The 107,996-nt window shown below is 29.9% G+C and overlaps 5 protein-coding genes across 9 annotated transcripts; 1 reads left to right on the top strand and 4 right to left on the bottom strand.

Moving 5' to 3' along the window:
- Positions 1-33,446: 33,446 nt before the first annotated feature.
- Positions 33,447-44,309, bottom strand: LOC113871137 (aminodeoxychorismate synthase, chloroplastic). 3 transcript variants are annotated; one of them, XM_027507950.1, is made up of 14 exons: positions 44,087-44,309; positions 43,531-43,902; positions 42,652-42,783; positions 41,437-41,504; positions 40,431-40,495; positions 40,213-40,279; positions 38,606-38,887; positions 38,383-38,506; positions 37,729-38,054; positions 37,484-37,563; positions 37,091-37,193; positions 36,277-36,359; positions 34,736-35,353; positions 33,447-34,340 (listed from the first exon to the last, which is right to left on the bottom strand). In XM_027507950.1, the coding sequence occupies exons 2-14, from the start codon at positions 43,859-43,861 to the stop codon at positions 33,860-33,862; spliced, it is 2,760 nt and encodes a 919-aa protein (XP_027363751.1). In that variant the 5' UTR covers positions 43,862-43,902; positions 44,087-44,309; the 3' UTR covers positions 33,447-33,859. The 3 variants fall into 3 exon arrangements, with proteins under 3 accessions (XP_027363751.1, XP_027363752.1, XP_027363753.1); XM_027507951.1 differs by having other exon boundaries at positions 33,509-34,340; positions 43,531-43,899; positions 44,087-44,292; XM_027507952.1 differs by lacking the exons at positions 43,531-43,902; positions 44,087-44,309 and adding an exon at positions 41,659-41,702 and having other exon boundaries at positions 33,509-34,340; positions 42,652-42,752.
- A 1,807-nt stretch (positions 44,310-46,116) lies between these two features.
- On the top strand, positions 46,117-55,264 carry LOC113871059 (chorismate synthase, chloroplastic). Of its 2 annotated transcripts, XR_003505748.1 has the most exons (14): positions 46,200-46,562; positions 47,426-47,576; positions 47,795-47,871; positions 47,955-48,013; positions 48,101-48,184; positions 48,670-48,762; positions 49,219-49,299; positions 50,467-50,598; positions 51,786-51,888; positions 52,028-52,122; positions 52,201-52,266; positions 53,238-53,477; positions 54,297-54,381; positions 54,730-55,262. XR_003505748.1 is itself a non-coding variant. In XM_027507788.1 (13 exons), the coding sequence occupies exons 1-13, from the start codon at positions 46,427-46,429 to the stop codon at positions 54,873-54,875; spliced, it is 1,308 nt and encodes a 435-aa protein (XP_027363589.1). In that variant the 5' UTR covers positions 46,117-46,426; the 3' UTR covers positions 54,876-55,264. The 2 variants fall into 2 exon arrangements, 1 of the variants encoding a protein (XP_027363589.1); XM_027507788.1 differs by lacking the exon at positions 53,238-53,477 and having other exon boundaries at positions 46,117-46,562; positions 54,730-55,264.
- Positions 55,265-65,766: 10,502 nt separating this feature from the next.
- LOC113871276 (patatin-like protein 6) lies at positions 65,767-71,261 on the bottom strand. 2 transcript variants are annotated; one of them, XM_027508268.1, is made up of 4 exons: positions 70,731-71,261; positions 69,271-70,606; positions 68,032-68,344; positions 65,767-66,291 (listed from the first exon to the last, which is right to left on the bottom strand). In XM_027508268.1, exons 2-3 carry the CDS (start codon positions 70,396-70,398, stop codon positions 68,075-68,077), a joined length of 1,398 nt encoding a protein of 465 aa, XP_027364069.1. In that variant the 5' UTR covers positions 70,399-70,606; positions 70,731-71,261; the 3' UTR covers positions 65,767-66,291; positions 68,032-68,074. The 2 variants fall into 2 exon arrangements, with proteins under 2 accessions (XP_027364069.1, XP_027364070.1); XM_027508269.1 differs by lacking the exon at positions 65,767-66,291 and adding an exon at positions 67,086-67,651 and having other exon boundaries at positions 70,731-71,228.
- A 10,741-nt stretch (positions 71,262-82,002) lies between these two features.
- LOC113872852 (caffeoylshikimate esterase-like) lies at positions 82,003-84,006 on the bottom strand. The gene has a single exon (XM_027510704.1). It carries the CDS (start codon positions 83,823-83,825, stop codon positions 82,848-82,850), a length of 978 nt encoding a protein of 325 aa, XP_027366505.1. The 5' UTR covers positions 83,826-84,006; the 3' UTR covers positions 82,003-82,847.
- Positions 84,007-94,387: 10,381 nt separating this feature from the next.
- Positions 94,388-97,484, bottom strand: LOC113870746 (aquaporin PIP2-2). Its single transcript, XM_027507190.1, has 4 exons — positions 97,047-97,484; positions 96,260-96,555; positions 94,981-95,121; positions 94,388-94,816 (listed from the first exon to the last, which is right to left on the bottom strand). Exons 1-4 carry the CDS (start codon positions 97,351-97,353, stop codon positions 94,697-94,699), a joined length of 864 nt encoding a protein of 287 aa, XP_027362991.1. The 5' UTR covers positions 97,354-97,484; the 3' UTR covers positions 94,388-94,696.
- Positions 97,485-107,996: the final 10,512 nt, after the last annotated feature.

Here is a 107,996-nt window from a genome sequence, read left to right as displayed (position 1 = left end):
TATCCAAGAAAGATGAAGTGAAAGGGTGAAATGTGAGAGATGGGACTCTCAAACAAAGGTGGATGGCAGGGATTGGCCCCCCCATCTGCATCCATTGACAGTGCAGCATATGCCTATGGTACTTTGCCCTTTCCTTGAGGTTGCATTTCCCTTCAAACTATGCCCACCACTTTCCTTTTGCCCACATCACAATGAAAAGGAACAAATTTCATATCTGTTTTCTCTGAACACTACAATTGACTAGACTGAACTCAATATAAAAGCTGCATCGTTCTTCGTTTAACAAAATTACCCAACAGTTCCACTCCTCATGCATACATATATATCTTCTCAACATGTAAAACCAAGCATCCTAATGTGAAAATGATGAAATGGTTTTCACCGTATTTTAACTGAAATTTTGGCGTTAACTATCTGCATTTTAGTTCAGGGTTACAGATTATTCTCTTATATATTTAGACATTATTGAAATAATTTTTTTAATAAAATATTTTCCTATATAAATATATATTGTCAATAACTATATCTTAATTAGAATGTTTAGAGATTTAATTATCTCAGTGTCACGCTAAATTTTATTAATATACTTGGTTTATAAAATATCATTTTCGTTGAAGAACGGTTGAATAATAATTGTACATGTTTGACCATTTAAAAAATAATAATGTAATTTTTTAATTGTATTTATCAATTTAATGTAATTTTAATTTTTTTTATAAAAATAGTGTTATATATAAAATTTATTTTTAATTTTTAATAAATCATATTGACGATTAATGACGACTCTCAATATCAATATATATAAAATAAAATTTTTATTTGTTCTAATATTTATAATTTAATTATTATAATAATTTAATTATGTTTTGATAAATTAATTACTAATATGAATAAATATTATTTTTTATCCAGTTACTATATTTAGAATATGGTTCATACTTGTATAAAATTAATAATATAATAAAAAAACTAATTGAGTTAATATTATATTAAATGACATATGATCTTTTAATTAAAATTAAAGTAAATATTATATAGTAATTTAATTTTCATGGCATTGTCTCAACTGTTACTTTTGTCACAACTTTTAATTTGACATAATTTATATTTTTTAATTTAAATTTGACTCTTTTTTTTATGAATATGGTATTTTTTTTATCGACTATATATATTTAATCTTTTAAAAGAATATGGTACATAAATAGGTATTGAATATTAAAGTTAATATTATTTTTTGATAAATGAAATGTTGTTTGGTAATTTTTAAATATATTTTTTTATTTATAAACAATACATATAATAAAATATCAAAATTATTAAACAGACAACATACAACTGTATAAGAGCACTAATGCTTATAAGTTTGAAATGGTTCACAGTCGCACCCTATCCATTCAACTTAACACAATAGACCATGTCAGTTTAGTTAAATAACTACATCATTACTGTAACAAGTAAAATATATATCATGCTTATAAATAAATAAATATATATATATATATAATAAATTAAAAAATAAAATCAGGTATTTTATTAGAACATTTAATTATTTCATATTTATAAAATTAAAATTCAATCATTTTAAACTTATTCTATTAAAAATAATTAATTTTCATATTTTTATAATAAAAAATTACAAGTGAAGATAAAATAAAATACTATTTAATTATTTTAATAATTAATTTATTAAAATATTAAAATAAATTTTATTTTGTCATAACATTTATAATTTTATAATCTTTCTTTCATCATACTCAAAACAAAGAATGAAATAAAAAAAAGTTAACATACACGTGTGTACAATTAAGTATGAATGTTTATATCAAAGTGATCTGATTATAAATTGCGATTTGGTCAAACGATCATACATTATGTTTACTGTGCTCTAAAAGACGTGATAATAACAAGATAATATGAATATATTTTTTAATTAATAAAAATAAATAACCTATTTTCATGATCACATTTTATTTAATTTTTTTATATAAAATTAATCAATCTAACGTGAAGCCTCGTTGTACATCTTAGGGGAAGCCTTATGCAATTATGTCATGATTATAGTTAAGTTATGCTTTTGTTATATCAAACACAAATCCATAACTAATAATCATTATAATTACGTTTATTTTTCATGCGCTTGGGCCTCCCGGCCTTTGATTTTTAACCGAATGGACACTTTATATTTGCTCCCACCACATGCAGTTTATTTTCTCTTAATCAGAAATCGTAAAAAAAAAAAAAAAAACATTTATTATATAATTTTAAACATTCACAAATATTTCTATCAATGAAACAACATCAATTTAATAAAATGTTTCAAAATAGCATTATTTTTGTATTTTTTAAATTTAGTTTAATAAATCTCCATGATAAATATATGATGAAAGCATTACTAAAAAAATGTATATTAATAGAAAAAATTTATTATTAGGATTAGCTTTTTAGATATATATTTTATCAAATAATTTTTTTTTTGTCAACCTAAGTATTACAAGTCATTTAGTCTAATAATATAATGTGTTGTATCAAGAATATATTAGTATAAAAACTGTATATTTTAAATATATGATATTATTAATGTTTATACTTTATTTGTACGTGCGTAATTTCAATTTTACATTATATTGATAGAAACAAATCTAACAATAATGTTTGACCAGTTAGCTTAAATTTTGTGGTTGTGAAGATATTATAAAGTGAGTGAAGAACCATAACTAGTATTTTTAGTTTTGCGTTAAATTCCATGATAACTTTGTCACTTTAAAAAAAAAAAAAGTTGTGCGCTTAGTAAATAAATTATAAGATTATATGTTATGTTTGGTAAGCTGAACTTAAAACTTTTAGCCTTAACTTCTACCTAAAGTTAGCTAAAAGTTGTATATTTATAGTTTAAAGTTTATAATTATATTAATAATTTGTGAAACTAAAAAAGTGTATTGTATTAGGATTTTAAAGAATTTTTTTAGTTAAAAATAATCCTGCATATTTTAAAATTTTGCATAATTTTCATGACTTTTAAGATTTTGTATGATTCTGCAATACTTTAAAATTATAATTTTAGGGGATGTATTGGATTACGATTTCATAAGATTTTAAAAGATTTTTTTTCAAGTAAAAAAGTCTTTTGGTATTTAATTAGGATTTTATGTCACTTAAAATTTTTTTAAAGAGTTCATTAAAATCTATTGGTATTCATTTAAGACTTTTTACAACTTAAAAACAATTATTAATATTAAAAATTTTGAAAGACTTTTTAGTAGTATTTATAAATACCAAATTTATAAAACAATCTCATCCAAACTCGTCAGATTTTGGAGAATTGTTTGAAGTAACTTTTCAAGTGCTTCAAGAATTTTCAGATAATTTTTTTATCTCTTTTTTTTCTATGCTCTTGTCTTCTCCATTTTTTTTTTCTTTACTAATAATATTGCACTACTGCTCATATATAATATTGTACTATTGTTTCCATTCCATTTCCTTATTTGGTGAAAACATAAATGACGGTGCCATTGACTTGCTTTATTTTTCTCTTCAAATATATAACACAAAAAACGCTTGAAATTTCAATTTTTAAGTAGTAACATTTTTATAACATGTGTCAAGAAAAGAAAAAGGTGAAAGTTGAAATTAATACCATGAGATAATTAACTAGTACCTTTAACTATTGAGTTTGAGATATTATTTCTATATTCTACAATTAACAGTTAAAGGTGCTACGATTATATTCTGACCGTTGATTATAGTTTGTATTAAATCAATGGCTAGGATTGAAACAGAAAAAAATAAAATGAGTAACCTGCTTCTACTGTTAGTCATAAAGAGTAAAAAAGTAAATTATAAACTTTTATATATCTGGACTATTGACTCCGAGTAAGTAATATGAGTTTTTAGTTTCATGAGTAGTGATTCCTTCCAAACATGGAGTTACAACATTGTTAACATTGATTATGATACTCTAGAAAATTAATAATCGACGTTATTTATCATGTCTTATTTATTCTGCATCATTTGGAGAAGATGAAACGTCATTTGAAAAAGATAGAAATTGGAAGAAAAAAAATGCTATTTTATATCATACTCTAACTCACTACATCATTCTTATTCCGTCTCTGGTCATCAACAATTAGAATCATTGTGAATGACTCTTTGTATATCAGTTTTCACTCATAACCATCAGAGAAGAGAAAATGAAACAAGGTTGAGAGAAAATGAAAAATGGAGAAGACGTAAAAAAAAGTAAAATTTTTTTACATCAGTTCTCTCTCATTGAACTGATTTAGAAAGTATATTAAAAAATATATAACTTTCCACATCAGTTCTCTCAGAAAACTGATGTAAAAAGTTTATGCTTTTTAAAAGTTGTTTTCTACATCGATTATATGAGAAAATTGATGTAAAAAGTATCATTTTTTTAACATATACTTTCTACGTCAATTATTTTATAGAACAAATGTAGAAAGTAGCAACATAATAAATGTTACTTTCTACCTCGGTTATCTCAAATAATAGATGTAAAAGTAGAATTTTTTTTTTTTAAAAAAAAAACCTACTTTCATATAACTTTTGAATGTTTAACAATGTAAAAAGTAGCAAAATTTTTTGAATGTTATTGTTTTTAATGTCATAACTTTGAAGAGACATAATTTTTTAGCATAGAACTCATATTTATACAAGTTATATATTCATTTCATATAACTTTTTAAGATCTCTTGAACCAAAACCCCAAAGAGAGTTTGAAAAAACTAGATTCTAAAATTATAACATTTTTTAATGTTTGTGTGTAAAGAAGTTTGTCATTTCAAGAATGGTAGAAGATGAGCAAATTCATGTCGTATGAATGAGATAAAAATAAAAGAGAAAGAAAAAGAAGACAACGAAGGATCAATAAATTATATACATAAAATTACCACTTTATTATTTCATAAATATAACTTGTATCACTAGTTCTTTATTTTTCATTTTTAATCATCTAATTTAATCAACCATCCAAAATGTTTGAAAGGTTTTCAAAAAATTTCTCCTAAACTTAAAAAAGAGAACCATAGAATCACCCAATATAATCCTAACTTATCTAAGAGCTTGTAAGTTATTTACTAACTAAAGAAACATGTAACTTTTGAAATCTTTTCGAAGTTATCTAAAAAGTATTTAACTTTCATAAGTTAGCTTTCAAAATTCTTATTACATTTTTATCCTTTATTTTTTTTAAAAATAACTTACTCTTCACACAATTAAAACTTATATATACAAATTTCATTACTTTTTGTTCTCTTTACTTCCAAAATAGTTTTATTTATTTATTTATTTATTTTATTTATTTTCTTATCTCTTTTGTTGAGATGTATTTTATATTAAAAGAATATATAACTTAAAAATATTTCATTTTAAAACATACATAAAAATAAATTTTGTTTTTTATATAATTAATTAATTAATTAATAATAAATAAATAAAATAATTTAAATGATATTTAATTTTAATATTATATTAATATAATATTACATGCTTTCTTAAAAGCTAATTTTAATTTTATAAGTTACTTATATAATTATGTTTTTAACTATAATTCTATAACTTGAATCTAGCTTTTAATTTTTAACTATTTTTATTAAATAAAGCTTTTTTTTTTTGTGTGTTTTGCTTATTAAAACTTCATGACTTTTGTTTTCTAACTATATCTCTTAATTATTACTAGTTACTGTTTAACACAAGAGGTTCAGGAAAACAAAGAATTGACGGGCTTGGACGCCGAAGGTAATCCCCACTAAAAACCACCAGCCTAATGTAATTTTGAAAAAATTGTAAATTGTCAAAATTAACATCACTTCAAATTTATATAAAATAAAAATACTTAAGCAGCTTAATTAAATATTTAATCAATTATTTTTTTAGTAAGTCATTTTTATATAAATATATATATAGCATCAACTGATCATAAAATTTGTTTAAAAAAACTTATTTTAATAAATTGTTTCAAAAACTTATCAAAATAAGTTTAAAATAATTATTAGCATTGTAAATTATTTTTATAAGTCCTTCCACTTATGTTCTAGGTTGTATTCCATGGATACGATTTGATAAATTTGGTAAATTTATCAAAGAGTATCTATTGTCTTAAAAGCTGTGTTATAAGATTTTTTTAAGAAATTTTTTATTACTTTATAAAGTATCCATTGAATAAAAAAAATGTATTATTTTAAAAACATAAAATTAATAATTAAAAACTATAAACATAAAATAGAACGATTTAGATTATTATTATTATAATTATAAAAAATATTTACTCTTTTAAAATTTATCAAATTAAAAAAGATAATATAATTTTATTTTTATTCAAAAAAATTATTTTAATATTTTTATTGTGCATAAAAAAATTAACATAAAGTCTTATATAGATATATTTAAATTAAAGATTATAAATTTTCAAAATTTATAATAAAATAACATTCATATTAATTTATAATATATTTTTTCATAAAAAAATATTTATAATTATTCATAATAATACAAAAGATCAGCTACCATTTACCTTGGTCGTAATTGCAGTTATTATTATTATTATTGATGCTGCATCTTCAATCCAAATTTAGCCAATTTATGACATGAGCTGCAAGCTTTCTGTGCGCCTAACATGGGACTATAGTCAAATTGAATTTCCGAACTGTTGCAGAACAACATTCATTCACCCTCTGGACATTAATTACTTCTCTGCACTCAGTTTTCCTCTATTTGCTGGACATGACATTTAATTTTCCTTGCCAATTAGACACCGAACATTTACCTTCTGGCAAACTTGTTGGCTTCTCTTTGTTTGCCTCAAATCCATGTAAGAAGCATGTGGACTTTAGATCACATAGAATCAATTAATGTTACCTTATATCATTTGCGTTTCATGTTTAGTGACTGCATACCAAAAAACCAAACTTCAAAACCCCATACATTTTGAGAGAGTAGGATATCATCGATTTAATTTTGGTTGCTGTAAGAGTAGGAAAAATAAAAATCCCATAATATAAATGCAAGTTCACTATTGCTTGTTATCATGAAATATGAACAAAATAGATATTTTGTTGCATGTTGCCTTCTCTTGTGAAATCCTCGTAATTAAAGGTAAATGCTGTCATTTAATTAGCAAGGAATTAATAGTTGTGGGGTACTTGCCTAGCCATCTTGGTACACAATAAGATATATGATACTTTTTTTAAGACATTAATTAATTAAAAGAGGTGGCACAAGGTCACCATATACCTTTTTATTCTCTTTGTGGTTCACAATTTACTACCAAGGAAAAGGATGTGCAGACCTGGTACAGTCACTCATAATTTAAGAGACTCATTTTTGAGAAAATCCAATTAATTTGAATCAGCACAAACGTACAAAATAACCCTTCATACCCTATACAAAGTCTTTGACCTGCCATGTTTTAAATCCACATAGCCTTTTACGTACCCCTCTACCTCAATTTTCTCATCATAAAATAAGTCACAATCAATGAGAAAAATTAGGAACAAGGTATATTCCAGTAATAGCCTAACCTACAAGTTGTAGGTATGATTAAACTTTGTCATAAGTCCGGATTTCCCGTTTGTCTCAGGAGAAAATTTTAAGTGAAGTTTGAAGTTGTTAAATAAATCAAAATAAACTAAAAATATGACATGAAATCATAAGAATATATATGGGATATGAGAATTTATCTCTACATTTTTCAATGATGCATAGATCTTATTTGCTAGCCAAATCTGAATACAGGGCACCACATTAGAAACAACCAAATTTGTATTTTGTACATGTACAACTAGCAAGCTAGCTGTAGCTTACAGACGCAGACAAATAAAATAAGATGTTATGAAACATTCTCACGTGTATGACACAAGGCGAAATCCTACTAGAATGAAGTGTGAAGCGCATCAAAATGATATTTTATCATTGTTTTGCTTTGAGAAAAAATTTGATGTACCATTAAAAATAGTTATTGCGCACACATAATACATGTAATAAAAGATAAACAAGGGATTGAAACTAATAATATAATATCCTATATGATATTAATTACTTTTATAAAAAAACATTATTGTTTTAAGATAATTGAGAAAGAAGAACAAAACTGTGAAGAGAGAGAACTGACTAAGAGAAAAGGCAGAATAATATGTTACCAAACCAACGTTGCTTTATCCTCAAAAGGGGAGCAAAAGAATGGAAAAAGGTTTATGCCGTTATGGGCGGGGAACAATAACTCTAACATGCGTGTTTTCTTGTGTTAAATCCAAGAATCACCAATAAACCCTTCTTAAGTCTTAACTAGAGTAGCAATAATCTCTCTCTCTCTCTCCATGCCTGCGTCTGCGTGAGGGAGTGCTGCACAGCACATGCTTGTCTGCAGCACCCTTACCATTCACGTACCAAAACCAATAGCAGTGTGCTTGGGAGAGTTTGCATGCTATTCGAGGCATTAGCTATAGAAGCAGAGAAAGTTATCTTTGAAAAAAAAAATATATAAATATATGCTAAAATGACTTATATATATATATATATATATATAGTTCTGACAAATAAACAACTTCAAAGAATCAAAGTTATGTTTAGAATAATAAAAAAAACAATGTGATCGTGTGATGTCCAAAGTGAATAGCTTAGGGTAATTAAATAATTGAGTGAAAAGAAGAGATGTTAACCTGGACTACTAGTACTGCATAAAATGATCAAAAGGAGGTGCACAAAATTTAGAGATGGAATGAACTCATGGACTAGAATCTAACCGTGAGAGACACTTACATACAAACAGGAAGAGAGAGATAGAGAGAGTACTGAGGCAGAAGCATAACAACACACAACACTACTGCAACTGCAGCCAGAGGCAGTACTGATGAGTGCACAAAACCAAGGGAAGAAAGAGGGTCCAATAAAATCTGACACCATGATTCCCACACTTGTTCCTTCCAACACTCTACACGATAAAGCTTCCCACCTCTTACCATTTTTAATCCCTGCTTTTCTCTTTCCCTTCTTAATCCTTTTCCAATTTCTACATACTCCAACCAACCAAATCAAAGCCTAGCTTAGCTAATTCTGCACCCTTTTCTAGAACCACTCCATTTACTCTCTCCTTCTTCACACACTATATTAGTGTTTAATTGGTGCATTTTAAATGAGCAAATGGGTGTTAATTAGTTGCAAGTGTTCAACATTTAATATTTGTACTTTTCACTGAAATATGCACATCAGCACATTAAGTATTAATTATTATTAGTATCTCACATATATGTATAAATTTTATAAACATGAGTTTGTCTCCTTCCTCCTCCTCCTTATTGTCCCCGGTACCATGTTCTCTCCTCTGCTACCAATAATATATTGTCCATGGAATTTAACTTTTCTGATGTCTTACATGTAGAAGGATTATGTAGAACAGACTATCCATTGTTTCTATCCCGTTATAGTATATAAGTTAATGATTCCGTAACTATTAAAAGATATACATGAGACAGCTGTTGATCAGCTTACAAATATTTAAATATTGTAGCACTATAGTATATATGCTGTTACAGTATAGTTTTGCATTATTAAACTGTATTAATTAACTATATATTCTTCAAAGTTCACTGTCTACCTATTCAGTGTTTTCTAAGTCCAACGCCACTGTTTGTTTTGAAAATGTCTTTGTAATCGGTTTTGGCTTTACATGCTTTGGTAACTTTCTACCTGCACGTTTCACCCCACACTGCAATTAAATTAGTTTAAAGCCAAATCTTTAATCAATAACAAGTAGGTTTCAAAACTTAGCTAGCAAGCACTTTTGGAGTCAGATATTGTCGGTGATTATTACAATATTAATTTTGTAATTATTTAAAAAATATTTATTCAATTAAAGATATAAATGCATATTAAATATTTTTTTAATATTAATTACTTAAATTTAATTTTAAAATTTAAAAAGTTGTTATAAAAAGAAGTTCTATTTATCCAATGTTTTTATTCAACTATTTTTACAAATAAAAAAAGATAAATGACAAGAGAAAAATATAAAATAAGTCAAAAGATACGATATAAGAAAACAACAAAAATTACAATTTTATTATACGTTTAAATTATTTTTTATATCTTTTCTAATATCACTTTTCAAATAGAATATTTTTTTATGATAAATTATTCATAAATAATTAACTTTACTATATTTTTAATAATTTAAACTGTATAATATATACATTTAAAATTTTATAATAGTGAGTGTTTCATGTACTACACAAAGATTAAATTGAAATAATTGTTTATTTAAGAAAAGCACATCACATGACTTTTTAAATTTCATAAATTTAGAAAAAAAAAAAGGAAATACTTTATTATATTAATATGAATAAATTAAGGAAATCATAATTTTTAAATTAGGAAAAAATTTCAAATTAAGAATCATTTAAGATTAAAATAAAAAAAAATTAAATGTAAAAAAGTCACGTTACATAATTAGGAAGATAATAATTCTTAAAAACATTTATATGTATTATATAATATTTAAATGTTTTAACTAGGAAAGAGACATAATTTTCTTGTTTACACTCTTAAGTTTAGTAATATGCATGTTATAAGCATCAAGGTTTGATTAAAATTTTTTATTTTTTTAAATTTTAAATTAGGAAATTATAGAATTTTATATCAGGAAAAAAAATAAAATATTTCACATAACTATCAATTAATTTATATTAAAAAATTTAAATTATCATACACAATAGAATGTGAAATGTTAATAAATTTACACATTTGTTCTTAGAAGAACAAGTTACACTATTAATATACATAAGTGAAGAGAGAAAATATATTTTATTAAAAATAATATAGTATTACATGAAAAAAAAATTTACAAATAAACTCAATTTAAAAATTAAGACTTGCAAGTATAAAATAAAAATAAATAAAATCATAAGTACTAATAAAGTGATAGTTTAGTTTATTTAAATTTTAAACTGTCAATGCAAGTAAAAAAATGGTATTGAGACCTCTTGTCATCATGAGTTTTGCAGAATCTTTGAGTCATTTCTATGTCCTTGCAGCTTGCCAACAGGACATGTTTTTACAATTTTTTTTAGTATTTAACATGACCCAAAGCAAACGCATGATAAATATATCTACTATGGGTTGAGGCACCATGCTACATTCGAAATATTTTTATCTTTGCTAGTAACAAACACACACACATGATAACTAGCTATAACAAACGTACTCCATGCTCCAATATCCTTAACACAAACATTCACTGCAACTTTTTTCTTACTTTTTTTTATAAGGATGACATTTTATTTTATTGTTGTCTTATATTATGATATTTTATTTAAATTATTGTGATAACCACGGTCAAGATTGATGGTTGCAAGATTGTAGTCCTTTAATATGATGTTGCTTTACTTTAAAGAGAAATGTAATAAATTTCAACAATAATAAAAAATATATAACAGTTAATATTACATGTACATTAATAAAAATCATGAATTTTTAAAAACACAGTCCTTTGATTTTTCTCATTCTCACATTTTTTTTTTCAAAAATGAGTTCTTTAGTCCGAGGTGCTCCCAACAATTGTCATCTCCAAGATTTAAACTTTACTCTCTTTTTAAGAAAATGACTTGCTTACCACCACATGAAACCCTTACTGGAATAGTCAAACGATTGGGTTAGCTATACATTTAAAAGAATTTAAAGTTCATTCAATGATAACGATACGATTTTTACATTAACATTGAATTAAATTTAAACTCTTTTCAGCACTCTTTTCTTTTATAGTATAGATTTGACTAGCTTTCAGATTATACTAAGAATATTATTTTTCCCCTTAACTATATTCCTTATATAGTTGTACAACAAAATTAATTAACAGTATATAATGGTACACTTCGAGGTTTTAAAATGCATGTTTATCATAAATGATTAATAACTTAGTATTTAAATTTTCAGACATGAAGTTCAAATATAATCGTATTTAAGTAATGTGAGTTTTTGTTGTTCAGGGAGAATTAATTGAGACTTTACATAAAAATATAGTTAAAACACAATAATAATATAAATATATTTTATATTATTATTAAATTACAAAATTTGCATATAATTTAAAAGGATCAATTTTTATTATATTTACTTATTTATAATAGCTTTTAATTATTTTGATGAGCTTTAGTTTTTTGGTTTGTTTTTTAATTGATTAATAATATAAATTTTTTAATCATGGTTTACATATTATGTGGGGAGGGAATAGAGGGGGTGGGGACATTAGTTGTTTATTTATTTATTTTATAGAGGTTCAATTACAAAACATAGATATGAATAGGCACATATCCAACATGGCGGGGACAAAAAACTGACTAAGCACTAAGCACTATGTCCCATAAAGGAGAAAAACAATCAAAAGGAACAATTTGCCCATCTTTAAGTTCTTTTATCATTCATGTGCATGTTTTAAGCTGAAGTGACGTTGTGAGAGATCATATCTTACCCTCAAGAGCCGGTGAACTATTTATCACATAAAATTAGTTAAATTAACCAAAGTAATCAATGTTATTGAGGGCATATCATGATACTTTATTTCATGTCCTTGAAAGGTTTTGCTTTTTATTTGCCAAGTAAATGGTTTTTAATTTGGCTTTGTATTGATAGGTGATGGGTGATGCCTTTTTAGACCAACAAATAGTCTTTGACCTTTTGTTGATACTTGATAGATACCACTGTATGCATTCATTGAAATCCATCAATGTCGCAACTTATGGGTAATTATTAAAATGTTATCCTATAATATTAATTTGTTTCCTGTGGTTAACATTAAAGCTCTTAAAAACGCTTGTTTATGTGATATATATTATTTGATCGATCGAACTTTTATTGAACTCTTTGAAGTTATATACATTAGGTATACACATCAGAGGAAATTTTCAGAGTTATCTTTACTCATCGAATGTGAAAGAAATTGTATTAAAGTTCCATAATCAGTCACCAAATTAAAATATAACTATGAGACTAGAAAAAACGAAATAAGTCAAATAACACATACTCGTAAAGTCTGTAACATGCACGTGTTGGTGAGGTCTGACTCTCTTAATTAAGAATGTGATTCTAAATCTGGTTTGTGTGATTTATATACATAGATGGAAAAAAAAAATGATAGAGAGAAGTTTTTATAATTTAAATATGTTTTTTCTTGATTTTTTTTTGCCTTAGTAGTTATAAAAACTTTATTTATTTTCATTATTTAATTTTAATAAATTAATCGAAGTGAGTTTAGTTCCCCACATAAACAAGAGACTAAAAAAATATTATTTTTGTAAATTTTAAATATTAAAATAAATAAAAAAATAAAAAGATCAAAATTAAAAAGATATTCTTAGCTAATAAAAATATATTTAAATGAATCTTTATTTAACCATATTTTATTTTGATTTTTATTAATTTTATAAAAATAGATAAACCTTTTCTAACATATAAAACATTCCATTCAAATACTCTTAGTCTGATCATTAGCAATCACAAAGAGTTAGAGACTGATACGAAACCTCAACAAAGAGAGACATTGGACATAAGAAGCAGCAATCCACGTGTTATAATACATACAGGGTAAATTATCATTTTGGTCTATGAGATTATAATTGTTATTTGTTTTATTCTCAAACTTTAAAATAGTGTAAATTTAAATGTATAAAATATTATTTATTTTCTTTTAATTCAATTTTTAACATTAACAAAAATATAGTATTTTTTAACTTTAGTTTATATTTAATGTATATCAAATATTAAATTAAACATGTTATGATCTTATTATATCTATTTATTATTATTCGAACTCCTGTATAATAAAATATTCACTTAAAAAATATACCTTTTGTATGATAAATTTATCATCTTTTGTTGATTAAATAGACACATAAAAAATATTTTATTTTTCACGGGATACCAGTATTTTAACATTTTTGTAATAAAATACACATTTCTACCACTCTAAGGTATTTTTGCACAGAAACAAACTTGATCTCTTATGCTCTGGTTCTATTCCATTTTATGGGGTCAAATATGAACAGAAAGTGTCATTCTCTTGGTTCCAAGCCTTGTTGGGTCCTAAAAATACATTTGGACATATAATGAATAGGTTTGCTGGGTGAACTATATAGCCAACGAAACACATATATCAACTAAACATAAATGTACCTTGGATTCAAATTATTTTGAGAAATAAAAATAGATTATTGTTAACTTATAAGTAAATTTAAAAAAAATATTTTATAAAATTTAAGTTTTACCAAATAAGTTAAAGTTGAAGAAATTAAGCAATGATGAGAATGAATCCGTTAACAAGAAGTAGCATAGGATGGGTACTAGAGAAATGATCAGATTATTAATATTCGTATTATAATTATGGTAAACATCATTGACCCTTGAATGGTCGTGGATGGGCACGATAGAATAGGACCAATAAGGGGATTCAACGGAGCAAGGACAATCACTTATCCATGTCTATCATTGTAAAAAGAAATTAAACTGGTAGGGGAAACCCTAGCCCACCACGCAATCAAGGGTAGCTTTTGAAAGAGCACAAGAGTTCAGGGCTGTGTAAGTACGACTCCTTCACTGTTGAATGACTTTAGACACAAAAATGTGTTGTGAGATAAAAATGATTACTTTCGGTATAAAGTGTGCTCCCATCATTTCTCCCCATAATCATTTCACTCCAACGCCAGATATATGTAGTTCTGCCACCACTCAATTGCACACTATAAATCATTACAAACTATTTCTTCATTGAGAAACTACCCATATCTACTTAAACCCTAAAATAATTAATAAAAACCTTCATTCTTCCCTTCTTTTTAATTAATATATTAAAATATGAGATTTTTTTTAAATTACAAAAGTTTAATATTATAATGACAATTTTTAATTTTAATTAATTATTTTTTATTCATAAATTATTAACAATAACTTTTTATTTTTATATTTTTATGCTTTTCTCTAAAATATCTTATTTTGGTACATAATATTTTTATATTTAAATTCAATTTTCTCATTCTTACGAATTTTAATAGTCATTTCCTAAATGATTACGGGTTATCAGTCACACTTGGTGTGTGTGACTAGACAGAAATATTCGAAACCATAAACATCTTATAATTTTTTATTAAATTTAAGAAAAATACAATTCTTGTTAATTGTATGAGTATCACGGCTTTTAAATATATTTTTTTTCAGAAAATTATATTTTAAAAAACAAAATAAAATAAACACGCTGTTAATTTTTAATTCAAATATTAATTTATTTCTCATCAGTAATTATTTTCGTGTATTTCTTTTTGGGGGAGGGTGGGTACAGGACATGAGGCGCCCTCTAAACTCAAGCTCTTGAGCGGTTAATTAGAACTTGATTTTACAGTGTGTGGGGTCTAAAGTAATATTAAGTTTGCACCAAAAACAAATTTGGATGGAAATGAAAAAAAAAAAAAATTTAATGCTATTTAAAGTGATAATTTCATGCTAAATTTTACTATAAATTTATTTATAAAAAAATAAATATAAATTATTTCACTTCATATAATTAAAACTTATGTTTGTAATCTTTCACTCAAACACATTGTAAAGTTGGCAGTACATTTTTTCATCAACGTGAGCCAATCAACTTTAGCAAGGCTTTTAAAACAAAAACACTTTTTGAAATCCAATATAATTTGATTAGATGCATGCATCTTACTCGAAGGACAAGACAACCAACCACCTACAATAAAACTTCTTGATAATCAAAAACAGCAAACAAACATGAGATATGATATTCTTAGAAAAATATATGCAACAAGAGAGATATGATTATTTTTTTATAAATAAATTTAATTTGCCTAAATTTGCAAATAAAAAATAATTATTTAACTTAAAACGAACTGAGAAGAACCAGATGAAACATTCACATATTGTAATAGAAAATTGGTATTTTAGTTAAAAAGATTATCAGAAAATGATGCAAATGCATATGTAACTTGACGAATGAGGTTATAATTATTTACAAAGAAATATTAATATACCTTTCACAACATATTGTTTATTGTTGACTTAAATTTACCGTGGTTTATAGTAAAATTATTTATTAGAGTCATTATATAAGGAGTAAAACTCACTTAAATTTTTAAATTCAGAAAATTTTAATTAATAATTAAAATATATTAACAAAAATGTGATGGAAAATGTATTTCTTTCATTTGATAATTATATGTCTCCTAGCTTGTACATAACATATTAAAAAAGTGTTAGCTGAAACGAGTTATTCATTTTCTTACATCCATCAAATCTTTTGTGGTATTAGAGAATAATTTTATTTGTATGTCCAATGCTTTTTTCTCTAGATGTGATCTTGGGTCTCAATTTCTTTAAATCCTTCTCGGTGCTTCTTCAATGACAAATTCTCCTTTAATAATTAAAGCAAACCAACAGCAACAAACTTTGATGGACCAGACTCAAAATTGAATCTAGTTCATATATACTACTTGCATCCAATTAGCTAGTGACAATATTCTAGCTTTAATTTTATCTAGCAAACTTTTTATGCAATAAGTGTTCTATAAAATTTCAGTTATTGAATTAATTTTTGCACAAATAAAAGAAAATAAGAGAAAGTATAGGATGTATAGCTGCAGAAAACTCTTGCTAGAAAGGAAGGAAAGGATGTGAATTCGTGCAATTCACGTATCTCCTACTTATGCGGATATAATTATCATTCATTAAATTGAGCTTAGGCTAATCTTATAATAAGAGGTCTAAAGATATCACTCTGATATCTAAAAAACAATTATACATATCAGGATTTTTTTTCCAATAAATTAGTAATTACTTATTTTGTTTTTTTTAATATACATAAATCTATCCACTTCTTATGGACACTATGCTACATCTGGGTTGATCCCTTGCTATTCACCGAATAAAAAGATACTCTCAATACTGCTTTGTTGATTTATGTGAATGATTTAATTCTAATTAGTAATGAGTTGACTAAGACCTTTACTATTAAACACTATTTAAATAATGATTTTTAAATAAAAGATTTACCATAAAGTATTTTTTAGAGTTAACATTGGAAGTTGCTGGACCATACCTTGACATCACCATTTGCCAAATGAAGTCTGTACTTAATATATATTTTCTGTTCTCAGATTAATTATTGAATACTAAGCCCTCTCCAACTCAATGGTTAAAGTGTCAAACCATTGAGCTACGCCGCAAAGGGGTGACCCTTTTCCTGATGTTGGTTTTTATTAACGTTTAATTGTTGTATCCTACAATTATGTATTAGAAAATTATGTTCAATTGTTGTATCCTATAACTGTTATATCCGACAATTATGTATTAGAAAATTATGTTTAATCGTTGTATCCTATGATTGCTATATCCTACAATTATGAAGTGAAAATATTTTGAGTGGCCGGTTCCATGCATTTTTGTTGTTTTTTATTTGGTTTAAATTGATGAAAACCCTTCAAGTTTAAGTTTACGCTATTGAACTTTACTTTTTCCATTTGGCACGGACCATTTAGTTGATATGTATCACTCAAAAACCCATTCACTCATTTTCTAAAGATTTAAAAAATAGCAAATAATGCTACATTTTCCCGGGCGTGAACTGCTGCTATTTGTAAGTTACAATGGTATTTATATGTTGCAAAATGTTTTATGTGCTTTTTAATTTTCTTACACTGAACATAACGCATTGCTATCAATGCTAGTTTCGATAAAAACATTAAGTACATTAACGTTAGTTGTCATATTATTTGTGAGGGGTATTACTAGTTTTCTTATCAAGGTAAGAGTGGTCAATATTCAGCTAATTATAGGTTTCATATAATACAATGCAAATAATGATGTAAGTTGATAAATGAAATCTCAAATAATTATCACAATTCCTACAGTTATATTAGTTGTTAGGCCAGTTATTATGGTTGAACATTGAAAAGAAATCCAATAAATTGATCTTTTTTTTGTCTTCCAGTTTATATACAACTAATCGCGCAAGGTTTAATGGAATTGAGTTACAAATTTTTTAAGTCCATCAAATCGTTTTAAAGAAGGGAACAAGCGAGTTAAAGTGATTTGCTTAAGAAATAAACCCTACTTTTATCAGTCAACTTGTTTCAAAGAAAGGGGAAGGCAAGAGAGAGTGGAAAAGTTATCCTTAGGCTTGATAGATACATCGCAAAACTTTAGTAAGAACAAACATGTTTATTTTGCGGTAGTTGTTTTTTAGGGGAGGGAAAAAAGTCATTAGTTTATCATAAGTGGTAATTAAGAGTTAATACTAAATAACCACAAGCTTCACTTCTTACTGTATAAATAAAAAAAGTACAAACCAAGGGCAAAGATGGAAAATATCATAAAACACATATCACTTATCTTTTCCTTCAAAAAGTTTGTCTCCCAAACCGTTGTGGAAGGTAGCTAGATGACTTTCATACCTTAAATTATTTATTCAAGAAAGCAAGAAAAAAAATTTAACTTTTCATTGCTTTCTTCCATTCACATTGTTTTGCTTTCTGTAAACTTAATTTCCTCCTTTTCACCTTTTTTCTTACTTTATTTTCTATATGCTTCGTACGTATCTGAGGGTTTGCTTATACGTCTCCTGTTATAGTCCGTGTCCCACTGTACTGCCCATATATTATATTGCATTGCTTGATATGTTAATTTGTAATATTGTATAAGTACTTAACTTTTAATTGTTAAGGAAAATGACACTCACCCGGTACAAAATATTAAAGTAAAAAAATTCATATAAACAAATATAAAATTATTGTAGATTAATTAGTAAAGAGCTGTTTTAATTTGAGTTGCAAAAAATACCTGTGATATAAAAAAATAAAATAAAGTTTAATATTGCTATCAATGTATCTTGATGTAATCTTTAATAAAAAAAATTATTTAATAATTTTTACTAACACCTTTAAGACATGATAACAATACTTAATTTCTTAAATCTCTTAAAGTTATTGACTTTTGACTGCAATCTAATACTTATTTTTTTTTCTCATAAAGATAAAGGTGTCATACCGCCCAACTAATTAAAAATGATAGAGGGATTAGTACTATATTCTCCTTGCCCCTCACAAAGAAAAAAATCACATCAGATTTGTTTGTATTCTTCAAAACATACAAGTTAAGATCTAATTGCAACAATTTGTACCTGTATAAAGGTATGGTACCTTTGAATTTGAAAGTGATTTCAAGTTATAGTGAAAAGTTATATAGCAATGCAGTTGAAGACAGCAAATATATACAAAGACAGAGAGGGAAGAAAAGGAAAGCAGATATAAGTAGTTTGGGATTCCCAATCTAATGTCATATAATGTCACATCCTAATGTTCATTCCTTATTTTTTAAAACCCATCTTCTTGATATTTATGTACAGCTAAATTCAAATCCAAATCTTAAGCAGAAACAAAAATCAAGATCTCTTATCACGTTCTTTTGTTCTATTTTCTGTACACCGAAACTAATTCACAGCTGTGTAAAGTGTAAGAAGTAAACAAAAAGGTTGAAAATGGAAGATGAACCTGACACCTGTTGTTTTCGTTGTCAACCCTAACATTCTATTGGTGGCCATATTTTGACAGGCAAAGATTCTCTTAAAGATATCGACCATTCGTAGATCAATCACACAGGGTAATTTTGGCCACAGAACACCCTCTGCTACATAGCTTGCTATTTCAGTAACATTATTATTGTTATTATAAATAAACTATAAACTAATGCATACACGCCCTATAGAATTTTCCAATTACACGAGAAAAAAATAAACGGAACCCACACTTCTAAACAAAAATTAAGAAAAATAAGAAATATACATATGAGAGAAAGGGAAAGAAAAGGAGTAGATTTTATGGCCAATGAGCTGTATAATGGGGATTAAAAAAATATTGAAGGAAACCCAAAAGTAATTAGTTGCAATGGAAATATATTATAACTCTTAACAAACTGTACTTATAATATACTAAAGATTCAAATTCTAAAATCATTAATGTTGTTAAGAGGATTTTACCCAGCAATTATCTCTAATTCAAAGGTTAGTTTCACATTTTTGCTTATTGGATGCCCAATCAAATACTAAAATTACCTATTGCGGGAAGGGCCAGGCATTGGTCACTAAAAAATTATGTTTTATCAATTTATTGTCTTTACACACACAGTGTTAGTGTAAAAGACATACACGTTCTGTTCTGGTTTTGTTTTTATTTCTAATTTTCTTTTTTACAAGACAAGGTTGTGAAAAACAGAAAAAAAAAATTTCTCATCTTAATGCATGATGGGAAAATAAAAATAAACTTCTACGTAATACCCATTGTAATTTAAAAGTTTTGAATACAATTAGATGGTGAAAGCAATTTGACTATCTTTCCATGCTGTAATCATTAAGACTTTTACTATGTTTAGACAGGTGAAAAAGTAAATAAAAAGATAAAAAGTCATTTAAAGACAGAAAGAAAATTTAAAATTGTATTTCCTTTTTCTTTTTACTTATTATTTATTCAAATAAAAAAATCATTATTTTTTAATTACTTTCTATTTACTTCTTTTAAATCAATAACATAAATCATACATATAGCATTAGCATGAAAAGTATTTTCTAGATGTTTTTTAATTAATAAAAGTTAATTAATAAGTAGAATGGATGTAGATTATATGAATTAATTATAATTAATAATTCATAAAATGTTAATACAATTTTGTAAATGTAAAATATAAAAAAATACTATTTTATTTTTATACACACTCATCACTTTTATCTTTTTTGTTGATATTGCATGACTTTATATACTTTTTACCGTAATTTTTGTTGTCATTAACAGTGCAGTGTCATACTAAATATAAATAAATTAGGGTAGGGTCTAAAACACCATGATTTTTCATTGATTTTTTAATAGTTTTATATAAATTTCCCCGTATTCTAAGCAGTGTGATATGATTGCGCTCATGGGTTGAATGTTTTACTTTTCCAGAACAAAAGTCAGTCAAAGTGATTATTTGTCAAAAATTGTAGAATGTGTCCACCAACGTTATATATACACATTATTGCTTTTTATAAAGTAATAGCAAAATTAAAACGGACAAAATATATAATCGATTTGTAAATCACATCACAAAGTCCTTCGTGTCTCCCAATTTCTCACCCTTTTTCTCACAAGTCATAGCCTTGCTTTTCATTTCAATTTCCCTCAAATATTGAATCTTTTATTGATGTATATATAACCAAATTTACAAATAAGTAGGGAAAATCTTTGTTTTGCTTGCTGCGCAAGGCGTGCGTAACCATTTCATCAAAATCAATATTATTATTCAATTACAGCTATTAATTAATATGAGGATATTTTTTAAAATAATTTTTTTTAACTTGGGCAATATTGCACAAGATAATAAATTATATATAGTAAATATTTATTATTTAATATTATAATTTTTAATAAAAAGTATTATATAACTTATCATTCTGAACAGTAATGTACAGATTAATATTTTAAAAATTAATAATTAAGTGAATGTAATAAATATATATAAAATGAAGAATTAAGTTAACAGTTGAAGTTTTGGAAGGGACATAATCTACATACCCAACAACTCCCGTAAAACAAATGTATATACAAATGTAGCATGTTAGAGCAAAAAAGGAAAAACACGCAATTAAAGGCGCTAATAAGAGTTGCTATAAAACTGAGTGGACAGAAATAAAAGTAGAGAATTAGGTGACAAGGTCGGGCTAGGATTATTCTGAAATCTAAACAAAAAAGGGTTAGTGCAAAGCTGTCCCTGGAACGAAGTAGTAGTATAATCAATTGGTAATAAAATATGATTGCAAAAAAAAGCAAAGGGCAAAACCCAAAAAAAATAAAGTAGATAAAGAAACAGGTAATGGCGGAAAAAGAAAAAGAAGGCACATTTTGGTAATACTTCCCCTCCTTTATCTTTCTTTAGCTTTATTTTTATTTAAAGAAAGTTGAGTGATGAGGAATCCATGTCCTCCAAGCACTCCCAGACAAAATGAGCTTCAGAGAAGAGAAAAGCACACTTAGCTTTACGACCCAGAAAAGGAGATTTCAAACAACATAAGGCTAGCTTAGGAAATTGCGTGGTTAGTAACCCAACTCATTTCTCTCTCTCTCTTACCCCTCCCTCTGTTGGTGTCTATATTTAGTGGGGGGAACTTGGCTTCAGGGTGCAACCACAACCCCACATCTTCCTCCTTTCCCTCTGAAAACCACACACAAACCCCACTATTATTAGCCAGACCTTAATCCCCCTATGTTTAGCCCACTGGTTTGCTTGTTTTATGCCAATTCAGTAGGGTTTTTGTGGGGCTTTCAAACCCATTTGATTATGACCTAGTTCCACCCCCTCCCTCTCTCCATCCTCTATAGATCTCCCTGTGCTCCCCCCTCCTTCAATATATACCCCCTTCGCTCTTACTCTATACTACTCTCTCCTTAATTCTCTTCCTCTCTATGCTGCATGCTTCATGTCCTTCCACTCACTCTATACATGAAACAAAATATCTTAACTTAACCCCCCCAAAAAAGGTTATATATTCATGCATCATGCACAAATACTACATGTAACCATAGGGTGAATAGAGATTTGTTGAGGGTAATTAAATTTAGGGAGAGAAATTAAAAATATTATTTTGTACTATATTTAATTATTTGCTTGCATATATCTTATAAATTAGTTTTTTATTTGTGTCACATCATGCATACATATGCGTATGTGCCTGGCTCCCTGTATGCCATTTGCAGAGCTCATCGGAGTATCAATGACCGCTGTGGATGGCGTATGAGGAGCCAAGCATATTCCATGTACATACATGGAGATCATCGTGATCAAATTTTAATTTTATGAGCCTTGTAGTACTATAAAAGAGTAGGAGTATGTTATTTTTTATTCGATAATTTTCTTCCATTTCTTGTTAATCATAATTGTACCAACTAGTGGAGGTCAATAAACAGTCTATATATATAGGCCAATTATTCAACAAAGCACGGCATTGTCATTTTCAAAGGCACAGGTTGTGCTTCCTCAGGACTGAACAAAGGTACATCTTTTTATCTTCCTTTTTCATCATTGAAAAAATCTTGAATCGAAGAGATTTTTCTAGGGTTCTTGTATGTGATGCATGATATGTGATCTGCAGAGCCTTAAGTGGGGGAACATATTCCCTCATTTACCAGCTGGGGGCTCACATGTGGGTGTAATTTTTTTTTCTTGTGTTTGGCTTCAATTTGATAATCATTCCCTACACTTGAAACGAGGGTATGGGAAATCCGCAAGAAGCCCAAGTTACGGTAAATTAGAACTGTTCCTGACAATTATCATGGAAGTTATAAAAATTACTTGCTGCCTTTTTCTCACCCTTCTTGTTGCCATGCTTGTCTGTCTCATGGACATTTCATATGACCTCTGATTATACCAAGAATAGCCTAAAAAGAAGTGATACTGTGTCATATATACAGTTATACACAGGCATTCGTTAGTATTATTATTAATATTGTTGTTATTTTATTTTAAGAGTAGTTAGTAAGTATATATTTATATGTGGAGTTAATTGGCTAGATACATGATCGTTGTTTTTCTGGAAGAACAATTTCAAATTTATTTTCTTTTAGATGGACAACATTAATTAATCCTATATATCACCTAATATATAAAATTTTAAATATTTTAGGGGTTATTCTCATGGCATTTCCATTTAAAATATGATTCCTTGCATCAACCAGGGGTTTGAGTCTTAAAATCATTGAAAAATATTTAATCATAACGTGATCACTGTCCTGTAAAAGATGAGTTTCTTAATTTATTATACCTTTTTCTGGGTAAATGCCTTCATTTTTTCCTAAATTAGGGGCCGTTTGTGCCTGTATTTAATGGATACGGAATTAGTCAAACAGGAAAATATGAAATCAATGCTTTTGTAGAGATGATGAACTGTCATTTTATCGGTTATTTTTCATGGAAATTAATTTCATTCAAATGACCTATGTTTAATAACTAACAAAACTATAAGCTAAAACGAAGCAACATTGTGTCATAATCATACATAGTAACAAACTTCTTTAATATGTTTACTGTACTAACATTTAGTGATAACATGAATATTATTATATTACGGTTAATTGACCATTTGCATGATCAATATTTTTGCAGCAGTAAATATTTTTGTTTTGTTCTTAGATAATTTTTACCCGCAACAAGCCTGGGTAACCAATGTATTGTAGCTCGTCTTTGTACATGAGATATGAAAATGTAGAATCTGGATGCTGGTTAATATATTAATGAAGAGGGTCTTAGCTATTTTAACCATAAAACTACTTTTTGGAAAAATATATTATTAACGGGTTGCACGATTGAAGAAAATAAAAAAATTATTTAATTATATTGGGATTATTGAAATAATCTAAACTAAACTATGGTAATGAAGAGCACAGAGAGTCTAATGATGCTCCTGTTTATACGGGGCTATATATGAATCAAATAATAGCTGAGCATAGGTAAAATGGATGGCATTATTCTAGTTGCTTAGGCTTATCTGGGTAATGGGGTAGCCATAGTTGTGGGCCTCTACACGTATAGGAGACAATGAGCTTTGGTTGCTTGCTTGCTTCTCCTTAAGCTTAGTCATCATTCACACTCAACTCAATCACTCTTTAAGCTTAGGTAGGTGTCTGTGATACACACACGCATGTCTGGCCAGGGCTTGAACAAAGTAAAAAAGGCAAGGATCCTGGGAAAAGTAAAAGCATGATTGTAGCAGCTGGTGGATTATCATTATGGCCACTGGGGAATCTCATACAAAAAGGAATGGACCACTCTCTCTCTCTACTTTCAATTGGTTTGCAGGGAATATGGTATACGGTCAAAGCAGGTCAAAAGCTTACAAAAGGACATTATTGGTCAGGCTATAGTGGGACCACCCACACCCTAACACCTCCTGGGGAAATCAATTCTGGGATTTTGTGTTTTTCTTCTTCCCCCCTTAACATTTCACTGCACTTGCAATCTTATTGTATTATACTTAATTGTTTCAATCAGCGGAATATTTTCATTCTGAATGGGAAAAATAAACCACTCTATTCACATGTATAACTTTTTTTCATTTTTAATTGGTTGTTAACAATGCATGTATTTAATATATTAAAGGACCATGCTAACAAATTTCGTTAAAACACTAATTAAAATTATTTAATTTATTTATTAACTTTACTTTTATAACTATTTAAATAATATAAATTGAATCATTTGATAAAAAATTTCTATATTAATTTCCTTAATCAATGTTCCATCATATATCATTAAAACAAAACATGTAGAAAAGCTTAGGTAAGATAGCAACTCTAACTCTGCAAAACATAGATAGTTTCCTCAAGGCAACTGGGCAAGCTACCGATTGATGCAAAGTAACCTGCAGTTATATAGGAGAAAGAAAGAGATGGAGAGAGAGAATAAAATTATTAGAGTAATCATATGATGTAAGGTGCTGGCTAGGCCCGCTTCCTCAGTGTTTGATGCCTCTGCTGGCAGATTAATTGTACTCTTCAAGTCTGAGAAAGTAGATTCTATACTATTCCTGTCTCACTTTCGTGATGGGAATATCATTTGCTTTTTTATATATCTAAGGATCAATTTCACTTTGCATCTTTCTCTATGATTCAATTCTCAGTTCATTTCTTTCCCTTATGGTGAAAATTGTAGATCTTTTCTTCATATTTTTACCGTCCAACATATTCAAACGGATCACATATATATGAATATGAACCACAGCGCAGACCCTTTACAATTTCTTCCCTTGTTTTCTGTCTAGGTGTAAGAAAGTTTTCAGTTTTCATGTGGAAGTTGATATGGGTAAGAATGATGCACAACATATGTACAAAGGGTTGTGTTTCAAAATTCAATTTCGTACATGTTTTTCTCATCATTAAAGAGGTGTTTGCAGAAGCATTGTGCTTGCATGTTGTCCTTTTGAAGGGTTTGATGGTTGTGCAGAAAAAGGGTTCTGTAAATTCTTCAACTAGAAAATGAATTTGCGTCATCTATGACGCTCAAAACTCTCCACATATGGAAAATTTTGTAAGATTCTTCACTGCTATGTGCAAACTGCAGTGTCCTCGTGTCTTCTTGTGTAGGAGTATCATTATGTTGCTTGCTAAATGGTATAAGACTCTTCCAGATTCTTTCTTTTCTTTTTTCAAGCAAACAGATCAAATGCAAAAAGGCACCAACAAACTTACAAACTATAAGGTTACAATAATTCACATAGTGTTTTAAATTAACGCGTGTGTTGTGGTGGCAATTGGATCCAAATATTGCAATTTTAGGAGACATTAATGGGACAACATTTCACTTTTATTGTTGTTCACAGTATGTTCCTATTAATTTTTTAATCCCAATAATAGCCGAATATGATTTTTGGCGACAACCACAACTTTCATTTGGATGATTAGCTTAAAGCTTAAATGAGACTAAATTAATATATAAATGAAATGGGTTATAATAAAAGTTAGAAGAAACTGGTTTAATGATTGAGAGTATATACTCATATGCTGAAATTTAAACTGAATTCATAGAATTAGGTTTTGGAAGGTAAAGAAAGAAATATTGTTTTTTATTTTTAATTTAATGATTTTTAAAATAAAATAATTGACTAATATGTATTTAATGTATTATTTTTTTAATTATTTTATAATATTATGTAATTCTATTAATTTCCAAGAAAAAATTATATCTCATGTCTTTCCTTTTTAAAATTTTAAAATTTGACTCATAAATTTACCATAAGAAAGCTGATTATCTTGAATATATATCATGGGAATGTTGTGTCATGTTAGGATTCTTAAAAAATAAATATTTTACTTTATTATAAATATAAAATATTATTATATCGTTTGTCTTGTATTTTATTTCTTATATTCAGAGATTCATTTTTTGAAAAAAAGAAAAGAGAAGAAATTATGATAATACTTTTATAATTATTTGTAAAACAGAAGTTTTTCTTTAAGTAAACATCGAACTAATGATAAGAATGAGAATACATAAAGTGGCTTGTCAAGGGCTATATATGATCAAGTCCTCATTTGGTCTGACCTAAACCAATTTATTACATAAGCTATGATAATTATTTTTTAAAAACTCATTTAATTCAAAATGCCAGGGTTTAGATAGGTTTATTTAAACAAATATAATTAACAAAAATTCCAACAGTAACAATAACATAGTAATTATTTTTAATGTATAGTAATTATTTTTAATGTATAGTATCCAACAATTATATATTTGTGCTGGTTTAAAAAAAAGTTCAAACACATTGGCTTGCAGAAAAGATTAACCTTATTAAACTATTAACTAAGCTTTAAATCAAGTTAAGGAGTTTGTTTTAGGTATTATACCATGTTCAGGTTAAAAAAATCACTTATTTCAATTCCTTCTGCGTATCGACCTTCTTTTTATCTCCATAAAAATATGACACCTCAACCCAAAAATTAATAAACAAGAAGAAAAATATTACCTTTTCAACTCAAAAAATAACCTAAGATCATTTATTTTATCAATAATAATTATAATAATATCAACGACAAATTACCATATATTAAGAATATAACGGCAACATATTTAGTTTTGTAATTTATTTTTTATAATTTGAGTTTAATTTTAACACATTATCATTGTAATTTTCTATAATTTCAATTAAAAATATTTATATTATTTCTAAATTTTAAATAGCATTAAATTATTAATTTCCACACATTAATAATAACTTTTAATCTCTTTGAGTTGAAAAAAGTTATTATTTTATGTTATTTAATAACTTTTCATGAAATATAAAATTGATAAATTCAATTATTAATTTTAAAATTCTTGTTAAGTAATTTAATTTTATACAAAATTAAAACTAATAGAATTTTATTTTATTATTTTATCTGAACAGATATTATATTTTTAAAATATAAGTAAATAATAAATTTTTAAATAATATTTATGAATATTTAAATTGTATAAAATTTTATACAAATAATCAGAAACATAATATAAAATAATTTAATAATTAAATTAATGGATCTTATATTTATAAAAATTATTAAAAAACTTGTAAGTGTCTAGATATCTCATCTAATATTATCGGATCTAACTTATTATTTTATACCTTTAACAAAGAAACATCCATTACATACCCAATAAAACAATTAACATTTCTGAAACTGTTGTTCCCACAGAATAATAACAGCTCTTTGAATGAATTTATGTTATGGAATTATTTACAAAACAGGTGATGAACCTTGGAAATTTCAGAAGAGAGAAAAAAGGGTGGGTGGGGGGGGGGGTGTTAGAGACATGATCTAAAATTAAGATAGTCTTGAACATGATACATAAACTTTTTTGACAGATGTAAAAACAGGAGTGAACAAAATGGTGTTATTTGAACCTGGGAATCATTTCTTATGAAGGAAACACTTGTGTTGTGTTTTGTGTTGGGGGTTAAAAAAGAGAAAAAAGAAAGAGTATGTTGTTAATTGGATGGTGGATGGTGACTACAGAGTGACAAGCTGACTTTATATTTTTGGTATTTTATATAAAAATATGAAGGTGTGTATGGTATCTCTGCTATTTGTTATTTGTCTTTTTTACGAAGAGACATTGATCTGATGCAGTTGTAGCAAGTGTCACTTCACTCTTAGTTGTCATCTTTATCTTTTAACAATACACCTTCTTTTATGCCCTCTTTCCATCCTACAAAAATAGCAGGTAAGAGACAACTGCAAAAAAATTCTAATTTCTATTGTTTCAATCATCCATGTAAAACGGAGGGAAGAATTTTTTATTTTATTTTTTGACTGTGCTTCACCACGAAAAATAAAATCCTTACCAAAGGGAGATGAGTAGTGATGGTGCAGGTTTTTTTATTTTATTTTTTAATTAAGAAATATAAAAAATTTAATTTTTTAACTTAATTTTATTTTTATAGATATTTTTAATATAATTCAAAATATTTATACTCTTTTTTATAAATATTTCATTTTTATACTCTTCTTTACTCATCAAAACAAATGAAAGAAATTTTTTTATCATTTTTTTTTATTTCAGCTCATACATAGTCAAATATTTTTCTCTTTATTTCTCGTTTTTTTATATTATTTTTTTCTCTGTTTCATCTTACATCTAAGTATATCATTGGAAACAAAAATAAAAACAAAAAAGCATCCTCTTTGTCATGCACTTCATTCCATTATATTTTACATTCATACTATTTTCAGATTTTTTTTCTTCATTTATTTATTTACTTTATGATCAAGAAATATAGGCGATAGCTTTGTTTGAAATTGGATCCTACGTGATTTTTAAGGAAGAAAAAAAAATTACTCTTTTGGCGAAACATAGTTTTGCCCTAAAATGAATGTTGAATTAATTGAAAAAAAACTTTCTATGCTAGGTTAAAAATTATATTATATTGTATTTTCTTTTGTGTTAAAGGAATTTTACGCATAAATAATTTTAAATTTAATTATTTTCAACTAAAATAAATTCTACAAAATGAAATTCGTTCATAATTAATAAAATTAATAAACACTTAATTAAACACACGAATGCTACGGTATGAAGAGATCATGTGTGAGATATGAATGTCTTGTATATAATAGAATTGTCAAATAGAATCTATTAACAGTTCGTTGACGTGATGATTTATAATAATCTATACAAAACTTATTGTGCATAAACAATGCTTGATGGCAACAAAAGCTGAGATACGGATATGCATATTCTTCCAGTTGCTTAATTCAAATTTTAATGGCAACTTAATTTTTAATAATATTTTCATATCATTGCAATTGTACATTTAAAAATTTATTAAAACATTTCAATATTATTTTTGATCAAAATCACTTCACTGTAAATTTACTTTTAACTAAAATTAATTTATAAAATTAAGATTAATCAAAACTATGGTAAAGCTTGAACTCACCCATTTCCATATTTTGTTGGATATAGTATTACTTTGCTGGATATTCTATATTTTGTCATTAAGATTTTTTTTAACAGTAAATTTAGAATTGAAATTTGATAAAAATTAAATGCACGATAATTTATCAAACTCATATTTTATAATTATCAATATAATTTATATATTTTTTCTTTAAAGGACAGCGATGTCGAAGAGGATCTAAATTTATTTTATGTGGGACTCGTTTTTTTATTGACTTTTAAATCCTTTTCATCCAGCTTTTCTTTTCACTTCTCTCTAATAAAAATTACAATCAACTAATAATTTTTTCATTTATATATTGCACAGGTAATATTAAATAAAATAATTTTTAATAAATAATATATTATATAATTATTTTGATATAATAGTATTTTATCGGGCCACCAAGATTTTCAATCTTTCTTGTTCTTCTCCAACGTAAATTTGAGTAGACATTCCTTCAATCTGCTCTACTGTGAGGTCCACACCACAGGATTTCCGCAGATGGAGGATAATCATATGCAATGCTTTGGTAAGTTAAGCACTTTAAACAATTTCAAAAGGATGAGTTTGGAACTTTTATATTGAAAATGTGATTTGCTTAACATTTGCATATTCAACCTTGTTGATTTTTGTGGGGTGATTAATATTGATCTAAACTTTAACATATATCATTATCATTATTCATGGATAGATTAAGTTCATTTTAGTAAATGTAATTGGTCATAAATAACCTGCAAAGATAAAATTTAGTTGTAACATTTCAAGTATGTATGTTCCGCATTATTAATTAATTAAAGTTGAAATGAATATCTTCTAACTTGTAATATCAACTTTTATTACCTTAATTACTGAAATACATTTTAATAAGAGATTTTAAATTTGTTCTTTCAATTACGACATCAAAATTTCAAAGTTCCACGAGCTTACGTACGAAAATACTTATATAAAGACAAAGCTAAGCCCACTTTTCTGTATGGAAAACTCGTGAGATTAGTTTAACTTTATCATCCAAAATGGCGATAACAACTGATACGTTTTGAGAAAAAAGTGGTCCTTTTTAGTTCCTTATCTGTATTTGTTGATTCACCATGGTTTGCAATCTCTTTGTCAACTTCCAAGCAAAATATAAATAGGTCAAATATAACATGTCCCTATGCTTTAAAAAATGTTAAAAGAGATGAAAATTCATCTGTCTCCACGTCTGACTGAAAAGTGAGTATCATAGTGCAAATTTTGAATGTATCCTAATGTGGAAACTATTTTACACACATAATTTTAATCAATCTCAATCATGTGCTTCTATCAATCATCAATCTTTGGAAATATTCTCATGCGGACACCATATACTCAAGTTTAAGCCACGTTTTCAAGCCAACTATGATACACAGTACGTTCTCTGTATAAATTAATTTCCGTTTTAGTGAATTATTTTACAAAAGCCAAGGGGCCAATGACTAATTGTTCATTGTTTAAGGTTAGAAAATAATTAACGTAGCAAACTAAGGAGCTAATCACGGCATGTTAAATAGATCTTTGCAAACTTATTATTTAACTTCTTATACCATCGATTAAAATATTGTGTTGCTGTGAAGACCGAATCATTTTCATTCAAAACTTGAAACCAGAATTACAGAAGAGGGTAACATTCTTCCTCTAACTGTGTTTAACTAGAGAATATTGACGATGGCTATGATTAACAAAAATAACTATTAAGTTTAAACGTTAAAAACTTAATTTTTAAGTTATCAGCTGAAAATTGGAAGATGTTAAGTTATCTTATTAAATCAGAAGTATTTAATAATGTAAAATGACGTCAAATATAATTTATGTATTTATATAATTTATTTTATAACTAAAATATTTCAAGTCATTATAATAAAAAAAATTTAGTTAATTTTAAGCTCTAATTTATTTTAAAGATTATGTATTTTATTAAAAATAAAAATAAATGAATAATAATAATAATAATAATAATAAGTATTAAAGTTAAACGCTAATTCAAGTAACGTCTAAAACATGCTGGTTGTATAAGAAATTTGTTTATTAAACATTTATTTAAATTAAATCATAAATCATTAATTATAAGTTGGTCTAAAATTGAGACAGCTTCTCAAACACACTCATATATTACTTTCTCAAAAATAGTAAAGGAAATCAGAGTAAAAGTATGTAATTGTTTTATGAAAATTGATAGCTTGCTTACTGTTAAACAAGCCGATTAGATTTTTAGCTGAAACAAATTGACAGGTCTCAACTAATAAATTTTCAAACGATTGGACATAAATGAGGAACTTGTTTCTCTGTCAGGATTCTTAACACTAACCCAGGTGAAATGTGAAGAACAATGAACACACAAAATTTTACATATGAAGTGTATTTATGCGTTTAATAAAAGAGAAATTCAATTTATTTATATTTTTTTACAAAAAAAAGAGAAGAGATAAATGTATAGGATATAAAATAATTAATGCAACGAAGAGAAATAAAAATATCATAAAAAAAGATTATATGAAGAATATAATTCAAAGCAAAATACGGATAGAAATATTAAGAAAAAATCCAGCATGGGTTACGTTGTGGATGGATAGTAATGGTGAAACCTATGAAAGAAAATTTTTTATATTGGTCTAATTTAATTGATTTAGATCATCAACTTCTCTTTGCTCCCAAAAACTATGAAGTCTAAATTGCCACCATAGCCGCTGATGGTAATTGAAGTCTGCCTAATCTATTTTTCTCTCATTGGGTCAAGCTCATACCCATTGTCGTGCCCTTTTTTGTGAGTGCACATCAAGGATATCGCCAACAGATGATCAAAGGTATAACCTTTTGAAGTTTAAGGATTATCAAATTGAAATCGCTCTTCTAATAAAGTTTTTTTTAATACACACAACACTAAGTTAATGTTTAAGAAACTCACTATTTACTAATTATGTCAAACTCTGTTGATCGTTGATGAGTTCTTTGCTGATAAGCCATGAAATGTGCAAAGAAACTTTTGAACAGTATAGAATTGAACCAATCCAATTCTTTTATGACCACTAATATTGGTTGACGATCCATGAACAATATATTAGCCATTATGACCATAACATGTTTTATTATTTCTATTATATCCATGAAATCCCTGTTTTCTTCAAATTCTTCATTTCGTTCATGACTGAGATTTGTGGATTAATAAATAAGATTAAGATAGGATTCCTAAGGTGGACATTTCCGAAAATTGCATTGGCAAAGCTTAAAGGATTAGCAAAATCTTGCTATTGAACATTTTGATAATGATTGATGAGTAAAATACTAATACAAACACGCAGTCGTTGGTCTTATTACCATTCCCACGAATTAAGCATACCCACGGCGTTGAAGAAGGATGATTGGAATAATGCAATTTCTCCTACTCTATCCTTCCCTTTAATAACATTTTCTTTTTAAAGTTCAAATACACAGCTGTGTGAACAAATAGATACCTCAATAATGCAGCAACATAATTGTAGAAATCACGTGGAAAAGAGTATCAACGAATAAAATATCACAATTTCACAAGGAAATGAATGAATACAATGAAAACATTGGGACTTCATCCAACTCAAATTACAGTATAGAAAAACCCGACGTATAACCCAGCGGGCCTAAATTGAAGCCAAGTATGACTAAGCATAAACATTACTAGTACATTTTATCTATCTATCCTCTTTGGAAAGAAAATCAATTGAATTCTAACCCCAAAATAATTGAACCTAGCTATTCTACAACATCCTTTACTATTCTATTAAATTATAAAACGATTAGAAGGACTCATACATTGAATCGTATTGCTCTCTGACCTTGAGCCAAAAAGGAAAAAGCTATTGTTTGACTTACTGAACTCTATTCAAAATGAATCATAGCGTTTGCTGGGGCTTTTGTTTTCAAGACCATCTCTTCATACTCATCTTCAGGGTTTGACAGAGCAACAATTGCCCCTCCAGCTCCTATTGAAGCTTCACCCTCGTGTATAATGACTGTTCTTATGACAATATTTAGATCAAATGTCTGATTATACGAGAAAAATCCAATACAGCCTGAGTAGATACCTCGAGAACAACTTTCCAGAGAATCAAGAAGTTCCATTGATCTCAACTTTGGTGCACCTGTCATTGAACCACCAGGAAATGCAGCTTTGACACAGTCCACAGCACTGACATCTGACCGTTTCTTACCACGTATCGTACTCACCATTGTGTGAACAGTTGCATATGATTCCACATCCATGAGGTGTGGCACATGAACAGATCCAGGATCACAAACACGACCAAGGTCATTCCTTAGAAGGTCAACAATCATCAAGTTTTCAGCCTGATCCTTTTCACTGAAAGAGAGAAAAGCAAGTTAGTTCACAACAGATTCACCCAACTGAACCAAATTCAGAATGTTTTGCTATATCAACATATTATAATTCTGGATATTGAAAATCTGTATGAGAAAGGCCAATTGGAAATTAGATCTTGAATTCTCGCAAACATTTAAACTGATAACAGATTCATAACTAAAATCACGAGTTTGTTTGCAACCAAATATGGGTATCACACATTTCAATGAGTCTTGTCTATTACAAATTATTGAAGAAGCATTAAATATTATTGGAAGTTGAAAATTTTAATGCATTGCATGACAGACGATGTGCTAAGAGAAATGTTTCCAAAACATAAACTGAAGTGGTAGAATTTGTTAAAATAGTGATAGATAGAAACAAAAATAGGTTACCTGAACTGTAATTTCAATTTGAGTTGCTCATCTTCCTCTTTGGTAGCACCACGAGCTACTGTACCCTTGATGGGCTTAGCTTCAAGAGTACCATTCCTATCCAACTGCAGGAACCTCTCAGGAGAAGAACAGCAAATACACAGATCCTCATTTGAAAAATTAAGCCAAGCAGCATAAGGTGATGGATTCCTTTCTCTCAAATGCAGATAAAATCCAAGAGAATTTAATTTCTCTACAGGTTTCCTTATCTGAGTTGTGAGACATAACTCATAACTTTCTCCATCTTTAATGTAGTTTAGACACTTCTTAACATCCTCAATGTACTGCTCTCTAGATTTTTCAGCTGCAAAACCAGCTTTACTTGAGGAAAAAGTTAAGGGATGAGAGTTCTGTCTTTCCAAAGCCATTCTCACAGAGCCATTTAAGCTCAGAAGTTTATCCTCTGCTTCATCCAACCACTGTGTAATACTTGAGCTTTCTTCATGTATAGCCAACAAATAAACATCATCATTTTTGTGGTCAATAGCTACAAGATTATCAGCAAAGAAAAAACATGCATCTGGAGTTTTAGATTTGTGACGGTTAGATGTGACACCACATTCAACTTTGAGGTCATATCTGCAACACAAGAAAATCAATTTTCGTCTAGTGTTGGTTCCCGGGAGAGATCACATTGAAATTATAGAATTTTAGATGTTGGAGGAAACTTTGAGAACAGAGACTAAATACTCTGAAATTGAATTGATACAAAACCTAAATAACTAATTTTTGTTTATACTAATACTAAATCATAATCCTAATAAAACAAGAAATAAATCATGGGATAACAGGAAAATATGAAAATTATTTATAAATGACAATCTAAGATATTCTAAATTATTCCAAGATATAATTAAGACGCAATTGGAAACTTTTCACATTCTCTTTCTAACACTTTCTCTCTCAAGCTAAAGCTCCCTAAGCTTTAAATTGATTACAAAACCGATTAAAAATAATACAAGCACCAAACATGGCTGGAATTATCATTATCTTGGGATTGAAGATCGGTGAGACAAAGCAACTAGGATTGAGGACTAACAGGGCAAATGAGTCTAGGACAGAGATCAAGTGATCAACAGGGTCAAAGTCTAGGTTTAAGACTGGTGGGCCCAGAACATCAAGGGCCAGATCGCACTTAGGACAAACCAGTAGGGCCACAATAAAATCTTGCAAGAAACACATGTTTAGCAAGAAGGTTAGGATGGATAACATCTAACATATCAAAATGAAGGTCCACAATAGTTTGAACAAAATAAATGCAGGGCTATCATTCTTTCAAAACTAGTGATGATGCCCAAAAACTAGGACACAAACTGACTACATGAAATGGGAGAAAGAAGGAAGGCTGAGAAATAATGGCTATACCCATGGAAGCTAAAAGTAAAAGCATCATACATAAATAAAAAGATACAATTAGAAAACCATCCAATTGCTTGACATATGCTTAAGAATTTAGGTTGCCTAACTCAATGTAGACATAATTGCTTCACTTCACCACCTACCCAATGTAACCAACATATCCTCCGTGAAAGTCAAATGGCAGACCTTCATATTCATGTTTATCATAACGATATGATTGAAGCTCCTGCAACATTATGAAGGCAACATATGAATGAGGAAGAAAGGAATTAAAGGAAAAAAATATTAAATATATTTAAGAATGATTGTTATAAATATGAACATATGCTCTGTCATGATAGGTATGATCCAAGTATGTTAGAAATAATTTAAATATGCAGTAAGATGATATATACATGAGAGATTCAATACACTTATACACACAAAAAATGACTTTCTGATATGTTAAACCTGTTTACATTATCTTGAATCCTAACCCATCCCCTCTTTCATTCCTTAACTTCATCTCTGATCAAAGCAAAAAAATCCAAAGCCATGGCCTTTTATTGGTCTGAATCACAAGAGAATGGACAATAAGGATCTTCTTTGTATATAACAGAATCAGAATATTTGTTCTGCTAGCATATTTCCTGTTTAGGATAAACCTTTTGGATAAAATTATAATTTTCAACAGAGAAAAATGGGGGCAGTATAGATAGGGGGGATAAGATATCCTCCAAATGCAGAAACTAAATGTAACAGGTGTTGAGGATTAATTATGAAGAATTCAGGCAACAAATATGGAACTCCTAATAGAAGCTCAAATAACATGTCAATGATCGATTCTCCTAGAAGTTTTAACTGTCAGGAAGAAGCCCAAGAATGTTCTTATATGTCTAACAATAAGGAATATACTAGTTGAGGAGTGTGACATGCAAAAATAAAGCATAAAAAGACCGACACAGTTGCAGTGTATACCTTGTTCAAAAAATCAAGAAAACCATCTTCCAAGAATATTGTTTTGGCCGAACCTTTAGAATCTTCAATTGACAAATATCCACCACCTTTTGAACACCCATCACTGGAAAAAGAATGAAATTTTAGATATATAACTTATATACTTCTATCTACAACAAATGGTAGAAATAGTGTGATAGAAATATTTTTTCATGTCAATGCATCAAAAAAGATAATTAGTACTAATAAAGCATGCAATACAATACAAGAAGGTAACCTATTTTGATGAAGCCCATTCACCAACACCTTACATAAAATAATGTAATCTACAAAGGAAAAGAATCTAAAATGTAGAAGAGAATTGAAGAAGTGAAAGAAATTAAAAACTAACAGTTAAGAAGATTAATTTCAAACCTTTGATCAGACAATCTGAATGTTAACTGCTTCCAAAGTGATCCACCTTTTCCTCCCATAAATGAAAATCTTGCTCTTCCCTACTTAAGATGAGAAGAATATTAATAAATATAGTACAATAAGTAGTGCATAATGAAACATTTTATCTCAATATAAGAGATGCTATGCTGCTCGATGATTTTAGTTTAAAGATCCAAATTAGGAAAGATCTATGTATTGTGTATTATAGAATTTATAGAAATTACCTTCTCTGTGGACGAACTATCCAACCAAAAGGTATTTTCAGTTTCCTGTCCAAACAACTGACAAAATATACTTCTTGCTCCACCAACTTGACCAGCCAAGCGACCAAATTTCTTCCATTTCAACTTCAAACATTTATAATCAGTGCTTGCATGATCAGCGTTTAGCATGTCAAACATTTCTGAACGTTTCATCTCAGCATTATTGCATGCAATATGTCTAACTCCATTAACAACTTTTTTTAACTGATCCACTTCATTATTCTCTGAACTAACACTTCTGCAAACTTCTCTGTAGTGTCTATTAGCACTTGAAACCTGCATGCATGCTAAAGAAAGTTTACTGCTCAGGTAAATTATACAGAACTAACATTTTTTTAAGGCTAATGGAAACTAAGAACAAATTTATGGAGCATGTAAACAATTTCAAATGAATATTACTCTAGTTTAGGAACAAAGTGGCATACAAGATACAACTTCATAATTTGTATCAGACCATTTTTTTTCTCAAAAAATTCTAAAAAACAGCAAAAAAGGCAGAGAGGCATTCTCAATCATTAAACAAACATCAATCCTCAAACTAGTATCCAGACAAAGAATTAGATAAGCATTGATGACAAACAAAGTAGATAATAATAACAAAGTTCTTTAGTTTACCATCAGAATGAACATGCTTGTCCTTGTATGATGGCCTAAATCTCAGCCAATAATTTTCTGTAATCTCTCTAAAATTCTTGAATATTTGACTTCCATGGCATGTTGCAACACTCTCCGGATGAAACTAAAGGTCAAAATTGTTGAGTTGAGCAAAGTTAACAAATAATAAATAAATATAAATGCAAAGCAAAGAACATAGACACATCATTTATGCACTTAACACCTGCACACCATAGTGTGGTCTTGTGGAATGCCTAATTCCCATGAGAACTCTTGCACTTCTAGTTCGTCCATAACCAACATGGTTTGAACTTCCATTTCCTACTTCAGCTAAAAAAGGATCAACAAAAATGCTTTGATCTGTCTGACTTTCATGAGCATTTAATTTGCCAGAATCTTTGGGCCCAATAAATGGAAGTGTGCTATTGGAGGAGGTCCATGCTATTGGAATGAGATCTTCAGGAAGTGATTCTGAATCTAAAACCAGTGAATGATATCGAACAACCTGAAATATATGACAAACAATAATTATGACTAGGAGGGTAGATCAGATACCTCTTAATTAACTTTGACATGAAAAGACAAACAAATTGCAAGAGCGAAGTTTGCATCCATAATTTTGGATGAAGGACTGCATTGCTGCATCATCTCAGATATTATCAACTAGTTATGTACTTTCAAAGCCAATTGTTCTGAAATACAATTATGGCAAGGGACTAAAGTAGGAGGCTTTTGGTTGTGGAATGTTTTATAATTCTTAGGAATGGCTCTCTCTTTTGATTAAATTGAATTGAACAAGGGTGATTCTGGGACAACGGCCAAGGTTGCTATGAATGTGCAAATCAACCAAACACATTAATCAAAGACCAATAGGTGGTATGCCGTGAAACCAACACCATGTTTAGCCCTTCCTCACTCACCCAGCCACCCAATGTCTCCCTTTCCCCAGGGAGAAAAAGAAGAAACAGTAGAAAAACCTCCACTGACAAAATTAGAAGGAAGACGTCTTCCTTATCTACTAATCTTTATTTATACTTGAATAAGAAAAAGAAAATATTGTATTAAGAGAGTAGAATAATACAGGCCAACAGGATCAAGAATCCTTCTAAAACAAAGGAGACAAGGAAAAAAGAGAAATAAAGATGAAAAAAACAGCTGAAAAGCCATATATTTGACAAAAAAACAAATCAAAGAAAACCACAAGAAGAAGTCAGAAAGAATTATAAGGTATTGGCTCACTTTGTGTAAACTTTTAGATAAGTCCTTATAGGAGAAAAAAATTAGTATAAAAAATGAATAAAACTTTTAGAAACAACTTACCTCTTCAAATTTTAAAGAAGTTAAATGAAAAGGCTTCTCAAATAATAGAGAAACATAAGTTGTTTCTAATTTATTAAAGAAATTTTATTTATTTTTTATATGATTTTTTTTTTCCTATAAGAATTTTTCTAGAATTTTATCCAAACTAGGCCATTATTTTTTAACCAAATGTACCACATGTTTGCAAAATGGACACAGCACCACAAAACCTTTCCTCCCTTGTATCTATTCATCCCCTAAAAATAATTAGAGATAAAATTCTCAAGAGTCAAACAAATTTAGAATTCACCAAGAAACCCGAACAATTTAGCCCATAAATGCAGAGCAACCGCGCAATCTAGAAAAATTAAGATTAAAAGTTGGAGTTTCCTAGTGTCAAAATGACCTGTATGTACAAAGTATGAATATGATAAGCTTAAAATTGAATTCTATGAAAAGATTCAAATTCTTTAAAAATGACTTTGAAGGAATCAAATTTGTATTCTTTCAAATATATGGTGGTGAACACACCTTGAAACCAGAATTTCCACCAGAAGGTATATCACGAAAAAGCTGGCAGCCGGTGTGCTCAATTTCACTGTAAAATACAAAGAGATAGTAAGACCAAAGGAGAAGGAATGGATAGAAGACTTGTAACATTTTTTTTTAGGTAAATCTATTTTTGCGTAGAAATTGCATAATATGTAATGAAAAAACAACAGATACAGTTTTAAAATGTTTAACCTTACCTTAAACGCCCATGGATGGGTTCAGATGCATGGACAACTTGAGCTCCATGCACATAACCTAATGCCTATCAAATCATAGATTAACCAATTAAACAGAAACATAATGTAAGCAACAGTGATGAAAGGCAATAGTATGACCTATTATATTACAAATCAAAAGGACAAATTAAAACAGGATTAAGTTTAATCTATTGGCAGTAGCCAAAGCAGGACAACAAAAGATTGTAAGGCAATTGTGAATACATTGATAGTCAACATCAGGCATTTGTTAACAAGAGTTCCCCCACCATATTATCAGGATTCAGACATTGACCAACATCAGGGATAATACAGCTTGTACATCGTTTATTACATTACTGCCTTAATTCAGATAACCATTTTTATAGAGTATAAAATTAAATATGGAACAATTTAAAAAAAAAAAAGTGTATCATCTTAATATTTTTGAACCCAAGTGTATTATCATCAAGTGTTGTTTTCCCCTTTTCCTTCTTGATTCTAGATCTAGCATAGCAAACATGAGAATGTAATAAAATTTTCATCACATTTCTGCATAGAAATCACACTAGTGGGAATTTCCATTCCATTGCAAGCTGTCCAATTTCCATTGCATCAAAAAACTTTGTATCGTACTAAATGTAATGGTAGGACACACAACTTATCTTCTCAAGAAGAAACGAGATTAAGGGTTAATGTGACAAACGCTACTTAGATGCTATCATAGTATGATTACATAATATTTTAATAGGGAAGGTTAAACCAAAAATAGACGGATAAATCTGCTGTATGGTAACACAAGACCTGAATTCAAGAAATACAGTGCACTATTCTATATTGAAACTTGTGTATGATATTAGTAGTACAAACTGAAACCTGAAAAAGGTTTTTACATAGTTTTCAAGAAAGGAAGAAAGCATGGCCCTTTGAAGGTTTGAAAAGAAAGAAAGGGTTCAGATTAGACAGGAGGAAAAAAGGGAACAATCTTGCAAAAAAGAAAATAAAATACCTGGTGACCTAGGCAAACACCCAGAACAGGAATATCCCAGCATTTAAGCAATAGCTGAAGACAAATGCCTGAAACATACAAAACCATTTCCAAAAAATTAAAAATAAAGAATTTTCCACACTTCATGAAATAAAGATCAATCAAATTAAATCATAATATTAAAAACTGTATACTGAATCAGGTTTTGTTTTAAAACAAATATAGGCATAGGTATAAACTTACAATCTTCATGATTTGAAGATGTTTCACTTACACAGTTACACCGCCTATTACCATAATAGAGATGAAAATTTAAGAAGAAAGGATAGATATATAAGAAAATGCAAAATTTAGAGCAGATGTATACAGAAGAAAGTTGGAGTAGCAATTTTTTATGAGAAAATGACAAAAACTAGCCATAAGATGGTTTGGTCATGCTAAGAAGACCACTTGAAGTGGTCGTGAGAAAACAGGATTAGATGGTAGATGGTGCAATTAAAAGGGGGAAGATTAGACAAGACTTCAGGAGAAACCATTAAAAACAACATTACTTAAAACGGATATATTGCAAAACTTAGTTTTGACAGCACCTAACGATGTTGATTGATCAATGTAACTAATCCCATGTAGTGCAATAAGGTTGGATTGTCAAGATTGAGTTTTTCAATATTTTAACTTCTTGAAATTTGAAAATCTTCTAGTAATATCTCATATCTTTTGCATCTTGGTAACTATGAGTGGTTTTGAAGGTCAAGTTCGATCACAACCAATAACAGGTGTTGTCATGTGACTCTTACATGAATTTTCTGCTAGCAGAGTTGCTCTTTAACCATCTTCTTAGGCCACAATGCCACCAGGGGCATCAGTGTAGCAAATATTTTACAGTTGTAAGTGAAAAACCCATAAAGCCACAATACACAAAAGCTGCAAGTGTTGTTTTACCATGAATATATCATGTCATGATACAAAGGTCTTTGAATGTAATAAACACAAGGAGTGTATATCCACTCACAAGAAATTATTGGCCTAAACCAAACTTAATCTCAAAAGTTGCTCAATGGAGAAGGATTATCCAAGCCTTATCAGGAGTATTTTAGGCAGATTCCTTAATTATTTGGAGACATCTTAACACAAACATTTAAATCTATAATACCAGCAACTTATTTTGGTTGCATCTTCTAAGGCATATAAATGTAGTGAAATCAACAGTCCACAAGTGCATTCCAAGATTCTCACCTATATCTTCTGGGCATGCTGGAGAACCAGGTCCAGGTGATATGACAATATTATCAAATGCATTTTCTTCATATATGTAATGGCAAAGTTCTTCCCATGTCCAATCATCATTTTGGATCACCACGGGAGGGACTGGCAAAATGATAAACCAAACCAGCAGTTAAAATGGACATCAATTCCTTAAGTAAACTTAAACTTTCCAAGTACAGTGACCTTTAAAATGGCATCATCTTTATGTACTGGATTTTAGAATGTTCAAAAAGTTGTTTAATTCTTTCACAAAATATTGACATTTGTATTTTTATTTTTATTTTTTGTAACCTTAACATTAAGTGATCATCCAATGATTGGACATATTAGCATTACAGTTCCATTTTAAAGGTCCCTAATGGAAACCACATTAGAATGAACAGAGAGGTCTACAAAAAGGAGATAAGTTAACTCTATATGTTTAATATCATGTACAATAATAATAATAATTGGACATGATAAATTTACTCAAACATATCTCCTAATGCAGTTGTACTAAGACCCCAAAAGCTCTTATTCTTCTAAATTGATTGCTATGTATAACTTTAAATCAATTAAAATTTGAACTGACAGTCATATAAACTACACAAATAAATTTGTTTAATGCATTTTTTTCAACGTATAAGAACTTTATATTTTGTGCAGCTTCATGACAGAACAATATTGAATTGAATCTCTGCAATGAACCACTTAGTACATTTTTGGATTAAATTAAATTAATTCTTTTCAGGAATTCTTGCCCTGTAAGAATTTTTTCATTACAAGCTATCTTAAACAAACACATGCAAATAAACATTTCCAATTGTTTTCTACCCACAACCACATTCAAGTGACAGAGAGAGAACTTACCGCCATTAATAATAGAAAGTTCCTGGTATATATTGTATGTGTAACTATCATAGTTGTCAATCAACAATGTCCTCACAAAATCTGGCTTATGTACTGGCAACTGTACCCTTTTCTTTCTTTTATATGACTCCTCTACGTGGCTATGCATCAATTGACAAGAAACAGCGGCGTTTCTTCCGTCGCAATTAGATACTTGCTTATCACCTTTCTTAATGAAACAGGAGACTCTTACCGATGGTTTGGACAACAGAAAGTTCATATTTGCGTATTGCATGGATTCACTTGCAGGACATGTTAGCTCAGAAGACAACAAACGCAAAGACGAGTTCATTTTGCAAGGAAAAATATCCAAACAACTAGTCTCCACAACTTCTGCATATGAATATAATTAATTATCAGTAGTTCGGTAGCGCCTAGCAGGTTTTTAGCTAGTAATACATCAAATCATGCATGGAGAAGCAAAATCAAATTCAAGAGAGAATAAAAATATAAATTCGAGGCAAAAAAATGAAGATGAAAATAAGCAAAGATGCATATACGATTCTTAAGAACTTACATATGTTGAATTCTGTTGCGAAAGAGTTGCAGATTTAGGAGATCGAAGAGAGGTAGAAAAAGAAGAGAAAAAAGAGAATCAGAATGGTGTTGGTGGCGGTCGGGATTCGGAGCGGGTGGTGGAGAGGAAGTTGCTTCTGTATGGCTTTCCAAAGTGAATAAATGATAAATAAGAATCTATTGATTGGCGTGCTGGCGACATCTCCATTTCATATATTCAGTTTGAGGCTCTTGGACTCTTGGAAAAGCTATATATAATATTATTAGAAAATGCTAAAAAGTGTCGAAATTTTGGTTACAAAAATTTAAATAAATTTGAAGATATTGAAGATACAAAAATTTTGGTTACATTATCTCTTTTACTAATATTTTAAACGTAAAAAATAATGTGAAGATATTGTTTATTTACTTGTGGAAAATCATTTTTTTTAATAAAAAGTGTATGTTTTAAATAAAATATATTAGTAAATTTTCATGTATTATATTAAAATTATTAAATTAAAACAATATTTTAAATAAGCAACTAAAGATATTTTTTTAATTTTTAATAATTTTAAAATTTAATTATAATTTTTTAAGTATTTAAAAATATGTGACAAATTTAAATTGAGATTCAACTAAGAAAATAAATATTTAAATCAGAAGAACTCAAAAATTAGGTATGAAAAGTATATATATAGGTAGGAGAAATTAAATCAACTATATATATATATATATATATATATAATAAGTTCTGGATTCATGTTTAGCATACAACATTCACAAAAAAATATTTTTTGTTGAAAAAGATTATTTAGAAGACAGTTAAAGCAGTATTCTTGAGAAATATAAAAAATAAAAATAATCGTATAAAGATAAGTGTTGTTATTTTAGAGAAAGGAATATATATCTAGAAAAATAAATAATTTTCCCCAGCCGCCTCCACCAACTCCCTGTCTACGTCTACTTCCACTTTATTTGATGAACATCGATGGGTTCTACACACCATCGTATGCACATACGGAAGGGCCAAAATGAAACAAGACTGAAGAAAAATTAAATAACCGTTGAAAACTACTATTATCATACGTAATCGTGGACTGCGATCTCCATTGGATTTCCTCTTTCGATGTTGCATACTGCATCTGCCATTTAACTAAATGTTATACATTCTATTACTTACAGTATAATTTCTGTTTTTCAAAATCATTAACAAACATGTATTTGTTACCTAAATTGGTATTATCAATGATTATAAATGCTATTTTAAAAATGATGCTATCAAACAAGTTTTGTTTTTTCAGTGTTGAAATAGTATTTTCTTATATTATAAACAAAACGATGCCATGGTATGTTTGTTATAGATTTTAATAGAACTATTTTTAGAAATATTAGATAAAAAGCATTGTTCTAATGTTATTGTCGTTTAACGTTCATATTAAAATTCAATTAATTCCATTGGAGTTAAGATGTATCTGAGCAGTTTGAGTGAATCCATTTCAGGGGAGCAAAACTTTTTTCTGTCTTTGTTTTTATAGTAATTATTAAAATTGAATACTATTTTTTTCCTTGAAGACAGTACCTTTTTTTTAGTTTTTAAACTAATAGATGTTGATTAAAAACATGTGTTTGAAAAATGATATTTTAAAAGTGAACTTTTAACAAAATAATAATATTATGTAGGTCAAACTTCAAAAGTTAATCAAATTATTTATTTTACAAAGAATCTTCTTGAGTGATTGTGTATAAAATAAGTTCAGTCAAGTTGATACTTAAACTTAGATTTACTTTGTAAAAAAATAAATATTCAATTTGAATTTGTTTATCTAAGCAAGTTAGATTTAAAGACAAAACTTGCATTAATTAAAAATTTGTAAGCTTAAATTTTACTTATTAGCTCACGTGTAATTTTTTTATTTATTCCTTAAAACAACTTCTGAAAAACTAACAAGCAATTTTCACAGTAAATTATTTACCAATCATGCGGCAATAATTTACGCTGTAATAGCAAGGCAAATGTAATTGTACTCAGGAATGGGAGTACCAAACACTGCTCACCAAACAAGTAAAAAGCACACGCCCGAGCCACACACCAAACGGGATTTTGGCATTTTGAAGACAGGAGAAGGTGGTAGGTGGTGGCCACTTGTGTATTCTTCACACTATAATTACGCTTATTGCCACCAACCAACCCAAACTTATTACCCAACACCAACACCAACACCACCACCCGTTCCCTTTCTTCTTTTTCTCCCAACAACCAAACTTGGTAGTGTACTATACCTTTCACCATTGTGTTTGCGTTTCTCAATTTCACTCTCCGTGGTTTGGTTTGGCGTGGTTTGTTATATTCCCAATTTTCATGGCTTCTTCTCTCTCCACCAAACCATTCGGAACCGACGCTCTCTCCGCCGTCACTTCTCTCAATTCCGATCTCCGTTCCATCTCCTCCGTCTACCTCCGAGTCTCTTTCCGTCCTCGCCTTCCCAAGAGACTCCGTCAGTCCCCTCTCTCTCTCTCTCCCCTCTGTGTTAATAGCTTCGTTTTCGATTAATCCATATTTTGACCTGATTTTCATGCGTTTCTTCTTCATCGCACATACATACACACACGCGCACTCGCACTCGCACTCGCACTCATGTATATAGATATATATTGTTTGGATTATTATTATTATTAGTGATTAATCGGAATTTGAGAAACATCAGATACTAGAATATGCTCCTTGTTGATTTTCCACGTTTCTCTTTTCTGTTCATTTTTTGATTGGCTGAATTGATTTTCTCAGCAAACTGTTGGTTGAGTTAGTGTTCTGTTTTTGGTATTTAGGTTTCTGGTATCGGTTGTAACTTCTTGTGAGGAATGCATTGTGACATTATTTTTGTAATGTAATTCGTGAAGGAATTTCTGAAAGTGCTTCTATCATGTAAAGTGAAATTGGATGTGACATTTTTCGAACCCCCGTTTTTTCCAATCCTCTAGGAATAGCCGCTAATGTTAATTTTCCTAAAGCTGTCTCCTAACTTTGAAAATTTAGCCCATTTTAAACTTTGAAATTCACAAGCTGATGTGGGCACAGTCTTAAAAATATGGTTTGCTACATCTTTTAGGTTTAACTGGTAGGAACTGAAAATTTCAGAAACTAATGTTAATAGCTTTTAGAAACTGTTTGAAGTTTGAACCTTCTTTATAATTTCAATCTTCAATAAGTTGGGTTGGAGTCTATGTTAAACACAATGAGTTAAAGGAAATGAGTTGGTTCTTATGCCAGTTACATTGTATGTTAATGTTAAGAATTCTAAATTAATGGCATCAAGGTGGCTGGACTGCTAAACTTTCCGAAACCTTCAACATATTACAGAGATACAGGCGGCAGGGAGTACCTATGGGAATCACTTTCGTGTTACAACATATGGAGAATCTCATGGAGGAGGTGTTGGTTGTGTTATTGATGGATGTCCTCCTCGCATCCCTCTCTCTGAAGCTGATATGCAAGTGGATCTTGACAGAAGGTGCTTGCCTCCAATACCATCTCATTATCTTCACTGAATTACTAGCACTGTGGAAAAACCACTTTGAAGACTAAAGAGAAATACTTAATGGATAGTTTCTTTTATTGAAATGTGTGCTTCACTGATAGTGAGGGAATATGACATTTGTGAATAATATATAATGATTTCTTTAGATGCAACATGTCTTCGAAGAATAACCGTGTAATTCTTATGTATAGGAGGCCAGGTCAGAGCCGAATTACAACTCCTAGAAAGGAGACTGATACATGTAAAATATTTTCAGGAGTCTCTGAAGGTCAATATTTCTTCTGACTATTATTGGCTGGGAAGTTATTTGTTTCTTGGGAAAAGGGTTGAATTATAATCTCTTAATTGCAGGACTTACTACTGGAACCCCAATTCATGTATTTGTACCCAATACTGATCAAAGAGGACATGTGAGTATCTAATGCTAGAACTTGTTTATGACAAACAAACATTATCTTAATTTAAGGGTGTTGTTAAACTCTGGGAGACTTTTGCAGGACTATAGTGAGATGTCATTAGCTTATAGGCCTTCCCATGCAGATGCTACCTATGACATGAAGTATGGTGTCAGATCAGTTCAGGTACTGATTTTCATAGTGTAATGAGTATAGGTCGGTAGATGAGCCTGCCTGCCCTCAGCTTGCATTAGCTCACTGTTAAATGGGCTAATTTTCATAGGCCCACATTTAAATGGGTCCATTATTTACAAGTCCACTGTTAAACTGGACTTTTTGAAAAAAAAAATGCATTGTTAATTTATTTTACTTACATTTTATTGTTTTACATTAAAATAAATAAAAAATAATTTTTTAAAAGAAATGGTAGAGATTGATAATTTCCTTTTATACATGTTAGACATGTTGAACTGCGAACCTGCAGACTCAACCTGTTTAACTTTGTTGATTATGTGGACTAATCCTCATAGGACCACAACTCAACAGATCACATTTTTTAATGTTTATGCCTGCAAATTTGTGGGTCAACTACCTCTATTAATGAATAAAGCATTTTTATTCAATGAGATGAGTAGGTATTAAGCTCATACATCTGAACTCTCATGTTTAAGGGTGGTGGAAGATCTTCTGCAAGGGAAACAATTGGAAGGGTTGCTTCTGGTGCTGTTGCTAAGAAAATCCTTCAAAACTTTTCTGGAACGGAGGTGTGCTACTTGTCTCATGAGTTTAGGCTATTATTCTTTGTGATATTTCTTCATTTTTTTTATTTTTTTCATTCATACCAGCCCAGAGGGATATATTAATTTAGGAATGTATTAGCTTTTAATCCATATTTACATTTTAATTGTTCACATTCATATCATTTTTTATTTTTTTGGTTCTTTTGTTTGTTTTCAAAAGAAAAAAAATTATTAAACTAATGATACAAATAGCAACTACAATAGCCTCATTTTACTTGGTAAGGTTGGCTACATAGATCATATAGCAATGATGACACCATTGGGCTCAATTAAAAATCAAAGTCTCAAGAATATTATTTACCATGAAATCCTTTTTAATAATTTTCTCCAAGGTTGTTCTTAACCTTTCTTGCACGTAACACGATTTTAAGTGCCTATTCCTTAAGAAATATCCTTGGTTAATGGTCTCTTATTTTTCAGATTCTTGCCTATGTCTCTCAAGTTCATAAGGTGGTTCTTCCTGAGGATCTTATTGACAATGATACTCTGACACTTGATCAGGTATTAAAGTTAATATTCATATTTTTCTATGCACAAGCAGCACAATGGTTCCTTTTGTAAAGCTGTATGAAGTAAATTTCATGTATTCTAGGCATGAAAATGACTATTTGTTTTACATTTATTGTGTTTTAATGGATATTTGGATCTCACTAACAAATATTTTGATCAAACTCACTTATTTGCAATAGAATGAATTTTCCAAATCATACTTACAACTCTAGTCTGATTTTGTTAGAAAAATGCTGGCATTTGTAAACAATCTGACTAAATTGTATTTGTCCTTGTTTAATTTAAATTCAATGTATTAACTTCTCTTTCCCTGGCTTTTAATAAGTTCACACCAGAATATTAATACCAATGCAGAAAAAACAAGTTTTAGTTCACGTATCTGCTTACATAGCACACAACACTTCTCTAAAACTTAATCTGATTTCTGCTTTTATCTTAAAACTACTCTCACACTAGTGATTCTTGCCAAAGAAATCTCATTGCAATCCTAAATAAAATTCAACATTTTTGTCAACAAGTCACATGACTAGTGACTATTACTTAGGAAATGACTGTTAACAATACTAAGGATATTTTACCATCTCATCTCAACATTCTCTCCCGGGACATTCAGGCACAAAGCTGAATTTTGGGTAAATGTGCATATGTATTAGATTGTTCTCTTAATGACCAGAATACAGGTGTATAATTAGTGCATGAATAAACATGTCAAATCTATTTATTTTTAACTGATGATGAGGTAATGATAATAAAAGGGGGCACCATTCATATAATACTGGTGTATTTCATGAAAATATAGCTAATGCATTTAATCTGCTGTAGACTTATTCCTATATATTCACCAAATTATTGTCTTTTTTCTGTCAACTTTGTCCAAAATTCTTACAGTGCCCTTTCCAATATGTTATGCACTTGCTTGCAAGGAAATTAAATAAACCAATATTGAATTCAAAGTAATTTATGATGTGTGAATATCCTAATTTTTCTTTTATTGAATAAATGCCATCATGCTGTCCCATTCAGCGACTTATTGCTGTCTTTCAAATTGACTGATTACTGTCATAGATAATACTTATAATGGATGTTATTATCAGTATTTATTCTTCCAACACTGAAGCCAAATTCCTGATTAACAATTTTTTTTGGGAATTTGTCCAGATTGAGAGTAACATTGTCCGATGTCCAGACCCTGAATATGCTGAGAAGATGATATCTGCAATTGATGCTGTCCGAGTGAGAGGTGATTCTGTTGGTGGTGTTGTAACGTGCATTGTGAGGAACTGTCCACGTGTAAGTCTTTTCACCTGTCTCTGTCAAGTGGAAATAATTGAGCAAGATAGCAAGTAGAGTTTAGGTTAATAACAAGATTCTAAAAGTGATCACAGCTGCAACTGCAAGGGTTCTCTTGTGAAACTTAGCTATCAAAGGACTAGTGAGTTTGAAATAGAAATGTAACTACTATAATGAAAACAACAACATTTAGAATATAAAAACTAAATCCCCTTTCCCCTATAATCAACGGTGAGCTGGTGAGGGTAGTGTAAGACCCCCCTCCTTTCCCTTCTGATTTCTGAAAAATATATTTTTACTTGTGTTTTAATATATTGGTCCCTCTAAACAGTAATTTTTTTCTTAAATATGTTTTTTGTACCTTAAAATTTAGTCAATCCTGATTTTCGTCCCTATATTTTGTTTCCTATTTGATTCCTTATTTTATTGAAACACATGTTTTTAATCCCTATTGTTACACTTGCTTTATTGATGGTACGTGTCAATGATCCATTTGTCACATCATCACATAAGGGAGAAATCTAAAGACAGGGATAAAATACATGTATTTCAATAAAACTAGGGATTAAATGAAAAAGAAAACTATTTTTTAGGGACAAAATCAAAATTAACTAATTTTTCATGAATGAAAAGCATATTTAAGCATGATTTTTTTCTCCTATAAGAATGTCTTTTGACTTTGCCTTTGATATTGCTAAATGATTGATCTAACTACCTGTGATATTGCAAAATGATTGATCATCAAATTAACCTAGTAAATACACGTGACACGAAATCTTGTGGAAACTCTTAAGTACAGTGGAAATTTGGCCTTAACTAAGCTCAGACAAGCTGTACTCTATAGTCATCCATGCAAGTTTTAGAGCTTCCCTTCCATGTAAGGCATATATGTTACTCCTGTAATAATTGCAGCCCAATGCCAATTAACATTAGATTGCTCTTTGAGGTCTTTTGACCCGTTATTTGATACTTTAATAATTGATAACTAGCATGAGGGGAAAAAAAAAAGGAGGAAAAAAGCACTGCTCTGAAACCATGCCTTTTGTCTTGCAACTTGGAATCTTCCTTTATAGTCTACTTGCTTTCCTGATATCTTGTAAGGCACTTGTTAATTCTCATACTAGCACATTATTCAGATTTTTCATTTGGTTTCCAGTTAGAATAGAAATAACATTATTATTTTTCAGGGTCTCGGTTCACCAGTATTTGACAAACTTGAAGCTGAGCTGGCTAAAGCTGTCATGTCATTGCCTGCAACTAAGGGCTTCCAATTTGGTAGTGGGTTTGCAGGTACTAAAACTTGCTTATGTATATGAATGAATGCCTTTGTCTTATGATTTTGGTCTGCCTAAACACGGATAAACAGTGTTATTTTCTTTGATCACTTGTGTCTGAGGTCTGTTCTGATGTCTTAATGAAATCATTGCAGGTACGTTTTTGACTGGGAGTGAACACAATGATGAGTTCTATATAGATGAACATGGAAAGACGAGAACAAGAACCAACCGCTCTGGCGGGATACAGGTGTTTGTTCTGTTTCTAATTGTGCATTATGATGATCATGCATCCATATTTGCTTTACTTATACTATCTACATATCAGGGTGGAATTTCCAATGGGGAAATCATTAACATGAGAATAGCTTTCAAGCCAACATCAACAATTGGTGTAAGTCCAATCTCTTCTCATTCCATCTTCATCACTGTCTCATGCATCCATAGCAACACACACATGTTCAATGATATCTTTCACACTGCTTTTTTTGGTTAGAATATCTAGAAAATGTTTTATAATATTTTAGAGTATTTTCAATAATCTCTTAAGAGTGCATTTTGTTTTTTTATATTTTGTTATTTATGTTATAGGGATTTAAGTAGACAAAGAGGAAAAGAGAGATGAAAGAGGTTGTGAATAATATTCTGTGTATTTTAATGTGATGTGATAGTCATATGATGTGCTTCAAAAGAGAAAGCAATGTCCCGATTAGTATTGTCATAAGCCAGTAATCCTAAAAGCTTTCGATGTTAGGCCTTCGCTTATGAATGGTCTTATATGACATTTCTTATAGCCTCCTTAAAAGTGTTCATCAGGTTTAAGGTGCGGACAACACACAATCCCCTCCTAACATGTGCTAAAATTTAGCTTTTAATTTGATGAATGAGGGTGGCAAAGATCAAATTCTAAATCAGTTGGTCATAGAAGCTTTGATACTATGGCATGAACCAATGGTCCCAAAATTTTAAACTAGTGAAGAACTAGATAGATGAATGATTTTATATAACAGTTCGAAGTTCTAACAAGTAGGAATCCTATATTCTTAATCCTAATCCTAATTAAATAGGGAAAAATCATAAAATATATTGCAATATATAAACCCTTCTAAGAGATCATCTAAGATATTCTAAAGATTCAATAGTGATATTAATACTGAGACATATTTTCTGAATATCCTAACTTTTTTTCTTGTTTGATTAACATTAGGAGACTAGTGCCGGTATAAATAGGAATTAGTGCTATGCATTTTGTATCACATCACAACACATCTGTATGCATAAGAGAATATTATCTGGTCTCTTCTATCTCTCTTTGTTCTCTACCCAAGTCAGGCAGTTACTCTGGTTGTTTCTCATTCCACGTAGTGTACACTTTCTGATTGGTGACTTGACTGGTTTGTGGGTCAATGGGTTTTCCTCAGACACTTCCCCTTTCAGTTCCATCACTGAAGCTGCTTCATGCCAAATGTTCATCTACTGAGCTGCATTGCATTAGCTCTCTTTTCCTCCTTTGCTACCTTAGCCACATACTTCCAACAATTTTAATTACTCTGATAACATGACGCCTGGTATTTTGACTGGCATTGAGGAACTCCAACATTAAATGTGATTTTAATTCTTTATCTACTCATTTATGACATGATGTTTTATATCCATGCCATAACCTAGAATGTTACCAATATATGTTGATACACATTCATTGTTGTTTTTCTTAGTTCTTTGCTGTTTCTTTTGTGTGTTAAGAACGTTCCCCCCTAACTATTTGTAATAATAACTGTCTGAATACACACCTTTTGCCTCCCAGTGTGTTGTGCTTGAACTTTGAAGTAGTGCATTAGTACTGTTCCCAATATGGGTGAAACATTATTTATGTTAAAGAAAAAAAAATATCCAAGCCAAAAAATAAGTCAACCGTAACTGCTACAATTAAGGTCATAAAAGATAAATGAATGGAACAACCAGATTGTAACTATGATAATGTATTGCTTTGTCTCTGAATTGACCCATATGAATTCCTTGTCTGTGTAATTCATTGTTTGTTAGACTGAGCATAAAACTTTGCTAACCTCAGGAGCGGGAGAGGATGAGAATAGAATATACCTGTTTTCAGTAGAAAGTGCTTAGAGTGAATTCTTTGGTTCATCTTATTAACCTTTTTCCTTACTCTATCCATAAAAAGGTAGCAGTTGCTCATTTTTCAAAAAGTAAAAGGTCTTTGTTTTGGGGTGGCAATTGAGGAGCCTTGGGTGTTCATCCTCTTGGTCGCCCCCAACCACCACCACCAGTTCCTTGGCATATCATGTACATGTTCACCCCATCTTTAGCTGATTAGGTGGTTTGTAGCATTTTAATTATTCATGACAATGATTTTGTGCTGCCTTAGTGTCTTTGATATGATATGAACATGATATTACACTTGTGCAGAAGAAACAACTTACAGTGACTCGAGATAAAAAGGAAACAGAGCTGATAGCCCGTGGCCGCCATGATCCTTGTGTTGTCCCAAGAGGTTAATAACTCAGCCTTCTTTAGAGTTTCGTTTTCATTAGCTTCATGTCAGCTTTTATTTATTTATTTATTGGTTTTAAAAATTTTGTCTTTGATTTCATCTAAGTTGCTGAGACAATCCTTTAGAATTGAGTTAACTTTGACCTGAAAGCGCTGGATAATTTGTTACATGACAACGTTTCCACAAGTACATCTAAATCTAATGTCAGAAATAAAGAAGAGTTTTGTGTCTTATGTGTCTCTGCATGATTTTCTATCATGAAAAAAATTTCAACTCTTTTTGTTTGCTTGCATTTTTCATCCGTTGAAAAGAAAATTTCTGAAATTTTTGTTTGGACTGGGCTTGCAGCTGTACCAATGGTAGAGGCCATGGTAGCTTTGGTTCTTGTGGACCAATTGATGGCACAATTCGCACAGTGTAGTCTGTTTCCCATAAACTTAGATTTGCAAGAACCCTTGGTGCCTATATTAGAGACAGAAGAAGTGCCTTTCTGAAAGAAGATGAATGGGATGCACGGTGGCCTGTGTTCAAATCTTCATTCTGGCTAAATGTTTAGTTGACAGTTAATTCACTTTGATGACAAACTCAAGTTTCCCTCTTGCGAGGATCCGGCTCCTGGTGTGCATGTTCACATTCTCGCTAATATGTTTGCGGGTGCAATCTATCATTTTGTATTAATGTAATTTAAACTGTTTTTTTCCCTCCTTTTTCATTTTTCTTGTGAACATTGTTTCTAGAACACCTTGCTGCAAAAGCAACGAAATAGATGTATTCTTATAGTGAATTGGTATGATCTGCATGTATTAAGTGTAACAGTTTTGAAAGGTCTTAAAATTGTTGCTCTGCATTTCAATAAATGAAGCTTTGACAAGTTTAGCTGGTTCTTCATATTGTGCATTATGATTACGAAGACGATTTTGAAGTTTTAGATATTTCTTATTACGTATTCATATGTGCACAAATTAACGTAAATATTGATAAAAGGTAGAACACATGTCACGAGCCTTTTTAGAAGTTGAGAGCAATATCAAAATTAAGTGAAAAACCAAACTCAAACCAATTCGAAGGGTTTTTTTTTTCCCCTAAAACAAAACAGTTATATTCTTAAATTCAAAAATGTTCATTTATCGCAATTGAAATCTTCATACATGAAAAGTAGATCAGTAATTTTTTATAATTTAAACGTTAACTTTATCATTATTAATTATAATTTCATATTTACCCCTCTGAAATTCATGTCTCCTCTTGAAGGAGCTAAATTCCTCGTTTTCCTATTAAAACTTTGGACAATCCTTGGCTATCTTTCAATCTTGAAACTTACAATGTAATAATTATAAGCGTTTGTTTCAGGTTTTAAGGAAAGTGATTTTAAGAATGTATAAAAAGTAATTTAATTTTAGAGAATTTATAAAAAAATTAGAAGTTATTTTTTTATTTGAATATAATTATAAAAACTTTTTTATTCTATTTGGAATTTATAATTTCAACCTTTTTTTTAAGTTCTTCAAAATAACTTCTCAAAAAAGTTATAATTAAATTGTTTTTAGTTTTTTTTTTCAATATCTTAACTCAGCAACATGAAAATTTAAAATTAATTTTAAAAAATGTACTTTTATTTTTATCCATGAAATTACATTAAAACTAAAGTAAATAAAATCTCATAAAAAAAAAAAGCATTGTTAAATATGAAGGCATATTATTTTATTTAGTTATTTCTTCAGAAAGAAATTGTTGTGGTTAGCGAGTTCAGTGGGTTTTAATCGATTCAAACTGACGGAATTTAGTTATAGTACTGAATCATAATAAACTGGATTATCGACTCTCGGCAACACTATTCAGTTGAATCCATCTACGCAACACAATTTAGAGTCGATTCATTGTTTCAGTTTATTTTTGCCTAAAATTATCACTTTTATCTCTTAAAGTACGTGATTTTAACTCTCTTTTTTCTCTGAACTTCTAATTCCTCTCTAATTTATATTTACTCCTATTATTAACAGTTAAATAGTATTGTTGAATATTGTTAAGAAGTGCTAAGAATAGGCCTAGTCAGAATTTAATATCCATTCTGCAAATCTAATTCTTGTTATCATTAAGTGTTTCTAGCATAACATTTAATTTCCTTGTCCTCTTTATTTACCAACAGTTAATTACCGTGTTCGTCATTCATAATTTAATTTGGAAAAATCAATTTAAAGTTTAGGCGTAATTCAGTATTATACATAATCAAATCCTCGAGTTGTAATTAATTAGTATTCGCCAATCATAAATATGACCGTAAACTTTTCTTAATGACCGTGGATGCATAATTAAATTTTATTGAGTAAAATGACGATATGTTTTAAATTAAAATAATGATTCACATATATACTCACCCTAACTTGTCTACTCTGCAGATAAATTTATTTTAGATGAGCCCCGTCCAGTTCTCCATTAACAGTGAGACAACATTCAAATCGAATGTTATTTGTAATGTTAGTGTTTTATTTTTAAAGTCATAACTCTCATTGGCCTCACTTAATCACTATTCCAAATTGAGGTTTGTGTCCCCTGGAAATATAAAATTACAGTTCAAAACACAAAGTAATATATATTTATAATTTATTTCTTGAAATTATTATTGATTTTGGATATCGATTATCATGCATCACTTTAACTTCTCTAACGATTACCCTTAAATCTTAACGAATTCTCACATTTTTGTTTAATGTGAAACGTTATTCTTGATTTAATTTAACATTTGTTAATTTAACAATAAAACAAAAATAAATTACTATAAAATATTTCAACATTTATTTATATTTATATTGTTACGTTGCTTTGAGTTCCATTAAAATATGATTTTATATATTATTTTCATCATTTTTTAATTACAACTTGTCCGTAAGTTTTATAGTAATGCTATTAATATATATATATATATATATATATATATATATATATATGTGAGTAATTCCTAATCAAGACGATAGATATAAAATGTTCATGTACTTTCATGACATGTTAACAGTATTTTCATGATCATGCATCTTGTAGTTTAATTTTTTCCTCATTTTTCAAATAAAAGTTGAATTTTACGACACAATAGCTAAACTTGTGAAACAGTTAATTAATAATAGAGTTAATCCACTTGGAGGCTTTACACGAGCTAGAGCTCATTGGCAATTTATTATTAAAAACATAAGTAAAATTAATAAGATTACAATGTATAAATCCCAGAGAATAAAAATCACTCAACTCAAATATGTCGTCAAATCAATACAAAAGAAAATTCGTGTATGATCATATTAGTCACATTTTAAATAATTAAAAAATAATTTGGGCTATAATTTGATTAAGACTATAACTAAGCATTCAAACTTCATTAATCCTAAAACGTCAGCCAATATAATATAGCCTAGGTTGTTGAAGTATCAATATAAGTTAGTTTGTCTTAATTAAATTAAGTGATAGCTGATTTTTTTTTCTTGAAGTAAATTCTACTTTATATACCTTTTACTTCAAGAATTTCACCAAATATGTTTGTTTCTGTTCTTCTTCTTCTTCTTTTTAACTAAAAAGCAATTGCAATTAAAATTTATACTAAACATGATAATTGAAAAATGAGATATGAAAAACCCTATAAAAATTTTATCATAAAAAATTATTTTCATAACCCATCCAAAACACTTTCAGTCACTATCTTTCTATCACGTTCAAGACAAAATAACGACCAATAATTGTTTAGCAGAAGAAATATAAATGATAAAGAATGAAAAGTCATTGAATCGGTGCACACAGATAATAGCTTTAAATTTGTAGTTTTTGTTACTATCCATCCAGTGTCCACAATGACTCATTGAGACGACAGCTTATATTTTTGTGACATGTCGTATTGCACGAATTGACTTGTAAAACATACATAGGCACCTAACTTTTCTCTATGATTATTGTTTTTAATTTTAATGATATTATCAATTTGGTCGGTTTAAGATAGCTATATTCACCATATATGGTATGTTTACATTGGAAGTTTGTCAAATTTCTAATTAACTTTAATCACATTTCATTTTTCATAATTTGGTCGTTGCAACTGAAGGATCTGCATGGAAATATATGATTGGATATGTCGTTTTTTTATTTTTTAATTGCATGTAAGTAAACCAGTTTCTTTCCAACATTTTTGGTTTATACTGGAACCATTCTTTTACTATATTATATAACACCTTAAAAAACTGCATTTTATATTAAAAAAAAACAGTATATGTTATAAATAATCTTGGAATATTATAATGTGCGAGAGAGAAGTGAATTTTTAGCTCATTACTGCTTTATAATCAAACAGCATTCATAGCTTTGTATCCAGTTAATGATAAAAACACAATAATATGTAGTTTAATTGACAGATAACTTTTATATTTAGCTAATTAATTGAATTAAATGGGTTCGCCCATCACTGACGGGAGTTAGGTTTAATTAAAATAATGATAATTTTTTGCAACATAACCAATTTAGTTAGCCATTAAAAGAATGTTCATAGAGAAAAAAAAGAATTTGATGGTATTAAAGTTTTTATATTATTATATAATTATAAATTATTACATTTTATTATAATTATTTTAAAAATTATTTTAACAATATTTTTTAATTATTTATTAATATAAAAATATTTATATTACTGCTATATTAAAATTATTCTAATTTAATATGTGATTTTATATTTGAGTCTTCAAAAAATAAAATTATATTAAATACTCAAGGAGAGAATTTTACTATCTATATTATATTCTGAGTAAGATTGATTCTAATAAAAATAAATGTAATCTGAATAAAAAAAAATTAAAAAAAAAAAAAAGAGTCAATGCAAGCGACATATTAATATTAAGATTACAGTATTATTAAAAAAAAACAGTCATGTTACTTTTTGTGTGAAAGAAAAACTTAAAATAAACAACAACAAAAACAGGATGCATCACTTATATAGGATTTAGTTAAGAGAACATGATGTCAAGATTTAAACTCAAACTATATGCACATGATCTTAGTTTTATAAAAATAGCAATATCATTTTTCTCAGAATTGATTTTAAACCATTAAAGGCAACAATAAAAAATATACAAAAAAATATTAAAAAAATGCAATAAATACTTTACTTTTTAAAAAGTACATGTATTTTTAGATTATTAAAATTTTCATTTTTTTAATCTGTACTCAAAGACATATATTAAGAAGTTAAAAATAAAAATATTTATTTTTTTAAAGTTATAAAAGATATGAGTACATACTTTTTATATCCTACGGTATTGTTAAAATTAACTTTTAAAAGTGATGTTGGTAAAATCTAAAGTTTAATTAGGCCATAAATCCCAGTACATTGATGAGTACTTGCTTGCATCTTGAATATATGTAGCAGTGGTGGGTGAATGCAGAAAATGATATAGAAAGTGTGCACGCTTTTCCATCCTATAAATTGACAATTGCATAATGCAGATTCTTCACAATTATACCTTTTAATTCAGTCCTTGTCTGTTAAAAATTTTCCAGAAACTTATATACTTTATTACCGATAAACCTCAGAGTCCACGCTTCATGCCCATTTATGTTTATAGTGGTTTGTGAAAGCGAAATATCACTGTATCATATATTATCAAATCTACAAAAAAAGATTCAGTGTGTACTCAACTACAACTCTTATTGAAGGTGAACTCTCTAATCATCCCAATAACAAGTTTTTCCAAGCACGACACGTTAATGGGGACTTAATTAATCTCAAACTATTCATATTTCTGGGGTCATTATTTTCTGTTAGCCATCCTTCTACTCTAATAACAGCCAACTAAATATGATTGCCTTTTCGTTTCAGCTCATATATGATGATTGAAGAGAGAAAAAAGCGAGACAGAGCAATTAGTGATGTAATATTTTTTATTTAAAGATTAAATGAAATTATTATGTGAGAATGATATAGATCAACTCTAATTAAATACTACCTTTTGTCATTATCATTGTCATCATTTTCACTGTTTTTGTAATCAAAATTAATTAATTGGTTTAGTAGGAAGTCATGTTTGGGGGCCCTATGAGCATGCTATAATCCCAATAATAATGATAACGAGTGGGAACAGAGGACTCATTGGGATAGAAGATAGCGGAAATGGCCAAATGTGAGGAGGATGAGCTAATAATTTTGATTAATAAAGGGAAGATTCCATTATAAAGTTTGGTCATCCATAAAGACCAGAATAGTATTTTATAGGATACATGTAAAGGGAGGGGAAGGGTGGCACCATATGGAAAATTAATTAAAGATCATCAGCAATGTGGTTGTAGGCAGTACCGAACAAATTGAAGGGCATCAAATTAGTGTGAAGATATAAGTAGGTTATCTAGACAATAGGCATATACATGAAAAGATGAATAGCCCCAAAGAATATGACAAAAAGGGACGTACCCACTATTATTTTTCTTCAAACAAGGACTTAACACCAGCTACAATGACTTTAATAGTGACTAATTTATGGACATATTGTCCTACTATCACCTAAAAAAACCTAGGCCCATATTATCCCATTATCTCTAGGTCCATATTGTTTTTCTTCATTATCTCTTTAATATATAGGATATTCTTCCCTCACTTTCCTGCCAAAAAGAACAATATTTCCACTTTCCAAGCAGGAAATTAAATAAGGGCTTCCTTCAATAGCTTAGTTTCTTTTCCTAACCTTAATTGTAACTCACTAGTATATATATGTTTTCAGTTTTCAGAAACCCACCGACTGATTGGATGGTGACAATTTTTTTATATCAAGTATGGACAATACTAATCTTGTGGCTCCTCTTTAAAGCTACCAGGCTTAACATGAAACTAGTAAAGACTGTAAGTTGCTTTATCAATATAAATACACGGTGTCTTTCAAATTGAATAGTGAAAAAGATGGACAAAGCCTCCTATTATTGGATGCTAAATGTGATCAAAGAAAGACAAAAATGTCAAAAAAGCAACAATTGACAAGAATCAATTTTTCTTTATGGCTGATTGATTAGTAGAGTGCTATTTAATTAGGTAGGAAAAGGATCAAGGAAAAAAGTATCTTTCTGTAAGATAGGACGGAAAGGATCAAACAATAGTGTAGGATTTCGATACTTGATTACTCAAAAATGCAAAAAGAATTGGATAGTTGGTATGAACACCATCAGTGCTAACTTTTTCACTGGAATAGTAGAACATATATCTTGTTTGTTCATGCATGTGAAACCATGGTAGGGTCATGGTTTAGTCTTTTACGGCCACCTTACACGGATTGATATTCGTCCAAATTGAATCTAAGAGGCTTAAATCATTATCTTATTTATCTTCACAGGTGACAACTGTGTGCTAATTGGAATGTTTCATTAAACACGTAGGATAAAATCTTTTATATTACCACTCCCAAGTATCAACTGTAATGTACGGACATTTTAAAATATATGCACAGCATAAAAAAGAAAGATTTATGAGAGGATTGATTTAGTTGATAGAAACAATTGTAATGTGATAAGCAATAATCAATTTATTATATCTTAAAAGTTATAACTCATAACAGTAGCATTCATATATAAATTTATGTAAACTATGCAATCCTTTCATTATTAAACCGTCTAACTCACTCTCGATTTATCTTTTGATTTTGTTACAATGTCTCACTCTTGATTTAAGCAAATTATGTGTTGTAATAATGCCGAAATAGTAACAATTAAATGAAATTTGTAAACCGCCCTACCGCATTTTAGATTTGTATGAGTTATTTTTTATTATTTTATTCATATGACTTCTTTTGCATTAATTTAATCTTATTTAATATGATAACATCTTTATTATCAATAATTAAAAATATTTTTTTAAAAGTTATTAAGTTTATTGAATTTTAAAATAATTATACAATATATATTTAATTTTTTATTTAAAAACTTAATTTAATAAACATACTAGTTAGTAGCTAGTATGTATAATGTACAAATATTTTATTTTAAAATATATAAATAAAATATCAAGTATTATGAATTTTATATAAATAAACATATTTGAAAAAAATTAAAAAATTTTATAAAATAATAAGATAAAGTTAAGTAACAACTTTTATTTCTGAAATTTAGAATAAAATTAATAAAAAATTGAATAAAAAATAAAATTATTACTGCAAAAATGTACAAATTTAATCTTAAAAAAACACACATGATAAGTTATGAAAAATAATAATCTCACTTGATTTTTCATTTTCTAAATAAAATAATCTCATTTATAATATAGAAGTCAATAGATAACTATATGTAATGTAATTCAATTTTTAGCAATTAAATATATATTTAGTTTAAATTTGGGTAAAAATAATTTTAGTGATATCAATTTCAATTTATTGAATATAATTAATTAGAAACATATATAAATTAATATGAATTAGAGATTTTTATCAAAATATATGTTATTTTATTAAAAGAATAAAATAAATAAGTTTTCAAGTGTAAAAAAGTAAGACCTAATTCATTCATTATATCTTATCTTAGATTTATTTTTGAAAATTCTCACGGGGAAGAATAAATAGATATGCTGGTCAACGTCATTTTCTTAGTTTGAATTTTGAATTCAGATTACTTAGGATATAGAATTGGTCGTTTAACTGATATAAGACATTCTAACGTCTATAAATGGAATATGTTGTTTTCCTATAATCTCCCGTTGATGGATCATTGTCATTGTCAAATCCTAGTTTGGGTTAACGGTACCCTTTTCTTCTCAAAATGCACTTCAATCGTTACTAAACTTTGTAAAAACCACCCCCAAGTAAGCATAAAATAAGGAGAAATTAAAAAGATGAAAAAATAAAAATAATTAGATGAACAGTGTAATAGTAAAAATAAAAGACTATTACGAGCTAGTATAACAAATCTCTAAAGTAAATTGTGTGTAGAAAAACGAAAATGTCAACAAGTAGAAGGGCCCAAGAAGCTCCTAAAAGTTAAAACATGGCATACCCTCAATTACGGGGAATGAAAAGTTGGGATAATGGCCACCAGATCATCTTTTTATCATTTCACTCTCTGTTTCTCTTTTAATCCAATTGTCGCACAAAGTTTTGACTGCTACAAACCCACACTGTTCATTCACAGACTTCATAAATGGAGTTTTGAAAAAATGAACACACAGTAGTTTCTATGATAATTATAGTATCAATTATAACAATAATATGTGATTTTTTAAAAAAGCAACTGATTTATTTTTACATCTAAAGACTAAACACTAAAAAGATGTTTTATTTTTTAAAAAAATGAACTTAAGTATTTCAAAAATAAATTGCAGTCTAATTCAATTTTGTTTCAATAAAATACATTTTGACTTTGAATTTTGTATTTTTTTAAACTAAAACAATAAAATTTCACTATAATTTCAAACATGTCTTTGAACTTTAATGTTTTAATTTGTTTTTCTTTACATGTGTTGCCTTTTCTCCTCCTAAAGTCTCCTCTTCCTTTATGAGAAATTTGAATATCGTACATCAAATGGATAAATACTTTTGAATATTTGCAGCGCATACTGTGCTTATCTTAGATGAAAATATGTACCCTTCAATGGTCAAAATATCAACCAATCCATTAGGATTTTTAATTTATCGAACATTTCAACAAGATGCTAGCCAAATTTCACATTATAATATAAAATCCTTCCTCTAGTAGGTGATGTGTAATTTTATTTTAAATTTTTGTTGAAGTTGATAAATTTTCTTGAGTTTACAAAGGGGCGAACATTCTCTTAAGCTAACCGAATATAATTAAAGTAAATGCTAAATGCACAAAAGTAATTGCTAGTAATGAAAGTAAATCGTGATTCAAAGAAACTTAACGTATGCAATGTTGGAAATTCAAATCCTATAATCGGCACTTTAGAGTCATAATAACTACCATGTTCTGATTTGAAAGTTAGATTCATAACTATACATATATAAGAATATTGATTTCGAAGAAAGAAAAAAAAAACAATTCAGTTAACTTATTATATGTATTTTCACTGTTTTGATATAAGTGAAAGCAAGTAATAACATTAACAGTAAACGTTTCACTGTAAACTTTCTCATTATTGTTACCAATGCCAAATGAAGAGAAAAGTTTCTCGTTTCACGGTAGATTTCTGATTGAGGCTTTAAAACATCATGGTTTAAAAAAACCCATAAAAGAATTCTTACAGGATTAACACTAAATTAAAAACAAGCCATCAAAACAAAAACAGGTCTTTTAATATTTTTCTAACCATCACCAATAACGATTTTCATGTTCGAGTGAGGAATGTGTGGTGCAATGCAATGCACTCTTTACATTTGGTTGAAAATCACATGAAATCTATCAAACAAAGTGAATCTCACTTTCTATTTAATGAATCAAAGTGCTAAAACGCTTGCTTGGCAATAGTCAAATCGCTTCGTTAGGTGGCACAATGCAAAGAGCCCCGAGAACAACGGCTACTTGTTCAATAACTACCACACTTGATACAGACACTAGCGTCGACAACAATACCCTATGTTGACTTCAAAAGGCAAATATAAGATTAATAAATTATTTCTTGTTTTTTAATGAAAATTATTATCTATATTTAATTTTTATCATCCTTTTTAATAAAAAAATGCTTTTTGTTGATTCTTTAATCAGTATACTTTGTTATTAGTAAAATCCTAAAGGATAAAATAGAGACACAACATTAAAAAAAAAAATCATTCATAACATTTCATGTATTAATGATATTAATTAAAAAAGTTTACTTTTAGGATATGTTTGCAGGAGGATTATTTTAAGTTTCCCATAAATCTTAAATGGTAAATGTAATATTTTCACATTTGTAATGTGAATATTTTTAAACCTATTTTATAATCTAACATTCTCAAAAATATTTTTTATTAAGTTTTCCAGCAAAGCATTCTTGCAAGAACAAAAATTTAAATTTATCATAAAGATAAAAGAAATTACAATGTAAAAAATTATTCTCTCTCAATATTTCGGGTTCTAAACTTTTATTTTATATTATCTAATTTCTATTATTATTTTTCTATTATAACTGAAGATCATTGAAAATTATATTTAAAATTTTACAGCTTAGTCAACTTAAATAACAGTGTCACGTAATACAATTATTGTTTTTCAATTATATATAAAATTGATGAATTTTATTTTTTACTCACACATACTTCGTGTGTAATAAATCTCCTTAATTTTTAAAAATAATATTTTAAACATACTAAATGTATTTTCAACATTAATTTTTTTTAAAAAATCTGAATACCAAACACCCCCTTAATTCCTTAAATCCAGTACCAAGCTATACATAAATTTCTTGAGCGTGCTAAGAAATGAAGAAAAAGAAAAGAACAATAGGTATGAATCTGAAGTCAGGGATAAGTATGGGCACATATTTAGAATTATAATAAAAAGGTAGCCCCCACCACCTACAAAGTGTCTTTGAAGCAGGGATGAAACTTTGTAATATAAAAAAGAGATTTACAAAATATTCTTTAAAAAAAGAAGTAGAATGGAAGAATGTGATCCAATTTACCACCCTGAATTCTGATTTTTAAAATAAAAAATTCACACTTGATTCATGTTTGACCCTAAAAAGGTTCAACTCAGACTCTTGGCTTTTCTTTCTTGGTTTCTTACCCTAATAGAAAGGTAGAGTGGACACCACAATGTCTGTCCTATAGAGAGCAAAGTATCCCACAAAGATTTTCCACCCTTTTTACACCACTTGTCCTTTTCACTCCACTCCCTATCCTTCTTTGTCTATCTTCAAAAGTAAAGCTGCTATACTACTACTACTACTATCCCCTTTTTTCTTTCTTTTCTTTTCCTTAATCCAGCTTCTAGCTTCTCTCTTCTTCTTTTTTTTTTTGCCTCCTATATATCCTTTTTCGCCTGCAACAAATACAACTTCACATCAAATTCTTTTACATGCAATTGCATGACATATAACAATTACAATATGAAATTCTTTTTTCATAAAGAATAAATTCAAAACAAAGAAGAATCATCACTTGGCATCAAAATCTTTTACATACAAACAAGTGCACGAGATAAACGAGAATTTTTTCCATTCACAAAATTCTTTATACTTGGAAGAATAAGGTCAAAATGGAAAGAATCACATGCTCAAGATTTATTTCGTAGAACCGCATTGCGGTTGGCAAGCATAATCATTGGAAAGCTTGAAAAATAAAACAAGCGAAAATGTTTGGGATTCTGTGCGCTCGTGGTGAACATTCTCTCTTTTTTAGGGGGACATGTGAGCAGTAATTGTTCAGTTATTTTCTGTTTTTTTAAAAAAAAGAAAATCTGCTCAAGAGCTCATGCCTTGTGATGTTGTCCCCCATTTCGTTGTTCCCTTAATGGTCAAGACTTCCGAATCCGGTAAACCAATTTCTTTTTTCTTTATGTAATAAAGTTAATTTCCCATAAAATTACGCATAAAATGTAAGAGGTTTGAATGGTAATCAACAAATTTACAAGATGCACTAGGCTCTAATCATTTATGCAAGGACCTAAAGACTTGCCATATTTGGTTGCGAAAGAGATGAGGGATGCCCAACCAAAGACACTGACACTAAAAGAACAGAGGTATGACCTAAAACTAGTGAATATCAGAATTTCAATGAAATTACATGAATGCCCCTGGCACATGCAGGTGGCTTAATTTAATTTGTTTAACCCTGAGGAGCAAAGTTAATAGTCAACCACCCCAATTTCTTTAATGAAACCAACCGGCCATGGCACTATGACATGAGAAGCACCTTTTGAGGACTACGGAAAGACTTTTAAGGGTGCCCCGCCATGATCTCATTCTCTATGATCAAAATACCCTCTTAATAACATCTTCCAAATTCCCACCCTACTTTTCCCATTTCCAAATAAATTTACCATAATGCCCTTTCCCAATACTAACAATTATTGTCGGTGGCCCGACATCACCTATGTTCTTTCATTTTCCATTTTATACCACCAACTGCTTCTTGTAATATTTGATAATTTACATTGAACAAATAAGGAGACAACTTACTCAAGTTCACGGCCATGCATACACAGAAGCTGACAAATTCAGCACCTGTTCTTGATAACAATTCTTTATATATTTAGTAGTCAATGAAATTCAATGGTGGTAGTTACGATGCACCCCATATGAAATTTCACTACAAGACATCCAAAGTTGGGGCGTTGATACCCCTCCCATTAAATTTACCAAAGACTTTGTTCCCCATTTTACCCCATCACCTAAGGTTCCCTAGAATATATATATATATATAAACATTCGGGAGTTCATTGGGTAAACACACTTTCAAGAAACGGACGACATGGCTAAACAGAAAAAAAAATGTAACAATGTTATATTGTCGCACATTGACATAAAAGCTTGTGATTTGATTAAATGTTAGAAAATGGGATTAGTTGAGCGGTGTTGGGCATTCTTGATTTATTATAAAAAAAACAAAAACAAAACATCTGAATAGTATTTCCATCATTTTATTATCCATCACTTTTTTAATTAAGATGCCTTCCCTTTGGTAATTTATTCAGCGGGTCCACTAAAACGCTTTCTTTGAAAGGATGCCACCTATAAATTATTGAGGCAACAAAATTTTTTAATGAAAAAAGAGTGCTTACCTTTATATCTTTAGGTTGATTCTTTGAACTGTTGGCAAATGACCTAGGTCGATTTTGGGGTAGCTTGCTTGAAAGCAACAGTGGGAGCTATTCTGCAGCTCCTCCTCTGATGCTCCTGAACAAGTTCTCCTGCAAACCAGTCCAGTTTCTCAAAGTTACTCTGCTCCCCAATCCTCTTTCCTCCAAACAGCACTGACTCTACATTCTCCTGCTTCAACATCTCCTCTGCTATTCCAATCAGCATCTTTACATTATTGGGACTTGAATCTGTATCCACATTGGGTCCACATCGCCCCATACTCGACCCATTTGCCTGTCATGTAATAAGAGCTCAGAACATCCATAATGTGAAACTCAAATATCCTAGTAAATACTGTTGAAAGTGTCAGTAAGATTATGTTAATCTGAGGAAGGGTTAAAATTGAAAGAATGAGCTTCACACATTAATCACAATTAAAGCAATAACTTTTGGAGATCACAATCCCAACCCATTTGGAATGGGCTTTATTAGTTATACCTAAAGAGGTGCATTAGCACACAGGGCTCTACAGTCAAGAAAGAGCCTCAATTGGGCATCCATTTAATACAACTGACAAAATGAAATTCAATGCTATGCAATGCCAAATACTACCCTTTGTCCCTGCATTGGGAAAACAAGAATTGCATCCATTCCATTCCATTTTCAGCGGCAGAGAACCAAAAGCAAGTTTATCAAGGATAGGAAGGTTTCCTGAATATGATACACATTCTGAATGGACAAAATGCACAAAACATTAATTAACATCCATCAACAGATATCGCCTACTCCCCATAACAAGTCCAAATCCACCTAGACTACCCCATGCTCATCAACTTGTTAAATACAGACAACGCACAAGAGATCCTCCATGGCAAAACCCCACACCCCTACCCTCCCGCTGGTGTGAAATTGACTCATTAAATACCCGTTAACGTTTATCAAATCAACATCAGCTGTTTCTCACCCCCGCATTCACAAACTCAAACAGTTACCATAAAAGAAAAAAATCATCCAGACCCATTCACAGCACTTTCCTTTTTTCCATTTATACACCCCTTAATTGACATTGACAATTGACAATTTTACAAACACCCATCCAAAAAAAATTAACCTTTCACATTCCCCTGCCACCCTTACTAATCTAAATTTTATTATTATAATATAATAATTACATAAAAATATGACACGAATGTGAAAATTAATTAAAAAAAAGAGCATACCTGAATGCGGACATAATTAGTGCTCCGGCAGTGGCCGAAAGCCATGGCGACGGCCTGGTCCACGAGGTCGGCGGAGCCGTCACCAGAAATGCGGGCCATGGGCCGGGCCCAATCCTTGGCCTTCCAGCGTTTAACATGGTCAAAGTCATAGCTGGCCTCCAAAAGTTGACCGGTTCCAAGGGACAGAACGAGAAGGTCCTCCACGCCCCGCACGAACGGGAACTCTTGTTTGTTGTGTAGCACGTGCGTGATGGCTGCCCCGGTTGGGTTGCTCATGGCCAAGCCTCCATCCACCGCCACGCACCGGGTCTGGCCGTCCACGGACCGCATTTGAACCGGTTCAAATAAACCCGGTTCGGCCGAAGTCGCCCGACACACCTCCCACAACCGAAAATCGAAGCTATCCGTTTCCAACGCGTCCGCACGTGAGAACAAAAACGGCGCCGTACTCGATAAGTCATAACACGGAATCAGAACCGGTTTAAGCGTGTCCTTCAACGTTAAATTTCGACCGTTCGCCGTCGTAAACGCTTCCTTCACGGTTTTCTCCAAACCCGTCGTCGAAGACACAACCGAACCGGACCCTCCGCCGCCGAAAAATCTTCTCAGGAATCCGCGCCCGCCGGAATCGCCAGCGCCAGAACCCGAAAGATAGAATTTCTTCCCTTGCTCTGCCAAGAGCCGCCACGTGTCATCCGCGGCGAAAATCGGCCGGCTCTGGTCCTTGGTGGCGAAGAGCATAGCGGAAAAGATGCCTCCGACGCCGGCGCCAGCGGCGACGTCGAAGTAATCGGCGATGGTGGCGTTCTGGTCGCCGGATTTCTTCTTAAGCGCGGTTTCGAGGTAGGCGAGGGCTTTTCCGGCGAGAATCCCGCGCATGCCGCCGCCGTCGATGGCGAGTATGCATATCTTGCCGCGCTGGTTCTTGACGGCGGAGACGCCGTCTAAGGCGGCGTCGTTGGCCGGTTGCTGAAGCTCGGGTTTGGGTGGTATGTGCTTGGGGAACCAGAGCTTAGGGTCGTCGTAGCCGAAGAGGAACTTGCTTTCGAGAATGGAGAAGATTTCGTAGCTCAGCTTATCGGTTTCGATACTCGGTTCTTGCATTTCCAACTGTTCAGTACAATCCATTCTCCTTTTACTTCTTCTTCCGAATTTTCCTAGAAAATTTTGAAACGACGCTCTTTTCTTTTCCTCCTCTTTTAAACCAAAACAAGGATATTTTCTGACATGCCTTCAGAGCGTAGCAAGGCTAGATGATGATAAAGTTAACATCTTGTGCTTCTGTTGCATGCAATTTAATCTGGGTGTTGAAAAAAATTCACCTCGAAACTGACACCTACAAAAAAAAAAGAGAAATGGAAAATAAATAAATAAGGAAAATGTGTTTTTCTTATTTTAATTTGAAGTTTGAAGATTGAAATGCAGCGTGTGTGGGAATTAGAAGTTTCCAAAATGCATACCTCATTCGAGAAGAATGCTGAACCAACCAAAAAAACATCTCCAAAACAGAACTCTCATATCGTGAATTAATCTTCTCTGGTTGCTTTTACTATTTGTCTAAGGAGCCAAAAAAAGAGAAAAGAAGAAGCACTCGCTTTCAGCCTCAAATATCAACTGTAAGAGCAATCATTCCATGCTACAAAAGGAGCAGAGAAGAACCGAGTCAAAAATAAAACCCCTTTTTTCTTCTTTCTCTCTCCAAAATCTGAGTTCACCTCTACCACCTCTCTCTGCGTTTCTTTTGCCCAAAGTAGCTAAGCTAGCTCCTCTTTGTAAACATCAAACGCAACCAACAAACCAACCAACCAACAAGCACCGAACAAAAACCACAAAATGCCAAATCACCACAGCTACTGCACCACCATATCTATATCTATATCTTAATACGCACACCCATATATATACTCTTTATTTTATTTTTTACCGCCACTATTATTCACTGTTCATTAGCCCCCTTCTACAGTTTACGCTTTCTGCTCATTGCCCATCATGGAAACAAAATTATAAATACAATAAGAGATCAGAGAGAGAGAGAGAGACAAGTTGGGGGTCCCACAATAGGAATTGTGTTTTTTATAGCAATTGAGCATCACCAATGAGTCACCGACACTTGTACACCGTCAATCTTGGTGGTCATTGATCTATGGCTCAGATTGCACCAACTCTGTTCCTCCGTGATCAACGTTGTAATTTCCCAGTTTCTAACGTCTATTTTGCATCCGTTACGTCTACGTGTATTCTTTTAATTAAAAAGTTTAATTTACATTATCTTGACTATTTATTCTAGACTGCGTAAGCAGTTTGCTATTAATTAATTATTTTTACATTAAATTAGTAATTAAAAATGTAATTGTTTCAAGACAAATAATAATTACTACTTTTAAGGAATTAAAAACTATTAAAAATTTATATACACCCTTATCATAACACTATAAGTATTTAATTGTAATTTTTAATTTGAAATATAAAAAAAGTGTGTTGGAAGCACACACAAGGATTGTGGTGGTGATTGCGTGTGGGGCCAAGGATTGAGATTAGTCGGCGAGAGGAGAAGGGAAGAGGAGAAGCACTACTACTGCTGATGCTGCACTGCACTATTGTATCAGTATTGCTGTTACTAAATGGGTGTTTTTCTATTTGTTGCAGGGTTTGTGGAGAATTGACTAATTTGTCCTTGGAAACAGATAAGGGGGTTGGCGCTAGGCTTGGAGGGGCACTGCCTTAGCCAAGGGCGGTGGGGACCACCGTATTTTGTTTTGAAGAAAGACAATGAGCAAGAGACAGACGACAGGGGACAACTTCTGGTCATCAGGTGCGAAAACTGCACTTGGAACAAATAAATCAATAACATTTTCTTCAAATTTAAAACAAAAGCCTAGCGATTTTTAAAAATTAAAAATTAAATTATATAAATTTTTTTAAAAATCTACAAAAAATTGTTTGTGAATTCTTTAATATTTTAAACAAAATAATTATTGATGAATTTTATAATTTTTTTGTTGTTCTATTTGATACCTACTCTAAAAATTATTATTAACAATTTTTAAATTTCATGTTTTCATAATTTTTTGAAAATACTAAATTTAAATATATATATATATATATATATATATATATAAACTCTAATACTTTTGTATTTACATTGTTTGCCTTTTTTTCATGCTTTTTCAAAATTAATTGAAGTACAGTCTTACGTCGAAGTATTTTGATCTCATGTCACCCATACTGAAAATTATATTAAAAATTTTCCTATTTTAAACTAGTTCAATACTTTAATTCTAATCCACAAATTTAGATTGGCCTGTTTGATACAAGATTTATTTACTGTTAAAGTAAGATTAACCCATCCAATCTGAATTCGATACTTATTTCATGACAGATTTTTTTTTTAATTTATACAAAATTACACACGGTAAGAAATTAAGTATGATAAAATTTTATGAAAAAATATAATATTTAATAGTATCAATATATTAATAAAATATAATAAAAGATAAGTAATTAATTTTTTGAATTATTTGTAAAAGAAATGAATGAAACTTTTCACGGTAACGTAAGTAAAGTTTAATTTAGGTAAATTTTTGTAAAAATACTTATAAAAATAAAAATAATAAATAAATGAAATTGTTTATAATTAACTAATTCGTACAAATAATTTTCCAAAAGTTAACCTAAACATGTCCCAAGTAATTTACTGTACAGAGCGTTGGTCTTAAGTTTTGTTTTTGGCTAATGAGCCCTTTTGCCAACGCTACTTTATATCTGGAGGACAATTGAAGGTAATTTTAGAATCTGACATAGCTTTTGACCAGAAAAGAAATTGACTTGGCCACTTCTTTGTAAACAGGATAATCTTATCCAAGCTAGATATGCATATATATTTTCACCCCTGCTATTACTTTACCGAAACTCTTGCAAACTTGTAGGATGTTTTTGTAAGAACTTACCTTATTTTATGTTGCTTGCATCGATTGAAAGGAACCACACTGTTGTAAGAAAGCATGTCCATGAACAATCCAAATTTGAATTTGTACAAATCCCAACTAATTCTAATGGAGACATATGAACATGTTCAGAGAGACAAAGCATGTATTTTAATATAAAAAATATATGCTGTGAGTTTCTAAGCAGCTTCAAAAATTTATTGATAAAATTTATTAAAAATCAAACACAAAAAATATTAACACTATATCATTTAACACACTCTTCTCATCATACAATTAATCATTGATAAAATTTATTAAAGATTATAAAACACAATATTAATTCTTAACTTTAATATTTTCGTATCATACTTTTACCGTTTTTAATAAACCTTAATTCATAATCATAAGTGAGTTAAAAAAAGAGTATATCTAATCAAACATTTTACGTTTTGCATCACTTTAAGTAATTACTTGCCATGATTTATGAAATTAGTTTACTTACATCTATTAAATTGTGTTAGTTTTATCAATGTGTTGGGGTGTGGATACTTTCTTTAGTTTATTTGAAAGTAGGAAATGCTTTTTTGTATTGTTTGTTGCTTGTAGATAGAACCATTCTTGCGGGCGTTTGGCGTCTCATTTCAACTCACGTAATTATTCTTTTTCTGCTCTTGAAGAATTTACTCTGCTTCCGTCTTGCATAGGAGTTCATAGAATAACTAATTGAGTTGACGTGCAGGAATGATTGCAATAAAGTTATAATGATAATAATAAGTCGTGATGCTTAGCTTTTTTAGCTTGTGACTCCATTTTACTTTCCTTGTTATAACTTGTTTTTATAACTTACTCGAGTCATTAAGATTGCTTTGAAATTTTATTACACTCGTCTATGTTCAATATAATCAATATTTTGAAATAGAAATTATTTATTAGATTTAATTTTAAAGATTGATGTTATGTTATATTCTTCTCGTTATAATTAATTAAAGACTTTTTAATTGACTCCTTCTTATCACCCGTCATATCATTTTTTTTTTTTACTTACGTGTGGATCACTACAAGTAATTTTATTATACGTGAAAAGAATATTATAAATTTTGCCGTGCAATACGTGCCTCAAATGGGTACGATGACCAACTCAAGTAAGTATCAATTAAGCTGTCGTTGTCGTTGATCCATTATGGATAAGAAATTGAGCAACCTGTCCTATGTTACTCTCACCTTAGATAAAATAGGGCTGCCCATTTTTCGCGAAAGATTAATTAGTTTATTTTAGTTTAAGTGAAATTGATATTAAAAAGTTAGATTAGACTACAATGTGTATTTAAATCAATTTTAGGCGCAAATTTCATAATAAAACATGTACACAGTAAGACAAATTAATGCATAACAAAAACTAAGCGGGATCTAAAGATACCCTTCATAATTGTGGAGAGACCAGATAGAGCAAATTCGATTAAGTTCTAATGAAATTAATGCAGCATGTCGATGCACGAAGGATTGTACTTTCTAAAACCGTTATCTCTGATGAAAATTGGGTCAAATGCATGGTATGGAAGTTATATCATTAATTGATCTAAATGTCAGTAGTGGGTTAGTGACGAAGGGCTTCAACGATAGAGTTTTTATGTCCAAACCTTCGTGCAAATATTGTATTGAAAAATAGAAGGCTGTGCTCCTTGCTCGATTAAAGTTATTGAAGAATGTATGTGTTGAAAAGTGATTGCATTTTCTTGATGTGGATTTTTGAGACATTGGATTACCCTCGTCTTAAAAAAATGGATGATTGTTTTACAAATTCGGGAGTATTTTAATGTTGGTGGTCACTACTGGTTAGATTCCGGAGCATGATATCAACCTTGGTACAAACATTTACCTAATTTTTGCCTAAACCTTTGTTGTTTGGAAACTGCTAGTTGCATAAGTTGCCTTGGAATTATTATTCAAGCACGAGCAATAAGATAAAGACAGTATCTTCAATTTTTACCTAACTTTTAGGTTGTGCATAATCTGTCGTGGTCTTTACTAATGATGGAATCGGTTTAATAATTAGTTTATTTATTTAGTTGAGATTGGTTAAAATGATATAAAGTCATTTTCACAGTGTCCAGGCTTAAATATGATTTTTATTATTATTATTGACAGCAGAAAAGCAAACTTTTTATGTAGTTTTAGCCAAAACCAAATTATTATGCGTTGAAAAAGCAAAGTTTTCAACGCCAAAATAAGCAGATACTAAATAGTTAATATTTTTAAAAATTTTACTTCATACACTAAACAAAAGTCAATGATAATTTTCGGTGATGAAAAATAAAAAAGAAAAATATGATAAATAAAGAGTTTTAAGAACAAGGATCACAATTTCTGTCAGTATAATTTAAAAAAATAAACATTCTGACGGGTAATAACTTTAAAAACTAAAATAAAATGAAAATATATATTATATTATAAATCTAAAGGTTTAAATGCTCTATAAAAAAAAATTGAGGATTAATATAACATTTTTAAAATTTTAAAAATTAAAATATTTAATACTTACTATTTCAGATACTAAAATAAAAATTTAGTCTAAAAATATATATAAAAAAATTATTATTTTACATTTTTTTATTTTTTATATAAAAAGACTATAAAAAATATTTTTAATTCATCTAAATAATACATTTTTATTCTCTTATTTTTTTTATTTCTATTTTTCCTATCATCCTTATTTTATACGAAGCCTTTGAAACTAAAATCATCAGCTGAAATATGTGGAGGCACGCATTATGAGTGTTTGTGATTCGTCTCATCTCAGTAACTTATTCTGAGTAAAGATTAATTTTGATATGTTCAAATTTCAAGAATAGCCATAATATATTTCAACGATGGATTCGAAGTTATACTTCAGAATACCTCAATTTAATCTGGCATCTTAATTTGAACGAGATAATTAAAAAATTTTAAAAATTTAATTTATTATTTTAGAATATTTTATTTAAATAAAATAGTTAACTTTTTTTCATTTCAAATATGTTTGTATGAATAAAGTAAATTATTTTTAAAAAATAAAATTATTATTATATTTGACAAAATTAATTAAAAATATAAAATTTAAATTATTAAATTAATTATAATTAAATAAAAATATGAATAAAATACAAAGTAAATAAAAAAATTCTGAATTCTTACTCTTATTGAGATTTATAATTTTTTTTAATTTTAGTCTATTAAAAATCTTCCCTAAAATTTCTAGAATTGTTTTCAAGATTCTTTATCCAAAACACAAATTTTGACTGATAATATTATAAACTCTTTCAAAAAATAAATTACTCACTTGAAATAACTATAAATTAATGCTAAAGCTGTAATATGTAATAAATAATGTTTATATATAATGATGTAAAATTTATATTGATATTATTTATTTTAAAATATATACAATGAAATAAATTTTAATTTTAATTTAGAGTAATGTATTTTATGTATAAATGAAGTTAATTAAACTAATATTAAGTCTTAAGAAAATAAGATAAAATAATATAAAAAAAAAAGTGACCCTATTAATGTATACTAACGGGTCATACTCATTTTAATAACACTATCACGTCATCCATAATTCCTTGTAGGTGGTTTCTTATCCGTTACTCTCTCTTTTCCAATACCGTAATGGTTCTTTTCTTACACTTTTTTCATCACATCGCTTTATATATATTATCCTTTTATTTTTACTTTTTTTTTTAATTTCGCTCTTTTCGCTTAAGATGTGAACAAACACATTAATAGATATTGAACGAATTATGATTGCAAATCCATTCCTATTCCATTAATATAAGCATTGGTCCGAAAGTCAACAGTGGCAAACACGCTCCACTAATCAGAAGTTTGGTCATTAACCACAAAGATTAAATTACTAGGGAGAAAGAGTTCGATAAATCAAAGTGACATGCTTAAACAAGGAATCATAACATGCTTGATGGGCTTAGTGGAGTTCATAAGTCAATTTCGACGACCAAGTTGAGTCTGAATAGATTGAAAGACATTTGAATGACCACTCACACTCTCAACTTTGTTCTTTCTTCTCATAGGTAGTTTGATAATAAACCACTCCTTTTACTTTTTACACTCTCATTTGGACATTTATATCGATATTCTCATAAATCATAATATTCTGCTAATAGCGTGAGCCCTTTTTATTTGTGCCTGTTCTTGTCATCTAGCAATTTTGTTCATGCGTGTCAGCCATGGCAGGGCATCTCTTAAGCAATCAATGACTGACTTGATTTTCTCTTCATGTTAAAGATCACCATTTATTTTATTTCACTTTGTTTCTGTTTTTGGATTTCAGGGAACCCTCTCTTTTCACAATATAATCAATTTGCCATGTGAATTGCCCCAAAATTTTGCTGTAAGCATGCATTCACAGATAGAATCATGTGGAGGTTTGGAAGCATTATCCCAAGATTTTTACAAATGCATACTTGTTTATTGGAGGTGTTTTATAGGAATTCATTCGTTTGGTTCTCAATGCAATCGTCGCACTAGAAACAACAAAAAAGCGAAACAACCTCTAATGTACCTGAACAAGCAATAAGAATCCAATGTCATGTATGCTGATTAAGAAGGAGTAGCTGTGGATAGCATTAGTTCAATTTTATTATGTTTTTAAAATTGGAACTGTAATTCAACCGACGAAAGTATCGATTTATAATTTATTAGTTGAAAGTGTCATTAAATCGTGGAACGGTAATAATTAAATATATATATTCTTAATTTATATTAAATAATTTTATCATGTATTGATAATTAAATTTATATTTTTTTTATAAATATATTTATCATAAAATTTTATTGTAATATATATATATATATATATATTAATGTTTTGTCATATTAAATTAATTATTTATTATATTCAAATGAAATAATATAATATATATTAAAATGTGCTATTTTGTAAGTTATAGTCATAAGTTCGAATTCTATTAAGACCATATGTTATATAAGTATAATAAATAATTTTTATTTTAATAAAATTTAATTATTATTAGTTGCTTAAACTCAATTTAAAAAAATATTTTTAATATTTTTAATAATAAAATAATCATGTGTATTAAGATTTATTTTAATATTTCAAAATTATATATTCCTTAATGTTTTTAAAAATATAAGTTCTTTAATTTGTATTTAAATTTAAATTCATCAATTTATTTTTTTATTCTGTTTAATATGAATTCGACTTGAGTCACGCATTTGAATATGATGAATGAATTTATTATCAGAATTTTTTTAATACATAAAAATTTAAATATAAAATCTTACTTAAACAATATTGAACCATTTATCTCTCTGTTAGTACTCATTAACATATTTAAAAGTAAGTTTTATATAACTATATATAACATTACTTTTAAATAAAATTTTGAGAACAATAGAGTTAGATTGAAATTGTTTATGGAGACTTTGTGTTATTTAAAAAATATTGAACATGTTAAGCTAGCCTATAATAATTGAAATCAAGTAACAATGATATCTCACTAAAACATCTTCATGAAAAAACATAAGTATCAGTTTAGTGTTTATATATACATGGAAAAATTTGCTTTCTTACAGGACCTATGCATATGCTGTATCAGTTTCAGGAAAATAATTCATAGATTTGTTGGTTCTCCCTATTGGTAATAAGTCTCATCTCTGTTTGCCAAATGTTTGTCTATTTCACATGCTTCCAATGGCGTCTTCATCGCCATAAATCGTAGGTCATTTTCACATTAATCTCCCAAACTCTTAACCATTCTCCTAGTCCTATTCACCATCCCAACCATGTCCATTTGTTACGAGTCTATTAATTTGCCTCTATAAATGACCTAAGGACATCCTCACATAGACAGTGACATATTTTACTTTCTTTTGTTTGTTATTATTGAATATACGTATACATCCAAGGTTAGCCTTTCATAACACTTTAAATTAACACCCATTCTCCATATTTAGTCCTTCAAATTGGTTCTATTGCAAATAGCAAACATTGTTGAAAACAGAGTTTGAAAGAACTCATTAAAATAGTTTATAATTTATTTTAATAGGATCCAATTTATCAAAAATTTAATAAATTCTGTTATTAAATTTATGTGATGTAAGTTATTATTTTAAAAATTATTGAATAAACATTTAAATAATTATACATTTAAACATACCCTTAATCTTGAATGTCTCTCTTCTTTCTATATCGTTATATTAATGAATCCTATGTTACTCTAATTTCTATATGAGTTGGTTCTGTTCCTATAAGGTATATGGTCCCTTATCTTTCTTTAATTTTGTAGTGTTTGGTCAAATATTGAAGTTTATTAAAGAAGGTGGTTAATTATTTTTTACCTAAGCACAAGAATAGATAAGCTGCCTGATAAGAGTTAGTTTACAAAATATTTATTATTTATTAAACAATTAAAGTCATATTTTTCTCAATACTTGCTTCAGTCAAATAAAATATTAAGCTCCGAGTCATACGAAAAATCTTGCAAGCTTACAAATATATTTGAATAAATATATGTATATATATATTCGTTAATTTAATTTAATATATAAGATATTAATTTAACTATTTATCAATATAAATACATTTATTAACTCGATAAATTAATTTAAATAGAGCAATACTTTTTAACAAATACTCTCTCAAAAGGTAGCAAGTAAATGGATAAAGATGAAGGTGCAATAGGAGCCCAATAAAGTGTTGAAACACTGGTAAAAGGACCCAATGAGGAGACACGGAACTTTAGCAATAAAAGCTTAAACGGGGCACCATGCGATATTCTGATGTCCACAACGGGGAGTCATTAGTAACCTGAACTTTTTCCTTCACCATAAATCAAGCACTTCTGGTTACAAATCGTTGTTGGTTAAAACACAACATTTGACCCATATATATAGGAGCATGGGTGGTACAGTACAATTGTGACAAATGGTTGTCTTCACATACCCCTTCGAAAGGGACTTCTTTGGCCCAATACTTTATAGGCTTTCTAGGAACTGTGGATCCATGTAGGTTACTCCACGAGTTCATGTACTCAGGAAATTATTTAATGCATGATGTTACTACTCTATTGACCCCCCTAAAATTGATGTTATACGTGAACAATTTGTATTTTCACAAACCGTATGTGGATTTTCCTAAAACATGTAATAAATATGTACCGACACTATATCTGGTAAAAGTTGACCCATGTCATCTGAATATATGCATATGTAGTAAAAGCACGGTCCCAATAACATATATCGACTTGAATTTACCACCCACCCTCCAAAGAAATTTGTTGCACGGAGAAAGAATTTGTCAACAAAGTTGTGGGGCGTGGGCCCACTGATTTACCCCTGTGTGGAACCTAATTCAATTAATTAGGTTTTGAACATCACTTTGATGGTTAGCAATCTTTCATTGATTATATTAGCATGGAAACTTTATTTTTAAAAATGAAGTATTGAAAATTATTTACAATAATTAGGTTTTCTCTTGTAGGCTTTGCTATTGCTCTTGCTCTTGGGGCTGCGCTGTTTTGCTTCACTTGTAATTTCCTCGCAATAGGTAAAAAACGAAATCATGATAATTCAACCTTAAAAAAGATGCCTTTATTTCCCAATAATTGTTGATAAAACATCTGTAATGCTTTATCTTATAATGAAAGTTTGTTAGAAGCATGTCTAAAAAACTTTTAAACAATTTTCCGCAAGATGGGGAAAAATAAAGTAAAAAATTAAATGCATAAAAATTAGTAGTTTATTGTATTTTTATTACAAATCATCTCTCTTGTAATTTTCAGGTAAATAAATTTATAAATTTTTGTCTAATATACAATTACTCAAATCTCAAAAGTGTGTGTGTTGTTGTTGTAGTAAATACTAAATAAATTATTGTATTTATAATATTTTTTATTTATGCCATCTTCAAACATTTTCAGGTAAGACTTTGATAAGCATATAAATCATATTAGTTGGTCTACAATCGACCTTTTCTATTTAACTCTTTTTTCTGAGTCAGTGACAGAAGATTTGGATCCAACATACAATTATTGAAATCTTGTGAACCAGTAAACCTTTTTTGTCAAAGAGGAACAGCAAACAAAAAAAAGATATTGTTCCTGGACCTGACCCATAAAAGGTGAGATTTAATGGGCTCAACTATTGACCAAAAAGAGGAATGGGCTCAACCATTTGTAGTACAGTGAGACCCAACTACGTGTGGAATAGGAATTAAAGTTTGTCCTCCGTGCCCATTCATCACATCACGATTATGATTGGATTTAAGTTTAACATCTTTACCTACTACTAAATTGGTGGATCTTAGCTCAATTTGTATGGCCCAGAAATAAATATTTTCTTATATTTTTATTTTTTGTAGATTTTTAATTCGAATAAACCTAAAGACATTTGTTAGTTTATTTCGAAATCGTTCTCTGTAACTCCATAATAACATTTGGTCAATGGGTTAAAATGAGATTTGCTTGATATATAATTCAAGTTTTATGTTTGATGCATTTTAAAAATATATGTCCATGTATTATATGTTTCTTTGGGCGATTTAATTTTTTTTTTAAATTTCATTTTATAAATTAAAGGATTTTTTCTGGTAATACTCTAATATAATCTTAAATGATTCACAAGTATACTCTTAATTTTTTAATAATGGTATGTTTGTTAAACAAAAATTGTTTTGTTGTATAAATTTGTGTAATTAATAATCATAAATTGTCTTAAAAGATAAATAATAAGAAGTTTAGGAATTAAAAAAATTGACATAATTTTGTTTTTAAAAAATATTAGCAACGTGTCATTTTGTTGTTTATCAAAATTCATTCGAGACAACTAGTTGGAGTAAAAGCTACTATCTAGTAACAAAAATTCACATTATTTAGAGGGTTGTGTATAGTTTAAAAACCAAATATTCGATTTTATTAAGAAAAGTCAAAAAAGAACATAGTATGTCGTAACTTTTTTTTAAAAAAAATTATTTGTTTAAAGAAAGAAAAAATATTCCCTTTTATCTATCTAAATAAAAATTTATAATATTAATATTTTTATTAATACTTTTTAATGAATAAAAAAATAATGATATTTAAATAGTGTAAAAGGTTGAAAAAATTATATAATAAGATAAATAAAAATATATTTGAAAAAATATTAAATAACTCTAATAAAAGAAATTTTAGTATGGAAATATAAGTAAAGGCAGTATCCTGTTAACTTGCAAAAAGTAATGAAGGTGGACTTCATATTTTTATGTCAAAATTTGGTGGGTGGGTCATACTTTGGGACGGACATCCCATAAAATTGGGGGTTGGAAGTTGGGACAATATAACGATCCTAAATACTTCCATACATTTTTCTTTTACAAAATCACAGTACTTTATCTTCTTTTACAAACATAAAAGAAAACCATAATTATTCAATTGTTTAAAAAACATAAAAAATCATAATTGTACTGTAGTTACAAAAAACTTTATTCTGGTATTTTAATTAAAAAATGTAATTAATAGGAAAACTTAATTTCGTTAACTGCACGGATAGGGTGGCGATGCGTGAAACCCATAACTGTTTTGTAACGACAAATATCTTATCTGAGAAAGACCCAACCAATATTATTATCTCATAGTTGAACAACTACAAAGTTTGCCCTTAAGCGTCACCGTGTACGGCGGCGCGTTGAGCGCGAGTGCGAAGCCACTCCAACATATCCCCAAACACCAACTCCACGTTCTCTTCGGGTTCTCCAATCATCTGGTGCCACATGCCCGGATATATCTTCAGTATTTTGTCCTTACTGACGGCGCGTGCGTACAATTCTTCCACGCACGCGGGGTCGCAGACCACGTCCTCGCCGCCGTGCGCCACCAGGAGCGGCACCTCCACCTCCTCGTACCTCTCCTGCAGCTCTCGGCAAATCCTCAACAGCTCCTGCGCCGTGGCAGCGCGCGGGCGCGCCACCGTTCTCCGCGGACTCGCCAGCGCCAGCTTCCTCTTCCACTCCACCTTGAACGACACCTCAGGAATCGAGCCGCGTGTGGGGACCACGCGCCACGTAGGAATTATCGCCGCGACGACGGAGAGAAAGTGCTCGAGCGGCCACGGCGGCTTGAACTTGGCGCTTATGCCGCACATGGCGCCGTTGAGGATGAGTCCGTTCCACGGCGATCCGTTACGGCGGAGAGTGATGAGAAGCGCGATAGCGCCGCCGAGAGATTCGGAGTAGAGAAACGACGGTAGCGAGGGATCGAAGCGAGAACGGAAATTGTCGAAGAAGGTGATACAGTCGTCGACAACGGGGTTAATGTCGGGGATGTGAGCGACGAGGCCGTCGGAGAAGCCGTGGCCTTGATGGTCGATGGCACAGGTGGCGAAACCGGCCTTGGCAAAGTGAACGGCGGTGAGTTGGAGGAGCCAGCTGGACTCGCCGGTAAAACCGTGGACGACGGCGAGGGTTCCGATGAGAGTGTTGGGAGGGAGTGGGGTCCACCACTGAGTGAAGAGTTTGAGACCCCTGGAATTTGTGATGAACTCGGAACCGTGGCTCACTGAGTGACGAGCGTAGAACTCGTCCGGTGTTTGCATGCCGAACGGGCTGTGCTCGTTGGCCTCCGCTATTGGGTGCACCATTGTGGCTAAAATGCGCACTTGTGTGCACGCTCTCTGTGGGATTATAATTTAGTACTGAGAGTTGGAAATAGGAATGGCAGAGCCGAGTTAGACTGAGAGTTGGATTGGTTTGTTATCCCTCCCCAATGCAATCCCTTCTCCTGCCTTCTTACCCATCCTCTCCTTCACTATTTATTCTATTTTTTATTACTATATGTGTGTGTTAATTCAAATTAGAAGGAAAATGACATTTTAAAATAAATCTAGACTATATACTATATTATTAGTAATATAAATATTTATTGTATTATATTTTATTTTTAAAAACAAAAAACTATTTTACCCTCATGAAGATTTTGATGCAGCCAATGTTATGCATAAATTTAAATCATTAATGTAATTTTGCTTATAATTAAAAGAACAAAAAAATATGTAATTGTGCAGTTAAAGTTTCTCCTGCCGGCAGGAGAGAATTCGTACTTGTATTATTTAAGAATTTTTTTATTGAATATAAAGTTAATTAATATTATATATGATTTATTTATGATTATAAAATTTAAAATATTATCTTTTTTTTTCTATATTTATAAAATGTGTGTACTGTAATATCTTAAGTTTTTTTTTATAAATATTATACTAAAAGAATTTATATTAATAAAAAAGAGACACGTGACAAATTAAAAAAAATATTATCATATATAATTTATTTAAAATTATATTATTTATTATATGGTCTTATTATATATATACATATTTATTTATTATATATTTAATTTTTTAATTTTTTATAAATTCTTAATTTTAAATAAAATATAATTCATATTTAAGTATTTTATATTTTTTATAAATAATATATTAATTTAATATTATTATTTTATTTTTAAATCTTAATTTTTTAAATTTAAATTTAAATACTCTTTAATTTATTTAAATATAATAAATTATTAGTAAATAAATTTATTATTTAAACATATATCTAAATATTGTTAGTTAAAATATTTTATATCTAATTATTTTTTTAGAAATACAACATAATTTACCTTTATTAAAAAGTGATGACATTGAATGAAGAAGAGAAGCTACAACGAACAAGCTGGTAGAAGACGGGCAGAGGCACATTAAAGTGTAGTGAGAGGTGGAAGTTGAGGCTTACCAGTTGAATTAATGAGGATGAAGGAAGTAGGTGGCACAGCCAAAAAGGTATCCATTTTTGTAATTACCATATGTGCGCCCCTTGCTTCTTCCGTCCTGGATTTTCCTTCTGCAGTTCTACCCTATCCGTCATAATCTCCTCGTATCAAAGTAACCAAATCATTAGTTACACTTAAATAATTTTGCGTCTTCACAAATTCACATCTTTAGGCTAAGACAAAATCAGTGTGTACTTGTTCTTAGTTGCTTTGTTGAGTTTCACTTATAAAAGGAAATAGAATCAAAATAAGGTAGAAACTTGTCATTTTCTAAATAGCAAGCCCGTTTATATGTTTTCTTGTGATTTGTTGTAGTGTTGGCCCAAGCGGCTCGATATTTTGAAGAGCTTATTTTGTATCAAACGAAGCTCTTCTTAAAGTTAAATTCGTTGGACCAAAAAACCAGAAAGTATACTCATCAGCCCAAGACCAATCTGAATGCTTTAACACAGATTATCTTTATAGACCCCAAAAAATAACACAAGTTATCGTTGTAAATTATTCTACTACATCACATTTTATAAACCAATTTCTGCATAAAGATTATTCTTTATCTATGATTTGGTCTAGGTTTTTCATCCATGGTTGCAAGCCTATAGAGACATCTAAATTGAAAAATAGGGGTGCTAACTATCGACTTATAAAAATACCCAATCACCAAGACATGTAATACGGTTGAGCATTTAATAGAGTTAAGTATTACTGTTTTATTAAAGTCTAATTTTAAGGTTGAATAAAAACTTAAAAGTAATAAGATTTTATTGAAAAATTAGACTTACAAGAAATTCTATTTAATCCATTACACTAGTTCATGTTTGTTTTTTTAATTTAATTTGAAGAGAAAAAGTGAACTTTGAATTAGTAAGAATATCATCATTTAACATATAGCATTGACAGTACATTAATATACGAGGGATGCGGGGAAATGTATATTGAATAAACTCAAGCCCTGGTTCATTCGTCCTCTATAATCCTTTTTTCCCCTTTTCATCATGTATGTTCTGATTTCAAGGGATTACATTGTTATTATACATAATAAATTCAAGGATAAGAAGAAAAAAGAAAGTTGTAACTCATAATAAATGTAGCCCTTGTTCAATTTCAATTTAACAAATCTGATCTTCTCTTATTCCATTCCCGAATTTAAGGATCCACAGCATTAATGACTATCTTTTTCCTTCACATACATTGCTTTCCAAACATTCAACAACCGATAGGTACATCGACTTTGTACATAAATTTAAATACAATGATTTATATGTATATGAATTTTAAAAGTTTATTCAGATATTATTATAAACAAAACAAATAAAATTAAACCGTATTATCATCACTACTTGTAAACAATATGTCTTTTTGTTATGCTTTATAATATTTTAAGTGTTTGTACTGATTTATGTTAAAATTTGTTTAATCATATATTCTCTTTTAAAATTTTTGATTGACTTATTAATATAAGTTTGTAAAAAAATGATTTTAAGAAATTCATACAATACTATGTTAAATTCATTGAAATTTTATTCAATAATACTTATTGTTATATTAATACTCTTGTTCATAATACTCAATATTAAAATTTACTTATATGTTTAAGTTTGAAATTTAAATACAAAACACTTTAAAAATGAAATATAATTTTACCGGGATACCATATTCCCAATTTTATTTTCTATTCTCTCGTTACAAAAGAAGTTTAATATATTATGTAGTGAGGATTGGTGCCAATTCAAGAATCGAGTGATGTCAGACATTATTTTAGAAAAAAATTAAAATAAAACATCGCCTTTATTCGGTTTAAAAATTGGTCATCATATTTAAATCTTGTTGTATAAAGTAAATATTTGAAATGACAAAAAATTGAAGTTCATGCTTATGTTACCTTAAAACTGAATGAAATGATATTAATTTTAAAGCAAAGTTTAGTTTATAATTAACCCATTAATTATAGGAATTTAATTGGATGACCTAACCAATTTGTTTTTTTTTTTTTGGCAATATAATTGGTCCTCTTATCTGCATGTAAAGCCAAATATATAAACATCAGAAAACGTTTAGGCTGATGGTTAGTTTTACCTACAAAATATTGGCCTTCACACAATGTTATGATGTTAGCCAATTTTGCTTGCATTTGTTAGATATTAATCCAAGTTACCGATATCTAATCGCTTTTACATGTATACTTCTTTCGTAATTCCTTATCCGCTCCCATCTCTTTAAAACATTAATTATAGCTGACCTTGATTGAAAGAGATGGCTAAAAAAATCAAAAAAGAAAACGATACCATCACTGCAACCTTGTGGTTAATTAGTGAGATACATCAATAAATCAAATCTTATTTAACTTGAAAGAGTTGCTTCAGAAGGTGTTTAGAGGGAAGGGGAAGAAAAGATAAATTTTCTATTTTAAATAAATATATTACTTTTCTTCCTTTGCATTCAATTACAAGTTAGATTAACTAGAGTAAAATTTAGATCCTCTTCGAATATCTCTACGTCATCTTTTCTCCACAGCCCTTACATAAAATAAAATATTATTTTTTGCAACAAAAAGATAAATTGCAATCACGCTTCAAATTTAACAAAATTACACAACTAATATAATGGAAAGAATAAATGATATTATGCTGCTATATAAATAAATAAAAATACATATAGGCAAAAAAAAATCAAATACAAATTCATTTAAATAAGAAAATAGATAATATAATTTACCTAATAAAATAAAACCCTTCTGTAAGCAATAAAACGTGAACATGGAGAAAATAACACGCCCAGTACAAACTCCATCCGAAACTAAGTAAGGTATCTATGGAATACTCACAGAGAGAGGTACAGCTATGAAGAGTCTGATTCAGATAATGATTGGAAATTCATGGTTATCGAGAGCATAAACAAATGAAGACAATGGGACGCGAAGACGATCCTGAACGGTAAACTCTTCAAAAATCACCTGGGCATCCCCGAAAACATAGAACACTGAGGAGATGAGCATCAACAAGTACGTAGTGATTGGTGCCATGTCTTCTGTTTCTGAACTTGATGAAATTGAGGTTCCTTCAACCTTTTTATGTGAGAATGAAACTGCTCTATACACACAGGTGATGTTTTTAAAGTTTCAAAGTAACGGAAATCAATTTGGTGGGTAGAGTACGTTAGTGACAAGAGGACAATAAGGGAAATTTCCCGCATAGATGCTAAAGCTATGTTGCCAAATCCCATACCGGTCAAAAAGAAGGAAAGCGCATGGCAATTGAAAAGCATGACCCACATGTGTGAGCATATATTTTAGAATAAGCAAGTTCAAAATTAGATTTTTAATAATTATTAGCAAAAATGTGTTAATTAAAAAAAAACAAATAAAATGTATTGCCGTTCATTTTTGTCAATCTTTACTTGACTCTAAAGACTTGAAGCATTAGAACTTCAGTGGCCCATCCTGAATTTTACTTCATGATAAATTGTACGAGAAGTTTCCACATATGTCACTTAAATAGTTGAAGCCAAGAAGAATTCATGATTACGCTTAAAGTGGAGAAGGAAAATATCACGCAACAATGATTATAAGTTTTTCAATTATTAGATAGAGAGAAATAGTTTCTTCATATTTAATACGCCTTTAAACTAATATCTGTTTGAATTTAAAGTATAAACAATACGTAAACATGGAGTAATAAAGATCAAATTCTAAAAGCACAACTAATCGTATCGTATAAATCCTAAAACTTTAAGATCTTAGTATTAACTATCCATTTCAATTTTAATTCCTATATTTAAGGAACATAAGAATAGAAATGTAACGTAATTTATATCTCATTTCATTTTTGTTTTTTTCTTTAAAAAATATAAAAATAAGAATATAACAGTGATCTATATTTCCATTAATAATAATATTCAGTTTTTATAAAGTTATATTTATCCTTTTTTTAGAATGAACTTTATAATGGATAGAACCTATAAGTATTTTGCACTTTTATTTGTTTTATGTCACTGAAGCTATTTCTCATCGTATTTTGAATAAGTGATGGTTTGAAAAATTAAAATCGCTGTGAATTAATCTTGCAATGACTAAAAATTAATGCTTTGATTCGATTTTGCTTCGGCAGTAATTCTTTCACTTAAGTGAAAATTTATATATAAATGACGAGGTACAATAAAAGTGGCGTAGCGTTGTGTGCAGGCTTAATGCAACGAAAACGATCGCTCCAAGGGCCACATAAACGTTGATGGACCACACAGTGGCTGTAGGTAAATCTCACCTTTGACATGTTTATAATGGCTCGCAGTGTCTTTTTTTTTCCTTTTTCGTACGATAGTTTTTGGATAAGATTGTTTTAAAATGAAAATTAATATATGATTAGAGGCTTGAGTCTTTCTTTCTCCTAATTTTTCTTTTTAAATAAAGATATTACAACCTAAAAATTTAACAAACAATTAATATATGCTTGAGCTTGATCGCAAGCTTATTGCTAGCTACGCACCAGTATTGGCTTAAATTAATTATATATTATAAATGTAAGCACCCATTAGTATTTCTCTTTATCTAATCTATGATTTAAAAATTCTCAACAGAAAGCCAAATTCAATCTTTATGTCATATAGGGAAACATATTTTAGTCTTTTACAATGAGGTCTGAAATAGTTTCTCCTAACATAAGTAGATACAAGAAGAATAGGCCATATGATAAAGACAGAAGTCTTCCAGGTTCTTTATGCAAAGCCAAAATAATAGAATTGATTGCCACGAGAAAAAAATAGGTCATATGATAAAGACAGAATAACTGTTCAATCTTAAGATCGAATTTCATCTATTTATAAGCTGGTAAAGTGGTAATCATATAACGAAAGACTCGATGACATATCTTCTTTAATGTGTAAGAATAATGATGTTCTCTCGACCTTCAAATGCGAGATGGGTATTAAAAAAAAGGATAATAGTGGAAGAAGAAAAAAATCAATGAGAAATATAACAGATAATGTGATTAAACAAGAAATATGTAATATACTTAAAGTGTAACTTAAAAATTCTCAAAACTAAAGTGCATATTGTAGCATAAAAACTATGAAATGAACAAATAGTTTTCCTGTGGTCATGTAGGTTCTCGTTATATAAATTAATATTACAAATATACACAATATGTTTTCGTGACTAGTTATATGTAGGTTTAAGGAATTTCTCAAAAAAAGAAAGGAGGAGAGAAATACATAGCTTCAGGCTAAATCAATAAATAAAACTCATCGAAAGAGGAATAGAAAACTCACCTTAAAAGAAAGAATATAGAATAGATGCGAAGTAAAATTAAAAATATGATAAAAGGGTTTCTGAGGCACTTTCCATCTTCTCCATTCTTTTTTCATTTCTTATGCAATACGCATGCTTTGTTTAGTCTAAATCATAAAAGGAAAATTTTTTGAAAAATTCCTAGCCTCCATCTAGGAAAGTAGATATGAGAGAAAAGAAAACAAGGTAAGTGAGAATTTCCAAGGAATCTAAAAAACGACAAAAGAAATCCCAGCCAGGTACCCAGTTCCATGAGTCGTTTAAGGCTGAATCTTCATGTTTTCTAAGTCCACTCGGTTTCTTTTTCCCAAACATTTATTTTTTTTAATATTTTTATTATAAAAATATAATTTTAAAGAAGAAAGATTCATCTTCTTTGATGCAAATAATAAGAAGGTTAGCAACACACTCTTTATATTTTAGCGTTACCAGCTTATATGTTTGGGAAGAAAAAAATAATTTATAAATGTAATTTTTTATTTGAGATATTTTATATAAAAGAATGAGGGTTTATAAACTTACTAATTATATGTTTTTAAATTTCCTAGTTTAAGAATTTTATATTTTTCATTCCTTTTTCTTTCTTCCGAAGGCTATAGAACTTGTAATCACTGAACTGTTTTTGGAGATGTAATTCAGCACAGAAGACCCCTGATAAAATTCTAAAGGGCTTCAGAACTTCTAATAACGAATACGCTTATCCTTGATTACTTCTTTCAGATCTTTTTCATTCTTTTCATTATTAAAAAAATCAAACCCTTTATCTGAAGACAAGTGCAATAAATGGTTTTGCAAATTCGAATTAACAAGCAGGAAACAAACTTGCAAAGAGGAAACATGAATTCCATTTGTTTCTATTTGGAGTTCTTAATTTGAAGTTTCCCTTTTTCGACTATTGTTCTGAATTTAATAAAATTGAACTTGGTTGGTTTTATATCTTTAGTTTACATCTTGAGTACCAATTTGAGAGTTTACTCAAACGCCTTCATTGTATTTATCCTTTAAAACCTTACTATTGATGAGATTTTTTTTTATTCCTATATAAGATTTTATATCGTCATAAAGGAGAGTGCAAAGTAAAAAGGGAATAAAGAACAATCCCAAACAAAGCCTTGATTGAACACAGTGACTTCAACGGAAATAATATTAATTGAGTATTTAGAAATGTTTCATATCCTGGTGTTGATGTAAGAATTAATGAAAAGCAGATACACAAGCAAGTTTAGAACATATGGAGGATAACAGGCAAGTTTCCATTTCGAGGTGAGAACAGAGTAATCTCGTGAAAATGCGAGCTCTAAAAAATGGGCCTGGTCTTGGGAGGTTTTTTACCTATCGGCTCATTTAACCTCTCAAAATGTGGGTCAATAATGATGGGCTAAAGCATGCTGGTCCATTTACCATTTAATTTTTTATACATATATAATTGTTTATTGGTTAAATATTTTTTTTATTAATATAAAAATATTATCTGTTTTTTTTTATTATTTTTTATTATTTTATAATTTTTTCTATTTTCATATTATATTTGGACAAAATGGCTCGCTGGTCCACTAACTTATTTTTATTTTGATGGGCTAACCTTTCACTCCACCCTTAAACGAGCTGAATTGAAACATATAGTCCATAAAAAAAAAAGGTAGATCCATTTCATGATAGACAGATAGTGAGTGAGGTGGAGCGGATCTGAAAAGAAGATTGAAGGATACTTTTCACAACAAAAATTGCAAACAATAATATATATATATATATATATATATATATATATATATATATATATACACAGTATTCTCTAGTGACGATAAAAAAAATTAAATTAAGATAAAATTGATTGAAAATTCAAAAGTATTTAATTTCTTTTATTTTAATAGCTAACATAATTATTTAAAAGATATTATAAAAGAAATTATTTATTTTTTGAAATAGATTACGTTCATTAAGTACTAATGAATGCCTGTTTGGAAGATTTAATATATGAGTCAAATTGTTTGCATTGTGTCTGGCTAATGCAACTCTAGCAAACAAAATAAACTCTATCAATTGGACAATTTCGTAGCTTTACGGAAATAAATATTTATTCTAATTCACTTCTAATAATAATATATTTTCTTTTCTTTTCTTTTACTTTGTTGGGTGAAGTGCTTGTTTGACTAGCGCTCATAATTAATTTTACAGATCACACCGCATATTTTAATGTACAATTGATGATTAAAAATATTTTGAATACATATTTTAATTACATTCAGTGGTTAAAAGTAAATTTTATTATATTTAAATATGCTAAAATTTAAAACAAATGTGCTTGAACTTTGGAACCCTGGCCAAAGTTTTTTTAATTATATTTTTTGAAAAATATTTTATTTATTTTCTAACCCTCTTTTAAAATATAATTTTAAAATACATCTAGTTTTTTTCACTTGGATTCTTTCTCCATCAAAATTTTAAATTAATTTTATTAAAATCCAAAAGAAACCAATCTAAAATGTCTTGGTATGGGGTAATTGCTTCTTCACTAAATTATTATTCATAAGAAGAAAATGTTAACTATGAAGTTGTAATTGACGGTAATTTTTTACTACAGTTCAGAACTTCAAGGGATTTGGAACCAAGCCCACAACAAAATGCTTCACTTTTTTAATTTCTAATTTTTTTTCAGGAAACCGTAACATTTTTTTAATATGTGATTTTAAATTTCAATAAATATCATTATGTTAAATACTCAAATGAAAAGTTTTGTCACCTACAATAATCTATCTTAACTCAAATAAATTTGTCTCAAATATACAATACTTATGGTCTACAAAAGATGAGACTTGTAGCTTTGTTTCAACCAATTTTTAATAATAAAATATTACAAACAACAAAATACAACCGTTACTAATCTGATTTTAACTTTATTCTTATTAAAACAAAAGAAACACAGATTATCAACGTATTACATGCCGGATAGTTATTATTCTCAAATATGAAAACAAACCGAAAAATATATCGTTTTCAAAGTACTATAATATTCAATTTTTACTTCCCTTAAAATGCAGCCAAAGAAATAAATGAACACAAAAGTTACACATACCTTGCAAATATGGCATAAAATCTACTTATGGCATGCCTTCTAAGTTGTAATGAATATAAATTGACTTGTGAGAGGCACGCGTTGAAAGCAAACGATATTAACCACTTACCAAACAACAGTTCGTGAGAAAATTGAGTTTGCAACTAACTACATTGTGCTTTGTTCCATTATCTACTACTCATAGTGTCCGATTGGTTTTTTAAAAGAGTAAACAAGAAAAAGGTGAATCTCAAAGGGACAGTCGGCAAAAAGTAGTGTAACATTAAGGTGTGGTATGGAGGTACTGTAGCTGAAAACTCGAATTCTACTATCATGATAGAGTAATGCTAGTATTAATAAACTAATAATAATTAAGAAATTTCCCTATTTGGGGAGAACCAGAAAATAATTTTAAACTACTCACTCAAAAGGAAAAGCTTTTCCAAGGAATAACTGTAACTTCATGAGCTTAATATTTTCTATTTGCATAAACATAAGAAAATCACACGTAATTGATGCGCCTAATATTTATTCCTCCAAGTGAGTTAGCAGTGGAATTTGTAGCATTTCTAGTTCCAGCGGGTTGCAGTTTAAATAATGGGTGGTGGGGTGTGAAAAAGATAGATTAGGGACCAGGAAGTGGGTTGCAGATGCAGTATGATGCTGAAACGCTGATGACTAGACCACGCATGTAGTGTTCTTACTTTTCAGGAAGCAACACACTTGCCACTATGAAACAATATACTAGGTTTTGTTGGATTTAATTTTTTCTGTCATAGGTTATGTTGGATAAACGTGGCTTAAATTATGGGTTTGATTATTAATAAGACATTAAGAGAAGCACTTTTCGAGATTAGAGTTAGTTAAATGTGTAATTTGAGAGCTAATCAAGGTATGTGTCGCCAATTGTTAATAGGACATTTGTCATGTATATTTTTGCTTAAACAATGTTAACCAGTGTGCGGAATTTTGGATTAACAGTGTTTAAATTTGATTAACATTTGTCCTAGGTCCCTCGCATTGCTGGATTTTGGAGTGTGTTATTGCTCAATGCACGAATACATAATTTAAAATTTAAAATATATTTCCATAAATATATGAGTACAAAGATGACAGAAGAGAATAACTTGAAAGAAAGGTGACACACTAAAAGGATACAGAGGAAAGTGCAAAAGGCTCCCCCTGTCATGAAAGAGACTTTAATCTACACTTATCCACAATCTTGAAGATGTAATTGAGAGGGTCAAAGAAAAAACGTTGCAAATACAAAAGCCAAAAGCACTTCCCATTATTATACTTGCAATATCAACTCCATCTCTTCAATCAATTATCTTCTTTCCACTAAAGCCATCATGAAGAGGAAGAAGATAACTCAAACATTAGGGTTACTCCTGAATGAACCAAGAGCCTTAGCTGCACCTGCCCTTAAGATGAATTGGTGGTAGAATGCTGCAATGGCTGCCCCAACAAATGGTCCTACCCAAAAGATCCACTGAACAGACAAAAATGGAACAACATATCAGATAAAGCTACCATATTTTTTCATATCATAATCTTTCCTTAATTTAGCAATGTGATAGAGCCAGTTATAAATTTACATAATACTAACAACACTAACAATAAGTTAACCAACCTGAAAAGGATATAATAACTCACCTGGTCATCCCAGGGCTTATCTTGGTTATAGATAACAGCAGCTCCAAGACTCCTAGCAGGGTTAATGCCAGTGCCGGTGACTGGGATGGTGGCCAAGTGAACCATGAACACAGCAAATCCAATGGGAAGTGGAGCCAAAACCTTCAAATACAGCATAAAGCATAATAAGAAAGTGATGTGGTTGAATTAAAGTAGATACTGTAGATGGAAAGTTATTCCAAACACATGAATCCAAATTATTAGAAAAAGAAATAGGATGTGACAAAACCATAGACATTTGAGTTGGGACAGATGGGGCATGCATACATGTGAAGCCCATATTTTTTCTTTATTAATTAGAATAATATGTTAAATATAGGTACTTGAAGGTTAATACAGGACCCCAAACTGATAATTCGACAAATCGGTATGAAGCTGGAGATTCCCACTAGAATTGCCAGCTTTAAGAAAATGACACAAGCATCACGGGCACAATCATGAACACTTTAATCTTAAACTCGAGACACTCTCAAGTCCTTTGCCATCTATTAACATGGATTCGGTTAGCTTTCAAGAAACAAAGTAGAATCTACTTTTCTCAAAATTGGGAAGAAACTATCTAACCAAATAATCATGTGTTGGGCATGAAATTCAACCACCACCACAAACTTATATACAAGGCAAAGGGGACCCATATTCCACAATTGCACGCTACTGTTATACTTCATTAATACCATCATTTCGTTTGGAAATTATGGTGAAGGTAAGAGATAGCTTCACCACCCTAGGATGCCTAGACAAATCAAATATGTACCATCCACTGAGAAATTAATTATGACACTTTCGTATTCGGAAAACTAACCTCAAAGAAGTTGACTAGAAGAAGCCAGGGAATAAAAGTGGGGGAAAACAAATCAATAGTATTGAACCCTATCTCGTATATATGTCTATTATTGAAGCACGGTTTTCTCTTTCTTCTTTTACCAAGAGGCAATTCGAGATCAATGTGATGAAAACTATTTACCATATTTTATAAACAACAAAACTATGAAGGAATCAATGTTTAACCAAAGGACTAAACCAGATCAAACTTGTCAATTGAGAACCTTCATAATACTCTTCTCTCTCCCTAATGGTTCCACCAGAGTCATAAACTATTTTTCCATTCAACCAGTATTTTAAACGCAACTAAGGCAGCAACATCGTCGTCATTATGCACAGTTCATACACCAATTTAAAACAAGGCCACATAAACACAACAGAAACTAATATCAGGATAAATGATTAATTTATAACTCACCGGCACATGGGAATCTCTAGCATTCCTCTTGGGGTCAGTAGCAGAGAACACAGTGTACACCAAAACAAAGGTGCCAATGATCTCAGCACCCAATCCAGTGCCTGTGCTGTAGCCATCAGCGAGCGAATTGGCCCCACCACCATACCTGTTGTAGTAAGACTTTTGGAAGGCCTTCACCAACCCAACTCCACAGATAGCTCCCAAGCACTGAGCCACCATGTACATGATGGCTCGGATCAAAGACACCTTGCGAGCCAAGAACAGTCCAAACGTCACTGCTGGGTTAATGTGACCCCCTGCAACATCATAAATTTTCATAGATAAGGAATGAGGGCAAAAAGCTTCCATAGTAACTCTGAACAAACAATTCATGTGACTGTGCTTTCCCACCAAAGAAAACAAAGTCCTAAAACAGCAACCCTTCTGTTTGAAGACTGATAAACTTCAATGAAAAGGGGGGAAAGCAAGCAATGATTCCTTTTGAATTAGAGAAACATTGCTTAATATCATGTCAGAAACATTCGCGGGAAAGTGGTGCTCAAACGGTGCAAGTTTCTTGTTTGGAAGCTAAAAGAACTTAAACTTAAAATCAAATACAAAATTCAACAAAGAAGCCCTCTTCAAGTATACATTTTTTCAGACACCCAACACAGTAACTTAGAAACTGCAATAAGAAAAAACGAAAATTTTGCAACACATGCAACAAAAACAACTAAGTAAACAATGATGGTTCTTTGTTTAGCCGTGGAAGCAAATGGATCTGAAGACAGGAAGAGAGAAAAGGAACCTGAAATGCCAGCAGTGCAGTAAACAAGGATGAAGATCATGCCACCAAAGGCCCATGCAATTCCAAGAATGCCAACCCCACCACAAACATCACCCTTATCACTGACATCACTCTGGTGCTTGTACCCAATGACCGTGAGCACAGTAATGTAAAGGAAGAGCAAAGTTGCAATGAACTCAGCAATGAGTGCCCTGTAAAAGGACCACTTGGTGAGTTCCTCCGCATCAATGAGGGGTGTAGGAGGAGGGTCATGGTAGTCTTTGCCAGCGAAAGAGCCACGCTCAGCAACCTCAACGTCCTTCGCCATAGGATACTACTACCCTTTTCCCACAACACGCTCGACGAGGATCCAAATGTGTCAGAGAAGGCAAAGAGCAAAGAAAGGAAGAAGCTTTGGGGTGAGGAAGGTGATGGGTAAGAGTGGGAGGGACTGAGAGGAGATGGGGTATATATGCTGGTGCTGACTCATGATTAGAGCTTTTTTTTTTCTTTTTTCTTTTTTCTTTTTTTACTCTCTATATATAATTTTTTTTTGTTTTATTGTTAAATGTGATAATATGTGCAATTTGGCACTGAGAAACATCGAATAGAACAAATTAAAAATACAATAAAAAATGGGTTTGGTTTGGTTTTGGCTTTCACCGACCCTCCCCACCTCACTTTGCCACACCACCACCTCCCCACTCCCTTCCTTTTCATTTTTCATTTTATTTTTATTTCTCTTGTTTTTGTCATTTTTTGCTTCTTCAGAATCTACATGAGTAGAGTAGTTGGCTGTTGGCTAGTAATCACGGGTTTAGTTTTCAAACTTTCTTCAGACTTCTACAAGTTGCACATTATTCTACCTCTTCAATCTTTTTATCCCGAGGTTTTATTATTCCTGATGCCTTTGCTGGAAATGTGTAGAAGTTAATTAGATGGAACTTTGAACAGAAAAATATATACTTCTTTTACACTAACTCTCGGAATGTGGAGATACTGTATATGTTTTTATGATTAAGACTAGCCTTTCTTTGTATATATATTGTTTTTAATCCTTTGAGTTTATACATGGAAATATATTTTCTAATTACTTACACTTCAATATATTATAGAAAAACTGTAATAAACCTTCCGCGTTTGGAACTTGGAATTAGTTTAGAGAAATTACTGACTGATATATCTGGGTTTTTAAACTGTGTTTCTTCTCGGTTATTGCTTTCTAAATCACAGAACGAATAAACAAAATTCGTGGTATTATTTTCCTGTTCGAGAGATCATACTAAAAGGAGTTTAAACTTGTCCCTTTTGCTTCTCAAGATGTTCAGGGAAAAGACTTGAAGTAAAGAAAACAAAGGGTTGTGAATTAAGGAACTTTTTTTTTTCCCGTTAAAGGAAAAATGACTAGATTGATATACCTTCTTTAACAATAGTATTTGTTGTATTTGTTTTTGACGCCAAAGGATCTTATTAATTGAAACTAATTTTTTTTTAGATATCAATTATCGTAAAACCAAAAATTGTTTCATTTTATGTAGTAAAACTGTTAAGTCTAGCATGAGACTTTTCTGCAAATTTTGACCGATGCCTTGACATGAACTACTCTTCTCATTAATTGCATTTATTAGTAATCAATCGTTAAGAAGAATTTGCTTTAAGAAGAATACCAGCAATTCACACTTGTATACAACTTTTTAATATAATTTTAATCATGAAGTAAATTTTGAGTTAACATCACTTAAAAATTAAAAATCTAGTTCTATTATATTTTTTACAAGGAAAACATAATATATATTTAATAATAAACAATATATTTATAAATAAACACTGCTGCATATGTCATGATGGATTTTTCATATAAATATTAAAAATAAATACTAGTAAATACCAAAAGGAGTTAAAATAAAATATTTTTACGGAAAACATTATTAATGTAAAATGTTTATAAAAAAAATATTTCAATTATCTAACTAATACCCTAGTCCTTCTAGAAATTAGTTTTTCTTACCACCAAAACTAACTCCTATGATGTTTGTATCGTAAAAAGAAAAACAAAACACTCCCATGATGTTTGCATATATAGCCATATAGCTACCCCGCGTAATAAACATCAAACACAGATTTAATTTAATTATTGGTTGACTTATGGATGAAGAAAATTCTTCGTAAAACGTAAAAGAACTTATCGTGGATCTATATACGTTGCGGAAGTCTTGCCAAACTAATTAAAGTAGTAGGAGTGTATTATTAGATGTTATTTTTCAAATATTTATAAATTAAACAAGTTTAACTTTAATGGATTGAGTGTGAACTTGATGGGGGAATTATGATCACTCTATTGGAGGCATTCTTGGACTAATGTATGAATATAATGTATCCCTATCTCATCATCGTTGAAGGAAAGCAGAAAATGCCTCAGGTTGTGATGGATTGAAAAAAAAGAGAATTGCCATTTTTTAACTTCTAAGTTTTTTTTCCCATACATTATAAGTAACGCGATAAGGGAGATGCTGAGTTATCACCAATTTTATTCCGTATTGTTGTCGCTAAGGAACACAACACGTGGATTCAATTTGGATGAAAATGGGATGGCTGCATAATCTTAAGGAAGAAACTATTACTAATATATAAACAAATAGTGAAATTGCATTAAAGTTAAAAAAAAATTACAAGGATTAATTCACAGTTTTTAAAAAATTAAAAAGCATGGCAAGAAAAACTTTGACTTCTTTATTTTGAAAGTATTTCATATTTGGTATATAAAAGATTAATAAAGTGAACATTTCTTCTGACAGCTTTTTCTTTCAAATGACGCGAATTTCATAATTGAATCAAGACTACGTGCTTCAAGGGGTTTGGACTATTTTTCGCTCGGACTACTAAATGCATTATACATATATTTTAAAATTTAGTCAAAATAATAAATACAAATGTTGACAGAAAAATATTAATGACAATATTATATATGTATCCTAAGGAATAATAAGGTAATGTCCTTATGCTTAACAATAAATATTATATTTTTATGACACAATTTATTAAATAATTTCTATAATTAATTTATGATATAAATTTTTATATGATAAAATGTTATGAAATAAGTATTTATTTAAATTGCATACCTAAATATATATTAAGCCATTAATAATTTTAATTAAAAAAATTAGTTTCGCTTTATTATATTTATTTTATATATTTTGTAAAATATTAACTTCGTAATAAAGATAAGAAAATATTAAAAAATTTCATACGAAAATAAATATAAAAAATTGAGGTCCAAAAGGTAAGTTTGCAATTGTATGAGCGGGGCGTGGCTTCAATGCAAAGTGGTTTGGACACTACAATTTGAATTCCTTCTGATAATTACACGCTAATAAAGTTGCACGAGTCTGTCTAATCAGAAAACTCGCTAATTAATATTTTTATGACATAAAAAATAAATATTAAATGATAAAATAAATAAAATGAAATTATGAAAGTTTAAAGTGAAAAATAGAGAAACAACAAATAAAATGATTACTGTAGAGTATGGTATGGATATTGGTCTTCTCTACTGAGGACTGAGGAGTCATCATTCTGCTCCAAATTAAAGAAACGTGTGCGGCACGGGGTTAAAGGACCCGAACTCACCCAGTATCAACTGAGAGTTAATGAGGCCGTACACACGTGTCGGCTTCTTATTGGTCGTTACAGATAGCTATATATCCCTTTTGAAAACGCGAACCTCAAGGAACTGCCCATATGATACAGCTTGGTGACACGTGGTGGACCCACAGCCACAACACGTTTTTTTTATTCTTTCGCGAGGAGAAGAAGAAAAAGGCAACAAAACACGCCATTCTGCACAACAAAAAGTTATGGCCTGAAACGACTTGGCGGTTCCGCCGTGAACGTTGCCCTGTGGGTCCCACTTCTGCACGCGGGACCCGTTGTTTCCACTGTAACGGTTTTTTTTTCTTTTTTCCGTTTGTCGTAACGGATACAAGACGACGTGGTCATCGTCCTCGAAATTTCTAGAATCCTCACGGTAGGGATACAGTCCTAGGTATGCTTTGTACTGCACAACGGTCAAATTATTCAATACAGTCACCTATACACATTTGTATATATATGTGTACACAAATTAAATTAATTATTATATTATTTGAAGATTTTGTTCTACCTTTGAATCTAAGAGCCTTTTCCTTCGCGATCTTTCCACCTTTAGGCCAACTTTGTTTTCCTTTTTGTTATTTACGGAGTGAGGATTTTTTTTCATATATTCTATTTTTGTGAAAAGATTAAAAAAGGATAAAGGGTTGATTAGAGGTTGAGAAATGACAATCATAATGCGGAAAGAGAAAAGGCTGGGCTGGGACAAGGCGTTTGGTGAACACTGTTTAATCATTGGATTTGCAATGAAATCATTACCCTGCCAGCAATATTCTCATCATAAACAATAAGAAAATAAATAATAAGAAGAATATTATGTTCCGCGAATAATTAACTGGGTTTTGGAGATAAGATTGTCCCGTTTTAATAAAGCAATTAGCACCACATATGATTAATGTAATCAAAAGAAAGCTATATTAAACACTATGTCCACCAATCATAACACGTTTTATATGCTAGATGATACTCAAAAAGAAATATATAATTCTATGCTATTATATCATTCAAGCTGTACCGCCATTATGTTTTAATGTTTTATCCCGGCCCTAGCTTCCTTATTCTGTTTTATTATTTACTTAAATGAATTAGAGTTCATTAGTTTATTTTTAGTAGGCTATATAATGACGAAAATAATCTTACTCTTTTTGGGGGGATAAATTAAATTATAATCATATCGGTTGAGTAAATGATATGGAAAAAAGAAAAACTTTTGCGTCTCACATGTTATTTAAAAAAAAATGTATCTACACGTTTGGCTGGGCTGGGCTGCGCTCTCTTGGCACTGCTGGAATATTGGCGTAATCACGTGAAAAGATATTGATTCGTTTCAAAGCTTTCCAAATAATGAATGGGTGCATGCATGGGCTTGCTCCTTTCATTCACGATTTGATAAACGGGTTATTTATTTTATGTGGCACGCAAAATGTATATTATCTGGGATCCATCAATTTATTTTTAAAAAAAATGTAATTTTTCTTTTATTTTCAGTGTGTTATGAAAAATACTTTTAGGATTCGAGATAATATTTAAATGAAACGTTTTCCAAATTTCAAATCTCTCCCATTGAACGTAAAGTTTGTCCCAAGTCAGACTAACGCCTTAAATGTTTGCAACATACTCTTGAATTCTATTGGGCTTCCTTTAGCCGAAAAACGAACAAAAACGAGTCTAATCTCTTCAAAAAGGATATGACCACAATTTAATTATGTGGCTCAAAATCATCGTTCGTCTTTTCAGTTATTATCTTTTTTGGTTTAATTTCTCTTTAGCGGCTCTAAATAGTGGGTTTTTGTGTGGTCATTTATATATACCTGAAGTTAGTATATGACAAAGAACAGAGGCAGTAATAGGTACAATGACTGGAAATAAATGCTATGGCATCAATTTAACCTGCATCTTGATAATTTCTCAAGTTATTTTGCAGCTAACTATAGATGCATAATGCGTCAAATCGTTTACTGTAGGAATTTGTAACATTCCGAATGAGTATGTGATATCCGAACACCATGTGACATACTGGCTAATAAAGAGAAAAATACAAGCCTGAATATCTGTTTGATATATACGGATACCATACACTACAACTCAAACCAACCAGATTACAACGAAACCTCCAAACATTGACGTTACAAACAGTTGCATCTCTATTTCTTTTGGAACTGATAGTGATTGATGTTATATGGCCAGAAGAATGTTAACGTGCAAAGATTCTCCACTGAGCTCAGCACAAAAAAGAATTTGCCTAACTGCATCGAGGTAAACTCGACCGTAGTGACACGTCAATGTATATGACTTCGCCATATGCCAAACCGTAGACTTGGAGACACTCCTTTGATAAATATCGGATTCAAAGGAAAACTTAGGTATCAATATTGACGTATGTCTTGTTCAGCTCAAATTTGGGCATCTTTGTTATTAGGAAACGAAGAAAGTTATTAGGTAATTAGTGAGGAAACCCATGCAATCTCTCAGCGAGAACACCTTAAACTAGCTAAACATTTTTTTCAATACTAAACCCTCGTTTTAGTTAACCTACGAAAGCAATTCACTGCTCATATATAATAGGTTGGTTTGGCCCACTGCACTCTGAAAGAAATGTGTACATAGAGGAGTAATGTAGTTTTCATTAATTTAATCTAAAATTTATCAGATTAATCTATATAATATATAGTTGGTAATCAATTAATATCCCATTGATCACATAATATACATCGATCACTAGTTAAAATTTCACACATTATTATTCACAGCTATAATGTGACAAAATAAAAGCTACTGTAAATATGTCAGTGTTTAATAACAAAAAAAAATGTCAGTGTTTTATACAATACTATCAAAGATGGCTAGCGTGGAGCCACTGTTTAAGATGACAGCAACAGCTCGGAAATTTTAATTAACAAACAAATCTGTTACCGTAGACACAAAATCTCAACGTTATAATTAACACTAAAGTATAATTAATCCCACTAGATTCCAAACTCTTTGTGCTCTTTTTCATCTTTTACATATCAACATCACTCTAGCTATTCATTTGTGTCTCTGCAGTTTTTGTTGATTATTTTACTTTCGAAATATTATAGAATAGACACTTCTCCTGGCCTCACATTACAGAAAGTGAAATTTCGGTGACAATTTCGTCCACTAAAATCCTCACCACATGCCAAAATAAATAAATAAATAACAATGGATAAGCAATCCGAGGTCACATTTCAGTTGTCCCTTCGCATTACACAAAAGATATATTATCATTTTTATTATATAACCATTTCCTATATTTCAAATTAAAAAGAATCACAGACAACCCATTTTGATTGGCTAGCAGGCGCTGAGCCAGCAAAGCAATTTGAACCTTTGCCATAAACATTGCCACACAGAAACTCACTTTCTTTGACCTCTAACCTAGAGTATGTCCTCATATATTTATTTATGACAATATTTATCAATATCCTTGAGTTATAAAATAAATTTGAGCCTGGGTGCATGGCTCAACAATGTTGTACCTATATGCCTTTTAAGTTAAAAAAAGTCATCACAGAGACCTAAATTTTATAATTCTTTGGCATAATATTTTTTTATATGTTTAATGTGTGGTGTGTGACATGAGATGTTCAATTTGTCGAGCTTATTTGCACGTTAACTAAATAAAATAATTAGTAAGTGACGTGGAGTGCAAATCATTTATAAGGACCACAGTTTATGATAATTATTATCTACAATATTTGTATATGAATACATCTCCCCTCCCGGAATTATGGACCATTTAGCTAAAAAAAGTTTTTGTCTTATAGACGTGTTAGTGCTGCCAACAAGGCCGAATGTACGTGTACTGTGTACAGATATATAACTTGAAATATTAGTTTCTTTGATAAGAGTATTTCCCTCGAGAAAATATCTGATTCAACAATGACTTTTTTAGCGGAATGTTAGAGAAGAGTTTATATGTTGAAAAATTTTATAAGGATGTGTTTCTTAGGATACGTTTATTTTCAATTTTTAAAAGAGTTTTTTTTTTAATTTAAAAAAATTAAAAATATATGTGTTTTTTTTAGAATTAAGTTATGTAACTATTCTTTATTTTTTAATTTAATAATGTCGATCATGACTTCATGAAAATTTTGGGTCTCATATATCAAATTGACAAGAGTTTTCATCGGATTATTATTATTTTTTTATCATGATCTCATATACAAGAGATTTTAAAACTTTTATGATATTTTCATAAGCCGTGATATGCTCATGCCAGGCCTGTTGGGGTACGAATCATGGTCAGAAACTCATAAACCATGGTTTGACTTCGTTTAATCCTTGGAAACTAATCAATTGTTTTGGTTTATAAATTAAGTTCTTGAATTAAAACAATGTTGTGAACATTCTATTTTTTATCAGAACAATATCCTAAATTTGAATGACAAAACCAAAAATTCTTCAGTGGCTCTCGGTGTGGTAATGTCAAGCCAGGCAGTTAACGGATAGTTTAATTATTAACTGATTATCTTTGTTGCACTACTTCCATTACAAGGAATCGGCACGTTAAAGTTTTTAATATTTTTAATTAATTTTTATCTTTCTCTTCTGATGATATTATATCACCTAATATATATTATTATTTTTATTTTTATTTTATCCATGTTAAAGGATAATTTACAAGCTATTTTCTTATATGTTTTAGTTATTGTCTATTGTCTATTGTCCATGGGATCATTCGTTTCATTATTAAAAAAAAAAAATCAATATGCAATAGTGCGTGAACCAAGATGAATAATGTAATGTCTTTTTTTTTTTAATATATATATATATATATATTAAAAAAAACTTGTTAACCACATGTTGATAACTTTCCTACACGTGTGGTATAGTATTAGGAATTATGTCTTCCACGATTTTTCAGAGTTGAATATTTAATGTTTTGAATATTAAGTCCGATAAAAACTTAATTTTGCTTTCGTTTTCTCTTATCTTCTTTAGTAACGTGAGAATAATATTTATTGTTTAAAATAAAAAAAAATGTAATTATTTGTTTAATTGAAAAGTGAAAAAAATTTATGAAAGTAATTTTTATATTCTCTTAATATAATAATAATTAGATAAATAAATAAATTTATCATTCGAACAAATTTTCGTTTCTTTCTTTTATTTGAGAAATTATAAAATGCATACCAAAACTTTCCCGTTTACGCAATTTCTATCATGTTCTAACAAAGAAATGTATTTTTTTTCTTATATTTTCTCTTTCCTTATTTTCTCATTTCAAAAAGGGTTAATTGTAGTTTTGTATGTGTTCATAATCTTTATATGGAAATAGCATTTTTTTAAAACTTAAAAAGTACTAGGATTAAGCACGAGAGGCATCGGCAAGAAATCTTTGAACAAGTGACAGCAGAGAGAGTCACCCAACCAATTAGAAGGAGGCACAAAATGAGGGTAGAATAGCCTAATCACCAGAGAGATATCGCCACGTGTAAATCACATCGCATCAAAATCACCGTCTTTACTTACTGTCACTGTCATTGTGACCCTTTCGTATTGACCGACCCTTTCGTAGTCGGTCGCTACCCTTCATTGACCGTCTAAATTCTTGGAATACTTTTCATCCACCCACCTCTGTCTCCATGTTTTCACTTTTTATCATACACCCTTTTTACTTTAACTAAATAAATTAAATTCTTATTATCAGTTAAAGGATATTTAAGACACTTTACTAGATGGCCGCAAATTTAGTTATTAATTCATTTTTTATAACATTATAAGTACTTTTTGTAAACACCACTTCCTTTTAATTATTCGTACGTATTTATTTATTTATTTATTTATTTTAAAATTTAAAAACAGTATGTATTAAAAATATCTTAATATTTATAATTAAATAATAATAATTTCTTACCCATGTAGCCAAGCTGGTTGTGTTTATTAGGTTAAGTTTAATTGTCGACCCTTTTGGGGACATCCATAACCCAATCAGGCAAAGCTCGTTTACCTACTTTAAATCGTCCAACATGCTATTTGTATCATTTGAGAGATAAAAACCAGAAAAATCTATGTTAATTTCACGATTAAGTACAGCTATAATAAAAGTAGATTATCATAAATAGCTTCACAACTGAATGCAATTTTGCAGTAGTATCTTAGACATTGTTAGAAGAGTATTATTGGTTGACATATGTGTACCAAAAGAAACCACAACTGAAGTTGGGGTTATTAAGATTGAGTTACATCGACATGAAATTCTTGAACTAACTAAATTGGCAATTTTTTTTAAGAAAAAAAATGAATATGTCATTAAGAAACTTAAACAATTCACCATCTTCTCATGAATCAAGGTAAAGGATATTCACGAGTTTCTCATAAATTTTGGATGCTTATTTCGGGTCTAAAGAGAATAAATTCAGGACGACTAGTTATGAGTGAAATCTACACTTAATTTGATTCTATAGGGGATTCTGATTTGAAACCTTTGATTAGATCATTTTCTATTTGCACGAGCTTCATGTGTTGTATGTTGTCTGGACATCAATAAAAAACAAAGTGAGACACGGAATATAGCTTCGTGCATCACTGTTACGGGTGAGTGTTGACTGGTTTTTTTTTTTTTAAAGTACTGTTTTACTTTGGTTGTTTCCCTCGTCTCTTTATCAAGATCCAATCCCAGGCTTCTTCTTTCGGTGTTTCTTGTTGTTTACTTGGTGTTGGTTAGTGTAGATTTCAATTTTGATATTTGAAATTCGACAATTTAACAAGAGGTTTAATAATATTACAATCAAGTCATCCATCATCACAAAGCGTGCGTGCAAACACTTAGACAAGAACCAAAGCATGAGTGATGGAAAATGTTGGACAATTCCCGCAGGCCCACCCAGATGAGTTACACTTGCAATTGAGTACATAGCGTGAACTATTAGTTTGTCTGCACCAGCTGTAGCCTGCAACACCACCTGTTTATCAATCAGATGGTGCGTACATCTTTAATTTTAAGGATGGAAGTTAAATATTTAAAAATAATAACTTTTTGTTTTTGTTTTTATCAAAAGTGTTTTTCATGAATACAATTTTATTCAAGTTGGGTAAGAATAGAGATAAAGTTCTAACACAATTTTAATATTTTTTTATTGTATATCTGGTGCTTAAAATAAATTTTAAAAGTTTAGGTTAATATTTTTTTAGAAGGCATTCATCATAGGATGTATGATGAATGAACAGATACCTAATTAACCTTGCTTCCTATACTTGACAAGTCTCTCATGCAATGCATAGACAGAAGGAGCAGGCATGGTGAACTAACAAGTTAGGACAATGAGGCAGCGAAGCATGTCAGGTGGGAACAGT

Source organism: Abrus precatorius, unplaced genomic scaffold, assembly GCF_003935025.1.
Source record: "Abrus precatorius isolate BTA unplaced genomic scaffold, Abrus_2018 Scaffold7, whole genome shotgun sequence".
Taxonomy (NCBI): Eukaryota; Viridiplantae; Streptophyta; class Magnoliopsida; order Fabales; family Fabaceae; genus Abrus; species Abrus precatorius.
Note: the sequence above shows the minus strand (reverse complement) of the source record. Positions and strands in the feature narration are given on the sequence as shown.

Bases quoted from the DNA above. Each gene is read 5' to 3' on its own strand.
- LOC113872852 (XM_027510704.1), bottom strand. From the start codon at position 83,825: ATGGTGCACCCAATAGCGGAGGCCAACGAGCACAGCCCGTTCGGCATG.
- LOC113870746 (XM_027507190.1), bottom strand. From the start codon at position 97,353: ATGGCGAAGGACGTTGAGGTTGCTGAGCGTGGCTCTTTCGCTGGCAAA. The intron at 96,556-97,046 runs GTTCCTTTTCTC...ATGATGTTGCAG, and splicing joins CTGCACTGCTGGCATTTCAG to GGGGTCACATTAACCCAGCA. The intron at 95,122-96,259 runs GTGAGTTATAAA...CTGTATTTGAAG, and splicing joins CTAGAGATTCCCATGTGCCG to GTTTTGGCTCCACTTCCCAT.
- LOC113871059 (XM_027507788.1), top strand. From the start codon at position 46,427: ATGGCTTCTTCTCTCTCCACCAAACCATTCGGAACCGACGCTCTCTCC. The intron at 48,014-48,100 runs GTGAGTATCTAA...AGACTTTTGCAG, and splicing joins ATACTGATCAAAGAGGACAT to GACTATAGTGAGATGTCATT. The intron at 50,599-51,785 runs GTAAGTCTTTTC...ATTATTTTTCAG, and splicing joins TTGTGAGGAACTGTCCACGT to GGTCTCGGTTCACCAGTATT.
- LOC113871276 (XM_027508268.1), bottom strand. From the start codon at position 70,398: ATGGATTGTACTGAACAGTTGGAAATGCAAGAACCGAGTATCGAAACC. The intron at 68,345-69,270 runs GTATGCTCTTTT...ATTACATGACAG, and splicing joins CTAATTATGTCCGCATTCAG to GCAAATGGGTCGAGTATGGG.
- LOC113871137 (XM_027507950.1), bottom strand. From the start codon at position 43,861: ATGAACTCGTCTTTGCGTTTGTTGTCTTCTGAGCTAACATGTCCTGCA. The intron at 41,505-42,651 runs GTGAGAATCTTG...TGTATGTTTCAG, and splicing joins AGCATGCCCAGAAGATATAG to GCATTTGTCTTCAGCTATTG. The intron at 34,341-34,735 runs GTAACCTATTTT...TCTCTCTTTCAG, and splicing joins AAATTGAAATTACAGTTCAG to TGAAAAGGATCAGGCTGAAA.